Source organism: Ahaetulla prasina, chromosome 4 (assembly GCF_028640845.1).
Source record: "Ahaetulla prasina isolate Xishuangbanna chromosome 4, ASM2864084v1, whole genome shotgun sequence".
NCBI classification, from domain to species: Eukaryota; Metazoa; Chordata; class Lepidosauria; order Squamata; family Colubridae; genus Ahaetulla; species Ahaetulla prasina.
The window spans coordinates 108306767-108450945 of NC_080542.1; the positions used below are offsets into that span (position 1 = coordinate 108306767).

A 144179-nucleotide genomic window follows, 5' to 3' on the forward strand; every position below is an offset into this window, starting at 1 on the left:
TGATGACCCCCACCCTGTAAAAGACCTTGAGTTTTCATATCAAATGATCTAAGTGCCAAAGCCCATTGCAACTACATAGCAAAAAAGGCTCTAAGAGTTGTAAACCTAATTTTGCGTAGCTTCTTTTCCAAAAACACTACACTACTAACCAGAGCAAACAAAACATTTGCAAGACCCATTCTTGAATACAGCTCACCTGTCTGGAACCCATACCACATCTCTGACATTAATACAATTGAACGAGTCCAGAAATATTTTACAAGAAGAGTTCTCCGCTCCTCTGTAAACAACAAAATACCTTATACCTCCAGACTTGAAATCCTGGGATTAGAAAACTTAGAACTCCGCTGACTCCGACAAGATCTGTGTTTAACACACAGAATCATCTATTGCAATGTCCTTCCTGTTAAAGACTACTTCAGCTTCAATCGCAATAATACAAGAGCAAACAATAGATTCAAATTTAATGTTAACCGCTTCAATCTTGATTGCAGAAAATATGACTTTTGTAACAGAGTTGTTAACGCTTGGAACATACTACCTGACTCTGTGGTCTCTTTTCAAACTCCCAAAAGCTTTAACCAAAAACTGTCTACCATTGATCTCACCCCATTCCTAAGAGGACTATAAGGGGCATGCATAAGTGCACAAAAGTGTCTACCATTCCTGTCCTACTGTTTTCTTTCATTATATGTGCTTGTATATAATGTTGTGGCAAAATAAAGAAATAAAATAAAGAAATAAAATAAATTTCACAGTTCTTCATTTTTCTTTTCCATTCCACTATTCTTCCTTCAGCAAAGTCTTTGTTTGCCACCATATCATTCCTCACTCATGTTGCAATAAATAACCTGCATTAACACTCATTTCCTAAGCTAAAACAGTAGAGCTAAAGCTTTAGCGTTCACTAAATATGGGATGGGAAAAAGAAGAATGACAGCAAGTGTTAAAAACTTAATCCACATTTCCAGTGATTGTTCATAATTATCCTTGAATGAAATCTTTTAATTAATACACATATCTTATAATTCTATTGGAAAGATTTATGCTAGAACTCAGTTGCATGAGAAATCATTTGAGAACAGCACTGTCAAACCATTCATTTGGCAATGATACTAGGAATGTATCTGTAAAGACTCTGGGGACATCTACTACATATGGCTCAGGATATTTCACCCTAGGCAGCAGACAGTGAAAAAAATGAGGTTTTCACACAGTGTGCACATTGTGTGGAAAAACCATACATGCATGAAAGTTTCATAGCTGAACTATAAGCCTGCATATGAAACTATTTAAATTGTTGAGGGTAAGGCATGAATTCTTGGCATTTCTTGTATGTTATACTGTTTATTTTACATTAGATTGCCAAACAGAGTTTTTGAGTTAACAAACCATTCTCTTAGGTATCATAAATATTAGTCTCTTTGTAAATGTCTGGCAAGCATGCATGGGAAGGAGTTTGCCTTATGATATCACAGTGCATGTTTTGTGAAATTTTGGGTTGCTGTACATATATGACCCTGACATTTCCCATTTCTTACAATCTTTAGAAAAGGATTAATGCTGCCTAAGGCTCTTCAGCAAAGTGATCCTTTGATGAGCTGCAGACAAAGTGACAGCCAGTTTCTAGCCACTGCATCAAAATTGCTGCACAACCTCAGTGCTTTTGATTGAAAAGTGGACGGTTTCTTTTTTCCTTGAGGAGGTACTGCCTCAAAGTGGATTAATTGAGCAATCACACAGTTCTAATAACCACTGGATATATTATTCTATTGTAAATGTTGAATGATGTTGTACAATCTCTTGAAAGTAAGTTTTTGAGATGGTAGTGATACCTATTTGATCTGTTTTTAATCAGATCCATTGAGGCTTTCACAGTGGAAATTTGGGACAGAAAGTTAGCGGGGGACTTTGGAAACCAAACATATAAAGGCTGGTTTACTTTGTTTGGAAGTGAAAGAAGTACAATTGACTCTTATTTGACCAGAATATTGAAATAAGATCATTACATTCAAGATCCCCCTTCATGGATTACTGCCTTGTTGCTGCAAAGGGATTTGCGTAGCTATGAATTGAAGCTATCAATGAAGCTATGAGCTATGCTGTGCAGGGACACCCAAGACGGACAGGTCATAGAGAGTTCTGACAAAACGTGATCCACTGGAGAAGGAAATGGCAACCCACTCCAGTATTTTTGCCATGAAAACCCCATGGACAGTACAAAAAGGAAAAAAGATATGACGCCGGAAGATGAGCCTCTCAGGTCGGAAGGTGTCAAATATGCTACTGGGGAAGAGCAGAAGGCTAGTACTTGTAGCACCAGAAAGAATGAAGCGAATGGGCCAAAGCTGAAAGGACGCTCAGCTGTGGATGTATCTGGTGGTGAAAGGAAAGTCCGATGCTGTAAAGATTTTTTCTCCATAGGAACCTGGAATGTAAGATCCATGAATCAAGGTAAGCTGGACATGGTCAAACAAGAGATGACAAAGCTGATCATCGACATCTTAGGAATCAGAGAACTAAAATGGACAGGAATGGGTGAATTTAATTCAGATGATCATCAGGTATACTACTGCGGGCAAGAATCCCTCAGAAGAAATGGAGTAGCCTTCATAATCAATATATGTATGGGGGAAAAAAGTAGGAAAAACAATACTGGGATACAATCCCCAAAATGACAGAATGATCTCAGTTCAAATCCAAGGCAAACCATTCAATATCACAGTAGTCCAAGTTTATGCCCGAACCACTGAAGAGGATGAAATTGATCAGTTCTATGAAGCCCTATAGCATCTTATAGAATTAACATCAAAAAATGATGTCCTTATCATCATGGGGGATTGGAATGTTAAAATAGGAAGCCAAAAGATAACTGAAATAACAGGCAAGTTTGGCTTTGGAGTACAAAATGAAGCAGGGCACAGGCTGATAGAATTCTGTCAAGATAATACGATGGTCATAAGAAACACTCTTTTCCAACAACCCAAGAGACGACTCTACACATGGATATCACCAGACAGTCAACATAGAAATCAGATTGACTATGTGCTCTGCAGCCAAAGATGGACCATGACCTGACTGTGGCTCAGATTATGAGCTTCTCCTTGCAAAATTTAGGCTTAAATTGAAGAAAGTAGGGAAAAGCCCCAGGCCACTCAGGTATGAACTAAATCATATCCCTGATGAATATACAGTAGAGGTGATAAATAGATTTAAGGAATTAGATCTGATGACAGAGTGCCCGAAGAACTATGGATGGAGGTTCGCAACATTGTACAAGAGGTAGCAACTAAAACCATCCCAAAGAAAAAGAAAGGCAAGAAAGCAAAATGGCTGTCTGAGGAAGCTTTGCAAATAGTTGAGGAAAGAAGGGAAGTGAAAGCCAAGGGAGAAAGAGAAAGATACACCTAGTTGAATGCTGAATTCCAGAGAACAGCTAGAAGAGATAATAATACATTCTTAAATGAATAGTGCAATAGAAATAGAAGAAATAGAAGAAATAGAAGAAAACAATAGAATAGGGAGGACCAGAGATCTATTCAAGAAAATTGGAGATATGAAGGGAACGTTTCATGTAAAGATGGGCATGATAAAGGACCAAAGTGACAGTGACCTAACAGAGGCAGAAGAGATTAAGAAGAGATGGCAAAATTACCAGAAGAACTATACAAGAATGAGCTTAACATCCCTGAAAACCACAATGGGATGGTCACTGACCCTGAGCCGGACATCCTAGAATGTGAAGTCAAATGGGCCTTAGGAAATCTGAGCAACAACAAAGCTAGTGGAGGAGACAGTATTCCAGCTGAGCTATTCAAAATCTTAAAAGACGATGCAGTAAAAGTGCTACACTCAATTTGTCAGCAAATTTGGAAAACTCAGCAGTGGCCATAGGATTGGAAAAGGTCAGTTTACATTCCAATTCCAAAGAAAGGCAGTGCCAAAGAATGTTCAAACTATTGCACCATTGCACTCATTTCACATGCTAGTAAGATTATGCTTAAAATCCTACAAGCTAGGCTCCAGGAGTATGTGGATCAAGAACTACCAGAAGTACAGGCAGGATTTCGAAGAGGCAGAGGAACTAGAGATCAAATTGCCAACATACGCTGGATCATGGAGAAATCTAGGGAGTTCCAGAAAAACATCTACTTCTGCTTCATTGACTATGCTAAAGCCTTTGATTGTGTGGATCACAACAAATTGTGGCAAGTTCTTAAACAGATGGGTGTACCAGAACATCTTATTGTCTCTTGAGAAACCTGTTTGTGGATCAAGAAGCAACAGTAAGAACTGGACACGGAACCACCAATTGGTTCAAAATTGGGAAAGGAGTCTGGCAAGGCTATATACTATCACCCTGCCTATTTAACTTATATGCAGAACACATCATGAGAAAGGTGGGGCTGGATGAATCAAAAGTTGGAATTCAGATTGCCGGGAGAAATATCAACAACTTCAGATGTGCAGATGATACCATTCTAATGGAAAAAAGTGAAGAGGAACTAAAAAGCCTCTTGATACAGGTGAAGGAGGAAAGTGCAAAAGTTGGCTTGAAACTCAACATTAAGAAAACTAAGATCATGGCATCCAGCCCTCTCAATTCCTAGCAGATAGATGGGGAAAAAATGGAGGTAATGACAGATTTTATTTTCCTGGGCTCCAAGATCACCGCAGATTTATTTATTTATTTATTTATTATTTCAATTTCTATACCGCCCTTCTCCCAAAGGACTCAGGGCGGTTTATAGCCAAAATAAAACAACAAATACAAAAATTAAAAGCAAATTTAAAAGACAAAAATTCAAATTTGGCTAGAAACTATAAAAGTCTAATAAAACCCCATTTAAAAACTATTAGGCCAGTCCTGCACGATGGAACAAAAACATTTTCAGCTCGCGTCGAAAGGTCCGGAGATCAGGGAGATCAGATGGGGACTGCAGCCAAGAAATTAAAAGACGCTTGCTCCTGGGGAGGAAAGCTATGGCAAATCTAGACAGCATACAAAAAAGCAGAGACATCACCCTGCCAACAAAAGTGTGTATAATCAAGGCTATGGTTTTTCCAGTTGCAATGCATGGCTGTGAAACTTGGACCATAAGAAAGGCTGAGCACCAAAGAATTGAGGCCTTTGAACTCTGGTGCTGGAGAAGACTCCTGCGAGTCCCTTGGACTGCAAGGCGAACAAATAAGTCAGTCCTAGAGGAGATCAACCCTGATTGCTCTTTAAAAGGCCAGATCCTGAAGATGAAACCTTGGCCACCTAATGAGACGGAAGGACTAATGCTGGGAAAGATTGAGGGCAAAAGAAGAACGGGACAACAGAGAATGAGGTGGCTGGATGCAATCACTGAAGCAGTAGGTGTGAGCTTAAATGGACTCCAGAGGATGGTAGAGGATAGGAAGGCCTGGTGGAACATTGTCCATGGGGTCACATGAGTCAGACACGACTTTGCAACTAACAACAACAACAACATTCAAGATCTAAACTTATTAATTGTATTATTCATTCATAACTTTAATAACTAGATTTTTAATTGGCCTTAAAAGGATTAAAAAGGGGGTTATGTAACCACAGTGAATTTAAAAATAATATTGATAAGTTCATTTGATTTTATGTGTTTTTTATTCTTTACAATCCAACAAAATATTGGAAATATAAGAAGAGGATCAAATTCTCTATCGATCAGCACAGTAAATCTTCAAAAAGAGTAGAACCAATCCAAGCATATATGTACACATCTGTACAGAATGCACTGCAACTACATCGTAGAAAAGGCATTAAGAGTTGTAAACCTAATCTTATGTAGCTTCTTCTCCAGAAACACTACACTATTAATCAGAGCTTACAAAACATTTGCTAGACCAGTTCTTGAATACAGCTCGCCTGTCTGGAACCCATACCACATTTCAGACATCAATACAATTGAACGTGCCAGAAATATTTTACAAGAAGAGTTCTCCACTCCTCTGAATACAACAAAAGACCTTATGCCACGAGACTTGAAATCTTGGGTTTAAAAAACTTAGAACTCCACCGCCTTCGACAGGACCTATGTTTAACTCATAGAATCATCTGTTGCAATGTCCTTCCTGTTGAAGATTACTTCAGCTTCAATCACAACAATACAAGAGCAAAAAATAGATTTAAACTTAATGTTAACCGCTTCAATCTTGATTGCAGAAAATATGACTTCAGTAACAGAGTTATTAATACTTGGAACACACTACCTGACTCCGTGGTCTCTACTCAAAATCCCCAAATCTTTAACCAAAAACTGTCTACTATTGACATCACCCCATTCCTAAGAGGTCTATAAGGGGCGTGCATAAGAGCACAAACATGCCTACCATTCCTGTCCTACTGTTTCCTTTCATTATATCCAATTTATATAGTTATTACATGCTTATACTCATATATGTTATATAGTTGCTTCATGCTTATGCTTATGTATGCTGTTATGACAAATAAAAAAAAAGATATATGTCTTGAGAAGTCATGTTTGAAGACATTTTTTAAATGGAATTGAGCATAGTGCTTCTTGGACATATTTGTATATTGGACATTTCTGAGTTACTGATGTTCACAAAAGAATTCTGTGTCAGCATGATTACCATTTTCCATGTGTCCATTTGTATAACTATATTCCTGTGATCAAGTGATGCAACTGATGTGCTAGCTTAGTATGTAGAAGCTGTTCTGGTTTGAATAGGGAAGATCATGTTTAGATTCATCCCTAGCAAAAGTGGCTTTCAGTTCTTGGATCAGCTGTGCCTATCGCACTCATAGTTCTCAATGGGATTTCATGTGCCATTTGCACAAATCCATCTTGTACATCCTTTGGTACACAAATCCATATTCTAACTATATTGCTTTATGGATCAACAAACCTACTGAAGTCACTTATTTTTTTAGTCAGCTCATGTTTGGATTACTGTGATGTTTTCATTAGGGTATATTCCTGAAGACAACTCAGAAACTAAAGCTGGTCCAGAATGTGTCTGGACAAGCAATTATGGTATGCCTATGTAAGATCTCTGCTTTAGTTAGATTGATTAACCTGGCTACTGGATGCAATTCAAACTGTTAGTTTTCACCTATAAAACACTAGATTGATGGAACCTGCCCATTGTTCAGTGAATTCCTTTTCTTAAAAGATCAGAAAAAGGGGGAATACTTGAAATCCCACCAACTGAATAGTGCCAATCCTGCCCTCTAAAACAGCGGTCACCAACTGGTGGTCTGTGGACTACAGGTGGTCCATGAGAAAATTTTGTGGTCCGCAGAAAAATTATTTGCATTTTTTATATTGCATTATATCGGGGTCCTCAAACTACGGCCCCTCAGACAGATATGTGCAATGAATGTTTGTGTTGCTGAGTCTCCTCCTTCGGAATCTGTTTGTGTGGGTCGGAGGGGAGCAGAAATTGGTGTCTGCTTCGGCCTCCTGGTGCAGGGCTTTAGAAAAAGACTGGAGGGAAGTGCCTCTGGTGGCGAAGAGCCAGAGGACCTTGTTCCAGTAGGACTGCATCATGGCCTGGAACTGGCTGATCATCTCAGCTCGCTGAGCCTCCAGGCACCAGTACCTGGCCTTCGCACTCCCACAGGTTTTCCCTCTGCTTGGAAAGCCTATGCTAGTGGTCCTCAGTGAGGTGCTTCTACTGAACCTCCTTCTCAGTCAGATCCAATTTGAACAGAGCTGTTTTGCCAACTCTCTTTCATGGTGGCTGCTTAGCTCCAACAAGTGCTTACTGTTGGGGCACTAAGGAGCCGGGGGGGGGGGAGACGAGGAGTGACTGGGAAGGGAGGGGCAAGTAGATGCTGGCAAGGCAGCCCGCGATGTGAGTGACATCGAGTTGGCCACGCCCACCCAGTCACATGACCACCTAGCCAGTTATTAGGCAGATCATATTAGTGGTCCACAGGATTTAAAATTATGAATTTAGTGGTCCCTGAGGTCTAAAAGGTTGGTGACCCCTGCTCTAGAACACCATCTCTTCACAGTTTGATTTGACTCAACCTCGATGAGGGCTCTATGAATGTGGTTTTCAAATAAGCCAGAAGTGATTTCTCATCCCCACCAGTAGTTCATGGGTGGCTGGTATTTGTATATTTATTCTTAGTGTATATACTTGCATATATGGTTTCTGTTTCATTTTTATATTGTTTTAACTTTATATGTTACCATGAACCTGGTAGTCTGTATGTTTGTATGTATGTATGTATATATGTATGTTTGTATGTATGTGCAATGTTTCTGTACTGCACATGATTACAGGTCTTAGAATAATGAATAAGCAAAACTAACAGAAAAATAATCCTGAAAATGAACAAGAAATATACAAGAATTGCCTAACAATGATACAATAGATAAAATCATCTCCAAGGCCTTCTGCATGGTGTGATATTTGAAGCAGTGTTCCATATTATCCCAATTATCCATCTCTTCCAATGGACTTCTTGAAGTGGTATGATTCTTGGCAGGCTTTCTCTAAATGACTAGGTTGAATGGACAGAACCTTGTTTCTGATACATCCCTGGGACACACTGTATGGTCTGTATCCATATCCATCTTTATTTTTTGTCTTTCTCTCTTTCCTTCCAATGTATAGTTCCCTGAGCTGAGCCCCAAAGTCTGAAAACCAGAAAAGGAACTTAACAAAAACAACTCTTAAAAAGCAATTGTGGTTATTCTATTGCTGCTGCAGAATGCAATAGTGTGTATTAGGAGAGTGAAAACTCCTAAGTACTGAGATTTGATTTAAAGATTCCCTAAATCAAAATGACTTTCCAAAATAGGTAGTTCATGTTCACAGAGTTATCAAATCAATGATCCTTCAGCATGTGTGTGTGTGTGGGAAAATTGTTTCTGAATCAAAATGTCCTTCTGATTTAGTTCGATTTCATAATATAATTCAGGAATATAAATCAAGCAGCTATGAATTGAATCTATGATTTAAACAGAATTGATTCAGTTTAAATCTATTGTATGCAGTAAGCACTATGCTATAGAAAGGTTTTTGAAGTCTACTGCAAGCTCTTGTACAAAATACAACAAAAAGCTATCAAAACATATCCGAACAATGCCTCTTACTGAAATCATTCCCAATTATGTATTAAGTGCACCAATAAACACAGCTGAAGTTGAATACTATTTTTAGCAGAGCTTAATATCAAAAGTTTCTTTGGCTTACCAAAATCTGTCTCTAATTATATATAACTAGTTCCCTTTGAAAAGTGTTTTGTCTGCTGCAGGACTCATTGTAAAAAATGCTGCCTTGCCTCTTCTGTAAAACTTTGCCTTGTGAATAAACTCTCATTTTAAGATGGCTCCCAATTTAAATACTCATAGAATATGAACACAGAGAAAATGCTGCTCGTTATTAACATCATTTCTCCAATTACCTCATTTATTTGATTGGCGGTGGCATTCATAAACATCTATGATATCATCAGCAAAACTGCATGAATTGTCAAAGCCAATCAAAGTGAATGGCCTATAGGCAAATGAGGTTGAGCACAGAAGAAGAAGGGCCAGCCAGCAACTATGAGAGACAAAAGAAGTAAAACAATAATGAAATTCAACTTTCAGGGCTATAAACGCAGAGGTTTTAAATAATACCATACAAAGTAATTGCTGCGCAGATCTTAGTTACAGCAACCAATTTACTATTCCTTTTAAGAGAGCCTTGGATTAAATTTTAGTATCTTTTCTGAAATATCTGGCAAATTTCTAATGGAATTATTTGGCAACCTTGGACCAATTTTATGGATACTGACATGAAGCAGCCATAGCAAATAACTTTATTTCTGAAACAGAACCATTAATTATTCCATCTATTAACGAACTTTGGGAGATGAAGTGACAGAAATGGTGCCTGGGGTGTTGGTGGAGTAGACTAAAAGTGAACCTGATCAAGCACAGAACTATGGTGACATGTTATGCATGCCTCCTGTATTGTGTTGACTGCTAACTGGTGCCATCTGGTGTCACTATTTAAGGTACCCATCTGTTCATTAGGAAGAACTTAACAGGTAATGCTGTCTGTCTCCCATAGCTTCTCTGTTTGTGCATGTGCAGATGGTAAAAAAATGGGACATAATGACATCTTGGTGGGTTGGCGGAGCCTCCCACCACCAGCACAACCAGTTCAATTTCACTGCTGATATGTGTCAGTCTGTTGGACAGGGGGGTTGGTTAGAGCCAGATAGTTATCAATACTTTTTTATGCGGGGGGTTGATGTCTGTAGCCTTTAAAAAAAATTACTACATTCTTTTTTTTTTTTTTGCATCAATCCATTCCCAAACTTGGTTTGGGGGTAAGTTGCCAAAAGAACTGATCTATACATTTTCCTAGACTTGGATTATCTGTTCAGTTTCCAGTTGAGTCTTACGTGCAATACTTCACATCAGAAGAAATATTATATGCAGCCATTGTAACCTCTGAGGTCAGTGAGCACTGTGAATACATATTCAGCTCCAACCCAATCCTTTCCTATGTTGGTTTATCCTATTGTTTTTTTCTCTCTTTTCCAATAAATGAATTGTGGCATCAAACTGTTCCTGTTTTTCAGTGTGAAGACTGATCAAAGATCATAATAAAGATATTTGATGACCAAAAATCTCCTACACAAACAAAATGGAAGATAAAGATATATTTAAATATATATATATATTTATATATTTGATTAAGTAGACCATAACCTACAGCTAGATAAAGTAGAAAAATGTGGGTTAGACAGCACCACCACCAGATGGATTCGTAATTGGCTGACCAATCGCACTCAACGTGTAGTCCTCAACGGAACTACATCCACATGGAGGGAAATATGCAGTGGAGTGCCCCAAGGCTCTGTTTTAGGCCCAGTACTCTTCAACATCTTCATCAATGACTTGGACGAGGGGATAGATGGGGAACTCATCAAATTTGCAGATGACACCAAGCTGGCAGGAATAGCCAACACTCCAGAAGATAGGCTAAAGATACAGAAGGATCTTGACAGACTTGAACATTGGGTGCTAACTAACAAAATGAAATTCAACAGTGAAAAAAGTAAGGTTCTACATTTAGGAAAACAAAATGCACAGGTACAGTATATGTGGTACCTTGCTCAATAATAGTAACTGTGAGAGGGATCTTGGACTCCTAGTGGACAATCATTTAAATATGAGCCAGCAGTGTGCAGCAGCTGCCAAAAAGACCAACACAGTTCTGGGCTGCATAAACAGAGGGATAGAATCAAGATCACGTGAAGTGTTAATACCACTTTATAATGCCTTGGTAAGGCTACACTTGGAATATTGCATTCAGTTTTGGTCGCCACGATGTAAAAAAGATGTTGAGACTCTAGAAAGAGTGCAGAGAAGAGCAACAAAGATGATTAGGGACTGGAGGCTAAAACATATGAAGAACGGTTGCAGGAACTCGGTATGTCTAGTTTAATGAAAAGAAGGACTAGGGGAGACATGATAGCAGTGTTCCAATATCTCAGGGATTGCCACAAAGAAGAGGGAGTCAAACTATTCCCCAAAGCACCTGAGGTAGAACAAGAAGCAATGGGTGGAAACTAATCAAGGAGAGAAGCAACTTAGAACTAAGGAGAAATTTCCTGACAGTTAGAACAATTAATCAGTGGAACAGCTTGCCTGCAGAAGTTGTGAATGCTCCAACACTGGAAATTTTTAAGAAAATGTTGGATAGCCATTTGTCTGAAATGGTGTAGGTTTCCTGCTTCGGCAGGGGGTTGGACTAGAAGACCTCCAAGGTCCCTTCCAACTCTGTTATTATGTTATGTTATGTATGTTAAAGATAAATTGAGGACAAAATTGCTGATTTGCTCAGGGACCAAACAGGGGAGTTCCACCCCGGACGGGGATTAAAAATCGACAGCAGACTCCGCCTTCCATCCTTGTTTTTTACTCTCCACCCACTCATCTTTTGGGTTATCATATTGATTTATTTAATTGTGATCCTTTTTCAATGTTTATTTTATCGTTCTATTATTTTACTTCTGTTTACACTCCTTTCATTTTCATCATTATTATTGTAAGATGCTTAGAGTAGCCCCATGACGAGATAAGCGGTAAATAAATTTAATAAATAAGAAATAAATCTAAAGCAAAGCATTTTTCCAATCATATTTAAAGCCAATCTTTTTTAGTCATATTTTTAAACCTGACCAATTTTAAATAGCATAATTTATTTATTCATGTAACAGCTCACCTCATTTATGAGAGTCTGGGTGGCTTATAAACAAACAAACACACACAGAACCAAAAATAACAAAAACATAATAACCAACATAACTTGTGGAAGAGTGCAGTCAATCTCACTAATAGTATCACTGTTTTGGAGGTTGCACACCAATGCTACCAGATCCCAAGGCAGAGGGTAAAGCTATATTTTCGGCTGTTTCTGGAAGGCCAGTAAATAATGAAGGTGTTAGAAAGCACAACATTTAAGAGATTCAGTTAAAAAAACTTTATTCGAAAGAAACTAAAATACAAACAGGAGATATTACAATTGCAATAATTAAACAGATTAATCAGAATTGAATTAATCTCTGTTGAATTACAGATGAAACTCTCTCCATATGAAACCAGTCAGTGGTTTCTTACCAAATTCCTTTAAATCCAAATGGTTTTCTCCTAATTTATTTTTCTCCAATCAAAAGGTGGAGTGAAGGAAGAATTCACTTTTTACAAGGTGTATAGGATAACTTTCCTATTCATATCATCGCACATTAATGGTTCCTCCTATTTGCATAACTTTGTGGCAAAAAATGTTGGATTTTTACTGTTTCAAACTCGGTTTCCTAGTGGTGTCCTAATTCAAACAAGAGACTGTTGCTTTATTTGTTCAGTTTTTTTCATCCCCCATTTTTTGTCTTTTTCCAAATTTGATCTCTTTCCTTCTTGCTTCTTTTATTGAGTCTCCCTCCAAACTAATTTTTAGTTTGATTGTGGCTCAGAATCCAGCTATTTTTAATTCTGAAATATTGTAATAACTTTGTACAGGTAGTTTGTGGCTTATGAACACAATTATGACCAGAAATTACATTACCAAGCAAGGCAATTGTTGAGTGAATCATGTGTGGTTTTGCTATCATTTTTGTCATGGTTATTAAGCAGATCACTGCACTTATTAAAGTGATTTTGGCTTCTCCCATTGACTTTGCTTATTAGCAGCCTTTGGGGAAGGTCCTAAATGGTGATGACATGACTCTAGGAAACTGCAGTCATCATAAATACATGTGCCTGAATTTTAATCAGGTGACAGTGAGGATCTTGCAATGGTCTAAGTGCAAGGACAAGTCACATCACTTTTTTCAGTGCTCTTATAACTTTGACTCTCTAAATAAATGGTTGGAAATTGAGAACTAAGTCCACACCCAGAGCCCCAAATTCATTCTTCTGTTTCAGGCTGTTCTTTTAAATGCAAATCTCAAAATAATGTACAGAACCAAAACAACAACAACAACAACAAAAAACACAACAAAAAACAAAAAACAAACCCTGGTACACATTCTAGCAAAACTATGTACGATTGATCATTGTTTAAAAATTGCTTTGGTATTTTTAATGCAAACTTGACTAAATGTCTATTTGAATTATTTATTTTATAATTTAAAAAACTAAAATTAATGGTTAGATATTGCAAGAAAGGAATACCATACATATTATCTATTCCAAATATTCATTAGAATGGAGTTTTAGTAATAGGATAATACACTGAAAAATATTTCTTCGGAACTGAAATATTATGGTCCCAACCCAAGAATTTTCACTCATGTAACTGCATCCACAATACCAGCCAGATTTATATTCTATGATGTAGGAATTCAGTAGTTATTTCTAGATTCAGTCTAGAATGGAATCAGTGCTATTGCCCTTAAAGGCATCCTAAAAATATTTAAACACATACAGTACTTTTATGTACATAAATCAACTTTATGAAGCACTTTGAGAGTTGATGCTAGAAAAGAGCTCAAGAAATAGTTTTATACTGCTGTCTACTTGACCAGTAAACAAATCTAAATAGCAGCAAATAAAACTTAGATCTTGACTTTATTTCTATTTATTCCATTCTCCTAATTTTACTTGTAATTATAATTACTTTTGTCAGTAAAATGATAAGTATCCCAAGTATTTGATGTGTTCAGAAAACATGTTATTATTGAAAAACAACCTATAGTCACTGAGTAACTCTCGTGTTGGTAGCTACAGTGATCGAAGGATTTATGCAAGAAATTACTGAAGGGGAAACACTTCTGAAAACAAAGTTTGATGACGTAGTTTTGAATGTTTGTATTTTTCCCTAATAATGTGTTTTTCATAAAATAAGCAAAGTATGATGTGTTGTAAAATAAATTATGGATCAATATATTCAGGAGATATTTTATTACCATATATTAAGCTTTACAAGTTTTACTGAAGCTCATTAAAAGCACTACAAAATTATAACCTTACAGAGAAGAAATTAATTGTATAACATAAAACATAGACAAAAGGGGAATGGGGAATGAAGGGAAAGAGAAAAAGTCAAGACATAAACTACAAAAGGGTGCACTAATACTGATTAAAACTAGGCAATAATTTCTTTGGAATGAGGGGAAGGCAGGTAAGTTTTCAAGGGATGAAGTTAGAATTTCATTGCTTTAAGAGTACGATGTAGATCAAAAGTGCAACACCAATACACAGGTTTGTTGTATATAGGCACAACCTAATGAAGAAAAACAGCTGATATTATGCATAACATAAACTAACTTACAATAAGGCAGCACACAGTTTGTATTGCAACCTTGGCACTTACGTGATTGGATAATATTTGGCATAGCAGTGAAATGATACACAGAAATTTTTTGTTGTGGCTTTCCCCACATTTTTCTTTTTATATAAAAAGTACGCTATCCCTTTGAACCTTGACTTTTTAAAGTAGGTTTTCTGATTGTTAACATTACCCTTATAATGGTAATAGTAATCATATATGGGTTTTGTTTTTTTTTAAAAAAGCAATAGAAATCATTTAGAAACAAGACCATATGAAATTTTCAGAAATAATTAAGTTATTACCGAACTAATAAATTTAGGGATGGGCAAGGCCTCTAGTGCCTTATGAGACAATATGGTTTTAAAATCATGTTTATTTATGAATGTTATTTGATTGTAGTATGCAATCAAGAAGTACTTTTTAAAGCTCTTTAAAAGTTGTGCTAGTTAAATTCAAAGTTTTACAAATTACTTAACAATCTTTGCTAGAAGATCAGTATTACATAAATTTGGGAAGAATTTTTTAAAAAATGTAACGCATTTGAATCACTTGAAACCAAATCACCTAGTCATGCCCCTACAAAACATTCCTTGTATTCTTTTCATTAAATTTGACTGAAACAGTTATTTCATCAAAAATCTGAACATACTCCTGAGGCAGTATTTTCACTAAAAAAAAAAAAAAAAATCAAACAACACTATTCTGTAATTTGTGATATACAGTTATGCAATATATGTTATGTGTATTGATAACGTTTTAAAATTAACTTCTTTAAAGTATTTTATAATGTTATAAATGGAACTTATTATATGTTAACTACACATCATATATTGGCATTCATTTGCCTGTACATGTATATTTCCTGCCCTCACTTAAACTACTACAAAACACCAAACATTGGTGCTTACATTACTAAAAAATCTTCAGGTTAAAAAAATCCCTAATACTAGGGGTTCTTCTTTACATTTTAAAACAGAATTTAAAGTATCCTTTTTCTTGCAAGGATATTTTCTTTCTAAATTTGAATTAAAATAAATTTTAAATTTTATCAGGTGAACAAAGACATTTAAAGTGAATTTGCAAAATAGAAAGAGCTTTTTCTTTCAGAGTGCAATCATCAGGGATGTTTAATGTCAGTGGACTCTTTTCCCACTGAAACAGAAGGAAAAAGCAGCCGATCAATATGTGACATGGTGTAGAAATGTTAGCTAAAGTAAAAGTTAATAGTATTTACTACTGCTATTTATGCTATTTTTTAAAAAATTAACCATTCAATAACAATTTTAATGGAATTATTTGCATAGAACAGGGTTATGCTTTTAAAAAAAAGACTTCTGAGTAAGCATTGCAACACAAGATAAGGCACATGTTTTTTTCTGTAATATATGAAATTCAAAAACAATTTTTAGGAGATGAATACTCCTACAAGATGCCTGTTTTACCCTGTTCTACCTGAAGAATGCAAAAAAGCAGCTGAACATAAAATAAAAAATCTTAATCTCTTACAAGAAGCCTTACCTGAAGCCCTAAAAAAGCAGAATTATACTTAGTAGAAATAGAAATCTAAAGTAATATCCTTCGCTTTCAAACAAACTACAGCAACAAAAGAACAGCCATAAAATGCAGACTACTAGTTTTCATAATGAATAACTTCTCCTTTCCTACAAGTGCCTTTTGAAGATAATGAAGCTACTTTGTGAGGCACTTGGGCTAACTGTAAAGAAGTAATGCAATGAAATTTGTTGTACAAAACCTAAAACTGCATTTCATTTTTTTCTATCAAACTTTCTATTAAAGTGCTAGAACCTGAAGTGTAAAATAAAAGAAGAAATGGAAAATCATAAGCAAGTATGCAATTAAACTATATGCTTTACTTGCTCTTCTGACTAGAACACCAGGTTCAAAAAAGCTTGAAGCAATGTATGAAATTTTTATGCTATTCCAAACAAGATTCTCAGAGTATCCATTTTATTTTTAAAACAATAAAACCATTTGCCTTATCTTATGCTCTAAATGTGATGCAGCAATTATATTATAATGGTGCATACTCTCACTGACATGTGCACACTTTTAGGCTATAGGAATAGCTCCAACTTCCACATATAAATATCAAGTTTTGAATGATGTATTCTATATGCATGCATATTAAGTGCAACATCTGATTTTCATTCTCCACTTAGAGTCTTGATCAAACTCTCTGCAGGACTTTGTTGCTGAACTACATAAAACCGTTAGATGCTAAATCTGAGAATGATCTGGTCTCTGTTGAATGATGAAGTGGCTGAAGATGTGCTCCAGATTGAGTGCTGACAGCATCTAATTGCTGTAGATAATCATCATGCAAGTTTTCTTCAGCAAAAATATTCTGAAACTGGAAAACAGACAAACTTTTAATAAATAGAAATCATCTAATCTATGTTAATCCACAACCAGGTAAAAAAATGATATTACGTCCAGACAGAATAATTTTATTGCTTTAACAGAAAGAATTGGACTTAACTAATTGTTCCAGTTTCCACTGAAACCAGTATGAATTTATTCATTATGAAAAGTTAAGTCAACCTGATTTTAAAAGAGTTAATTTAGGAGTGGTTAATCCCTCATGCCCCACTTTTCTATTGGATAATGCTTTTGTCTTATTCTCACTATGGAGGCAGTCCTAAATTATATTTATACTGGCTTACACAGAACTACCTGGTTCTGGCTTTGAAGACAAAATAGACTTGCTGTGTTATTTAGGTCCAGTGGCCCATCTATAGGCTGTTTCACTGGTCTGTAGGGGGAAAACAGCTACCTGACTTAAACAAAGGAAAAGATGATTCATGGGTTACATCTCAGATTAGCTTGTTATAGGTTTTTCTCAGGGCTGACAAATACATTCCAAAAAATATATTTCCTGTATATTTTATTATTTAATATTAGAGGCAACTCATTTGGAGTATACTTCTACATCATTTTGTCTATTTCATGTTCCATTCACGTGCTATTAGCTGTGCTATTTTCTTGGACTAGGCCAAGATTCTAAATGAGTGAACGAATATCCTACCTGAGTGATTAACCAGATGTAGTATAGGGAAGTGTTCACAGGCACATCAACAGAGCTCTCTTATATGCCTCCTATGGCCCTCCTACAATTTGGGTGCCTTTCTTTTTTCAGGCATTTTATAAAGTAAATTTGAAACATGTTTTCAAGAGCAATTTGAAATAATTAAATACATAATTTTTCTAAAAAAATTTATTTCAGACTAATCCACTAAACATTCAAACAACCAGACACACAACAAATCAATTGAAATTTCCAAGCACAATTTTTTTTAAAGGATCATCTATTAATTTTGTACAATATTGTTCCCTTTAAGATTTAGAATGGTTAGGCATAGACTTTCAGAAATCTGACAGGATTTCTGGCCTATTACTCCCAAATAGTCAGGAACCAGAAAAGAACTTCGATTGTTCATAAGTCTTAGTATGAATATAATGTATTATTTTATCCCTGTTAGTTTCTGACTAGTTTAATTGCACAAATAATAGAAGAAGAAAATTCAGAAGATAAACTGGAATTTTGTATGTTTTGGCTGACTATAACAGTGACACATGTAACAATCAAAAACTCTACAAGATTGTTTTAAAAGTGTTATTTCCATACCTTGTTTGATGGCTCCTGTTCCAATAAGACAGGATCATACTGCATTTGCTCTGACCCGTTTGCCTGGGCTTCAGACATACACTGATACATTGACAAAGCACCAGCATAGCATGCCTCCGGAGTTTCTGTAACTTGCTGAGAGTTCTGCTCACAGGGCTGACTTTCAGGGACTTCAAAACAGTTGAGAAAATCTAAATCAGAGGAACTTGGAAAAGTAGACAGATTAAAGTTTTCAGTGAAAAAGTCTACCTCTGTAAAATCTGGGAATTGTGGCATCATGCTGGCAGGTTGCTTGTAAGTGGTATATTCCTCACTACAGGCATATGATGGTGTACTGTCTTCAGATTTGTAAGGGAACTCCTGAGTTATTTCTTGTATGTCAGAAAAATCAAATGGTTGTATCTGCTGTTCAGAAGGGTTAAGAGTTGTGCTGTTGAGAGAGTTCCAGTCTGTGAACATCCCATTTACCTGCATGTGCTCCATCTTCTGGCACAGTTGCTGTTGCTGTGGCAGCTGCTGTGGCAGCTGCTGCTCCATCATTGTTGGTATCTGCTGTTGATCTATTTGCTGCTGCATTAAACAAGCAGTATTCTGAAACATGGGATCCTGTTGCTGGCAACTTGAATACAATACATCAGTCTTATTTAAAGACTCCTGAACATAGGTCAAGATTTCATCAGTTATATCACCATCTCTAATGTCATCCGCACCAGCAAAATCATTCTTAAAAAACCCATCTTCCTGCTGCAAATTAAAGTCTATATCATCAAAGTCAGTCTCGAGCATATTCATGATACTGAACAATTCACTGTTTTTGTTATCCTGAAATAGCCCTACATTTTCTTCAGGGACCATCAAGTTACTATCTTGAGGACAGTCAGTCAGCTCTTGTTTGAGGATGCTATTATTCCCTACTGATAAAAGAGCATCCTGCCAATTTCTGGCCATCATGCTGCTCAATTCACCTCTAGTGTCTGCAAAAAAGTCCCTCTCAAGAGAGATTTTATTTGAAGCAGGTGGGCAAAGATAAACTGATTCATCCTGCTGCAACATTGCTCCCAAAAGTGAATTGGGATCAACAGATTCTTTGCACAGTGCAACCTTGGAAGCAGCTCCTTTTCCAATACCACTTTTAACCTTTGTCTGAGATGAATCCATTATACCAGGCTGAGGAAATGCTACTTCATACAATACAGCCTCACCTGTAGCAAACATGAAAGGCAGTTTCATATTGCGCTTTCGTAAATGTTCTGCCCCCTCTTCATCTCTGAATTGAAAAACACAGAGAGTAAAATTAATTGAATTTCAGTACTGAAATGTGCTGTGAAATATCTTAGTGTGCACAGAAATAATCTAATAGAAAATCTAAATTGTTAATAATTATAAATAGATTATAACCTATTAACTTGATTATTAAAATGAGTTTGACCACGTCTAAATTGTATAGAATAGGAGCTTACAGGATTTTATGCATAATTTTATTCATAAATTATGAATACATAAGAAATGTAAGTTAGTAAAAATAACACTTGCAGGATAGGGGGGGACATATCATTAAATTGATCACTGTATAATTCTTTGCGGCCATACAAGAATTGTATTTCCAAACCAAACTTATTTGCTTTTTTATTTTTTATTTTAAAAATCAAGCTTGCAATAGCAATAGCACTTAGACTTATATACCGCTTTACAGTGCTTTACAGCCCTCTCTAAACCGTTTACAGTCAGCAAATTGTCCCCAGGAATAATTTGGGTCCTCATTTTCACCCACCTTGGAAAGATGGAAGGCTGAGTCAACAATGAGCCTGGTGAGATTTGAACTGCCGAACTGCAGGCAGCCAGATATCAGCAGAAGTAGCCTGCAGTACTGCATTCTAACCACTGTGCCACCAAGCTCAATGTTTGGGATTTTTTGCTTACTTGTTTGCTTTTAAACAATAAACCCCTTCCTCCAATACTATCACAGAGAATTTCTTTTTTAAAAAAACCTCATTACAAGAAGAGTGGATTAAATCAAAAAGGGGAAATGACTGAGCATATTTATAATTTGTGCATATCCTATTTTCTATTTTACTTCTGTGTGAAATGTATCCATTTATTTTTTAATGTCATAAGAGACAATTTTTATCAACATTTATTGTGTGGATGCTTCTATTAATAATTTTATTAAATTTTATTCCAACTACTTTATTTTATAAAAAGGATTCCGTTAATGATTGATTCTTAAACATTTGGCTTCTATGAGGCATTTTTGTTTCAAATCTAGAAACATAAAATAGTAGGGAAAAGCATTTGAAATGGTCACAAATCTTCATTACTTCATTTACTTAGAAACAGGGATAAAATGCTCCCGGTTCGGACCGGCTTGCCCAAACCGGTAGCAATGGCGGCGGGTGGTTCGGAGATCTGGTAGCAAAAATCCCTGCCCCTGCCCCCTGCCCCTGCTGAGCCACGCCATCATCAGAAGTTTGGGTTTTTTTACTTCTAAAAGCAGTTTTTCTTCAGCCAAAAACATGCCTTTAAAAGTAAACAAAAAAGCCTTTGATGATCCTGCGGCTCAGCTGGGATTGTCAGAACCCTTTAAAAGTTTTTTTTTAACAACCTCTTCAGCCGAAGAGGTTGTAAAAAAAAGTTTAAAAAGGTTCCTCTGGCAATCCCAGCTGAGTTCCTCATCACCAGAACCTTAAAAAACATGCTTTCTACAAGCTCTTCAACTGAAGAACTTGTAGAAAACCTCCTTTTAAGAGATTCTGGGCTGCGATAAGGCACTTACCTAATTAACTGCTCCTTTCGGGCTGGGAAAGCCATGCTTTACATCAGTTGCATCAGTTAGCAACTGAATCTGCCTGCCTGCAATGCATCTCCTCAGTCAGCAATTAAATCTGCCTGCTTTGCTGGCTGAGGAACTCTGGGAATTGAAGTCCACAAACCTTAAAGTTACTAAGGTTGGAGACCCCGATCTAAAAAATATAAATAAAATAAAATAATAAAATAAAATATTTTTGCAACTTTCTGAGATTTGATGTGTTTCTGTAGTGTTTCACTCTAACTACACAAACACACAAAATCTCTCAAAGCTGTATGTGGCATTTTGTGTGTGTGTGTGTGTGTGTGCGTGAGTCAGTTGTGTTGTGTTGTGTGTGTGTAAATTGTGAAAGTTGGTTTTTGAGCTTTTTGTGGCTGTGTGAGGTTCCTGCTTGTTGCAGGGGCCATTTTGGGTGAAGTGCGGCTGCTTTTACATTGTGTGTGAGTCAGTTGTGTTGTGTTGTGTGTGTGCAAAGTGTGAAAGTTGTTTTGTATACTTTATTTATTATTTTTATTATTTATTATTATTGGCCACGCCCACTTAGTCATCTGAACACCAAGCCATGCCCACCAATTAAGCCACGCCCACAGAACTTGTAGGAAAAATTTTTAGATTTCACCCCTGCTTAGAAGATATAAAAATGATTGCAACCACAAACAACTATGTGAAATATAAAAAGTCTGCAAACAATAATAAAAATTTAATGGCAATACTATGATTTTTCAGCAGTACACATTTTAGATTTTAAAACAAACCATACTAATTATATGAACTATGAACATTTTGAACTTTTCATCAACAAACACACCTCTCTGAAATAATAAGGAAAAGAAGCCAGCCCTGATCTATATTAGTATATGCTGATTTATCTGATTTAGTTGATAGTTATAACTTATCTCGGCAGCTACTTACGTAAGGGGCCTCTGTGTGGCAATGATATAATCTGGTCTTCCATTTTTATAAACTAGGCGAGCATTGGCTTGAACCCAGGCCCATCGATTTTCCTTGGTAAGAAGTCTAAACACTGTCATACCACTCTCTCCAGTTTTTATCACTAAAAATAAATACAGAAATATTTCAATTAATTTAATTAAATGTAACATTCATATTTATTAGTATACTTTCATCGATTTTTTATGCAGCTGAGAAACCATAACTTTGGTGAAAACAAAATTAAAGATCTTAACACTCTTAAAATATCCTAATAATTACCTACAATAGGTCTGGTATCCAATAGATCAGGCACTATACTTTGGTTATCAATATTGTCCACCATTTATTAGAAGAGCAATATTTAAAAAAGATAAAGATATCTTTTACTTGCTGTTCTGTATTGGTGAAACAAAGAGCTGTTTATCAGAACAAATGAAACACGATCACAATACTTCCATTAAGGAAAGGGAAAGAATGTCTCTGATAAAACATTTTTAGTAGAAGTTTAATCAATCAACATAAAATGTTGATTTAAAAATATTTAAATACAACAAAATACTGCAATACATTCTATGTAATGCTTTAATAAACATATTCTAATATACATATTATGTAAAAGGATCTAGAGGCAAAAACAGAGTGGGATGTGATCAGAATATGTAGATTCAAGCAAAAAAAATTCACATGGGCATATTAAAATACTGCCTCTTCCAACATAAACTTATATTTAGTAAAAGGAGATGTCTAAAGGAAAGTTGAAAAGAAAAGAAACCGTATATTAGGATATACTTAAAAATTTATTTTGGTACTTATTTCTCTCCTTATCAAGACTTCATCAAGATATATCTCTTACTTCTGACATGGTTCTCAGCACAATAAAGCATATCGGCTGCATGGATAAACTGGTATCCTGTTCCTCTCATGCAAAGTTCTGCCTCAGTGTAACCCAGCACAATTCTTCCCCTGCAAGATATATTTGACACAATTTTTTTATCAGTCACTCAAGAGAAAAACAAAATTACTAACCACATTATCAGTATCAGCATTCAATTGGAAAGATCAGCTACAAGCAAGAACATTACTACAACTGTTCTTCACAACAGAATGACTGGAAATGTCAGAGCATCTGTTTAAATAATGGGAAAAAGTGAAACACGGTCTGGCTGTCTGCAGTTACTATCTCAAGATATCAGTCCTTGAACAGTACAGAATCAGCAGGGGCTGTTCTGACCAGGATTTATGACTTTTCCAAACCTTGGGGGAAAAGAAAACAATGTTCTGGGGCATGTCACCCTCTAAGCAGAGATTAATACAACTGTTTTACCTACTCTCAGAAGCAAAACAGGTTCTTGGGTTAGGAGGTGTTACAAACAATGCTGCCGTCACTTTTAAGACGCAGTTCTAAAATCCTTAAGAGGAGTCTGGGCATCCCACTTTTATTTTTACATGTTTTGTGGGTATGAGAAAAAGGGGAAAAGAATGCATATTGTTCACTAGTTGTGATTGAAGTTGAAATTGTCTGGAAATACAAGTAAGGGAAAAGTAAGATGAATATTAAATAAATAAATAAACAAAACAACAATGTGGGGCAGAAAACTGAATATAACATAATTTAGACAACTTTGCTAACAATAGTTACATAGAAAAATGACTTAACCAAATGTAACTGCCTTCTTAAATAAATGTCTAAAACCTATTCATTGAAAAGTATCAGTAGATTATGATTATTTTTAGGAATAATTAGCAATAGTGTTGAAATTATGGTATACAACTCAGCAACCATGGCAAGAATATTCATTATTTATCTTTTTTAAAACTTACTTTGCATCACATCCAATTGGTGTGAAATCCAGTTTATGTTTGGTTCTGAAAATAAAATTCTTCGTACGAATTTCAAGAATAGAAGGTGGCTGAAGTGGAGTAGCCACTGCAAACAAAGCCAACTGGGGCGATATAACAGTTCCATCTTTCCCTTTCTTGTTCTGACCATGGAGAAACTTCAATCTCCCTTGAAAATTCATAGCCTTTAGAGGAAAAAACAAAGATACTCTTTAGTTTTAATCCATATTTCTCTTTTCGCAAAAGACAACTGCAGTTAAAGAGAAAGAGAAATTTGCAATTCACTTAATATTGGTAGTCCTGGACTTACACACTTCGTTTAGTCATTGTTAAATGTTACAATGGCACTGAAAAAAGTGGCTTATAATTGTTTCTCTCATTTACGACCATTGTAGCATCATATGATCAAAATTTGGGCGCTTAGCAACTGGCATGTATTAATGACAATTGCACTGTCCCAAGGTCAGGTGATCACCATTTGTAACCTTCTCAGACAGCTTCTGATAAGCAGTCAATAGGTGAAGCCAGATTCATTTAACAACTTCATGATAGTTTCTGGCTGCAGGTCATATATGAAAACCAAAGCAACAGTTTGCTGAAATCTTTATTCAAGGGGTGTTCTTTCCTTTCCAACTTTATGGTACAAAGCAGTGTCTCAAGCGTAATTTAAAATCTGACCATTCTCTCCCCTATTATATCAAGAAAGAAATTCTAGTAAAGACAAAAAGACAAATAAACATGAATGTCTTAAAGCAACTTAGATCCTTCAAAATCTTGGAGTTACTTTTCAGTCCTCTGACATTTGAAGGTTTGCCTCAAAATAATAACTAAGGAAGTTTTGTGGTTATCCTAAGCTTTCTTTTTCATTGAGAATGGCATTGAAATACCCTTTAAAAATCCAAGATAATCTCACATATGTGCAATGACTCAAAGATGAACATGTATAAACATTTTTAACTACTGGAAGGCATTCAATTGACAACTTAAAGGACTGCACTTCAATCTCCTACTGTGATCCTTATGCATATTGAAGACTGAAATTAGAAATGGCATTCTTTGAAGGAGAAACATAAGATGCCATCTTAAGGTTTAGCTTAAAAAAACCCTTTTTTATTGCAGTTCTGGTCTTCCTCATATTCTTATGGAATGTGTTAAAATATCCATAAAGCAAAGAGCTTCGTGAACTTAAAATGGGTGCCATTTAATTATCCTAAAACCAAATATTTAGAACCAGTGTGGTCTAAAGGCACCGGGAGGAACCAGGAAAGTGTAGTTCCAGTCCTCCCTGAAGCATAAAGCTGGCTTTGGGACAATTATTCTCTCTCAGCCCAACCTAGCTCATAGGGTTGTTGTGGGGAAAATAGGAGGATGAAGGAGTATTATGAATGTTCATTCCCTTCAGTTATTTAAAAAGAAGTAAACTCAGGATAGGAAATTAACAGTAATTAAGAACTATTTTGACTTAAGAAAATACGTTCTTGCCTGCCTAATAAACAGGATATTGCTATTTCTAAACGTTCTATTTTATTATGGAAAATATGTTTAATTTATGAGTTAACCTAATAGCATTGTCTGTCTGCTGTTTATTTTTTTCAGATATTGAAGATTCATAAATCACAGTTTGCAATGTGTGAATTCTAGAAGTTAGCAATGTTTTAGTAACCTTTGTAATGTTTTGGCTATTTTTCTTTGCTTTGCTATTCAATGTGGTATGTGTAGAAGTGAATCTAATTAATTATTGCTCTTATTTCCTAGCATAGGTCAAATTATTAATGCAAAAGGTCAAGGGAATCCTTCTTGCATCCAGAATACATGTATATCTGATTTTCATTATTTCCTATGCTATTTAGAACTATATTTTTAGAATTCCTTCAAAAGTCTTCTTTCAAATTTTTTGTAGATTGTTGTGGTAGCCTGCCCTCCCTATCTCCAATTACTTTTCTGGGAATGAGGAAAAATTGATTAAACAAGAACTTTTATGAGTTCTAATATTTCTCTATAATGTCTCCACCCTTCTTTTCCTTTTAAGCAGTAGTATCAGGGGTGAAATAGTCCTGCTTGGGACCAGCTCGCCCGATCCGGTAGTGATGGCGGCGGGTGGTTCAGAGATCCAGTAGCAAAAATCCCTGCCCCTGCCCCCTGCCGAGCCACACCATCATCAGAGATTTGGGTTTTTTTACTTTTAAAAGCAGTTTTTCTTCAGCTGAAAACATGCCTTTAAAAGTTAAAAAAAAAGCCTTTGATAATCCCGCGGCACATCTGAGATCGTCAGAATCCTTTAAAAGTTTTTTTTTAACAACCTTTTCGGCAGAAGAAGTTGTAAAAATAAAAAGGTTTTAAAAGGCTCCTCTGGCAATTCCAGCTGAGTTCCTCATCACCAGAACCTTAAAAAACATGTTTTCTACAAGCTCTTCAGCTGAAGAGCTTGTAGAAAACCTCCTTTTACGAGATTCTGGGCTGCGATGAATCACTTACCCTATACTGCTCCTTTCCAGCTGGGAAAGCCATTCTTTACATCAGTTGCATCAGCTAGCAACTGAAGCTGTCTAGCTGCAATACATCTCAGTCAGCAAGTCAATTTGCCTGCTTTGCTGGCTGAGGAACTCTGGGAATTGAAGCCCACAAACCTTAAAGTTACTAAGGTTGGAGACCTCTGATCTAAAAAATATAAATAAAATAAAATATTTGTGCAGCTTTCTGAGATTTGGTGTGTTTCTGTATGTTTCACTCTAATTACACAAACACACAAATCTCACAAAGTTGTATGTGGCATTGTGTGTGTGTGTGTATCAGTTGTGTTGTGTTGTGTGTATGTAAAGTGTGAAAGTTGGTTTTTGAGCTTTTTGTGGCCGTGAGATTCCTGCATGTTGTAGAGGCCTTTTTGGGTGAAGTGTAGCTGCTTTAACATTGTGTGTGAGTCAGTTGTGTTGTGTTGTGTGTGTGTAAAGTGTAAAAGTTGTTTTTTTGAGCTTTTTGTGGCTGTGTGAGGTTCCTGCTTGTTGCAGGGGCCATTTCGGGTGAAGTGCAGCTGCTTTTATATTGTGTGTGAGTCAGCTGTGTTGTGTTGTGTGTGTGTAAAGTGTGAAAGTTGGTTTTTGGTACATCTTATTGTTTTGTATACTTTGTTTATTGTTTTTATTGTTTATTGTTACCTACCCAGTCATCTGACCACCAAGCCAGGCCCACCAATTAAGCCATGCCCACAGAACCGGTAGGGATAATTTTTAGATTTCACTCCTGTTTAAAAGTTGTTTTTTTTCGGCTGAAGAGGTTGTTTAAAAAAAAAGGTTTTAAAAGGCTCCTCTCGCGATCATAGCTGAGTTCCTCATCACCAGAACCTTAAAAAACATGTTTTCTACAAGCTCTTCAGCCGAAGAGCTTGTAGAAAATCTCTTTTTAAGAGATTCTGGAGTGCGATGAAACACTTACCTTATACTGCTCCTCTCCGGCTGGGAAAGCCATGCTTTACATCAATTGCATCAGCTACCAACTGAAGCTGCCTGCCTGAACTCTATCTCAGTCAGCAAGTTAATTTGCCTGCTTTGCTGGCTGAGGAACTCTGGGAAGTGAAGTCCACAAACCTTAAAGTTACTAAGGTTGGAGACCCCTGATCTAAAAAATATAAATAAAATAAAATAATAAAATAAAATATTTGTGCAGCTTTCTGAGATTTGGTGTGTTTCTATAGTGTTTCACTCTAACTACACAAACACACAAAATCTCTCAAAGCTGTATGTGGCATTTTGTGTGTGTGTGTGTGTGTGTGTGTGTGTGTGTGTGTATGTGTGTGTGTGTGTGTGTGTGTGTGTGTGAGAGAGAGAGAGAGAGAGAGAGAGAGAGAGAGAGAGAGAGAGTGAGTGAGTTGTGCTGTGTGTGTGTAAAGTGTGAAAGTTGGTTTTTGAGCTTTTTGTGGCTGTGTGATGTTTCTGCTTGTTGCAGGGGCCATTTTGGGTGAAGTGCAGCTGCTTTTACATTGTGTGTGAGTCAGTTGTGTTGTGTTGTGTGTGTGTAAAGTATGAAAGTTGGTTTTTGGTACCTCTTATTGTTGTGTATACTTTGTTTATTGTTTTTATTATTTTTGTTATTGGCCACGGCCACCCAGTCATCTGACCAACAAGCCAGGCCCACAGAACAGGTAAGGAAAATTTTTAGATTTCACCCCTGAGTAGTATTCAAGTTGCTGCAAGTAGTATTAAAGTTGCTTCTAGTAGTATGCCACAACTGCAGATTTCTTATGACACATTAAAATATAGTATACCCAATTTCAAAATAGTCGAGCCATAATGACCTATCAAATTTAGCTACTTTAAAGACTCAGTATGGCATCCATTTTCACTGATTGTTTGTGGTCAACACAATTTTGTGTACTTAATTAACACATATTATACATTGTTTTGTGGTAACAGGCTTTTATAGGATAATATGTGTAGGATAATGAAGATGTGGTGGAGAGGTTATAAATCAAAGATTTGTCATACAGCATTGCCATCATAAGAAATTAAACCATGCATTGAAATCGCATAATTATGTACCCACCAAAAATCCAGATGAATTATCCAAGAGACAGCGTAATCTACAAATGAAATTTCGCTCCATGAAGGACGAATTCTCAGGGGGAAGCTGGTCAGGGTTGTAATATGTTGCTATTTGTTGAAAGCCATTATCTCCTATAGGGAAAAAAAATAACCTTAGAATCTCTTTGAAGAAAATTTGCATTATAAAATTTGCAATTTAAGGAAGTCTCTGGCCAACCAGACTTAGAATGGCATGCTAAGAGCACTGGAAAAAGGGATGAAACAACAAAAAGTGAGTGAAGAACAACAATTAAGTGAAATATTAATACTGTTGTATTCAATTACTTTTATTATTAATTAACTGTGATATTTTCTGTCATACGCATAGCTATAGTGACATTTTAGATTTTAGAAAATGAGATTGTTTCATATGGAAAGAGGTATGTATCCTTAGGCTTTCTCTTCTCAGTTTTTCTTTCCTGAAAACTCATGTTAATTTTTTGTTCATAACACAAAACATCATTGCTTTTTCTTTTTTCAACATTATTTACTCACTTCTAAACAGACAAATTTAACTAATGTATATTTTAAATTTCAATTGTATCTATCTATCTATCTATCTATCTATCTATCTATCTATCTATCTATCTATCTATCTATCTATCTATCTACCATCTATCTATCTAATCTATCCTATATCTCTATCTCATCTATCTCTATCTCATCTATATCTATATCTCTATCTCTCTATCTAATCTATCTCTCTATATCTATTCTCTATCTATCTATCTACCTACCTATCTACCTATCCACCTACCTATTATCTATTTATCTATCCATCCATCCATCCATCCATCCATCCATCCATCCATCCATCCTCTCTCTCTAATCTATCCTACATCTATCTATCTATCTATCTATCTATCTATCTATCTATCTATCTATCTATCTATCTATCTATCTTTTATCTATCTATCTATCCTATCTCTCTCTCTCTAATCTATCCTCTATCTATCTATCTATCTATCTATCTATCTATCTATCTATCTATCTATCTATCTATTATCTATCTATCATCTATCTGTCTGTCTGCCTATCTATCTATCTATCTATCTATCTATCTATCTATCTATCTATCTATCTATCATCTATCTATCTATCATCTCTCTCTCTCTTTCCCATCTATCCATCCATTCATCTCACACAGATCATATGAAAAATCAATCCTAATTTGCAATTATTATTTGAATAAATTAAACCTTTAAATTTAATGTTCAAAAATACTTTATGAGCAAAGTAAACTACATATTTTATAAAGTTGACTTAAAAATAGTGGTAGTTATTACTTCTATCTGCTCCAAATTATACTCCTTGAAAAGACTGCAGTTTTTAAACCTTTATTTTAAAATTGATAGATGCATAAAATTAAGGGAATCATTGTACAGATGTAGTCCTCTGATGTAAAGCAGCAAATGCATTATGAAGTACCTCTTCAATTATCTATAAATTTTAAACTGATTATCTTTCATTGAAATATATGTAATTATTTGCAAGTATCAGATTCTCACCTTGAATTATCTGTCCGGAATCTGTGGACTGTATAGGATTAAGAGCCCAGTGAATCTGACGCTGGAATTCTGGTCTATCTTCTGTGTGAATTAATTCAAATACACACTGGTGTATAATGTCAGACTACATCGAAGAAATAATAAAAAAAAATATTTCAGGCATTTTATTCACCAAATCTGATTACTAGAATGAGCACCAGAGTTTATTTCAGTATAATTGAGAAAATTACACAGGAAATGATTTACATGAAAAAAAAACCCTACTAAATAAGTTAAAGATTTTTTTTTATCATTCTGAAACAATATTACTAGCAAATATTACTAGCAAAGAAAGGATAGACTAAGCATAGGATAGATTAAACATCTAGAATCTAGAAGTGTAGGGTCCTTGGTGCCTTCTGTGGTTGGTTTTTGTTTTTTTGCAGACGTTTCACTCTCTGCAAGAAAACAACCAATGTCTGTAGCCAAAACAACCAAGCTCAAAGAGCACCAAGGATACCACAGTTCAAGTATGAATCCCAAATGTTCTCTTCAATTGATAACTAGAAGTATGTGGAACACAAAGAAATTTGGAGTGGGTTTCTTTAGAAGAGACGTGAACATGAAAATGAATCTAACCCATTCATCCACTTAAATTTATTTAGTAGTTTAAGAACGCTAACATATATTTAAGCCACCATATTGCCTTTTTAATAACATTTCTTAATTTTAAAGCCTCCTAAATTCATTTGAATGCTTGTTATCTGAGCAAGCAGTAGATGACATTAAGGAGAGACATATACTGAGGACAAACCATAATTTACTATGCTCCGAGAAATTAACAGCTCTGGGGAAAAAAACATTTGAACAGAAAGAAAAATGAATAGTTTTCTTTAAAATGAGTCCCACAATTTCCTGCATTATTTGTACACGACACTATTTTTTCAGTGAACCAAGGAAGTGATGTTTTAAAAGTTGCATTGCACTAAATAACAACAACATAGTAATAATATGAATTGTTAAAAAAAATCTATAATTAAAATGCATACCTGCTGGAAACCCAAATAATCCTGGATTGTTGAAGACACATAAAATATGTGGGCATCTGATGTGACCACTAGCACAAAGCCATTTAATGCCTGAAAACAACAGCAATATGGTTTTTTAAAAAGCATTGATTTTAAAATGAGTTTAAATGATCATGCATGAACAATTTACTGGTACACAAAATAGCAATAGTGTGATATAATAATCTTAACAGCACTTTGTGAACGCACTCAACAAAGCAGCAGAATTATCTTTCCTATTCTAGCCTTCTACTTTAAAGTAATACTTTAGAAAGCACACTGGTTTTTGTTAATAGTTTTTTAAGGAACCAGGGGGATAAAATAGAAAAAAAATCTGAAAAAAAATCTCTTTATGTTTTGGGAGATATTTTTTTAACACTGGCATAAGAGTTAAAATATAAAGGCAAAACCTGATAGGCAATCAGAAGGATACAAAGAGAAACTGAGGCTTTGTTTTTTTCTTAAATGTAGGATATCTAAGTTTTTAGGCTATTGACATACAGTGGCTAAATGGCACTAAAATGAGATTTTTCAATCATAGATTTTCAGAAAATCAGTGTGCTAATTCATATATAAAAATTAACAGTGGGTGGATTCATACACAAAATAACAATCAAGCAAGCACAATGTCCCTTAGTTTGATCTATTAGGGAAACAACTACAATTTGTTGCCAGAAGAATTGCAACCAAACTATTATCCAACATTTGTTTAACTGCCACACAAAATGTATTTATTTATAAATCATCTCATACTACAATCTGGGCTGAGAAAGAGAATGCTGTCCTGTTAAATCAGTGGAAAAATGAATGATGATTCCCAAAGGTGCTTTTCCAAAAGGCAACTGGACTTTCTTGGGATTTTTTTTCTTTGAAAACATTTCCGCTTCTCATCCAAGAAGTTTCTTCTACTCTAAAGAACTGAAGAAGTCTCTTGGATAAGAAATGAAAGGTTTTGAAAGAAAAAAAGTAAAGCCCAGTTGCTTTTTGGAAAAGCATCTTTGGGATAATCATGACTTGGATAATTGAGAATCTCCATAGATGGATGATATCATAATTTTTCCTCAAATAGCAAGCAATTCTGTTAAGAGATTAGTAATTCAGAAGTCCATGAAATTGGGGAAGTGATTCCTTTAATTGAAGTAGAAGAACAAAGGAAAGGCAAAAAAGCAACAACAAAGAAGAAAACTTCCCAAAATTGTATTAATAATAATAACTGGGCAAACCCAAGGCATTTTTGCAATATAAAGTTCCTTTGTACATTGCTGTAAGAAATTTCTTTGAAATATTCACAGAAATAATGATAATTACCTGCAGCAAAAGTTCACCTTCTAGCATATTCATTCTCCCTATGGTCTGCACGGTGCTGTTGCTGTCCTGCATGCTGTTTCTTTCAGGCTTTGCTGAACTCCTTGACTTCAATGTAACTGTAGGGAGAAAAAATGAAATATAAGCATTTCACAGAAATTAATTGGATAAATGTACCCAATCAAAATATAATTCTGAAAATAATATTAATAAAATGCATACTTACCACTCTGTAGATAATATGAAATATAAAGGAAAATAAAAGCAATAGAACACCACAAAAATTCTATCTAGTCTTGTCACCAAAAATTCTATCTATCTAGTCACCAAAAGCAAACAGTTATATTGGTATAAAATGCACAAATTAACCTATCTCTATTCTGCTTTGCCAGCAAATGGTGGTATTCTGATTCTAAGTGTGCAAGAATTACTAAGCAAACCCCTCTCTCTGGCTTTGCTTGACCCTCCCTTTAAACCACCAGCCAATGGAGAACCAACTGCCCAACACAGCAATATTGCAATTGGCAGATTGCTTTGCTGATGGGTTTAGGCATCCTCCCACTTCTCCATTTTGGGGGAAAAAAAGAAGTAAGTTCTTGATGATTGGATATCTACAAAGGATGCCAAGCCAATCAAGCAGCAGCCCCTGAAATATTAAGTCAGCTACATTTTAAAGAAATGTTATGTCTGTTTCAAAGGCCGTCCCCAATTGTTTTTTTTTCTAAAAGTGCAAGTGAAGCAGCTGTGCATCATCGCTAGGGGCAGCCTTCAAACAGCCTTGTACTTCTTCCAAATAGTGTGTCTACTGTAAAGTTTTGAGAAAACCTGGTTTGGTAGTATCTTTTGTAAAGCTTATTTTTTTGATCCGTCTTGCATAGCCTTATTGGAATAGATTAAAATTGTTCCTATGCTTCACCCAAACAACCCACTTCAAGCTATTAAATCTATCCTGTCTGTTCTAGTGCAAGATTAAAAACAACTACTAATGACTGATCCCAAAGCTAATTTCATATATTTAACATCTCTGTTGGTCACTGTAACATAAAATCTATTTTGGCCTGTACTAATGATGCTAACTAACAATGTAATTTTGTCAGCTATCTAATATTTGTCACTGCAGGATAGTTACAATAATGATCTTGCAGCACTTTCCAAAGTTTCCAACTTTTCCAGAGTGGTATGCAATTTCCAGACAATAAAATTGATTACAAAATGAATTTTTGAAAGATTAGTTCCAATATTATTACATTTTACAACAGTTCATCTTTTAATTATTAAATATATATAGTATTAGAATTACAATGGTAGTAAAAGAAATTTCAGTAAGGATGAAAGACAGTGTATATAAAATACTTGTATTGAAAAAGCCAAAGAACATTCAACGCCATTTTTCTTATTAAGCAGCAGCTAGAAATTAGTCTCATCTAGATTTGCAAAAAAAGTTATTTCTTTGAAAGATGTAAGTAATAAAAAGTGTGAGTCCTAAAAGCTGCAAGTAAATCCTATTATTTTTTGTGTAGAAATTTAGCAATATCTTGGCACACGGCAGCATTAGGATAGCCTTGTCTGGGCCAGGAAATTAAGCATAGTCAAATCTGGTTAATACTTAAAGATCTCCAAAGAATATCAGTGCTAAAGGGGTTTACTGGAAATCAGAAAGCCACTCTAACAGTAACACTAACAGAATTGGAAGGGACCTTGGAGGTCATCTAGTCCAACCCCCTGCTCACACAGGAAACCTATACTAGGGATTCGAACCGCCGACCTTTCTGATCAACAAGCTAAGCATCTTAGCCACTGAGCCACCTAGGAACTGCCACTCTGAAAGAATGCAATGGCAACCACTTCTGCAATTGGCAAAAAAGCCCACATTGATATTTCCATGAAGTCACAAAGAATTGAATAATTTAATGGAGATTCTAATTTAAGTGAGACCACAGCAGTAGCAGAAAAAAAAGACATAGTTTTCTGAACTGCAATTTGACTGTTAAATACAATTTGCACCATTTAGCTGTCTGTTCTGTTATGCAAGAATATGAATAATATAAGTTGGTAATTAAGATACAATTGTATTTAATTTACTATGTAAGTAATTAATTTCCTTTTCAATGAAACTCCTCCATTCTTTTGAATCAAAAATGGATGAAATCTAGTAAGAGTCATTTCAAAGTAAACCTATTTAGGATTTTTTAAAAAGGAAAAGTGTAACTTTTGCTGTACTAAAATCCTTCTTTATGGGCAAACCAATAGGTATGATGAAAAATAAGCAAGTCCAGAAATGTATTCTGATGCAACTGTTTTTTCACAAATTAATATTAATTTATATTTTTAGGTGTATCCATTGCAAAATTTAATAAATTTATTAAACAACTAAAATAGTTATTTCATGAAAACTGCTCCCTGACTAGTCAGATGAAAATATGTTTGGAAAAAGAGAAACTGTTGTGAGAGACATTGAACTTTTCCTTAATTATCAGGATGTACAAAACCTTCATCTTGTAGTCAGAAATGAGATAAGTCAGAATGTAATATCATAGTCGAATGCTAAATTTCCCAGCAACTGACATCCTTGATTATCAAGATTATAAGGGCATGATGACCCAGTAGCTTATAGCAATAAAAATGCAAAACAAAAAACAAAAAAACACCAACCAACCCACCCTAAACCGAACAGAAAACAGAACCGAATAGAAAAATAAAAGCTACTACATATAGTTCATGATTTTATGATGGGACCAGAATTTCCATAGCTAAGCAAGACAGTTATCGAATTATATTCAATTTCATAACCTTTTTTTGCCATGGCTATTAAGAAAATCACTGCAGTTATTAAATGAACCATGCAGCTGTTAAGCAAATCTGGCTTTCCCCATTGACTTTGCTTGTCAGAAGCATGGCTGGAAAGGTAGTAATTAGTGATGACATGACTACGGGGATGATGTGAACAGTCCTAAGTGTAAGTCACCTTTTTCAATGCCATTGTAATTTTAAATGGTTGCAAAATGAATGGTTGTATTATGAAGACTACGTGAACCAGCTTGCCACCCTTACCCAAAGAGTAAAGCAATGAACATATCTTTAACTGCTTTTTAAATGATGGGAGGATAGGAGCAATATGAGCCTCTGGAAGTCTGCTGCGAAGACTTGATTTTTACTAAAAATTACTGATCAAGCCAGACAATCTCTCTGTCCTTTTTGCTCCATTTCTTTTTCACAAGCAGAGGTGAGCATTGACCTTCATTCTCCTTTAAGAAGCAAAAGTATATATCTTTGCAGAAAGAATTCTAAAAATATGTGACCGAAAGCTTGATGAAGGAGAAGACTGATAATTAATATCAAACTGAATTAGTTATAAAGATAGAAAATCATGAATGGCCTGACAGCAAGTAGATGAACCGGGCCTAGCCCTAGTGGATCAGCTTCCAAACATTTATGGCCAACCCAATTTCTTCTCCATTTCTCCCCAACTTGATCCAATCTGCATCTAATTTAACTACCACCTAATTTAATCTGACTTGGCTGTGTAAAATTTTTAATAATACTGACAGACATCTAAACAATAGCATTTTCAGAAAAATATTGTCTTTACTCTCAAAATATATCTGGCCTTATTTTAATGAGTTTTAGATCACCACAAAAATAGTTGATTGAAAGACTGTAAATATCTAAAAGAAAGAAAGCTAACTAAAAAAAACTTCCTGGGAAAGATTTTAGGTTCCCAAATTTCTTTTCTCCCTGAAAAAGTTTCTCACATACACCTTAGCCCTAAGAAATATAGCATTCTGGAAGTTAACAAATATTAGGTAGAAAACCTGGCATCAAAAAGATGTGTATTGTGTATCAAAACATAATCTTGATGTGTATTGTGTATCAAAACAAAGATACAGATTAAAATTGGCACCACAGGGAAAAGTACAACATTGTTATAATTGCAAGTGGAACTCAAATAGAGATGATCATTTTCTCCATCCCATCATGCTGCTGCCTAACTACATTCTCAATCACTTTCCTCCACAAGGGAAGGTTAGATACTGGGCAAAGAAAGTCCAGTATGGTGAGATCCAGAAATAGTTTGAGGAATGGGTGAACCAGTGGAGGAACAAATCTCTCACTCAAGGACAAATTCATCACTGCCAGAACCTACCCACAAAACACCTTCTGGGAAGCTATTAGCTAGGAGACCATAGATCCAAAAAGCATATGACCAACCTACATGTCTAATGATCCTGTCCATGTCTTCAGGTTCAACATGTTCAAACTGATACCATTTAAAATACCAAGAATCTGCCTTGGGCATCAATCTACCTGTAGCAAGGTCAACATTCAATAGAGAACTAATCTGAGTGATTTTGTCTGACAAATGCTAAGCAAACAGTTCTGCATGGTCTTGTAGGAGAACTTCTCAGTCTCCCGACCCCATCAAGAGAGCACATGTTACTCAAACAAGACTGCAGGATAGCTATTGGTGGATGGAATAACAGTGAAAACTGATCAAATTTACAAGACACCAAGCTGGCAGGATAGCCAACACTCTAAAAGATAGGTTCAACATACAGAACCATCTTGACACACTTGAACACTGGGCCCTACGTACCAAAATGAAACCCAATGGTAAGAAAAGTAAGGTTCTATATTCAGGCAAGAAAAACCAAATGTACAGATATAGAATAGGGCACCTGGCTCAATCAGAGAGGGATCTTGGAATCCTAGTGAACAATCATATGAGCCAGCAGTATGCTTCAGCTGCCCAAAAATCTAACACAGTCCTAGGCTATATTAACAAGAGGGATAAAATTAGGAGCATGTGAAGTTTTAGTACCACTTTGGTATTTACTAAATGCCTTGATAAAACCACACTTGGAATACCGCATCCAGTTTTTGTCACCATAATATAAAAAAGATGTTGCGATTTTACAAACAGTGCAGAGGAAGCCCAACAAAATGTTCAGGGTATTGGAGGTTAAAACATATGAAGAATGGTTGCAAGAATAGGGTATGTCTAGTTTAATGAAAAGGAGGACTAGGAATGACAAGCCACAAAGAAGAGGGGATCAACTAATGGCCAAAGCACCTGAAAGCAGGATACCAAACATCGGATGGAAACTAGTCAAGGAGAAAAGCAACATAGAACTAAGGAAAAATTTCCTGACAGAGAAATTAATCAGTAGAACAATTTGCATCCAGAAATTGTGGATCCCCCACACTGGAAGTTTGTAAGAGACTGGACAACCATTTGCTTGAAATAATACAGGGTCTCCTGCTGCTTGAGCAGAGGATTGGACTAAATGACCCCCAAGATCCCTTTGAACTCTGCTATTCTCTTAAAGTATTATCCTTCACTGCCCTTACAGTCAGGAGGTAGGCTTATTAATAGCAGCTATAACCCACATTCACTCAAATTTGTTCCTCATCCAGTGAAGTTCTCCTTTCAGTCTTAATTCGTCCTTTCTTCCATGATATGAAATTGATTATATAATTATATAATGCCCCCAAATGATATGAAACTAAGTAACATTGAACAATTTTGTAGTATTCTGTATGTTCACTTAACATAAAAAAAAAGTCACAACAATTCTAAAATGCATTTTAAATAAGAACTTCTTTACATTAGTAAATCTTAAATATGTTCTTTCTAAAAGGAAGATCACATGTAACATTCTTTTTGAATGCAAAATGTACACCTGAAAAGGATTTCTGTCTAAAAAGGGAAAAATTAGTGAAACTCTGTCTATGGTTCACTAGTCCAACAACTTCTAATTCTGGAATGCTTAATAAAACAAATAAAACTAGTATCATAAAAACACACTAGTTATATATGATCTTGCATCGTAATCCATATTGTTCAGGCAGAATGATTTCTTCTTCCTTCTTATAGCTATTTTTTCAGTCTTTAGAAAATATTTTTTAACTCAGAGACCTCTTCAATAAATGAAAAGTGACTCCAGGGAAAAGTTACTCAAAATCAGTAGGCTCAGCTCTTCATAAGAGAAGGAGAATAATGTTTGGTTTCATTTTGTTTGACTACTACAACTCATTCTGTTGGAATTACATTTGAAAAGTATCTAGAATAAGCAAGTGGTACAAAATTTAACAGCTGTCCTTGTAAGGTAAAGGTAAAGGTTCCCCTCGCACATATTTGGTTCGGTGCTCATCTCTGTTTCAAAGCCAAAGAGCCAGCAATGTCCAAAGATGTCTCTGTGGTCATGTGGCTTGCATGACTGAATGCCAAAGGGGCACAGAACGCTGTTACCTTCCCACCAAAGGTGGTCCCTATTTTTCTACTTACATTTTTTATGTACTTTCGAACTGCTAGGTTAGAAGAAGACTGTCCTGTAGAATGGTGCAAAATAGAGATTATCTGTAATTGATATTGAAAGATTTACATTGCTCACTAATTGATTATGAGACATATGTTGTATATTCAATAAGGGGTTCTTAATTATAAAGCAAAATAAAGTCATGAGTTATTTATTTACTAGAGGCTGCACAAGTCCATATGACTTTATAAATAAATTCTCCATATAATCTTTTTATACTACTTATGTCTTATTAGTTGAACTTGTCTACAGTTCTATACATTTAATAGAAGAACAGAGTTGGAAGGGGCATTAGAAGTCTTCTAATTCAGTTTCTTTCTGCCTTTAACATTATTTTATGCCACATTGTATGGAATTTCTTAAAAAAAATCCTAGAACAAGTCACTGCAGGGGTTTTTGGGTAAGATTTCCAAAGTACTTTCCATTGTCTGCCTCCTAGAGTCTGTCTAAATATCATTCAGATAGCTTTGTCCCTAAGATGCGACTAGAACTCATGGTCTCCCAATTTCTAACCTACTGCCTTAACCGCTATACTAAACTGAATTTTATTCTCTATATGAAACTTTGCAGATGTATGTATAAGTGTACACACTCACCCATGTGCATATACTTTGCCTTATTTTTATTTTAGTTCTACTTTTCTATTACTTCTTATATTAACTATGCTCCCTATTTCCCTAGGTGTTATGGCAACATCTAGCAGCTGGTGCTTCTTGCTCCTTTTTCACAATGTCTGTAGTAAGATATACTAAGAGGAAATGATGGGGCTATAAGAATTCTGGCAACTATTTTCCAATTTCCAACAATTGTAGTCCTAGCGTTCATTACAGAGGATTCTTCCTCATTACCCTTTGTTATAGGGATGGGGAACTATGGCCCTTCCTGGCTCACGAATTCTAGGAGTTGAAGTGCGTAAGTCATAAAGGGCCATAGTTCCCCACCTCTGCCTTATAACCACTTTTCTGGGAATTAACAGATCTCAATTTTTATTTATTTATTTATTTGTCGAGTACTTATTAGATAATATATATAAGTATAAGCATGAATTGAATATATAAAATGAATACAATTAAAGGGAAAATTAGGACAGAGGTAGTAGGCACACTGGTGCTCTTATGCACTCTTCTTACAGACCTCTTAGGAATGGGGTGAGGTCAACAGTAGACAGTTTAAGGTTAAAGCTATGGGAGTTTGGGGAAGAAATCATAGTCAGGTAGTGCATTCAAGGCACTGACCACTCTGTTGCTGAAATCATATGTTCTGCAATCAAGTTTGGTGCGGTTTACCTTAAATTTGTATCCATTGTGTGACAACAAAGGAGCTTCTAAAAAGCAATCTAATATACAGTGTCCTGAATATCTATCAATACTCAGGACTCTGGAACCATTACATCAATCTTCCCTCTGAAGCCTGGAAAGCAGAGCAGCCTTTCTGGAGGAACTGGAACAGCGGGGTGTGTAGCAGCAACTAACATCAACTGGTTGTTGTCTCTCTCTACTAGTTATGGTATCATTATCTGTATATTGTCTGCTCTACCTACTGATTTTGTTCTGGAAATAAAGATGTTCAACAATGATCAATAAGAGTTGATTACCAAAGTCTGTGTAAGAAGTCAAAGCGGAATTACCTTCTGTGTAGACGGAATAAAAAGTTGCCAAAAGAATGTCATACTCTTGGCCTGTGCTTGAAACTAATAGTAGTTCCTATTCAAAGCATATCAAATTCTTCTAAGCATGATTAAGAAAGAAAAGGGATGGTACTAAAAGAATTCTGGCAATGAACTATTTCTCAAAAAAAAAAAAAAGTTTGTTTACTTGATTAATAAATTATCTCACTCCAGTTGTTTTAGGCCTCTTTATTCCAACATACATTATATTCTCTTTTCCTGTCTTTATTTAATGTTATCTGACAAATATTGCAAACAAAAATTATTAGAGTGCCTGGGAAATTTAAATAAAAAGGGGATAATCAGCTGGTGAGAAATGTTCCTATAGAATTGGTAGTAAAATAATGTGGGCTGTTCTTTCTATAGTACCATATCACAGGAGCAATGTTACGTTTCATAAGGATTATCATTCATTCATTCATTCATTCATTCATTCATTTGGATTATCATCATTAGCTCCCTTAAAAAATTACAATGAGGAGAATATTAAATTGAATTAAACTTGAAGTTGTCAAGCTATCACAGTGATGTGATATAAATATGAGGCTGGTATAGAAACTGAAATTTGATTTGAAAATGTGCTGTGAGAGAAAACAGCAATTTCTGTTTGGTGTTCTATGACTAAAATCATTTACATTAATACTGACTTAACTTGATCTACCCGTAAAGTTATGTAGTGTTAATAGGCTGTGCCATGAAGTGCCCCTTTAAATATTAGTCTCATGCACAAGAAGCTAGTCTTCTCTGTCTCTTCCTACAATCAAGACCCATCTTCAGTGCCCTAGGCATTTCTTGCTGCCAGCACAGTGAGCTTGTTTTCAGTTTGCCCAATACAATCTTCCTGTGGGTCTAACTCTATGCTGCTAGGTTTCAGTGGACTTCTTTCAGAAGGATTTTAGGCAATGTCTGTCAAAATGTTTCATAACAATCAAGTTACACCATCAAGCTGCTGGGTCAGCTATTTTCCCTCACCACCTGATAAACTGACTCTTTGATGTCACCAGTTTATAAAATGATTCTTCAGGGCATGGATAGGTACAGTAATCTTTGTCCCCCCACCCCCACCCATGCCCAGCTGAGCCATGCTCAGAGCTTCTTTTTTTACTTTTAAAAGCATTTTTTTACAACCTATTCGGCCAAATAGGTTGTAAAAAATGCTTTTAAAAGATTTTTAAAAAGGCTCTGACGATCCCAGCTGAGTTGCCTGATCGTCAGAGGCTTTTTTTGTTACTTTTAAAAGCATTTTTCTACAATCTCTTCGGCCAAAAAGGTTGTAAAAAATGCTTTTAAAAGATTAAAAAAAGCCTCTGACGATCACAGCTGAGCCGCGCGATGCAATGCTTTTAAAAGTAAAAAAAAGATCATGCGCCACAGCTGATCACTCCCCCGTGCGCTGTTCTACTTATCGCATGCCTCCTTTTGGCGTGCACTTCGCATGCACACTTCACTTTTGATACGTGGCGTGCATGTGCAGCCAGCGAACCGGTAGTAAACTGGTTCAGATTTCACCACTGTTTTAAACCATCCTGCCAATAACAGATATAAACATTTATTTATGTTTATATAAATATGGCTCTAGAAGAGAAAGGTGCACTTTGTTATGTACAGTGTTTAAAATATGGAAAGTTAAGATGAAATCTTATTTAAATCATCTTCTTTGAAGGTAACCTTGGGTGAATATAAGAATTAAAAGACCAAAATATGAGGTTGAAGTGGCTTGAAGACTAGAGAAACACATGATGGTAAGATATATCAAATGACTTTTAATGTTTTTATCATAAAAATATGTTGACTTTGTCAAACATATTATAATGACATAATTTGAAAGAATATTACTTTAGGATGAACATAGAATTAAGCAATGTGAGATAAAACAATAGATTGCAGGTCTACCATCTTCAAGAATATCTTACATCATAGTATACAACGTTCAGTGAGGTATACAGCTCTAAATATTGCAAAATTAATTGCAGAAATCAATTGTAGCTGTTAGCAATAGTTAGCAAAATGAAGTGAAATAAAAAAAAATATTTTGCTATATCATGCATTATGCTTTTTCTTTCCACTTACCAAGCCATCCCCATCTGAAAAGATTTATTTATTTATTTTTATTTATTTATTTAGTTGTCAATCACATATAAGATAACAGACAAAAGTATAAACATAATTTGGATACATGGAAAGAGTAAGTTAAAAAAAGGAATATTAGGACAGGCACGCAGGTGCACTTATGCACGCCCCTTACTCTATAGTTTCTTCCCCCCACCCCAAAACTTTAAGTTTAAACTGTCTACTGTTGACCTCATCCCATTCCTAAGAGATCTTAGGAATGGGGTGAGGTCAACAGTAGACAGTTTAAGCTTAAAGTTTTGGGGTGTGGGGAAGAAACTACAGAGTCAGTTAGTGCATTCCAGGCATTAACAACTATGTTACTGAAGTTATATTTTCTGCAATCGAGTTTGGAGCGGTTTACCTTGAGTTTGTATCTATTATTTGCTCATGTATTGTTGTGGTTGAAGCTGAAGTAGTCATTGACAGGTAGGACTTTGTGGCAGATAATTTTATGTACTATGCTTAGGTCAAATTGAAGTCTGCGTAGTTCTAAGTTGTCTAAGCCCAGAATTTGGAGTCTGGTGGCATAAGATATTTTATTGTGAGCAGAGGAGTGGAGGACTCTTCTTGTGAAATATCTCTGGACTCTCTCAATTGTATTTATGTCTGATATGAAGTGCGGGTTCCAGACAGATGAGCAGTATTCAAGGATTGGTCTGGCAAATGTTTTGTATGCTCTAGTTAGTAGTACAATATTACCAGAGAAGAAGCTACGCAAGATTAGGTTAACAACTCTTAGTGCCTTTAATGACTTTGCAGGTGATGCAACATAGAGATTGGTCTGTAATTTTCAACTAGGCTAGGCTCCCCCTTTTTGAAGATAGGTATGACTTTGGCTTACCATAGGTAGGGCAAGGTGCTGGTACTGAAAGATGTTTCAAAAATTATGCTTAGAGGTTCTGCAATTGCAGTGGAAAGCTTTTTTAAGAAGTATGCACATAGTCCATCAGGTCCAATAGATAGATGGTTTTAGATTGCATAGTGCCTTTTCAATGTTGCCTTCTGTAAAATCATTATGTACAAGGTCACTGTAATCATTGTAATTGTCTGTACTACAGCTGGGAAATATTGGGTATGTGTTGTTGCTGTTTACAAAGACTGAGCCGAAGAATGTGTTAAAGAGATTGGCTTTAACGTTTTTGTCAATACAATCTTCGTTGTTTGGTCCTTTTAGGGGTGGAACGGATCTCAAGTCTTTAAGTTTGTTGTTTACAAAATTATAGAAGGCACGGGTGGATTTTGTGCATAGAAGATTTTCTTCTTGCTTGATGTGATAATTGTTACATTCAGTCTTTATTTGTTGGCATAGGTTTTTGTAGCGGTTTTTGAAGTTAGCTACACAGTTATTTTTTTTTGTCAAAGGTATTTTTTTCTGGATTGTAATTTCCTTATCGATATTGGTACTTTATTTTTTCTGGTATTGTGGGATATTAGCGGTACATAAAGTTTAATGATTCTTTTGACTTCACGCAAGAAAATGTTGTAATGGTCGACAGCAGTATTACAGCCAGAGAATAGAATATGCCATTCAAGATATAAGAGTTCATTGTCTATGAGATCATAGTTGGCTTTTTTAAAGTTATAACAGGGAATCCCATCATTATGATTTTTGAGAGGGTGTAAGTTGAGACAAAAGTCAATCATGCTGTGGTCGCTGTTGGAGAATGGTTCTTTTATTTGTAGTCCATAAATTGAATTTAAACTGTTGCAGAAGATGTGATCAAGGCAGTTTTTGAGTCTAGTGTTGTTAGTTGCTAGTTGAACAAGTCATTAGATTAGTTACAGTATTGTACAGGTTGCATGTATAGGTTCAGTTGTACATTCATTTAGGGCCCAATTAATAAGTGGTAAGTTAATGTCACCAAGAAAGATAATTGGGTATGGGCATTAGGCTGCCCAGGTTAGTAGTAAAGTTAACGTTTGCATGTTCGATGTTGTAATCTGGGGCTCTGTAACAAAATAAGAATCGAAATGTAATATTTAAGAACAGATCACAGACAATAGTCTCAGGAAGAGCAAGTTCCCTTGTAACTTGAATATTCTTTAGATGTAGAGACTTTTTATAGAAGATAGCAACACCACCTCCTCTACAGATTTCACGATCTGACTGGTAAACATGATAGTCTCTTACTGTAGTAATGGAGTCAGAGAGAGATGTATTCAGCCAAGTTTCACAGACATAATGTCGAATATAGCAATATTTAGTAAGAGGAGGAATTCAGGTATTTTATTTACAAGGCTTCTTGCATTAAGTAGTTTGCATTTAAGATCAGTGGTATTCTATAAAAAAAAACTTATGTAATGAGTGCCATTAAGAACTAAAGGTGAGCACTTAAACTAGTATTAAAATATTCAGACAATAAATTATATATAATAAAAGTGAAAGATGATCAGCCACAATGAGTGAAAGTGAGAAATTGCTAATGTTGCTGCTCACCACTCCTTATCTATTATTGGTCCTTATCTATTATATAGTCCAGAAGCCATTATACAAAATTTCCTTTTCTCTGTATGAAAATGAAAATAAAATTGAAATAAACAAGGATAGTGTGAACTGCAAAGTATATTAGTAACATTTCTCCTTTTTAAATTATCAAAATTGTGCATTATTTGAAGTTGAAAAAAAATTGCTGGAATTCAACAGGTACTCAGGAATACTTTTGCTTACACAATAAAACTATCATTATTCTTTTAACAAGTCTGGATTATGATGTAGCCATTGCAAAATGCTTTTTGAAAAAAAAATCTCTCGAAGTTGGTTGCGTATCTTGCTGCTTTGCTGCATGACCTAGTTATACTTTAGCTTCAGCTGATGGATAAAGGACCTGATATTTTTCTAAATAATTCTGAGACAAGCAAAATTTCAAAATAAATTCCAAAGTGAAGAATTAATATAGAATGCATGATGTGATTTGCTAAATTTTCTTTTTCTCATTTCAATTTTTCTGGTGATGGGAGAGACTTTTTCACTGATCCTTAAAGGACTAGGGTGTTTTGTTTTGTTTTAATTTTTTTAAAATTTATTTACATTTATACCCCGCCCTTCTCCGAAGACTCAGGGCGGCTTACACTATGTTAAGCAATAGTCTTCATCCTATTTGTATATTATATACAAAGTCAACATATTGCCCCCAACAATCTGGGTCCTCATTTTACCTACCTTATAAATGATGGAAGGCTGAGTCAACCTTGGGCCTGGTGGGACTTGAACCTGCAGTAATTGCAGGCAGCTGTTGTTAATAACAGACTGCTTAGCAGTCTGCACCACTCAAGGACCCAGTGTTCACTGTCATACTGCCATCTAACAGAAGTTGAATCAAATTAGAATTTAGAAACTTGTATTTTAGCTGTACCATTTTAGAAGAGTCACCCAAATGTGTCACCCTTTGATGTATATGATTTGAATTGTTTTACAATGCAGATTAATTGTTAAGACATTCCCATGAATGTCACTGGTACAAGGATTTTACTGTGTACAATTTAATGAGATAATACATTTAAGATTAAAATTATTTACTATAAGGATATCTAAGGGATTGTCCTATGCCTGAATTGTGTTGTGTATTTCTTTGTCCAAACATTTGAAACCGATAACACATTTTTACATATAGCTGTCTTCCATTTGGCATTCGTAACAGAATTAGTCCTTTATAAAATAGGATTTAAAAAAAACATTAAAATCTTAATGTGTTGTTTCAATTTGTCTTTTTTAAAAATAAATATATATTTTGGAGTTGAATTGTAGGTTTTTAAAAGTATGTTGACATGCTTAGAAGCTCAGAGATACTGTTAATACATTTCGAGATTAATTCATAAATGAGTTGTGCATTATCAGAATTCTATATCTAAAACATTACGTTTTCTGGAAAACTAGAAAATAAGTTAAATATTTCACTTAAAGTAAAGCATATTTCACATAAAACTGTAATATTTATAACCTGTTATATAACTAACTGGATAACTAACTGAATACATGCTACTATTTAAAAAGACAAGATATTTTACAAATAAGTGTCATTTTTCATTACTATGTTTTCTTTCCATCTTTTTTCTAAATACATTTTTAAGTTCTATAACATGTTACTTTTCAATAGACAGTGTTATTTTGCAAAAATCTTCTTTGTCCATTTGCTGGATGGACACTTTTACTTTATTTTTGGCACAGATGTCCTTTAAAAACTGAAATAATATCGTGTGTTCCAATTTAACAGGTGTTCTTTAATTGACAGCAATAAATTATTAATGATATGAATAAAATATGTTTTTCATTTCTTTTAATATTACCAGCTTTTAAATTCAAGTTGAATTCTAAGATTACAGAAAAATGAAGGTTATTCTTCTTATCTTAAGAAGTAAATGCATTAAATTTTTAATTAGATATAAAAAACTTTTAATTTATTTAAAATACAAATTAATAGGAAGGGAGATAACAATTTTTAAATTTTAATCTGATTTACAAAATATAAATCGAATTAAAGCTTTAATTTCATTAAAAATTAAGATAACCCAAAAATATAATCCTAACTTCACATACTCTCCATATTTGCTAACATAGATATGGGAAATAACAGAGTTTAAAAGTATCAAGATAGAATAGGTCAACCAGAAGATAATATGAGATTGTAAACTGTCTGAGAAGTTTACCATGAACAGATCTGGATTCAAATACAAGGAATAGAGAGAGAAATAAAAAGTGGCATAATAGAGACTGGAATCTGAAAATCAGAACTGACTGGAATTTCAGAAAATCTGAAAATGAAATTCAACAGTGAAAAAAGTAAGGTTCCACATTTAGGCAAAAAAACCAAAAAGCACAGGTACCAGATATGTGGTACCTTGCTCAATAGTAGTAACTGTGAGAGGGATCTTGGACTCCTAGTGGACAACCATTTAGATATGAGCCAGCAGTGTGCAGCAGCTGCCAAAAAGGCAAACACAGTTCTGGGCTGCATAAACAGAGGGATAAAATCAAGATCATGTGAAGTGTTAGTACCACTTTATAATGCCTTGGTAAGGCCATCCTTGGAATATTGCATTCAGTTTTGGTCGCCACGATATAAAAAAGATGTTGAGACTCTAGAAAGAATGCAGAGAAGACCAACAAAGATGATTAGGAGGCTAAAACATATAAAGAAGGAACTTGGTATGTCTAGTTTAATGAAAAGAAGGACTAGGGGAGACATGATAGCAGTGTTCCAATATCTCAGGGGTTGCCACAAAGAAGAGGGAGTCAAACTATTCTCTAAAGCACCTGAGGGTAGAACAAGAAGCAACGGGTGGAAACTAATCAAGGAGAGAAGCAACTTAGAGCTAAGGAGAAATTTTCTGGCAGTTAGAACAATTAATCAGTGGAACGACTTGCCTGCAGAAGTTGTGAATGCTCCAACATTGGAAATTTTTAAGAAAATGTTGGATAACCATTTGTCTGAAATGGTGTAGGATTTCCTGCCTGGGCAGGGAGTTGGACTGGAAGACCTCCAAGGTCCCTTCCAACTCTGTTGTTGTTGTTGTTGTTTTGTTTTTTTGTTTGTTTTTATTTACATTTATATCCCGCCCTTTTCCGAAGATTCAGGACGGCTTACAGTGTATAAGGCAATAGTCTCATTCTATTTGTATATTTACAAAGTCAACGTATTGCCCCCCCAACAATCTGGGTCCTCATTTTACCTACCTTATAAAGGATGGAAGGCTGAGTCAACCTTGGGCCGGGCTTGAACCTGCAGTAATTGCAGGCTATTGTGTTCTAATAACAGGCTCCTAACAGCCTGAGCTATCCACGGCCCTTGTTGTTGTTATTATTATTACCCATTAATATAAATATTAAAAGAATAAGTATACCATATTTTTATTAAAACAAAACTGTAATAGTTGCTGTGAAGGAGATCATTACTAGATAATTTTAGAATCAACCTCATATACTTGTTGATAAAATAGGCAAATATATAGAATGCAAACAGTACAGCAAATATATGAGAGGGTAAATGTTGACATGTCAAAAGATATAGGGCTGTGATGGCGAACCTGTGGCACGCGTAGACATATCTGTGGGTATGCAAGCTCAGCTCCGGTGCACATGCGCACACTGGCCAGCTGATTTTCGGGCCTTCTGGGCCCACCAGAAGTAGGGAAACAGGCTGTTTCCTGCCTCCAGAGGGCCTGGGAAGGCCCGTTTTTCTCTCTTACTTGGCTCCAGAGCCTCTCTAGGAGTCTGGGGAGAACTGCCTTTCCCACCCCTCCCCAGGCCCTCCAGAGGCAAAAAAACGGCCCGCTTACCAACTTCCGGGTGGACAGGAAGTGACTTTTTTTGCTGTCCCCAGCCTCCCCAGAGCCTCTCTAGGAGTTTGGAGGCTGGGGACAGCAAAAAACGTCACTTCCTGGGAGTTGAAGTCCACAAGTCTTAACACAAGTCTTGACAATGTTGGAGACCCGTTTTAGAATGTTGGCTATTCTTGCCAGCTTGGTTTTGTCTGCAAATCTGATGAGTTCCCCATCTATCCTCTCCCCTAAATCACTGATGAAGATATTGAAGAGTACTGGCCTGAAGACAGAGCCTTGTGGTATACCACTGCATACTTCCCTCCATGTAGATTCAGTTCCATTGAGGACTACACAATGAGTGCAGTTGGTTAGCCAGTTACAAATCCATTTGGTGGTGATACTGTCTAACCCACTTTTTTCTATCTTATTGTGTAGTAGATTGTGGTCTATTTTATCAAATCTCATACTGAAGTAAATTATATGCACAGCATTTTTTTTTAATTTTGTCACGACAGTATATATAATCATCAACATAAACAATAACCCATCATGAGAGAAAAAGTATATATAAGTAAAAGTATAAGTAAAAGTATGCATATAATACTATAATGAAGAGAACAATAGGACAGGAACGGTAGGCACTTTTGTGCTCTTATGCACGCCCCTTATAGTCCTCTTAGGAATGGGGTGAGGTCAATAGTAGACAGTTTTTGGTTGAAGATTTTGGGGTTTTGAGAAGAGACTATAGAGTCAGGTAGTGAGTTCCACTAACATTTCTCTGGTCCACTAATTTTATCACTAATTTTATCACTTTGTCAAAGAATGCAGTAAGATTTGTTTGACATGATATATTTTTGACAAATCCATGTTGGCTTTTGGTTATGATTGTTTAAAATAATGAAAATATTTTAATAATGTTTTGAGTTAGATTCAGTGTTGCTTCATAGCCAATTTAATAGCAATATGGCAATTTTTCATTGTATTAGAATAGGAAAAATTGTAAGTTTACAATCTTGAGATATTACACTTGAACAGTGGGCAGGATATTTCCTTTGTTTGTGTCAATAAAGCTTTTTAGCACTTACATGGAATGAAATTTTCTGTGTGATAATTTTGGTTATAAACTTGTATTTGGATATTATTGTAATTTGGTGTACTATTTTAACTTAGTACTGTAACATTGGTAAAAGTTGTTTCTACTATCAATAATATAATGATATTTTGAATTGGGCTTGTAAATTGCATGTTTTATTTTAAAAATCTGTGTCTAAAGTTGAGATTTTACTCTGCAGTGATCAAGACAAAAAAATGCATATAGAAGGTAGGGATGGGGACAGAAGTATAGATTACTTTGTCATAATTCCACAATGTTTTGCAATAAACAATGGTGTACAAATACTAGTTTGCTATAGATTTTTCATCAAATTGTATTGAGGTTTTGAGATATCATCTGGATTTAAAATATGAAGCAAACAGATATACTTTTTGTGAACCATGCAGTTGATTTTTAATTTGATGCCTAATTATATCAGATTTCCTACAGCAAAGGATAGGCATATAAAATGTATTAAAAACAGAAGTTAAACTTGTCTTATCCTGTTAGTTCAGTTGATATATTAAAACAAAGATAAAGGTGGAAGAAAAATATGGTTATTCAGGAATTTTTGTATTTAAGATTGCAGAATGAGCATCATGTTCCATTTTAACATATTTTTCTTTTTAAGTAGTTCCCTTTTTATAAACATCTAAGTAGATTTTTCTTACATTACAGATACTGTAACGATTTGTTAATATAGTTAATTAATTATTATTTATAGTTCATATTAGTACTGGTAGTCAGCAAGTGTAAGGCACCATACCCGCAAACCATGCAAAATAAGCTCATGTGTTTATAGATGCTAGGATTACTGGTTACTGCCAGATATTGGTATGATTTGAATAGTTAATTATTAACAACTTGTTTGAAAAACTTTAGCAAATTACAATGATGGAAACATTTCCAAAACATCTCTACATAATACTACAAACTGAGATGATTTTCAGGTGGAATAATTTTGTTTCAATTGTTAATATAAAGTTTAATATGATTATATTTCAGTTTTTATAACTGAAGCTGTAGATATTATGTTTAATATTGAATTCCTTTTTATTGGTTTAATGTAATTTGTATAATGCTTAAAAATTAACTAAAATAATACCTACCAAAGATAAAGCACAGACTATTTTTATGGAGCTTCATTTGTTACTTAGATTTTGCATATCCTTTCTTAAAATAATTCAGTTAAAATTTTATTTCCAGTTAATTACTGAATCTGGCAAACAAACTCTGTAAACTACAAACTAGCTTATATAAAATTACACTCATTCTACAGTAAAGGCCTTGTATTCCCTCTATCAGGAATTGTACTCTCAGTGTAAAATATAAATTTACTGTGTAGTTTTTATATTGCCTATTTATAGCTTTTGAAAATTTTGCTTCATTGATTTTTGGTTCTGAAGGTTATTTTGTGTTCCTCAGAGAAAGTATTTATTTATTCAGCCTCTTGTTTGAGCATAAGAGGTCATCACAGTTTAGTATATCATTTGTTATCTTATCCATTTATATAGGAAAGCACTTGAAAAAGAATGAATAAACTTAACAGCACAAAGCTATATATGTATGTTTTGTGGAAATTAAGTAATAAACCCTAGTGGGGTAAATGTAATTAGAATCACAATTTAAGTATATCAACAGAACTGGATGGATTTCAAACCTTAATTTAGAAGTCAGTAATTCAAATATAGTTTTCTTAAAATGCTGACATACCAGATCCTTAACTCCATATTCAGAAACTTGCTTACAATATAATTTTCACAAGCAAACTATATGTATCTATCTACTTAACTATTTGAATTCTAAATCTTTTTCTTGTCTGTTTGAATTAACACACTTCCAATCACTTTTTTTTTCGACTTGAAATTTAGAGACATCTGTTTTGTGGACTATGTAACAGTTATGTCTGGCACACGTAGTGTCACCTGGCTGTCCAAGCACAAACATCAGTAACATAGAGTCATTAAACTATATGTACCACAAATCACCACCAAAAACCAGGAAAAACAAATTACCCATAACAATAAAAAAACTCAAATCCAAAAAAAAAAATCCCTCTGGAGAAAAAACAAAACTGGCTATGCAGCTAACTTTAAAAACTACTACAAAAATATATGCCACCAAATAAGGACTGAATGCACCAATTATCACATCAAACAAGAAGAAGACCTTCTGCACACAAAATCCAATTGCGCTTTCTATAATTTTGTAAACAACAAACTTAAAGACTTGAGATCCATCCCACCCCTAAAAGGATCTAATGGTAAAGAATGCAATGATGAAACAGTTAAAGCAAACCTCTTTAACACATTCTTCGGCTCAGTCTTTGTTAACAGTAATGGCTCATACCAGTAATGATTACAATGATCTAACACAAATAGATTTCACAGAAGAAAATGAAAAGGCACTACGCAGACTGAAACCATCTCTATCTATTGGACCTGACGGTCTATGTGCATACTTCTTAAAAAAGCTTTCCACTGTTATAGCTGAACCCCTAATCATAATCTTTGAAAAATCCTTCAGGACCAGCTCCCTTCCTAATCTATGGTCACTAGCCATAGTCATCCCTGTCTTCAAAAAAGGAGACCCCAGCCTAATTGAAAATTACAGACCAATTTCTTTATGCTGCGTCACCTGCAAAGTAATGGAATCAATCATCAACCAATCCATCAACCTCCACCTAGAAACAAACAACCTACTCTCTAATAAACAATTTGGTTTCAGAAAAAAAATATCCTGTTATCTACAATTTTTACACTGCAAAAGCATATGGACTACAAATCTTTATCAGGGCAAAGCAATTGACGCAATTTACATAGACTTCTGTAAAGCTTTTGACTCAGTGATACATTACAAACTTCTCCTAAAACTAAAATCCTACGGCATCTCTGGACCCGTCCATAATTGGATAACTGCGTTCCTGTAAAACAGACAACAAGTGGTCAAAATAGGCAGTGCCCTATCAAATCCTGCTCCTGTTAATAGCGGTGTCCCCAAGGCAGCGTTCTAGGTCCAACATTATACATTGACGACCTCTGTGACCATATTATAAGTAATTGTGTTCTCTTCGCAGTTGATGTTAAACAATTTAACACTACCAACAATGCTGCTACTCTTCAAAAAGACCTTGACTTTGTGTTGGAATGGTCAAAAATTTGGCAACTCCAAATCTCAACCAACAAATGCTCTGTCCTACACATTAGAAGACAGAATCAGAACACTAAATACAAGCTTGATGGACATGATCTTGTAGATGACCCTCACTCCGTCAAAGACCTTGAAGTTCTCATATCAGGAATTCAGAGTTGAATTCTGGGAGTTGAAGTCCACAAGTCTTAAAGTTGCTAAGGTTGGAGACCCCTGTTCTAAAAGACAGACTTAAGATGCAGAAGGATTTGAACACTGGGCTCTATCTAACAAAATGAAATTCAACGATGACGAAAGTTCTACATTTACATAAGAAAAACCAAATGCACAGGTATAGTATAGATGGTACCTGGCTCAATAGTAATTAATGTGAGATCTTGGAATCCTAGTAGACAATCACTTAAATGTGAGCCAGCTGTGTGCTTCAGCTGCCAGAAAAAATAGTCCTAGGATGCATTAATAGAGGGTAGAATCAACATCATGTGAAGTGTTAATATCAATGCGTTGGTAAGACCACACTTGGAATATTGCATCCAGTTTTGGACATCACAATATTAAAAAAATGTTGAGATAAGAGAAGAGAAGAGAACAAAGATGTTTAGGGGACTGGCTTAGGATAGTTGAAGAAATTGGGTATGCCTACTTTAACAAAAAGGACTAGAAGTGACATGATAACAGTGTTCCAATATTTGAAGGGCTGCCACAGGGAAGAGGGGCACAAACATTTAAACTGAACAGTGAGAACAGGGAGTTAATTGATACAGAACATTTCTGTCCCCAGCAATCCAAAATTAATAGGGTTATCAGTGCATGTAACATAGATGTCTGTGTGGGTAAGATGATCAGCCCTGCTATCAAGCAAAACCAAGCATTTAATAGTGAGTGCCATACCATATGCACTAATCAAACAGGTGACAAGAAAGTAGGGGCAGCCAGGCACAACACAGATTATGTAGACAGTAAACACAAGGTCAATCAAAATGGACTCAAATGTCTATACACCAATGCATGGAGTATGAGGAATAAACAGGGTGAATTAGAAATTCAAGTAAATGAGGGCAAATATGATATTGTTGCCATTACGGAAACTTGGTGAGATAAAATTTATAAATGGAACATACAGCTAGAGGGATATAAAGTATTTAAAAGAAATAGATCAAATAAAAGAGGAGGTGGAATTGCACTATATATAAGAAATAACTACATTTCTACAGAAATAGAGCACAACAATGAAAATTATCTTGAATGCATTTGGGTCAATATTAAAGTGGGGAAAATGATATTGCCATAGGTCTATACTATAGGCCACCCAACCAAACAGAGGAAGTAGATGAACTTTTTGCTAGTCAGGTAACTAAGGTATGTAGGAAGCACATCACAATAGTAATGGGGATTTTAACTACCCTGACATCAACTGGGAGACAAACTCTGCACAAAGTGGAAGATCCAACAGGTTCCTAACAAACCTAGCGGACAACTTTGTTTCCCAAAAGGTAGAAAAGGGAACAAAGGGACCAGCCATATTAGACTTAATTCTCACTAACAGATATGAAATGATAGAAGGTGTTGAAACTACAAGAACCTTGGGGGCAAGTGATCACACAATATTGGAATTCAACATTATGCAAACACAAGTAGTAGAACAAAGTCCAACTAGAGCCTTGGATTTTAAGAGAGCTAATTTCAATAAACTTAGAGAGAGCTTGAGAAGGATTACATGAATGAGAATCCTCAAGGGGAAAATAACTCAAGAAGCTTGGGAAATTTTGAAAAGTGAGATTATAAAAGTCCAGTCTAGCACAATACCAATGAAGAAGAAAAATAATAGATCTCAAAAGAAATCAGCATGGATGCATAAAGAACTATCTGACAAAGTGAAAGACAAAAAGGACAAGTATAAAAAGTGGAAAGACGGCCAAATAACTAAGGAAGAATATCAGCAAATAGCCCGAGCCTGTAAAGATGAAGTGAGGAAAGCTAAGGTTCACAATGAACAAATGCTAGCAACAAAAGTAAAAAATAACAAAAAAGCTTCTTCCAACATGTTAAAAACAAGAAAATAGTCAAGGAAACAATTGGCCCATTGCTGGGAGAAAGTGGCAAGAAGCTGACAAGCAAAAGGCAGAAAGCAGATTTATTTAACTCATTTTTTGCATCTGTCTTTACACAAAAGGAAAAAATAATCCAACCTATCAAAAACAGCACCACAAAAAACAGATTAGGAACACAAGTTAAAATAGGGAAGAAAATGGTAAGTGAACACCTGTCTACCTTAGACGAGTTCAAATCACCAGGACCGGATGGATTACACCCCAAGGTTCTAACGGAACTTGCAGACGAGATCTCAGAACCACTGAACTATAGCTTTCAAAAACCCTGGAGCACAGGAGAACTTCCAGAGGACTAGAAAAGAGCTGATGTAGTTGCCATCTTCAAAAAGAGAAAAAAAACAGATCCAGGAAACTACAGACCTCAATACCGGGGAAGATTCTGGAAAAGGTAATCAAGCAATGAATCACCGAACACCTAACAGCAAACAAATGACCAAAAGCCAACATGGGTTTGTCAAAAACAGATCATGCCAGACTAATCTTATTGCATTCTTTGACCAAGTGACAAAATTAGTGGACCAGAAGAATGCTGTCGATATAATTTACTTGGACTTCGGTAAAGCATTTGATAAAGTAGACCATAACCTACTAGATAAAGTAAAAAAATGTGGGTTAGACAGCACCACCACAGATGGATTCGTAACTGGCTGACCAACCACACTCAACATGTAGTCCGCAATGGAACTACATCCACATGGAGGGAAGTATGCAGTGGAGTACCCCAAGGCTCTGTTTTAGGCCCAGTACTCTTCAACATCTTCATCAATGACTTGGACAAAGGGATAGATGGGGAACTCATCAAATTTGCCGATGACACCAAGCTGGCACGAATAGCCAACACTCCAGAAGATAGGCTCAAGATATAGAAGGATCTTGACAGACTTGAACATTGGGCACTATCTAACAAAATGAAATTCAACGGTGAAAAAAGTAAGGTTCTACATTTAGGCAAGAAAAACAAAATGCACAGGTATCGTATATGTGGTATATATCAATAGTAGCAACTGTGAGAGGGAATTTGAAGTCCTAGTGGACAACCATTTAGATATGAGCCAGCAGTGTGCAGCAACTGCCAAAAAAGCCAACACAGTTCTGGGCTGCATAAACAGAGGGATGGAATCAAGAACATGTGAAGTGTTAATACCACTTTATAATGCCTTGGTTAGGCCACACTTGGAATATTGCATTCAGTTTTGGTTGCCATGAGGTAAAAAAGATGTTGAGACTCTAGAAAGAGTGCAGAGAAGAGCAACAAAGATGATTAGGGGACTGGAGGCTAAAACATATGAAGAACGGTTGCAGGAACTGGGTATGTCTAGTTTAATGAAAAGAAGGACTAGGGGAGACATGATAGCAGTGTTCCAATATGTCAGGGATTGCCACAAAGAAGAGGGAGTCAAACTATTCTCTAAAGCACCTGAGGGTAGAACAAGAAGCAACGGGTGGAAACTAATCAAGGAGAGAAGCAACTTAGAACTAAGGAGAAATTTCCTGACAGTTACAACAATTAATCAGTGGAACGACTTGCCTGCAGAAGTTGTGAATGTTCCAACACTGGAAATTTTTAAGAAAATGTTGGATAACAATTTGTCTGAAATGGTGTAGGGTTTCCTGCCTGGGCAGGGGGTTGGACTTGAAGACCTCCAAGGTCCCTTCCAACTTTGTTGTTGTTGTTGTTGTTGTTGGCAGGGGGTTGGACTTGAAGACCTCCAAGGTCCCTTCCAACTCTGTTGTTGTTGTTGTTGTTGTTGTCCAACTCTGTTGTTGTTGTTGTTGTTATGATGATGGTGATGATGATGATGATGATGTCCATGTGTAGAGTCGTCTCTTGGGTTGTTGGAAAAGAGTGTTTGCTAAGACCATCATATTCTCTTGACAAAATTCTACCAGCCTGTGCCCTGCCTCATTTTGTAGTCCAAGTCCAAACTTGCCTGTTATTCCGGTTATCTTTTGACTTCCTACTTTGGCATTCCAATCCCCTATGATGATAAGTACATCATTTTTAGTGTTAATTCTAGAAGGTGTTGTAGGTCTTCATAGAACCGGTCAACTTCAGCCTCTTCGGCACCAGTGGTTGGGGCATAGACTTGGACTACTGTGATGTTGAATGGTTTGCCTTGGATTCAAACTGAGATCATTCTGTCATTTTGGGAATTATATCCCAGTATTACTTTTCCTACTCTTTTATTGATTATGAAGGCTACTTCATTTCTTCTGCCTGCAGTAGTATACCTGATGGTCAACTGAATTAAATTCACCCATTCCTGTCCATCTTAGTTCTCTGATTCCTAAGATGTCTATGTTCAGTCTTGTCATCTCTTGTTTGACCACATCCAGCTTGCCTCTCTCTTTCTACTTTTGTATTAACAATGTGTCAACTAAGCCAGGCAGGACATACTGAGCATGGTTTCTAGAATTCTTCTTTTCGTTATTTTCACTAACAGTAACCATGAAAAGCATATGTATTTTGGTTTGTACAGCAAACTAAAATATCTAGTTTGGGGAATTTACTGATGCTCTTACCTCATGAAACATCTGTGCAGGTTTGTGTACACTTGAAGGTATGGAATGTGTTTTATACATTCCATTTTGGATTATATGACCAGAGGACAGCAATTAAAAAGAATCGTTTAAAGGTATTTTTACTTGAATACTACGTTATTGCCCAACTGCCCATTCTGTAGGAATACATCAGGAGATGCATTTTTCTGTCTCTCATTGCTTTATCTGGCCAATTTTCAAACCTGATTTTATTTTCAAAGACTTCTGATCTTATTGGTCCTACTGTATGAAAATTAAAAATTTGTTTAGACTATACATTAAGATGCATCTATTGTTCATAGGAAAGATATGGTAAAATATTTGCCCCAAATTTTGATATATATATTTGAATAATATTTCTCTTTACTCAAAGAACAAGCATTCTGGGAAATGAACACCTGAGGAAATTTAGGAAAATGTGTACTTCAGAAGCACTTTCTTGATATCCTAGTTTAATTCCATAAGCAGATCATACACATACTAGCATGTTTCCTGGAAAAACATAAGGAAATATAATTGGAAATGCTTACTATAGAAAAGGAAATATCCTTAGAACAGGGGTGTCAAACTCAATTTCATTGAGGGCCGTATCAAGGTTGTGTTTGATCTCAGGGGGGCGGGGGTTGGAGTAGGCATGGTCAGGGTAGGAGTGACGAGGATGGGCATGGCCAGTTTGATGTCACTCATGTCAGGGCCACATGTGCTGGCCAAGTGCTAAGGCAGGACTTCTCTCAGACCCACCCTCACTCTCATTATAATCTTTCCTCCTTCCTTCTTTCCTTCCTTCCTTCCTTCCTTCCCTTCTTTTTCCTTCCCTCTTCATTCTCCTTTTTTCTTTCCCTCTTTCTTTATGTTTCCTTCCTTGCTCTCTTCCCATCTTTTTCTTTCCTTTTTCCCTTTTCCCTTTCCTGTCCCTTCTTGCATGCTTAAATGAGTGTGACACCTCTGCCTTAGAAGATACAAGAATATAGTAGAGGTTAATTTAAATTATTTTCAGAACAGAATTTTATTGAAAGAAAACTTTAAAAAATATAAGTTAAATAATTAATTTGGAACCTTCTTAAAAGATTAAAAAAACAGTACTGTAGATTAGCATAAGAAATGTTATGGCTATGTGAAATAACTTTTGCTTTTGGAAGAAAAGTGAGAGGGCTGAGAAAAGATTGTGATATAATAACAACAACAACAACAACAACAACAAGAGTTGGAAGGGACCTTGGAGGTCTTCTAGTCCAACCCCCTGCCCAGGCAGGAAACCGTACACCATTTCAGACAAATGGTTATCCAACATTTTCTTAAAAATTTCCAGTGTTGGACCATTTACAACTTCAGCAGGCAAGTTGCTCCACTGGTTAATTATTCAAACTGTCAGGAAATTTCTCCTTAGTTCTAAGTTGCTTCTCTCCTTGATTAGTTTCCACCCATTGCTTCTTATTCTACCCTCAGGTGCTTTGGAGAATAGTTTGACTCCCTCTTCTTTGTGGCAACCCCTGATATTGGAACACTGCTATCATGTCTACCCTAGTCCTTCTTTTCATTAAACTAGGCATACCGAGTTTTTGCAACCGTTGTTCATATGTTTTAGCTTCCAGTCCCCCAATCATCTTTGTTGCTCTTCTCTGCACTCTTTCTAGAGTCTCAACATCTTTTTTACATCACCACTTTTTACATCACCAGACGGTCAACACAAAAATCAGATTGACTATGTGCTCTGCAGCCAAAGATGGAAAAGCTGTATACTATCAGTAAAAACAAAACCAGGAGATAACTGTGGCTCAGATCATGAGTTTCTCATTGCAAAATTTATGCTTAAATTGAAAAAAGTAGGGAAAAGCACTAGGCCATTCAGGTATGAACTAAATCATATCCCTGATGAATATACAATAAAGTGACAAATAGATTTAAGGAATTAGATCTGATAGACAGAGTGTCTGAAAAACTATGTACGGAGGTTCGCAACATTGTACAAGAGGTAGCAACTAAAACCATCCCAAAGAAAAAGGCAGGCAAGAAAGCAAAATGACTGTCTGAGAAAGCCTTACAATAGCTGAGGAAAGAAGGGAAGCGAAAGACAAGGGAGAAAGAGAAAGATACAGCCAATTAAATGCAGAAGAGATAAGGATGCCTTCTTAAATGAACAGTGCAAACAAATAGAAGAAAATATTAGAATGGGTGGACCACATATCTCTTCAAGAAAATTGGAGATATGAAGGAAATGTTTCATGCAAAAATGGGCATGATAAAGGACCAAAATGACAGGGACCTAACAGGCAGAAGAGATTAAGAAGAGGTGGCAAAATTACACAGAAGAAATACACAAGAACGAGCGTAACATCCCTGATAACTACGATGGGGTGGTCACTAACCTCAAGCCAGACATCCTGGAATGCGAAGTCAAATGGACCTTAGGAAGTCTGAGCAACAACAAGGTAGGGGAGGTGACAGTATTCCAGCTGAGCTATTCAAAATCTTAAAAGACGATGCAGTAAAAGTGCTACACTTAACATGCCAGCAAATTTTGAAAATTCAACAGTGGCCACAGGATTGGAAAAGGTCAGTTTACATTCCAACTCCAAAGAAAGGCAATGCCAAAGAATGCTCAAGCTACCGCACTCATTTCACATGCTAGCAAAGTTATGCTCAAAATCCTACAAGCTAGGCTCCAGCAATATATGGACTGAGAACTACCAGAAGTGCAGGCAGGATTCCAAAGAGGCAGAGGAACTAGAGATCAAATTGCCAGCATACACTGGATCATGGAGAAAGCTAGGGAGTTCCAGAAAAATATCTACTTCTGCTTCATTGACTATGCTAAAGCCTTTGATTGTGTGGATCACACCAATTGTGGTAAGTTCTCAAAGAGATGGGAGTACCAGACCATCTTATTTGTCTCTTGAGAAACCTTATGTGGATCAAGAAGCAACAATGAGAACTGGACATGGAAACACTGATTGGTTCAAAATTGAGAAAGGAATCTGGCAAGGCTGTATACTATCGCCCTTCCTATTTAACTTATATGCAGAGCACATCATGAGAAAGGTGGGGCTAGATGAATCACAAATTAGAATTAAGATTGCTGGGAGAAATATCAACAACTGCAGATCTGCAGATAATACCACTCTAATGGCAGAAAGTGAAAGGAGCTAAAGAGCCTCTTGATGCGGGTGAAGGAGGAGAGTGAAACAGTTGGCTTGAAGCTCAACATTAAGAAAACTAAGATCATGACTCCCAGCCCTTTCAATTCCTGGCAAATAGATGGGGAAGAAATGGAGGTAGTGACAGATTTTATTTTCCTGGGCTCCAAGATCACTGCACATGGGGACTACAGCCAAGAAATTAAAAGATGCTTGCTCCTGGGAAGGAAAGCTATGGCAAAGTTAGACAGCATACTAAAAAGCAGAGACATCATCCTGCCAACAAAAGTGCATATAGTCAAGGCTATGGTTTCCCAGTTGCAATGTATGGTTGTGAAACCATGGGACCATAAGGAAGGCTGAGCATCAAAGAATTGAGGCCTTTGAACTATGGAGCTGGAGAAGACTCTTGCAAGTCCCTTGGACTGCAAGGTGATCAAACCGGTAAGTCCTAGAGGAGATCAACCCTGACTGCTCTTTAGAAGGCTAGATCCTGAAGATGAAACTCAAATACTTTGGCTACTTAATGAGAAGGAAAGACTCACTGGAGAAGAGCTTAATGCTGGGAATGATTGAGGGCAAAAGAAGAATGCGATGGCAAAGAATGAAGTGGCTGGATGAAGTCACTGAAGCAGTCAGCATGAGATTAAATGGACTCTGGAGAATGGTAGAGGACAGGAAGGCCTGAAGGAACGTTGTCTATGGGACCGGACATAACTTCGCAACTAACAACAAAGAAAGAGAGATATAAAAAGTGAAAATGTAGGAGATTGCCAGATTGAGCCTAAGGGAAGGGGCCATCGTTAGTCTCCATCTTTTTATGCCCACAAGTGTGTGCTACCAGCCACCTTGAATTCCACTGACTCTTATCTACCACCAATTTGCTTTGACTCTTAATAGTTCAGATTTTTGTAGAGTGTTAGCACACAATAATTCTATATTCATTTGAACCACTCTGGCTCCTGATTCCTGCTCTGGTTTCCAATTCCTTATGTTTGACAGAAAATTCAACATTACAGAATATCAGAGAATAGTGCATGGAAACTTTGTTCTTTCAATTGTAATAAAGCAGACCTTGCATTTTACCACCCTTGGGCCTCATGTGGCCCTTCGGCTCTCCTTCTCTGACCCACAAAATCAGTGGCACCAGTGGCAGATGTGAGCAGAATGGGGGATGGGAAGGGCAATGTTGCCAGGGTTGTAGTATCGGGGGAGAACAGAGTGTTGGGAGGGTGGCATGGGGGAGGGGAATTAGAAACATAGGTAGTGGCAGCCCTCCACAATAGTCCCAATTTCTCATGTCGCCCTTTGGGAAAATTAATTGCTCATCCCTGGAATAAGGAGTAAAATAATATTTGAATGCCAAGAATAGCAAATAGCATATTGCTTAAGGTGTACTGTTTCATAAAACATTCTCACAAGTAAGCCTGTTCTGGTCCTGGATTAACCAACTTCCTAACTGGATTGTTTAAATCTAGAAAAAGGCAAGTGTTTTCTTTGGGGAAGAAAAATCTATTGTTTCAGATAAAGCTTGGGTTTCCTTTTAAATGTGATCATATGATTGCAGGTTTATATTTTAACTTTCCTCAGGAATTCACACACCCCTCATTTATATCCTGTTATTCATTTAGCATTTCCCTTTTACTTCAACAAACTTTTAACAAAAACCTATCAACTAAAATCCACGAGCAAAATAGAACATTTTTATATTTACAAGACATTTTATAATTCAACACTAATACTTATGTGTTAGAACCTGCTTCATGTGTAAAACTGTATTTTTACATCTTTCCACTAATTATGCTCTTTCATGTAATTCCATGACTAACTATAGCAAAGGAGGCCAACAAGCAAGAGAGGCATGTATATGGTTGCCAGCCAACCAGAGCTTCCTAACTTTACTGGTTATTGCTTCCATAAAACACATATTACTATACTGCAGGCTACATAAGCCTGGCATGCTACAAACAGATGAAGTCATATCTGCATGGGGTGGGGATGTATTCAGAAGAAGGTGAACAGGCAACAATACATCATATACTTGTGGCTTTTTTCTGAAATCAGCGTACATGTATTTCTAAATCTAAATCTCTGTCGACACTGAAGACTCTATATAGCAGGAATGTAAAGTGTATGTTGCTTAAGCATCTAATATAAGGGTATACCTTGATCTAGACCAGGAGTCTCCAACCTTATCAACTTTAAGACTTGTGGACTTTAACTACAGCTTTGCTGGCTGAGGAATTCTGGGAGTTGTCCACAAGTCTTAAAGTTGACAAGGTGGAGACCCCTGATCTAGACTATGATATTTCTAAAACAGACTCACTGATATCAGTTGTTCAAATAGAACTAGACACAGCCATTATTTTAATATGTTCTTTTTTATTATTATTTCTATTCAGTCATGTCCAATTCTCAAAGATTGCATGAGAAAGTTCCCGCAACATTATTGGCAAGATTTTTAGAAATGGTTTGTCATTGTCTCCTTCTTAGGTTGAAAGAAAGTGACCTGCCCAAGATCATTCAGCAGGTTTTGTGCCTCAAGTGGGACTAGTCTCCCAGTTTCTAGCCTGATATCTTAACCACTACACCAGATTGGCTCTCCTAACAACATTAGGAGCTGTGATGGTGCAGTGGTTAAAATCCAGTATTGCATGCAAATTCTGCCCACTGCTAGGTGTTCAGTCCTGACTAGCTCAAGGTTGACTCAGACTTCCATCCTTCTGAGGTCGGTAAAATAAGGACCCAGATTGTTGGGGGCAATAGGTGTAAGCCACTTAGAGAGGGCTGTAAAGCACTATGAAGGATATATAAGTCGAAATGCTATTGCTAGTATTATTGCTATATCCTTATACCTCTCTATTCCTCTCCCCAAAACTGATGTATGACAACAGATAACCAGAACACCAATAAACTTGGTGTCCTTATTAGCAACCCTTCCATTTATTTGTGCATTTTGTTTCAGGGTGAAGGGATTGTCCAATACAGCTGAAATACAATAGAATGAATCCTAATTCTTATCTTCAAATTCTTTTTCCTTGTTTCATAAACTCACAGAACAGGCTGGTAAATAGGCTTACTGAGAAAAGAAAAGAGGCAAAAATAGAGTCAATATGAAAAAGCACTAGGCTTTGTCTGCACAATCTCACTATTCTGCTGGTATCTAACTGTATTTCAAGGTTACAAGCCTACTTATGGGCTGGTTGGCACATTTTCAAGCACTCTTGAGACAAAAAGAAAAATGGGAATAGAGGACTTTGCCAGGTGAAGGCATTCCAGGACCAACCTAAGTGGTTAATAAATACTACATTGATCTTGCCATTCACTAATTACTCAACTATTCTGCTGGCATTTTAACACATCTTGAAACTGGTACCCACTCAAGGGGAAAAAACAGCACTTTAGCATAAGAACAATTAAGAATGATTTAAGATATGTCACACACACATGTGACTAGAAAGAAAGGATCATGTAGATACACAGAAACAAAAAAAAAAGGAGTATCTTGGGCATGTATAGTTAGAGAAAGATCCTTGGTAAGAAACTATCCCAAGCACTAAGAAGAAATTAACAAGATGGGGAAAGCTGAGTGTTTTACAACTACCCAACTTTCCTCCACTATAAAGCATATTCTACTCAATTAAATTCTCCAGAAAAGTAAACACTCTCACAGTACCAAACTAATGTAGCATGCAAGTTCTGCCTTGGATTTGTTTCCAAGAGATTATCTATTCTAACAAGTTCCACTGATAACATAACTCAAAAGACCAAAATTTAACAAAGCTATAGATTCATTTCTGTGACTGTTTTTGAGAGGTATCCATACTTACTTTCCTCTACATTTTGAAATAGAATAGAATAGAATAGAATAGAATAGAATAGAATAGAATAGAATAGAATAGAATAGAATAGAATTTTATTGGCCAAGTGTGATTGGACACACAAGGAATTTGTCTTGGTGCATATGCTCTCAGTGTACATAAAAGAAAAGATACGTTCATCAAGGTACAACATTTACAACACAATTGATGGTCAATATATCAATATAAATCATAAGGATTGCCAGCAACAAGTTATAGTCATACAGTCATAAGTGGAAAGAGATTGGTGATGGGAACTATGAAACGATTAATAGTAGTGCAGATTCAGTAAATAGTCTGACAGTGTTGATGGAATTATTTGTTTAGCAGAGTGATGGCCTTCGGGAAAAAACTGTTCTTGTGTCTAGTTGTTCTGGTGTGCAGTGCTCTATAGCATCGTTTTGAGGGTAGGAGTTGAAACAGTTTATGTCCAGGATACGAGTGATCTGCAAATATTTTCACATCCCTCTTCTTGATTCGTGCAGTATACAGGTCCTCAATGGAAGGCAGGTTGGTAACAATTATTTTTTCTGCAGTTCTAATTATCCTCTGAAGTCTGTGTTTTTCTTGTTGGGTTGCAGAACCGAACCAGACAGTTATAGAGGTGCAAATGACAGACTCAATAATTCCTCTGTAGAATTGGATCAGCAGCTCCTTGGGCAGTTTGAGCTTACTGAGTAGGCGCAGAAAGAACATTCTTTGTTGTCCTTTTTTAATGATGTTTTTGATATTAGCTGTCCATTTGAGATCTTGCGATATGATAGAACCTAGAAATTTGAAGGTTTCTACTGTTGATACTGTGTTGTCAAGTATTGTGAGAGGTGGAAGTATGGAAGGGTTTCTTCTAAAGTCTACAACCATTTCTACGGTTTTGAATGTGTTCAGTTCCAGATTGTTTTGGTTGCACCACAAGGCTAGTCGTTTCACCTCCCGTCTATATGCGGATTCGTCATTGTCTCGAATGAGACCAATCACTGTTGTGTCATCTGTGAACTTCAGTAGCTTAACAGATGGATCATTGGAGATGCAGTCATTGGTATACAGAGAGAAGAGAAGTGGGGAGAGCACACAGCCTTGGGGGGCCCCTGTGTTATATGTACAGGTATTTGATGTGATCTTGCTTAGCTTCACCTGCTGCTTCCTGTTTGTTAGGAAGCTTGTGATCCACTTACAAGTCTGTTCCGGTACCTGTAGCTGGTTTAGCTTAGTTAGAAGAATGTCTGGAATGATGGTATTGAATGCTGAACTAAAGTTTACAAAAAGGACCCTTGCATAGGTCTTTGGAGACTCAAGATGTTGTAGGATGTAGTGTAGAGCCATATTAACAGCATCATTTGTTGATCTATTTGCTCGGTATGCAAATTGGGGTCTAACAGCGGATCCGTGATGGTTTTCAAGTAGGAAAGCACTAGCCTTTCAAAGGTTTTCATGACTACAGATGTTAAAGCAACTGGTCTGTAGTCATTCAGTTCCTTGGTGGTGGGCTTCTTCGGCACTGGGATGATGGTAGAGCGTTTGAAGCAAGAAGGAACATAACACATCTCTAGTGATTTATTGAAAATATGGGTGAAGATGGGGGCCAATTGGTCAGCACAGACTTTTAAGCAAGAAGGAGTTATCTTGTCTGGGCCTGGAGCTTTTCCTGGCTTTTGTCTGTGAAATAGGTCCTGCACTTCCTTTTCTGTGATCACTAGGGGTTGTGAACCCAATGGGGTCAGTTGTAGGAGGCTTGGCTGTTGTTGGTGTATCTGAGATGGGGGTTGTGGAGATAGGTGGCTGTAGTTTCCTTTCAAACCTGCAGTAAAACTCATTCAGGTAATCTGCCAGTTATTGATTACTTTCAGCCTGGGAAGGAGGTTTGCCATAGCCATATTTTTAAGAGTTTTCCACATGTTTGCTGGTTCATTTGCTGAAAACTGATTCTTTAGCTTTTCAGAGTAGCTTCTTTTTGCTGCTCTGATCTCCCTTGTTAGTGCATTTCTGGCCTGATTGTACAGCATTTTATCACCTTTTCTGTAGGCTTCCTCTTTGGAATGTCGTAGCTGCTTAAGTTTAGGTGTAAACCAAGGTTTGTTGTTACTGTGTATTCGCAAGTTCCTTGTAGGTACACATAGGTCTTCACAGAAGCTGACATAATATTATGCACTGAAACAGTTTTCCTGGAAATGGGAAGATTAGGGATGGAGAAGGACCAGAAACAGCTTGTCCAGCCCAAACCTACAGTGGATCTTGAAAGAGTTCTCAAATCTAATCAACTGAAGAACTATTTCAGATTCTGAACATTGTTTCTACAGTGTGATTGTGTTCTATTGTAGCCCTTCTAATGGCCTATTATTAACAGATATTTAATTCACTTTGATAATGAGAAACAATATACACCCTTTGTAATCTCTTGCACAATTCTATAGCACAGGGGTCTCCAACCTTGATCCCTTTAAGACTTGTGGACTTCAACTCCCAGAGTTATGCTGGCTGAGGATCTCTGGGAGTTGAAGTCCACAAGTCTTAAAGGGACCAAGGTTGAAGACCCCTGCTATAACACATTGATACAAAGTACAATTGCAACTGTACAAAGTACAATCACAAACATTGTACACACAACTCCTCCTCAGTCAGGATTTTCATTTACTTTCTAACTCAGAAAAAAAGATGTCCTTTTTAATACAAACAAACAAACAAACGAATAAGGAAAATGAATGACATGGGGTAGTAAGATGCTAGAAGCATATCAATAAATTGCTGAAAGATTATTGCTTAAAAGGACCACAACTTTTAAAAGGAGCACAACCTTAATTTAAAAAAAAATCAAATTCTTTAAAAAAGAGGAAGAAAAAAAGTGGACAACAAGAAAATACTAACATTATGGTCAGTCAGGAAAACAAATTCAAATTTCTTACCATCGAAGAAACTTTTGGCTCTCAGGTAACTCACGCTCAGTCTAAGTACAGACAGTTTATCCAATTTGGCAATAACATCCTGAGGGAATGGCAGAAGACCAGCCAAACGATCCAGCTCAGCATTCAATCGATCTCTATGCCTTTTCGATGGATTTGATTTCACTCCTTCAGGAGGCGAAGGTTTTACTCTGCCATAATAATAGGATATAATAGGATATAGTGAGACATTTAAAATACGTGTGTTTTCACTTATAACAAGTATCATTCAGAAGTATCCCAAAATAATATATACATTTTCTTACAGGCCCTAGAGAAATATGTAGGTCCCAAACATATTTTTGTTTTCAAATGTATCTCTTCCATTAAAATGAAAGAAGGAAGGCAGAGGAAGAGATGAAGGATATTCTGATCATTAAACTTCTGGGTTTAAAAGATAATGCCCTGCAACTATTTTATCAATACGTATCAGGGGTGAAATACTCCCAGTTCAGACCGGATTGCCTGATCTGGTAGCAATGGCGGTGGGTGGTTTGGAGAACCGGTAGCAAAAATTCCTCCCACATGATCATCAGAGATTTTATTTTTTACTTTTAAAAGCATTTTTTCTTCAGCCGAAAAAATGCTTTTAAAAGTTAAAAAAAAAAAAAGCCTCCGATGATCGTGCGGCTGATCGCCGGAGGATTCTTTTAAAAGCATTTATTCTTCAACTTCTTCAGCCAAAGAGGTTGTAAAAAAAAGGTTTTAAAAGGTTCTGGCGATCAGGCAACTCAGCTGGGATCATCAGAACCCTTTAAAAGCATTTTTTCTACAACCTCTTCAGCTGAGGAGGTTGTAGAAAAAAATGCTTTTAAAAGGTTCCTGTGGCAATCTCAGCTGAGTTGCCTGATCATCAGAGGCTTTTAAAAGCATTTTTACAACCTCTTCAGCCAAAGAGGTTGTAGAAAAAATGCTTTTAAGAGTAAAAAAAAATTGGCCACGCCTACCCCGTCACATTACCCCCCACCAAGCCATGCACACAGAACCGGTAGTAACAAATTTTACATTTCACCCCGGTATGCATCATCTATAACTAATAGAGAAACTTTATATTTAAGTTTTTTATTTTATTGTATTTTTTTTTAAATGTTACACATTATTATTGACAGCAATTAACTATAATCAGGTGTGCTTATCCAGTGCAGTTAGATAATTTTTTGAATTGACAGCTGGACAGTGACTGGTCAAGTGCCTATCTGACTATGCCTGAAGAAGAGCTAAAGAAGGAATACAACCTGGGTTTCTTTGTTCCTAATCCAGCATCTTACCCACTATACAATACCAGATCTCAAATAGTACACATACATTTATAAAATTAATATACTATCTACATTAATATTAATATACTATACTTAATATATCATTAATATTAATAGACTACACTTAATATACTACACTTCCATAAATCTTCAGTTTGTTTATACACCTTTCAAGATAGTTCATACACACTATAAAACTTACACGCTATAAAAACAAACAGTTATATACAGTAGATATAAAAAGTCTAACGCACGTTAGAATGCCAAAGTTTTGAAATGGAAAAAAAAAATCAGACCAAGATATTTATGGTGACCTGAAGAGGGTTGTGCACAGGAGATGCTCTTGCAACCCCACAACCTGAAGTGCTTTTGCAAGGAAGAGTGGGCAAAGATTCTCAAGGTGCCATGTGCCATGCTGATAGGCTTTTACCCCAAAGGACTAATAAAATCAAAAGGTGCTTTGACAATGTATTAGTTTAAAGATGTGAACACTTATTCAACCACATTATTGTATGTTTTTTATTGTTTAGTCAAACTAAAAGATTTTAGTTTGTTATTCAATTAAACGGTACAACTAATTTAGAATAGAATACAATAGAATTTTTTATTGGCCAAGTGTGATGGGACACACAAGGAATTTGTCTTGGTGCATATGCTCTCAGTGTACATAAAAGAAAAGATACCTTCATCAAGAATTCTAAGGTAAAACACTTAATGATGGTCATAGGGTACAAATAAGCAAACAGAAAACAATCATCTAATTAATAATCAACTACAATTAATTTGTTATATAAAAAGTAAAAAATTCTAAAGTGATTTAACTTGATCTGATTTTTTTACATCTGAAAAATCTGGCATTTTAACACAGATGGGTAGACTTTTTATATCTACTGTAACTATTATATCCAATCAGAGCTATAATATTTAAATCCTAGACTAGAGAATACAAATACATTTACCAAGAATTGAAAATATATTTACATAAGATGGTATAATCAAATAGACTTAGTTGCTATTCTCCTCAGATGTTGCACTATCATGTAAAAACTATTGGAATCATAAACTGCAGGCTTTGTTATGTATGTGTCTCTATGTTGTTGAAACATATTTTTCATTTGCAACTGCACAACTGAGTCCCCAGAATTACAGAGTTACATAAATAGCTTATGAAACAGATAATATGCACATAGTTGCTTTTCAAACATCCACCCATAAAACAAGGTTAATGTGTGAATTGGGTCATGGAACCAGTAGTTGGCATTCCTCCTAATTTATTGAAAACATATTTTGTTGCCACAAATAAATTTAATTGAAGAAACTTTTAATTTATCTATCTACTGATTTCTAGATCAAGTATATTCTGTTCCAGATAAAATTTAAATATTTCATAATGAGTTACTTCTACAATAACTATATGTCCTTATCCTTACAAAAACTTAATTGTAAGAGTCAATAAATGTTTAGATTTTTAAACAGGCTTTTAAAAGAGTGAATCATACAATGGAACAGATCTCCTTGAACGTTCACTGTAAATTAAAGGGTTCAGTCTGATCGTGAAGCCAAAACAATACTAGTCATTGCTTTCAAATTTTTCAAAAATATTACCATCAAAGTTCATTGGTGACTATTGATTTTAAGAGTCATTAGCCTAATATATTTAAAGGATATGTGACTAGATAAGATGGCACTAAAGACGGCATAACTTATTTTACAATATTTCATGGCTTGTTTACGATTTATTACATACTCTGCTTCTTGTATTTTCACAAACAACTCAAGTACGATTAGGCTAGATTTACGGGACTAATACAAAAAGATACGTCAAAAGAGAACCCTAGTACTACAACTAATTTCTCCAAAAGATTTAACTTGCAAAACAGCTTACTCTCTGAATAACAATGAGTATTTTCAGAACCTTTAGATCAGTTACTGAAAAAATATAGTAGCCTGACTCTATCTGAAGCTCTAGAGCCGTGATGGCGAACCTGTGGCATGCGTGCCACAGGTGGCATATGTAGCCATATCAATGGGCACATGAGCTCAGCTGGCGCATATGCACACACCAGCCAGCTGATTTTCGGGCCTTCTGGGCCCACTAGAAGTAGGGAAACAGGAGTGCCTGGGGGGGTTGGGGAATGCCTGTTTTTCTTTCTCACCTGGCTCCAGAACCTCTCTGTGAGTCTGCGGAGGGCGAAAACAGCCTTTCCACCCCCTAGGAGGCCAGAAACTGCCCGTGTACCAACTTCCGGTTGAACAGGAAGTGACTTTTTTGCTGTCCCCAGTCTCTCTAGGAGTCTCTGGAGGCTGGAGACAGCAAAAAAAATCACTTCCTGTCCAACCAGAAGTTGGCATATGGGCAGTTTCTGGCCTCCAGAGGGCTTCCAGGGGCGTGGGAAAGGTCTTTTTCACCCTCCCCAGACTCACAGAGAGGCTCTGGAGCCAGGTGAGACAGAAAAACGGACCTACCGGGCTATTCCATGCCAGGAGCGGGGGGGGGGGCGTGTGTATGTGCAGGGCTGAGGCGCATAGAATTATGGGTGTGGACATGCGTGCGACACCCTCCCGGCCTGTGCCTCCTGGCATGCGATGGTTAGCCATCGCTGCTCTAGAGCCTGCTAAACAAAGGCTCAGAGCACAGATACTAGGCTAAGGAAATAGAGAAACAGAGACCAAGAGGATAAATATCCTATTTCCAAACAACTATTCAAGGTATCCCCAGTACAATACCGTAATAGCAGCATACCAACAGCAAAAACTGAATAGGCCTGGAAAAAGAGAGGAGAAAAAGACCTATAATCCCAATGCAAAGCACTTGCAGAAACTGAAAGCATACCACAACAATCTCCCAAAACATGCACTAATCATTGGCACAGTAGCAACACATCCAACAGCAAGAAATAAAGAGCTGGATGACACCTGGTCCAGATATGATCCACATCTACTGGCTCAGAATTAGCATGAATGCTAGCAGCACAGATGAACAGCTGTTAGTAATAGATTCCCACCCAGAATAACATAAATGAACCAGCTACTAGGAGCAGGCTCCTATCTTCCTGACTAACACAAGGAAAGACAGTGATGCTTAGGTAAAACCCTCACAAGGAAACAGCACCATCTAACTATAGGCCAATAACTTCTCTCGCCACAACAGAGAAAATTCTATCAAGCATCATAGCCACTCCGCTACAAGACCAATATAGATGATTACACTAGCACAGTTCAGAAGAGCACTGGGGACAACATCAGAGCAGTCATTCAAGACTCAAGGTCTAGACAGACCAATCTGAGCATAGCATGAACTGACTATAGGAAATTACATTTCAATGCCATGGCCTGTGAATACTATACAAAGTTAACAGTACACTATGGACTTTCCTCAAGAACTTAATCAAACTGTGCAAGACAACAAGGGAAATCAACTCAAAACAGTCACATATGTGACCACCATGTGGCATATACTAAAGTAATGCACTGTCCCTGCTGCTGTTCTGAATAGATTAGAACCCCTGCAACATAATCACAAAGGCTAGACCTGGGTGCAAGTTCAAGAGTGGAACTACCACCAGCCACCTCTTCTACATGGATGATAAAAAGCAGTATGCTATGAATGAATGGAAAAACCTGACATAGATCTAATTATGACATTGGGATGCCTTTGGACTGGAAAAGTGTGGCCAGATAAAAATGAAGAAAGGGAAAGTAGTTGGAATTGATAAGAACTAGAGCAGGCCACATACTGACCAGCTACAAAGACCTTGGTATCCCACAGTCACATGAGAACCATAATGAGGAGGCAAAGAAAAAAAGCCACCAAAAAATAAGACCTGAAGAGCTAAGCCAATGAGAAGAAAAGGGTTCATACCATCAACATGAAAACCTGCCAGTCATCAGATGCATCAGATGTACTGAATTGGCCAAAGGAAGACATGGAAGCTGCTGAAATGAAGTCCCGAAGATCCCACAAAATATAGAAGTTTCCAGCCCAAATCCAACACTAGAAATTTTACATTAACCAGAAAGAGGAAGGCAGTCTGGTGAATGTCAGAGATATCAAATCCATAGAAACAAGGGTCCACCACACTAGATCTGAGATGCAGATTGTGCAAAGAGGTCTCAGACACAATCCAACATAGAGTAGCACATGTAAAATGCAAACAGGGACAGCATGCCTATACTAAAATTTTTGAGTCATATTATAGCATTTTCCATAATAGTTATGTAAGAAGAGGTATCTTCTGCTTATGACCATAATTGACCTAAAAAATTTCTGTTGCTAAGGGAAAATGTATTGAATTTAATCTCATTTTATGATTTTTCTTGCCATATTTATTAAGTGAATCACTGGAGTTGTTAAATTAGTAATACGGTGGTTAAATTAAATGAATCTGGTTTTCCCATTGACTTTGCTTTTCCCATTGACTTGTAAAAGGTGAGCACATGACCCCGGGACACTGCAATCATCATAAATGTGAGTCAGTTGTCATACATCTGAATATAAATCACGTGACCAGGAGGATGCTGCAACAGTCATAAGTGTGAAAAAATGGTTGTAAGTTATTTTTTTCCAGTTGTAACTTTGATAGTCACTAAATGAACTGTACAGCATATTAAAAAGCTGAGACATCACCCTGCCAACAAAAGTGCATATAGTAAAGGCTATGGTTTTCCCAGTTGCAATGAATGGCTGTGAAAGTTGGACCATAAGGAAGGCTGAACGCCAAAGAATTGAGGCCTTTGAACTATGGTGCTGGAGAAGATTCCTGCAGATTCCCTTGGACTGCAAGGGCAATCATACCGTCAGTCCTAGAGGAGATCAACCCTGACTACTCTTTAGAAGGCCAGATCCTGAAGATGAAACTCAAATACTCTGGCCACCTAATGAGGAAGGACTCACTGGAGAAGAGCCTAATGCTGGGAACAATTGAGGAGATGGCAGAGAAGGAGGTGGCTGGATGGAGTCACTGAAACAGTTGGCGTGAGATTAAATGGGCTCCGGGGGATGGTAGAGGACAGGAAGGCCTGGAGGAACCTTGTCCATGGGGTCGCGATGGGTCGGACATGACTGTGACTACAACAACAAATGAACGGTTGTAAATTGAAGATTACCTGTTTCCTCAAGCTAAACAGTGTAAGCAGAAATTTTGACACAACTTGTCAATCTACTGTTATTTTTTAGAAGACAAATCAAATTTTACATTCTTTTGAACAAATAAAAATATATATTAATAATTGTCATTATAAAATATAGAAGTGGTTTTATAGAATTTAAATGCCATGAATTTACGATGATTAATAAAAATTATTACTGAAGTAGAAGCTATAACTTAAGCCAGAGGAAAAACTGACACTAGTTTAATTTTATGAATGAATTGATTTGTCTCTTTGATAAATATATAAATTTTCTAGATAATAAATTAAAATATTTGTTTAGTTACTCATATATTTTGTGTGTGTGTGTGTGTGTGTGTGTAAATATAAAATATCATTTGGCCACTAAACTATACAGTACTTTTCCTTAACATTCCTTAACGTGCATGCGATTTCCCAAATATGAAGAATCCATTATAAAATGGTATACATTATAATTCTTTAGGTACAGATTATAATACTATTCCCAGATGGAATGACCAGATTCTTTTTTAAAAATTATACAGTGACCAGAATCTGTTTCAAACAGGAAATATTACATGTTTTCTAGTATTTCTTAATATTTTATTCTAATCTATATATATTTAACACTTGAGATAACAGAAGTGTTTCTATATATTCAGTACAGATATGTGAAAGATTAGTAAGATTAATAGGTTTAATTTGCACCAAAAATGTTTAAAACATTATCATTAAAAATCTACAGGTATCGTTCTAAATTCTGACCATCACTACTTTCAAAAGATTAAGCACTGAAAAGAAAAAGAAATATTTTATGACAAATGCCATAATCATTAATAAACTAAAATTTATATTCCTTGGTTTGTAATAAGTAATATTTATGTATTATTATATTAATTATGTAACTTAATGACTATTTGTTCTTTTGGATTTATAATGATGCTGAACAAGGGGGACTTATGACCAGTATTCTAATTTAAAGCCATTGTGCAACCCTATGATCATGAGATCACCATATGCAAACTTCCCTGCTACCTTCCCCAAAGAAAAGTCAATATTGAAGCCAGCAGGATGTCACAAGCCATGATAATGTGAAATCCTCACTTAACCCACAGTAATTAATTAAACTACAGCACTTAGAAGTGCCAGAATTGTCATTGTAACTCAGTAGTCATACAATCTTTTTATTTACAATTGCAATGTTTAGCGATGTAATTTCCAGTCCCGATTACCATCATTAAGTGAGGACTAGCTGTACAGAGTCATTTTGTACAAGATTACATTCTTAAACATCTCTTTCAGTTGAGACCTGAGCATAGTGTTAAGATGGAAATAATTGTGGATGATCGCTAGTAGGATCAGGATGAGAGTAATGCATACATTCTGGCTTCCTTGATCTCTCAGTGCCTTTCAATACCATTGATCATGAAAATCTTTTTGGACTGGCTTAAGGATCTGGGAACAGAGACCAAAGTGTTGTAGTACAGGGGTGATAAACTCATGGCATCATGTTGTTGTCATGTGATATATCACAACTTTTTCCCCCTTTGCTAAACCGGGGGTGGGTATAGGCAGCACACGTTATATCCGGCCCGCAAGCTGCGAGTTTGACGCCCCTGTTGTAGTAGTTTTCCTCCTTCTTCTGCGATCAGTTCTAGTTGGTGCTGGTAAAGAGCGCAGTTGAATACTGAACCCATGTGTTAATAAGGTTCTTCAGAGATTACTCTCTTTTCAGTCCTAATTAACAACTATATGAAGCTGCTGGATGAAGTTGTTATGTTGTAATGGTATCTGGGAATGATCTTAAGAAATAGGAGCCACAGACATAGACTACTCAAATGGCATGTAAAAGATATTTCATCTCATATAAGCAGAAAGGTGTAGGGAACATTTTAAAAGGGACCCTCCCTATGAAAAAGAAGAAAGAAATACTTTCAGTTGTGCAAGAGTCTGTTAATATAACTCTATAATAAAAATAGAGCTAGTAATCCTGGTTGTGCTCTTGTCTGGACTACTTCACAGGGCTAACATCTGTGCAAGGAATTAGATATTATCAATATGTTGCTGATATTCTTAAACTCATGCTACCTTGAGACTTTAAATGGCAGGTAGGATATAAATCAAATACAAATATACAAACATACAAATGTTCCTTAATGAAAAATAAAAAAGAAACTTAAAAAACTGAAGTTAAACAACAAAAGCTAACTTTCTATTTAAATTATTGTTTCCCAAAGTAAACATTTAAATATTCTGTTGTTATTGAATGTTATCTTAAAATTATCATATTAAATATGTTCATGAACATCAATATGGGAATGAAGAACCACATAATATTTTCAAATCTATATCAAGAAAATCTGCCAAAAACAACAGCTTGGGTGGAAAATAAAGGACTAGTTAGAAGCAGAATTTCCAGATGTGCCTGCCTCAATTAGATTGAGCAAATTAGAAAAGGAGAAAAATAAAAATATACTTCCTGACCCTCACAGATCCTCATACATCATCCAATCATATTACATTCACAGGCCTTTTTCATCAGATACTAGGTTACTGCAGACAACAAATCTCCTAATAAGCCAATTATAGTTCTTTGATCACAGTGTTATCAGCAAGTCTCACTGCCTTCCAAAGGATATATATATTTTATCAGAACTACAGAAGCTGCTACATTTCTTAGGCAAAGTTCATATATCAAATAGCTTTTCTTCTCATTCATAACATATAGAGTTGAACGTAACAGTTATAAAGATGCCTTACACCCTAAAAGTATTTCAAATTCTACAGGACAAATTTGGCCCATAATATTCATTTATAGTCTACAAATGACATATTCAAAGATGGGCCTCTGGTGGCTCAGACTGCTAAGACAGTCTGTTATTAACAGCAGCTGCTTGCAATTACTGCAGGTTCAAGTCCCAGCAGGCCCAAGGTTGACTCAGCCTTCCATCCTTTATAAGGTAGGTAAAATGAGGACCCAGATTGTTGGGGGCAATAAGTTGACTTTGTATATAATATACAAATGGATGAAGACTATTGCTTGACACAGTGTAAGCTGCTCTGAGTCTTCGGAGAAGGGTGGGATATAAATGAAAAAAAAAAAAAAAAGATACCAAAGAAACTCAAGGTAAACTCAAACTGGACTTTACATCCTTAACAGTAGCACAACATATACAAACTTAGAAGCTTTATGATTTTTCTCAATGATTTCCTGGATCAATATGTTAGTGAAGAAACAAAACAGCATAGTTAAGATATGTATAGTAAGCTACTACGTATTACTTAACTCTGATTTCTGTATGGGGTATTTTGTTTCTTGCGTATTATACTTAAGACAGATTAAAAAAAACAGAAAAAGAAGCAGACAAGATTCTCCCTCTTTGCTCTTCCTTGGCAAACATAATTTACTATTCCAGTAACAGAGAGAAGAAAAAGGCCAAATAGTATTTACTTAGGCATCATGATTCAAAATATTTTCTTGTAAAATTTTATACATACATGCTGTACACCTCAAAGTCTATTCGGTGACACTTATTCTCAGCTAAGTTTTTATAAGATTCCAATTTTCTGAGCTATCTAATTTAGAATACTAAATATTTTAAAATATACACAGTTGAATTTCAATTCCAAGAAGCAAACACAAACATTAAACTAAGAATTTCTATTCGTAACACATAACTCTCTAATATTCTTTAGTTACTTTGTAATGTACTTTTCTGCAGAGTTGGGGACAGGGTATTGCATAAAACTTCTAGGTGTTTCAAAAACAATCCCAACATCAATTTTAATAGTTTAAGAATACCTAAGGAATGTTGTTTGCAGGAAAGGGAAAGAAAAATCATTTATTTCCTCTTTTGAATTGTTTGCATGTTTATATGCTATTATATGGCATCTATTGATCTACATGCACTAATAAAATCAGAACCTGTCAATTTTAATTGTACATACAGAAAGAATGGCCTTATGTCAAAATTAGTTTTCTAATATTAATGTGTTGAAATACCTATTTGCTTGGCTTGGCAAATGGCTTGGTAAACATTTTATTCCTTTCAGGACTCTATTGCAAATACATCCTGTTTGGACATTTTCATATGAAAAACTGAATAGCTACCAAAAAAGACAATGTTCTAGTAATTATTTTAAGATAACTATGTTATGCTAGAAAATATTTGAACAAGTTAATATTTTAAAATCTAGTTTCATACCAGTGAGTCCATTATTATTTACAGAATGAACCATATTGCTTAATAGTAAATATTACATAACAAACAACTGTCACCTCTAAAGTAAACTCTGGGAACATTCATTTTATGGGTGTGTACTATTTTTATATAAAGCCTAGAAACCAGTATATAATATACCTCATCTCTTAAGGCCACTTTATAAACACAAACACTATCATACTGCAAAATCACACATGGAGTATACTGATCAAACTATTTTGAATGTGAAAAATAAATAGCATATGTATTTTTGCACTACAGAGGACAATTACACAATGATAAATATTTGGTTTCAGTGTATTCGTGTTACCCCTTTGAGAATTTTTATTTATTTATATCCCCCTTTCATTATTTTTACAAATACCTCAAGGCGATGAACATACTTAGTATCATTTCTCCTCCCATTTTTCCCAGAACCGCAAAGTTGTAAGGTGAGAGAGAATGACTAGCCCAAAGACACCCAGCTGGCTTTCACGGTTAAGACAGGTCTAGAATTCATGGTCTCCCTGTTTCTAGTCTGATGCCATTACCACTATACCAAACTGACTCAAAGGAATACCAACAGATGGCAAGAGAACTAGGCAAGAGAATGATCCTTGACCTGAATGGACAGATGCCCCAAGCCCACTGACACAGATCTAGGAGCAGCTTTATGGCAAGAATGAACAGTTTTCAGGGTACACAAGAACAAAATATTATTAAGAGATGGAGGAAGGAGACTATAACCGAGGAATAACATTGAATGCCTAAATGTAAAACCAATATGCACAAATGGAGGCTCCTCAGTGAATAACAACATGCTATGTGATTGTGAAGAAATACAGAGCCAGGCCCATCTGCTGATATATCAGCTACTATTAGAAATATGTACAGGTAGTCCTTGACTTATAGCAGTTCGTTTAGTGTCCATTACAATGGCACTGAAAAAAAGTGACTTATGACCATGCTGGCGCAGTGGTTATAATACAGTATTGCAGGCTAATTCGCTGAGTCTCACCAGGCTCAGGGTTGACTCAGCCTTCCATCCTTATGAGGTTGGTAAAATGAGGACTCAGATTGTTGGGGGAAATATGTGGACTCTGAAAAGAGGGCTATAAAGCACTGTGAAACGGTATATAAGTGTAAATGGTATTGCTATTCCTATTTTTTACACTTATGACTGTTGCAGCATCCCCATGGTCAGTTGATTTACATTCAGAAGCTTCACAACTGATTCACATTTATAACAGCTGCAGTGTCCTGGAGTCATGATTTCCTTTTTGCGACCTTCTGCAAAGCAAAGCCAATGTGGAAACCAGATTCACTGAACAATTGTGTTACTAATTTAAGAATTTATAGTCTTTGACTTAGGACCACAGTTGGCATGTAATTTCCATCATTAAATGATGTGATTATTGAGTCATCATGTGACTGTACCAATGTATAACATTTTGACTGCAGTTATTAAGTGAATTAGCAGTTGTTATGTGAATCTGGCTTCTCCCACTAACTCTGCTTGTCAGAAGTTCTTAGGAAGGTTGCACATGGTAATTACAATGCTCTAGTATACTATAATCATTGTAAGTACATGCTGGTGGCTAAGAGCCTAATTGTGATCATGTGACCATGGGGACACTGCTGTGGTCCAAATGCAAGGACTAGTTTTGTCTTTTTTCAGTGCCCTTATAACTTTAAAATGTAAATGAATGGTTGTAAGACAAGGACTACCAATAATCTTTTGGGGTAATCTTTGGAAAATATATGTAGACTCAATGCAATTGTGCTAATAAATATTTCATCAGCAGTCCTGCTTTGACAGTAAACACGTTAGTAATTTAATAACACCAAAAAGAGTTGTCATATCTGATATTATCAGATGATCAAATTATCAAAATAAACTTCATGCATTACTTGATTTAGATTTAAGATTGAGTGCGAAGATTATTTTAAGTTAAATTAAAATTTAACAAGTTAAATTAAAATAATCTTAGCACTTGCTCTAAAATCAAGTAACAATGAAGTTAATTTTACTAATTTCAGTGAAATATTTTTAAAGAATATTACACTTTCATTGACATTTTTAAAAAATTCCCATTGCCACAATCTTTTTATATATAATTATATAGAAATTATATTAATTTCTATTTAACTAATTTAACTAATTCTGTCTTAAGTGATTTTTCAATACACTTTCCTGATATGAATACCTAGATTAACTCTGATTTCATGAAATAAAGAACATTCTTAAAACCTGAGGCAAATATTGCATAAAGACCCCGTATGGTGTAGTGATTAATGCAGACTAGTACAGCCAGTCCTTGACTTACGACCACAATTGAATCCAAACTATCTGTTAAGTGAGATACTTGTTAAGTGAGTTGCCCCATTTTATGACCTTTCTTGCCACATTTTGTTAAGTGAATTACTGCAGTTGATAAATTAGTAACCTGGTTGTTAAGTGAATCTGGCTTCCCCATTGACTTTATCAGAAGGTCAGAAAAGATGATCACATGACTCCAGGACACAGCAATGGTCATAAATATGAACCAGTTTCCAAGCTTCCAAATTTTGATCACATGATCTATCATAGGGATGCTGCAAACATGGTAACTTTGAAAAATGATCATTACGGTGCTGTTGTAATTTTGAAGACTCACTAAACCAACTTCTGTAAATTGAGGACTACCTGTAATTAGAAAACTGAGTTCTAATTTTGCCTGCGCCTAATCAGTCTCTTCCAGCCCTAGAAGTAGGCAATAGCAAACCACTTCTGAAATCCTGTCAAGAAAATTGCATGAACTTATCCAAGCAGTTGCTAGAAGCCGAGAGTCCCCACCCCTCAAAAGTTTTGCAGATGCTAAAACAAACAATTTTTAAAATAGATCTAGGTGAATCACTGCAGTTGTTAAGTTAGTAACACAGTTGTTAAATGAATCTGGACCCCCCATTGACCTTGCTTGTCAGAAAGTTGCAAAAGGTGATCCCATGACCCCAAGAATCCTGCAAACATCATAAATGAGTCAGTTGCAAAAAGGCTGAATTTTGATCATGTGACCATAGGGATGCTGAAATGTTTGTGTGAAAAATGGTCATTAATCTTTTTTTTAGTGCCATTGTAACTTTGAACAGTCACTAAACGAACTGTTGTAGTTCGAGAATTACCTATATTATTAGATCAAAGAAAAAGAACCAGCTATTGTTTGTCTATGAATGTAGTCTGTGTAGAACTGTGTAGATCTCTTTGAATCTGAGGACAAAAAACATCCAGAGCTTTTCAAAAGGTTGAGTGAAGTCCCAAAGAGCTTTAGGTCATCCATGTTTGCTAGTTGGTGAAACTCACTAAATGAGCTGTTGTAAGCCAAGGCCTACCTGTATTACCCTTCTTTCATTCTGATTTCATCATCTGCAAATATAAATGTCTGTCGCTATACAAGTAGTCCTCAATTTACAACATTTCATTTAGTGACTGTTCAAAGTTACAACAGTACTGAAAAAAAGTGACTTATGACCATTTTTCACTTATGAGCATTGCAGCATCCCTATGGTCATGTGATTTACATTTGGATGCTTGATAACTGGTTCATATTTATGATGGTTCAAGTGTCCCAGGGTCATGTGATCACCTTTAGCAATCTTTTGTCAAGCAAAGTCAATGGGGAAGCCATATTCACTTAACAATCCTATTACTAATTTAACAACAGCAGGAATTCACTTAACAAATGTGGCAAGAAAAGTCATAAAGTGGGACAAAACTCAAAACAATTTCTCACTTAGAACATAAACTCTGGGCTCAATTGTGGTCGTGAGTCAAGGACTTCCTGTACTTGTATTTGCTCTTCAATACTTTAAAAGTAGAATAAAATAAAAATGCATAAATGAAAACTTCAAATATTCTGATGTAGAGTGAATATTGATACTTAGATCAGAGAGAAATCCAGCAGTATAGTTACAGATTATAGCCTGAACAAACGTGGCTTTCTGCACATGTATATTAAACTGTGGCCCAAGTGCACTCTGCATTACTGCAATCTATTAGATGACAACAATCAGGGCCCACTGCTAACTTTAGCAAAAAGCCATAGACTTTCAGTAATTATTTAAAATTTCAGTAATTATTTAAAATATCTCAAATTCTTGATTAGGAAACCCAGCCATGTGATTTAAAAGCATATGACTTCATCCTTTCCCACTTGTCAGGCTTCTTCTGACCTTAATCACCCACCTGGCTTTAACAGGGCCACATAAAATCAAGGCACTGAATTGAGGCTTGGACTATACAGTCCAGCAACCTGTATCCAACACCAGTGTATTCTAAGTCCATATACTTCTAAGAAAGCCTCTGGGCATGTTTAAAATGCTATCTTTTACGTATGGATCTAAATAGCAAAACCCTGGTCTCAATATTCCTTTCTTTAAAAATATATATATACATCAGTGTTCCATTGACTTAAAAGCAAACTTTTTATATAGCCCGAAACAGTCGCTCACTAATTATTTACAAACATCCCAGGAGTTACTAGAAGCGACTGTGAGAGGGAGGAGGGAGGGAAGGAGGGAGGAAGGAGGAGGAGGAGGAGGAGATGAGCAGAGATTGCGCAAAGCTCTTATTCAGGCCACCGAAAACCCTTCGCGGCTTGTAAGGGTCTCTTGCTTTTAGAAAGCACGGCCCGGGTTTCTGTTGCTTTTTAAAGATGGGAGTAGGAGCGCACAGCGGACTGAGGCCTGTAACCCTGAATTCTTCTGGTCCCCTTAAAAGCACGTAAAAGAAATAAAGTAAAACACAAAGCTGCAAGTCAGGAAAGAACTGCCAAAGAGGCCAGGAGAAAGACACCAGACATTTCAATGGACACCGCAGTGGGTCAGAGGTGTCACTTCATAAAGGAGGGGAGAGGCCGGAGCCCAGATGAGCAGCGAAGACACGCCAAACATTGCGCCCGTCCCCCTCCCCCTCCCCTCCCCTCTCCCGAAGACTTCCTTCCTTCAGCGCCCAGACAAAACATTCCCCTTACATCTTCTGCACGGGTTTCCGCCGCTTGCGGCTGGCGTAGGTGACATTGGGATTCATCCTGCCGCCCACGCCACAGCTCCTCTTCGGCCAACCGGGATTTTCGGCACAGAGTTTTGAGTTTTCACTCCGGGCTACAAACGGGAAGGCAAAGCAAAAGAAAGCTCCGGGCACCGTGCCAGACAGCGACGGCTTTGAAGGGGGCTTTTTCGCCGAAGCGAGCCCCGGCTCCACCCGCTGCTTGACCCGGCCCTCGTGTGGTTCCTACTCGCCACGCAGAGCCCCCGCTCTTCCCGCCACTCGCAGTCCCCTGAGGGGCGGCCGACTAAGGAAGGCGAGAGGCGAGGAGCGGGGGTTCGGGGGGGGTGGGGGTGACGGCGGCAGAGCCAGGTGCTCGGCGCCGGCAGCACCCACTCCCCCGTTGTTGTCGTGGTCGCCCCCCCTCCTCCTCTTCCTCCTCCGAGCGGGCGGGTGTCTCTGGGCAGCCGCAGGGCGGGGTCTCCGAAACAGGTGCGGAGGCGGCTGCCGACCGGAGGACCGATTGGCTCTCCCCTCCCCTTCTCGTCAGGAGCAAAGGGACCTTGGCGGCTGCCACGGCTGGAAGCGAAACCTCCCTTCCCCTCTGCAAAGCTCGCCTCGCCGCTGTCGTCAGCAGCGGCGTTCTTCGAGGAGCCAGAGGGCCTGGTTACGTTTCGTGTTTTCTCCTCCCACCGCCGATCTCTTGCTTGTCTTCCTGGACTGCGGCGGCACTGTGCCGCGGGCTCCCGGTCAGCAGCGACCCGGTGAAACCGCCAGTCCTTTCCTCTCTCGCGGGTCCGGCCCGCAGCCCACCAAGGAGGCCTCAGTGTGCCTTTAGAAGCGAAAGGGATCCGGAGACTCGCCGAGATCGGAAACCAGGCGGAGGAAAGCAAGCAGCCTGAAGCGACGAGGGAAAAAATAAAGCGGGTAGCGGAGTTTCCCTCGGCGCCTCAGGAGAATCTCCGGGCCGTCTTGGCACACGGCTGCCTACCTTCGGAATAGCCCTTAAGGGGCCTTCAGAGGCGAATTTGCCTCATTGTAAATGAAGCGCCAGAAATATAGGCGCGGCGGAAATAGTTCGCAGGGGGATCTTTGCCGTCCACCCCCCGCGAGTGGTAAAACACAGTATCTGCATAACATGGGCTGTCCCCGCTGAAAGCTGGCTCTACTTCAGTTGGGGCCTCCATAATCTCTGCAAGAATTGCGGATCATCTGATCTCCCTCCAAGATAATGGGTGACAAAGCCTAGCAGATTCCAAGTTAAAGTGGAGAAAAGCTATGTGGGTAGCAAGCTTTTCCAACCTGGTACCCCTCCCCATAAATTGGAATACAAGTTCAAACAGCACAATCAAAAATTCCCAGATCGAAAATGGTTGGCATAAACAATTAACACGTCCTACATTTCTACATATAAACTACTGCAGTTTTAAAAAATTACTGGGAATCTCTCTTTATACCAGTCCCAAAGAGAACAGTATATTCTTAAGTAGAGACATGGTTTATTTTTAGAATGTAGATGTGTACTGGAAAGGCTTCACAGAAGAATGTTTACAATAAGATATTGTATAAAATAATTTTATTTTACTATGAAAAAATGTCCCTGTCTGCTTAAAAATATTTTTCCCATGGCAGCTTTAACTAAAATAAAATATGATCCAGAAAATATGTAATTACCTACAGATCAAATAGAAGTAAACATACCAAAGGGCATCAATTCTACATTAGAAGAAACTCTCATAGACACGAGCTGTATTTTTCTGAAATTAGTTCTCTTAAAATCATTGTTCTGTGCCTTCCTAAAAAATAAAAAAAATAATTAATTTCCTGAGCATTCCTATTTTATGCAAGTCTTTAATTTTAGAATATACTAAAATCTTGATTTAATGAACTACTAAATACCAATATATGGTATTTTACTATGTTATACTCAATATAGTACTTTTCCCTCATCGCCTCTGGTAAAATACAAGTAGTGCTTGACATGCAATCTACTGTTTAGTGACCAAAATTGCAATGGCACTGAAAATAGTGACCTATGACATTTTTCACAGGACCATTGTAGCATCCCCATGGCCACATAATCAAAATTCAGATGCTAGGCAACTTATTCATATTTGTGATGGTTGCAGTGTCCTGGGATCATGTGATCACTTTTTGCACTCTTCTGACAAGCAAAGCCAATGAGGAAACCAGATTCATTTACAACCACGTTACCACAAATTAACCCAGCTAATTTTTCTCTTCCAAAACCCCTGGCAACATTGAAAGCTAGATAGAAAATAGATACATTTAACACATTGGTGAGTTTCAAACATATTTATTACTGGTTCTACGGGTGTGGCTTGGTGGGCGTGGCAAGAGAAGGATACTGTAAAATCTCCATTCCCTCTCTAATCCAGGGGAAGGTGACTGCAAAATCTCCATTTCCTCCCGATCAGCTGGGACTCAGGAGGCAAAGAATAGATGGGGGTGGGGCCAGTCAGAATTTTTACTACCGGTTCTCTGAATTACTCAAAATTTCCACTACCAGTTCTCTAGAACTGGTCAGAATCTGCTGAAACCCACGTCTGATTTAATAGCAATTAGTCTCATTAAAGATAATTTTTTTAAGAATAGGACAGAAAATTTGCCAGACTGACTGAGTGAAAAATTGTGATTGGGCTGACTTTTAACAGCAGTTCCATTAGTTTTGGCTGACATCATTAAATGCAATGTCGTCCTACCACAACTTGCAATTTTTTGCCATTTTTCCCATTGACTTTGCTTTGCAGAACTTTGCAGAAGCTGCCTATCAGACTTTTGAATAAATCAGATAGGAAGAAAGACTAGATTATATAAATCTGTTCTATTATAAGGGTACATTAACAAAATCCTGCAAATTTGAAGATGCAAATTCTTACTGCCACTTTTAACCATCTGATCAATACAAATCAATCCTTAAGGGTCTTCCTTTGATTATTAAGTCCTTGGGACCTCTTCCCTCTTTTGTCTGATTTTTTTTCTAGGCAACCTGTCTTTCCCTCAATCCCCAAGGTCATCCCCAAATTCATTACACTGAAGTGAAGGTGACAAATGGCAATCATATCGCCATGGGACACTATGATATAACTTGACCATGAGGACAGCTGCAAATTCGAAGACTGCTTGTAAATTTCCTTGTTCAGCACCATTGTAACCAAATAGTAGCTGAACAAGTGGTTGCTAAGCAGCTCTATCTATATAAATCACAGCCACTCTCACAAACACCTCTGATTCCTTTAACTTTCCACATAAGATTTCTCTAGGATAACCATGTTTCTATGTTTGGTTTTAGTTTCTGACAGAATTATAAGCTAACCTTCATCTCTAATCAAAATGCAAGATGGAGATCTAATAAATGATCTCAATTGAATGGAAGCCAACATAGGACTAGCAAGTTGTGTGATATTTGCTCAAAACTGCAAATATACAGGCAACAATTACAGAAAAGCCGTTTTAATAGCCCATAATATTTTATCAGGGATGTCAATGAAGTTCCACAGAATTTTTTTTAAAGGATCCTTCCTACTCATTTGTACTATTTAGATTTGGTGTAGTTCCCACTGAGATTTGCCAATGCATTTTATTCATGCCAGATTCTGGGAAGGTACTTACTTGCTTTTATTTTAATGTAAACTTGGACATTCTGCCAAATCTAGAGGTTCTACTTTTCTGTATTTTGAAGAGACTTTACCTTGGCCATGACCAACTTTGTTTTCTTCCTTTCCAGCTGAAGCCTCCCTCCTTTTTTGTGAGGTAAAAAATATTGGGCCATATACCTCCTGTATATGGTTAAGCCATGAAGTAGAGAAAATAAAATTTCAGGATTCAATAAAATTAATAAGACAAGGGAATACATCTTATTGAACCTAGTGGGATTTCGAGTGAAGTAAATACTTCAATGCAATACAGAAATGGTTCTACAAAGTTGATTTATGGATCAACTTAATTTCCCTGCACACTATTTCAACACATTATTTAAAAAATAGAGAAATGTATTGGGACTTTTGGAAAAAATTATTGAAGATAATTATATTATGGGTTCGTATAGAGTTTCAGGAAAGATGACATTAGGCAATCAATTATTAGGAAATGATTAATTGGAATCATCTCAAAATATATCTTTAATAATCTAGTATTTTGTCTAACACAAACGAGAAGAAATAACGTCTTTTTCAAATAAGTTCTAATATAATTTTGCTAAATTCCAATTTAGCATTTATCTCCCCAAAAATGTCATAGTAAAGAAAGTTATATATTAATGGTTTTACTTATGAATCAAAGCCAAACAATTAACTTTTATACAATTCTTCTTTAGGAGAACAATTTATTACCATGTTTGCATACAAAATTCTGTTAATTTAATAAAAATAAGATTTTTGTTCAAGTTCCAACATTTTTCAGAACTTGCTACCCAGTGGAGTAAGGCTTGAAAGAGGGTCACTTAATGTAAATGTAAGAATAAAAGGCAAAGATGCATGCAATGTCCAGAGACACTATCTATTGTTAATACTTCATGTCTTCAAGCAAATACCTGACTACAGCTATAATTGTTGTCCTATATAGATCAAAGAATAAAATCAATAGGAATAAATGAATAGTGTCTATTTAAGCCTTATTTATCAGTCAGTCAGATTTAAGCGTGAAGTTAAATAGTAGAGAATAAGATTAAACCTAGAAGAAACAAAACAAAGAAACAAAATTAGGAGATTCAGTTCTGTGTACTTTTGGTAGAACAGGTACTAACCACAACATAATCCAGCTAATTTTTCTCTTCCAAACACCCTGGCAACATTGGAAGCCAGACAGAAAATAGATACACTTAAGAACAATTAGTCTCATAAAAGATCATTTTTTTAGAATAGGACAGAAAAGTTGCCACATTGCATAGATATTCCTAAAAACTGAAAATAACAACAACACAGATGCATTCTAATTCATTAACCTTCAATTAAGTAAAACCAGACTGATTATGGCTAATCTTGAAAAGCTATACAAATTCAGATCTGATTAATTATGGTTAGAAATATCAGAGGTGTAGACTACAAACTTAAAGACTCGAGATGCATCCCACCACTAAAGGGATCTAACGGCAAAGAATATAATAATGAAACAGTTAAAGCAAACCTCTTTAATACATTCTTCGGCTCAGTCTTTGTTAACAGTAATGGCTCACACCCACATTCCCCAGTCGTACCAGCAATGAATACAACAACCTAACACAAATAGATTTCATAGAAGATAATGTTGAAAAGGCCCTTTGCAAACTGAAACTATCTCTATCTATTGGACCTGGTGGTCTATGTGCATACTTCTTAAAAAACCTTTCCACTTAATACAGCAGGACCCCTAAGCATAATCTTTGAAAAAGCTTCCATGACCAGCTCTCTTCCCAAACTTTGGTCACTAGTCACGGTCATCCCTGTCTTCAAAAAAGGAGACCCCAGCCTAATTGAAAATTACAGACCAATTCCTTTATGCTGCATCACCTGCAAAGTAATGGAATCAATCAACCAATCCATTACCCTCCACCTAGAAACAAACAACCTACTCTCTAATAAACAATTTGGTTTCAGAAAAAAATTATCCTGTAATTTACAACTTCTTCACTGCAAAAACATATGGACTACAAATCTTGATCAGGGCAAAGCAATTGACGCAATTTACATAGACTTCTGTAAAGCTTTTGACTCAGTGGTACATTACAAACTTCTCCTAAAACTAAAATCCTACGGCATTTCCGGATCCCTCCACAATTGGATAGCAGCGTTCCTGTCAAACAAACAACAAGTGGTCAAAATAGGCAGTGCCCTATCAAATCCTGTTCCTGTCAATAGCGGCGTTCCCCAAGGCAGCATTCTTGGACCAACACTCTTCATATTATATATTAATGATCTCTGTGACCATATTATAAGTAATTGTGTTCTCTTCGCTGATAATGTTAAACTATTTAACACTACCAACAATACAGCTATCCTCCAAAAAGACCTTGACTTTGTGTCGGAATGGTCTGAAACTTGGCAACTCCAAATCTCAACCAGCAAATGCTCTGTCTTACACATTGGAAAAAAGAATCGGAACACTAAATACAAGCTTGATGGACATTACCTTGTAGATGACCCCCACCCTGTTAAAGACCTTGGAGTTTTCATATCAAATGATCAAAGTGCCAAAGCCCACTGCACCTACATCGCAAAAAAGGCTTTAAGAGTTGTAAACCTAATTTTGCGTAGCTTCTTTTCCAAAAACACTACACTACTAACCAGAGCATATAAAGCATTTGCTAGACCAATTCTTAAATACAGCTCGCCTGTCTGGAACCCATAACTCATTTTAGACATTAATACAATTGACCGTGTCCAAAAATATTTTACAAGAAGAGCTCTCCACTCCTCTGATTACAACAAAATACCTTATGCCACCAGACTTGAAATCCTGGGTTTAGAAAATTTAGAACTACGCTGCCTTCGACATGGCCTGAGTTTAACTCATAGAATCATCTATTACAATGTCCTTCCTGTTGAAGACTACTTCAGCTTCAATCACAACAATACATGAGCACACAATAGATTTAAGCTTAATGTGAACTGCTCCAATCTTGATTGCAGAAAATATGACTTCAGTAACAGAGTTGTTAATGCCTGGAATGCACTACCAGACTCTGTGGTCTCTTCCCAAAATCCCCAAAGCTTTAACCAAAAACTATCTACTATTGACCTTACCCCATTCCTAAGAGGTCTGTAAGGGGCGTACATAAGAGCACCAACATGCTTACCACTTCTGTCCTGATGTTCCCTTGATTGTATCTAATTTCATATAGTTATTACATACTTATGCTTCTATATATGCTTATATATCATATAGTTATTTCATGCTTATGCTTATATATACTGTTGTGACAAATAAATAAATAAATAAATAAATAAACCAATGTGAAATTAGAAAATCTGCTGCTCACCCCACCTTCTGCGATATTCGGTACCGGAACTCTTGCGCCTGTGAGGTGCCCCCGCCTCGCAGGAATGGCTCGCTTCATTACCAAGGGCCGGCCTCAATGACGGGTCTTGGGACCCACAGAGGTGGCATGCGAAAAGAAAGAGCCTTTGGGGTTTTTTAGATAGGGCGTTTTTAAGGGGTGGGAGGGTAAGGGCGGGTGTTGGGGGTAGCCCGTTGGGAGGGGGTCCAGTTCCTGCGTGTGCTCGCGGCGGCTATTTAACAGGTTCGAAGGTTATGGGGGAGGATTGCGTTCCTTCTGGTGAGGGTGGTCCTATTTGTACGGTAAGTGGGAGGGGCAGATATGGCGGAAGTGAGGGCTCGTATTGTTTTGTGGGGGCGCGCGCTCGATGTTTGCAGGCGATTGCGTGCCCTGATCCCTCTGACTTTCCCCGTTCCCCGGATGGTCAAGACCCTCAGAGCCTGGGCCTTCGGCTGATGCTGTGCAACGCACGGTCCGTGGTTAATAAGGCCCCCCTAATATACGATCTTATCCAGGGGGGTGCCGCGGACCTTATAGGCGTTATGGAAACCTGGTTGGGCACTGAAGGGGGTGTGCCCCTTGTTGAAATGTGCCCACCGGGTTTCCGAGCATTCCATCAGCCGAGGGCTCAGGGTAGGGGTGGGGGGGTGGCAGTTGTTATTAGAGAGAGTCTAGAGCCGAGGGAGACCACTGTATCTCAGATTGCCGGGTGTGAATCCCTCTTTGTGAGGTGGGGTCATAGGTGTCAGATGGGCTTGTTTGTCACGTACCTGGTTCCTTGCGGCATGACAGCAGCCCTGCCCGAGCTCCTGGAGGTGCTTGCTGGAGTGGCAGTGGAGACCCCCAGACTTATAGTCATGGGGGACTTTAACTTGCCATCAACCGGCATGTCATCGACAGCAGCTCGGGAGTTCATGGCTTCCATGACGGCCTTGGACCTGACTCAAGTAGTTGATGGCCCTACTCACATTGGGGGAGGCACACTGGACCTGATTTTCATCTCTGGTCAGTGGTTGAAGGATCTGGACTTGAGGGATTTAGTCACTGAAACTTTGTCATGGTCAGATCACTCTCTCCTTCGCCTGGACTTTCTGACTGCCACTCAACACCACTGGGAGACGGAACCAATATGTTGGTTCCGTCCCAGGTGCCTGATGGACCTGGAGAGGTTCCGGACGGAGCTTGTGCCGTTTCCTGAGGGTCTGGCTCACGGCACGGCTGAGGAACTAGTCGCGGCTTGGGAACGGGCCGCGGCGGGGGCTTTAGACCGTGTCGTGCCTTTGCGGCCTCTGACCTGGCGTAGGTCTCAACCAGCTCCTTGGTTTTCCGAGGAGCTGAGGGGGATGAAATGCCGGAGAAGACGCCTAGAGAGTTCCTGGAGGTCCAGTCATTCGGAGGCTGATTGGACACTAGTTAGGTCCTATAATAGGGCCTACCTAATGGCATTGAGAGAAGCGAGACATTGCTACGTCTCCTCCCTCATTGTGTTGGCAGATAACTGCCCAGCCTCCCTGTTTCGGGTGACTCGCTCTCTCCTTCAACAGGGGGAGCGGGATGATCCGTTGCAGGGACGTGCCGAGGAGTTTAGTGGTTATCTATACGATAAAATCGTTCAGGTTCGGGATGATCTGGACCAAAATTGGGTGGATCCAGGTGAGATGTCAGAGAGCTGTCTTGCTGAGATTGTTTGGGATGAGTTTGACCCGGTGGTTCCCGAGGACATGGACAGGTTGCTAGGTAGGTTGAACGCCACCACATGTTTACTGGACCCGTGCCCCTCCTGGTTGGTACTGGCCACTAGGAGGTGACACGAGGCTGGCTCCAGGAGATTACGAATGCTTCTTTGCTGGAGGGGGTCTTTCCGACCGCCTTGAAAGAGGCGGTGGTGAGGCCTCTCCTCAAGAAGCCTTCCCTGGACCCAGCTGTATTAGGTAATTATCGTCTGGTCTCCAACCTACGCTTCGTGGCGAAGGTTGTAGAGAGTGTGGTGGCATGTCAATTACCCCGGTACCTGGATGAAACTGTCTATCTAGACCCATTCCAGTCCGGCTTTCGGCCCGGATACAGCACTGAGCCGGCTTTAGTCGCGTTGGTGGATGATCTCTGGAGGGCCAGGGATAGGGGTTATTCCTCTGCCTTGGTCCTGTTAGACCTCTCAGCGGCTTTTGATACCATCGACCATGGTATCCTGCTGCACCGGTTGGAGGGATTGGGGGTGGGAGGTACCATTTATCGGTGGTTCTCCTCCGTCTCTCTGATCGGTCGCAGACGGTGTTGACAGGGGGGCAGAGGTCGGCCCCGAGGCGCCTCACTTGTGGGGTGCCGCAGGGGTCGATTCTCTCACCCCTTCTGTTCAACATCTATATGAAGCTGCTGGGGGAGATCATCAATGGCTTCAGTGTGAGGTACCAGCTGTACGCTGATGATACTCAGCTGTACTTCTCCACACCGGGCCACGCCAACGAAGCCATCAAAGTGCTGTCCCGGTGCCTGGAAGCCATACGGGTCTGGATGGGGAGAAACAGGCTCAAGCTCAATCCCTCCAAGACAGAGTGGCTGTGGATGCCGGCATCCCGGTACAGTCAGCTGCAGCCACAGCTGACTGTTGGGGGCGAGTCTTTGGCCCCAATGGAGAGGGTGCACAACTTGGGTGTTCTCCTGGATGGACGGCTGTCCTTTGAGGATCATTTGACGGCTGTCTCCAGGAGAGCTTTTTACCAGGTCCGCCTGGTTTGCCAGTTGCGCCCCTTTCTAGACCGGGATGCCCTATGCACGGTCACTCACGCTCTCGTGACCTCTCGTCTGGATTACTCTCTACATGGGGCTCCCCTTGAGGAGCACCCAGAGGCTTCAGTTAGTTCAGAATGCGGCTGCGCGGGTGATAGAGGGAGCCCCTCGTGGCTCCCATGTGACACCTCTCCTGCGCAGACTGCACTGGCTACCTGTGGCCTTCCGGGTGCGCTTCAAGGTTCTGGTAACTATCTTCAAAGCGCTCCATGGTATAGGGCCGGGTTACTTACGGGACCGTCTCCTGCCACCGAATGCCTCTCACCGACCCGTGCGCTCTCACAGAGAGGGACTCCTCAGGGTGCCGTCGGCCAGGCAGTGCTGACTGGCAACACCCGGGGGAAAGGCCTTCTCTGTGGGGATTCCCACCCTCTGGAATGAACTTCCCCCAGGACTCCGCCAACTTCCTGACCTTCGAACCTTTCGCCGCGAGCTTAAGACACATCTATTTATCTGCGCAGGACTGGACTAGAATTTTAAATTTTGAATTTGGTTTTAATGGGGTTTTATTATTTGTATTGCTATTTTTAAATATTCGGCCTTATTTAATAAGTTTTTTAATTGATGTTTTATTTTGTATTTATATGTATGTTTTATCTGGCTGTAAACCGCCCTGAGTCCCTAGGGAGATAGGGCAGTATAAAAATGCGAAAAATATATAAAATAAATAAATAAATAAAATCTAGCAAACTAGAGTAGATAAATAGGTACCACTTTGGTAGGAAGTTAACGGTGTTCCATGCACCTCAGCTTATAGTCATGGCTAGCTACATGACCAAAGAAACTTGTTTTCAGACAATGCTGGCTCTTTTGGATAAGAAATAGAAATGAGCACCAATGCCTAAAGGCAGACATGACTGTACAGGGGAAACCTTTACCTTTACCTATAATAATAATGAAAGGTCCTGAATGTTTTTGGAGATATCAAAAGTATATCTGTGTGTGGAAAGGGAAATGGACATGGAAGAAAAGAAACTACAATATAACAACCACAGAAAGAGAAGGGGTAACTTTTTATGAGAAAGTATTAGAGGAAAAAGTTCATCTCCTAACACCGTGATGGCGAATCTATGGCACACATGCCCAAACTGGGACGTGTCGCCTGGCATACACAGCCTTGCTTGTTTGTCTTCTGGGTTTCTGGCACACATGCACACATGATGATCAGCTGTCCTTCCCATGTGCAGCAGTGCCTAAAACCGGTATGCACATGTGCGCTGGCCACCTGATTGTTGGGTACACATGCGCGCCAGAACCCGGAAGTTCAGCTTTTTCAGAGCAAGATCCGTTCATGTGCGCAGCAGTGCCAGCAGGGCCTCTGGTGGCTCAACAGACTAAGCAGTCTGTTATTAACACAGCTGCTTGCAAGTTCAAGTCCCACCAGGCCCAAGGTTGACTCAGCCTTCCATCCTTTATAAGGTAGGTAAAATGAGGACCCAGATTGTTGGGGGCAATAAAAGTTGACTTTGTATATAATATACAAATGCATGAAGACTATTGCTTAACACAATGTAAGCCGCCCTGAGTCTTCGGAGAAGGGCGGGATATAAATTCAAATAAAAAAAAAAACAGCCTACATATCCGCATCAGCCAGCTGATCGTCAGGCATGCATACGTGCTAGAACCCTGAAGTTCTGCTTTTCTGGACCATAGCCCTGGCGAGCATGAGTGTGACATCTCCGTGCACCATCACTGTCCTAACAGATGAATGGAAAGTAGACATAGGGAAAAATCATTTGAATATTGCTTGGAATAATATAAAAAGAATTATGTTTCAAAGTACCATAGAAATGTGTAATTATATCTGTGAGAAACATGTTTAAGACTGTTTGATGCAATGAAGTGAAGGAGCCTGTAAATAAGGATAAAAATTTATATAAGGAAATGGTCAATGAAAAAAAAAGACAAAAGAAAGTCATTAGCAGATGGAAAGGATTAAACAAGGAACCTCCAGCAAAATAAATAACAAATAAAAATGAAAGTGATGAAATGAATGGGGTGAAACTGAAATGATGGAATGCTTGAAGAAATATTCTAGAGATTTGTATAGAAATTATAGTGATATGTTGGATACTAGAATTGGAATACTTTATAAATGTTTGTGTCCAAGACAAAAAATGGATGACGAGAAAGTCATAAATGTGAACACATTTTTTAAAAAAACAGTTAGTCAAGCTGCAGGTACAGATGGTACTAGTAGCATGATGGAATTATACAAATGTTGCTATTATTTCCCTACATCAGGACATCCGATGCCAGGACCTAAGTCACAGCATTTGCATGAGTATAGTGACTGTATATGTTGTTACTTCTTCTTTCCTCTGCAGATACCCAAGAACAATATAACTGGAGGAATTTTTGGGTGGGGTTGAGTTTGCAACTTGTTTAATATGTATATAAAAACTGCATGTGTATTTGAGGATTGGAAGAATGCCATTATTGTTTCTTTAATGTAAGGGGAATGATAACAAAAGTGAATGTGAATGAAAAAGAGTTATTGCGGGACTAATGTATTAAGCCCCGAAAGGTATCTGCAGAATACTGATTCAAATGATACAGCAAAGTGAAAATGAGCAAAATTTAGGTAGTGTTATTACATAGTAGTCATAGAGAGTGCAGATCAAAGTTTTGTTCTTCAGTTGATCATTGTGAAAAAGAGATAGAGATAGAAAAATTATTGTATGTTTGTTGATTTAGACAAAGCATAGAGTTGAAGTCCCAAAGATGCTTTTTTTTTCAAGAGGCAACTGGACTTGTATGTCTTTGTCTTTTTTTTGAGATTTGATGAAGGCCCACTTGGGATAGCCACTTGTTCTGAGGGCTTCCTTTATGTGTTTACATTCTTTTACTTTCCCGTCTTTGCTGGTAGGCAGGCCTTCAGGTCAGTGCTGTAAGGTTCTGATGACTCCCATTTTATGCTCTAATCGGTGGTGGGAATCAAAATATAAATGCTGATCTTTGTGAGTGGGTTTTCTGTGAAATTCAATGTTAAGGCTTCTGTCTTCTTTAATGTGTACTGCACAGTCCAGGAAGGCTAGACTTTTTTCCTTAACATCTTCCCATGTGAATTTGATGTATCTGTCCACTGATTTGTTATATTTGGTGAATGCTTCCAATTCCTGTGTTTTGATCCTGACCCACTTATCGTCCACCACCCACTGGAGCACAAATTGGAGCACAAAAAAGTCATCAGAACCTTACATTGAGATTCATCAAATCTCAAAAAATACCCTACAGGAGCTGTAACAGACAATGATGAGAACAATAAATTAAGTAACGTTTAGTTTAGTTTAGTTTATTCAAATTTGTATACCGCCCTATCTCCCTAGGGACTCAGGGCGGTTCACAGGCAGTTAAAATACATATAAATACAAGATAAAATGTCCGTTAAAAAACTTATTAAATATAGCCCGATAATTAAAACAATATATATAAAACCCATTTAAAATCTAAATTTAAAATTTAAAAAACCTAATCCAGCCCTGCGCAGACAAATAGATATGTTTTAAGCTCGCGGCGGAAGGTTCGGAGGTCCGGAAGTTGACGAAGTCCTGGGGGGAGTTCGTTCCAGAGGGTGGGAGCCCCCACAGAGAAGGCCCTTCCCCTGGGTGTCGCCAGACGGCACTGCCTAGCCGACAGCACCCTGAGGAGCCCCTCTCTGTGAGAGCGCACGGGTCGGTGAGAGGTATTTGGTAGCAGCAGGCGGTCCCATAGATAACCCGGCCCAATGCCATGGAGCGCTTTAAAGATAGTTACCAGCACCTTGAAGCGCACCCGGAAAGCCACAGGCAGCCAGTGCAGTCTGCGCAGGAGAGGTGTCACATGGGTGCCACGAGGGGCTCCCTCTATCACCCGCGCAGCCGCATTCTGAACTAACTGCAGCCTCCGGATGCCCTTCAAGGGGAGCCCCATGTAGAGAGCATTGCAGTAATCCAGACGAGAGGTCACGAGGGCGTGAGTGACCGTGCATAGGGCATCCCGATCTAGAAAGGGGCGCAACTGGCAAACCAGGCGAACCTGGTAAAAAGCTCTCCTGGCGACGGCCGTCAAATGATCTTCCAAAGACAGCCGTTCATACAGGAGGACGCCCAAGTTGCGCACCCTCTCCATCGGGGCCAATGACTCGCCCCCAACAGTCAGCCGAGGACTCAGCTGACTGTACCGGGATGCCGGCATCCACAGCCACTCTGTCTTGGAGGGATTGAGCTTGAGCCTGTTTCTCCCCATCCAGACCCGTACGGTTTCCAGGCACCGGGACAACACCTCGCTGGGGTGGTCCGGTGTGGAAAAATACAGCTGAGTATCATCAGCGTAAAGCTGGTACCGCACACCGAAGCCACTGATGATCTCACCCAGCGGCTTCATATAGATGTTGAACAGGAGGGGCGAGAGAATCGACCCCTGTGGGACCCCACAAGTGAGGCGCCTCGGGGCCGACCTCTGCCCTCCTGTCAACACCGTCTGCGACCGGTTGGAGAGAGAGGAGGAGAACCACCGATAAACGGTGCCTCCCACTCCCAATCCCTCCAACCGGCGCAGCAGGATATCATGGCCGTATCAAAAGCCGCTGAGAGGTCTAATAGGACCAGGGCAGAGGAACGTTGTCATTCCTTATGTTGCAGGCATATCGGAAAAGCTCAGGAGAGTCTTCAGCCAACATAACATGTGTGCACACTTCAAACCCAAAACTACATTAAGGCAGAAGCTTCTCCACCCCAGGGATAAAACACCCAGACAAAAACTGAGCAACGTCGTAAATGCAGTACAATGCAGTGAGCCATTTGCAGATCTGTACATTGGGGAAACAAAATAACCACTTCATAAGCGCATGGCACAACATAGGAGAACAAACACATCAGGACTCAGTAGTCCATATTCAGTAGTCCATCTGCATTTAAAAAATACAGGCTACTCTTTTGAAGACAACAAAGTCCATATTTTGGACAGAGAGGATAGCTGGTTTGAAAGAGGAGTCAATGAGGCCATCAAAATTTAACAGCCCTCGCTCAACACAGTCCTTTCAACAGTTCCAAGAAGGCTCCACACCAGGGGTGCCAAACTCATGCTATTATGTTGTTATCATTTAAAGTATTACGACTTCCCCCCTTTGCTAAACCGGGGTGGGTATGGCCAGCTTGTGACACATTTGGCCCACAGACCATGAGTTTGACACCCCTGCTTCACACCAATTTGCACCACTCAGGTGATCCAGATGACAACTAAACCTCCAGATGACCTTAACGACCCGCTAAAAGAATGGAAATGACCAGTTATCTGCAAGGAGTATAAATCCTTCCATTCCCACCATTCAGTAAGAGCTGAAGAATCTTCTTGGATGAGAAGTGAAACAACCTCAAAGAAAAATCAGAAAGTCCAGTTGCCTCTTGAAAAAAAAGCACCTTTGGGACAACCATGATCTGGATGATTGAGAATCTCCAGAGACACATAGGGTTGAAGGTCAGTTGCTAAATGCATTAAAAGTATATGCACAAGAGTTATGGGGCATGTATGGATTGTTTGAAGTGATAACAATCGCAGAACTGGTGATTTACACTGTCTGCACTACCCTTATCCACTATAAATGGTCACACTGCTCCTGTTGCAATTATGTGACCACATGTTGAGCAGGTCAGCTTTATGACTCACTGTGGTATTCTGCAATCACATGACCACATTTTGAAATGTTTTTTGATGATTTCTGTCATTTTGTTTGTCAGTTTTTGGCAAAAAAAACCCCAAACCCATTAAAATACATGGGGTTATTTTGCAAAAAAAACAAAAACAAAACAAAACACCATGGCATTTGCTTAACAACTGCTGCCTAGAAGGTTGGGAAATTACTCCAGGTTGCATGGCTTTTTATCTTCTTTAAGAAATAGTTCAAAATAGTTTGATGTCAAAAGCCCTATCTCTCCATCCACTATAATAGGGATGGAGGGAGCAGTCTATCTGACCCTTGTTGCTATAGTGCCATTGCCCACAATATAGGAGGAAAGCAAACTACATATTGCTGGTCCAGCCAGTTCTGATTGCTTTTGATCTTCAATTATCTTCATCTACAATATTTCTCATACTACAAATGATTGGCTATATTCCAGAATTTAACTTCATTTAAAACTAACCATATGGAGCCCTAATTTATCATCATTATGCTTTGGGGGATATGAAGCAACTGCAGCTAGAACATGCAAGAATAAATTAAGAAAGAGGTAATTTAAAGAAATTCAAAGTCTAGATGAGTTATATTCTAGGACACTAAGGGAAGTAATAGAAGTGATTACAAAAATACTTTTAGTAACTATAGAATAACAGAACGATAGAGTTGGAAGGAACCTTGGAGTTGTTTGTTTTTTTTATTTGATTTTGTCACAAAAGTATACACAATCATCAACATAAACAATAACTCATCATGAGAGAAAAATTATATATAAGTAAAAGTATGCAACAACTATATTAATTTGATATAATGAAGGGAACAATAGGACAGGAATGGTAGGCACTTTTGTGCTCTTATGCACGCCCCTTATAGTCCTCTTAGGAATGGGGTGAGGTCAATAGTAGACAGTTTTTGGTTGAAGATTTTGGGATTTTGAGTAGAGACTATAGAGTCAGGTAGTGAGTTCCAAGCGTTAACAACTCTGTTACAGAAGTCGTATTTTCTGCAATCAAATTTGAAGCGCTAGATATTAAGTTTGAATCTATTGTTTGCTCTTGTATTATTGCGATTGAAGCTGAAGTAGTCTTTTACAGGAAGGATATTACAATAGATGATTCTGTGTGTTAAGCACAGATCATGTCAGAGTCGGTGGAGTTCTAAGTTTTCTAATCCCAGGATTTCAAGCCTGGTGGCATAAGGTATTTTGTTGTTTTTGGAGGAGCGAAGAACTCTTCTAGTAAAATATTTCTGGACGCGTTCGATAGTATTAATGTCAGAGATGTGGTATGGGTTCCAGACGGATGAGCTGTATTCAAGAATAGGTCTGGCAAATGTTTTGTATGCTCTGGTTAGTAGTGTAGAGTTTTTGGAAAAGAAGCTACATAAAATTAGGTTTACAATTCTTAGAGCTTTTTTTACTATGTAGTTGCAGTGGGCTTTGGCATTTAGGTCAATTGATATGAAAACTCCAAGGTCTTTGACAGGGTGGGGGTCGTCAGTAGGGAAATGACCATCAAGCTTGTACTTAGTATTTGGGTTCTTTTTTCCAATATGTAAGACTGAGCATTTGCTGGTTGAGATTTGGAGTTGCCAAATTTTAGACCAATCAGATACAAAGTCAAGGTCTTTTTGAAGGGTAGTAATATTGTTGGTGGTGTTAAATAGTTTGACATCATCAGCAAAGAGAACACAATAACTTGAGATAAGGTCACAGAGATCATTTATGTATAGTATGAAGAGCGTTGGTCCAAGGAATGGACCTTGGGGAATGCCACTTTTGACAGGAACAGGATTTGATAGAGTGTTGCCAATTTTGACCATTTGTTGTCTGTTTGATAGGAAGGCATTTATCCAATTGTGAAGAGGTCCTGAAATGCCATAGGATTTTAGTTTTAAGAGAAGTTTATCATGTACTACTGAGTCAAAAGCATTGCAGAAGTCTATGTAGATTGCATCTATTTTCCCTTGATCAAGGTTGGTAGTCCATATGTTTTTGCAGTGGAGAAGTTGTAAGTTACAAGACAATTTTTTTCTGAAACCAAATTGTTTATTAGAGAGTAGGTTATTAGTTTCAAGGTGGAGTGTAATGGATTGGTTTATGATAGATTCCATTACTTTGCATGAGACGCAACATAGAGAGATAGGTCTGTAATTTTCAACTAGGCTGGGATCTCCTTTTTTGAAGATAGGGATGACTGTGGATAAAGACCAGAGTTTTGGAAGGGAACTAGTCGTGAAAGCTTTATTAAAGATTATGCTTAGGGGTTCTGCTATATTTATTGAAAGTTTTTTTAAGAAGTATGCGCATAGCCCATCAGGACCAACTGATAATGATGGTTTCAGGTTGTGAAGAGCTTTTTCAACATTATCTTCTGTGAAGTCTATATGAGTTAAGTCGATGTTATCATTTTTGGTACGATTGAGGAATGTTGGGTATGAGCTATCGCTGTTAACAAAGTTCTTCTAGTCCAACACCCTGCTCAGGCAGGAAAACCTATACTTTTTCAGAAAAATAGTTATCCAATCTCTTCTTGAAAACCTTTTGGGTTGGAACACCCACAACTTCTGTAGGCAAATTGTTTCACATATTAGTTATTACAACTGTCCGGAAATTTCCCCTTAGTTCTATATTTATTTATTTATTTATTTATTTGTTCGCACTTTTATACCGCCCAATCTCCCCAGGGACTCAGGGCGGTTTACAGCCATATAAAACACATATATACAGAATAAAACACCAATTTAGAAAACTTATTACATAAGGCCAAATATTTAAAATAGGAAAATAAATAATAAAACCCCATTAAAACCCGATTTAAAATTTAAAACATTTAAAAATTCTAGTCCAGTCCTGCGCAAATAAATAGATGTGTCTTAAGCTCACGGCGGAAGGTTCGAAGGTCAGGAAGTTGGCGAAGTCCTGGGGGAAGCTTGTTCCAGAGGGTGGGGGCCCCCACAGAAAAGGCCCTTCCCCCGGGTGTCGCCAGTCGGCACTGCCTGGCCGACGGCACCCTGAGGAGTCCCTCTCTGTGAGAGCGCACGGGGTCGGTGAGAGGCAATTGGTGGCAGCAGACGGTCCCGTTAGTAGCCCGGCCCTATGCCATGGAGCGCTTTGAAGATCATTACCAAAACCTTGAAGTGCACCCGGAAGGCCACTGGCAGCCAGTGCAGTCTGCGCAGGAGAGGTGTTATGTGGGAGCCACGAGGGGCTCCCTCTATCACCCGCGCAGCCGCGTTCTGAACTACCTGGAGTCTCCGGGTGCTCCTCAAGGGGAGCCCCATGTAGAGAGCATTGCAGTAGTCCAGACGAGAGGTCACGAGAGCATGAGTGACCGTGCATAGGGCATCCCGGTCTAGAAAGGGGCGCAACTGGCGAACCAGGCGAACCTGGTAAAAAGCTCTCCTGGAGACGGCCGTCAATTGGTCTTCAAAAGACAGCCGTCCATCCAGGAGGATGTCCAAGTTGCGCACCCTCTCCATTGGGGCCAATGACTCACCCCCAACAGTCAACCGCGGCTGCAGCTGACTGTACCGGGATGCCGGCATCCACAGCCACTCTGTCTTGGAGGGATTGAGCTTGAGCCTATATCTCCCCATCCAGACCCGTACAGCTTCCAGACACCGGGACAGCACCTCGATAGCTTCGCTGGGGTGGTCCGGTGTGGAAAAGTACAGCTGAGTATCGTCAGCGTACAGCTGGTACCTCACACCGAAACCACTGATGATCTCACCCAGCGGCTTCATATAGATGTTGAACAGAAGGGGCGAGAGAATCGACCCCTGAGGCACCCCACAAGTGAGGCGTCTCGGGGCCGATCTCTGCCCCTCCGTCAACACCGTCTGCGACCGATGAGAGAGATAGGAGGAGAACCACCCATAGACGGTGCCTCCCACCCCCAATCCCTCCAACCGTGCAGCAGGATACCATGGTCGATGGTATCAAAAGCCGCTGAGAGGTCTAATAGGACCAAGGCAGAGGAATAACCCCTATCCCTGGCCCTCCAGAGATCATCCACCAACGCGACCAAAGCCGGCTCAGTGCTGTATCCGGGCCGAAAGCCGGACTGGAACGGGTCTAGATAGACGGTTTCCTCCAGGTACCGGGGTAGTTGACATGCCACCACACTCTCTACAACCTTCGCCATGGCGGGTTGGAGACCGGACGATAATTACCTAAAACAGCTGGGTCCAGGGAAGGCTTCTTGAGGAGAGGCCTCACCACCGCCTCTTTCAAGGCGGCCGGAAAGACCCCCTCCACCAAAGAAGCATTCATAATCCCCTGGAGCCAGCCTTGTGTCACCTCCTGTGTGGCCACCACCAACCAGGAGGGACTCAGGTCCAGTAAACATGGGGTGGCGTTCAACCTACCCAGCAACCTGTCCATGTCCTCGGGAGCCACCGGGTCAAACTCATCCCAAACAGTCTCAACAAAACAGCTCTCTGACATCTCGCCTGGATCTACCCAATTTTGATCCAAGCCATCCTGAAGCTGAACGATTTTGTCGTATAGATAACCACTAAACTCCTCGGCACGTCCCTGCAACAGGTCATCCCGCTCCCCCTGTTGAAGGAGAGAGCGAGTCACCCGAAACAGGGTGGCCGGGCGGTTATCTGCCGACGGAATGAGGGAGGAGACGTAGCAACATCTCGCTTCCCTCATTGCCACTAGGTAGGTCCTAGTATAGGACCTAACTAGTGTCCGATCAGCCTCCGAACGACTGGACCTCCAAGAACTCTCTAGGCGTCTTCTCTGGTGTTTCATCCCCCTCAGCTCCTTGGAAAACCAGGGAGCTGGTTGAGACCTACGCCGGGTCAGAGGCCGCAAAGGCACAACACAGTCTAAGGCCCCCACCGCGGCCCATTCCCAAGCTGCGACAAGTTCCTCGGCCGTGCCGTGAGTCAGACCCTCAGGAAACGGCCCAAGCTCCGTCCGGAACCTCTCCGGGTCCATCAGGAGTATTGGTTCCGTCTCCCTGCGGTGTTGAGTGGCGGTCAGAAAGTCCAGGCGAAGGAGGAAGTGATCTGACCATGACAAAGTTTCAGTGACTAAATCCCTCAAGTCCAGATCCTAATATAACTATATTAGTTCTTTCCTTGACTACTTTCCATTCATTGCTTCTTGTTCTGCCTTAAACCTCTTTTTTGTGGCAGCCCCTTAGATATTGGAAGTTTCAAAAGACTGGAGGAAAGCAAATGTCATCTTCATCTGAAATATATCAGCTTAACATCTACACTGGACAAAGTTTTCAAATAGATTATCCAGCAGCATACTTGTGAACATTTGGATATGTTTGTTATAACATTGAGAAACTACAGTTAGGCATGTGGGAATCATGTTAGAGTATCTATCAAAATAACTTCGTCAAAGTTATTACCATACTATTTCATAGAAATACTGGGTTTAGTATACCTGTACTTGAAAAAACCACCAGCAGAATTGCTCATGATATTCTTCTTATCAATAAAATATGGGCTAGATTACATTAATTTTAAATGGGCCCATGGTTGGCTGAATGACCACATCTAAACAATACTTATTAATGGCTCTATTTAATTTGGAAAGAAATACCAAATGGAATAGCAAGTTCTATTACTTGGGTCTTTGTTGTCAAACATTTTGGAGGATGGAATTCAAGGGACATTTACCAAGTGGGAAAAAATTAAAGATGAGCCAGTACTGTGATCCATCTGTGAAAAAGGCAAAGGAATATTATAAATGTTCCTTTTAACATTGATGTTCTATGAATGCTTATCTTGGGTTACGTTAAGGGTAATCTGGGTTCACAACCAAGATTGTGGACTGTTGAGCAGAGTACCCTATGCATGAAAACGACTGAGACTGATTGTATACAATAACAGTCACTTGCAGACAAACTGGGGTTTGATATTCTTTTACTTAGGAATAGTCCAAAAACAATTCCAGGTCATACACATATAAAGTCAGTCAGTCAGTCTTCTTACCAATGTAAACTTGCAAAACAAACAAGCAAGGTCTTCTTTTAGTTCAGCAAAACACAGTTCAATTCACAACAGTCAGTATCTTGAGGAATCAGTAACTAGCCATGATCAAGCAACAATCATAAAGCTCACATATACAGTTGCAGCATGTCATTAGGTTACATTACTGTAGCGTCCCTGTAGATTCCCAACAAGCCATAATTTAATAGTTCTTTTATACATTGGCTACAGAGCTCAACCAATCAGGATGCTTGCATGATGCAGCACAGCCTTAAAGCAATATCATGCCTTTCTACAAACATACATAATTAGTTTATATATTGCCTGGCCAACTAGTTAGGCAAATAATAATTTTCCATTAACAAAAATATATAACCCAGATTACAAAAAGTGATTTATCTACTTTTCCTGACCACACTCGTTTAGACCCCTGTATTCAAATCTGAACAGTACAGATGAAAGAAGACAGTGAGAAATCAGAGAAAATGTAAAGGAGGATTACCAAGATAGATACAAAGCTTTATGATGAAAAGCTAAAGGATCTGGATAAATTTAGCAACCAGGGAAGCCTAAAGAAGATACAATATTGCTCTTCAAATATTTGAAAGTTGTTAATTGGATTTTTCAAACAGGTTAGATCATCATTTATCAAAGATGCTGCAACTGCCATAAAAGCTATTGCAATCCTAGGCTACATTAATAGACGGATACAATCAAGATCCAGTAAAATATTAGTACTGCTCTATAAGACTCGGAATATAGTATCCAGTTTTGGTTGACACACTATAAAAAAGAGGTTTGGAATCTAGAGTGCAGAGAAAAGCAACAAAGATGATTAGAGGACTGAAAGTTAAAACATATGAACTGTTGCAGGAATTGGGCAGATATTATGTCTAGTTTAATGAAAAGAAGGACTAAGGGCAACATGACCACAGTGCTGCAGTATCTAAGAAGGTGCTACAGAGAAGAGAGAATCAGCTTATTCTCCAAAGCACCTGAAGGCAAAACAAGAAGGAATGGATGGAAACTAATCAAGGAGAGAAGCAACCAAGAATTAAGGGGAAATTTCCTGACATGTAGAACTACTTGCCTCCAGAAGTTGTGGCTACTCCTAACCCTGGATGTTTTTAGGAACACAATTGGACAACAATTTGTCTAAAATGGTTTAGGGCAGTGACAGTTAATTTTTTAAACACCGAGTGCCGAAACTGGAGCACACGCACATGCACATGCGCTGGAGCACTGGAACCTGGAAGAGAGCAGCTGTCCAGCACGCATGCGCATGATGGAACCCCAAAAAGCAGCTGGCTGCTGCATGTATGCGCACCGGCCAGCTGCTCTCGTCCAGGTTCCAGTGCTCCAGCACGTGTGCATGCGCTCCAGTTTTGGCACTCGGTATTTAAAAAATTAACTGTCACTGCCCTAAATTATTTCAGACAAATCTCCCAGGTTCTGTTGCACACATGCCACGCCAGAAAGCTGGTTTGTTGCGCATGTGCACTAGCCAGCTGCTCTCTTCCGGGTTCCAGTGCTCCAGCACACAAGCGTTCCTGTTTCGGCACTCGGTGCTGAAAAGGTTAACCATCACTGTCCTAGATGTCATTTATGCAAAGGCTGTTACAGCAGTCATACAGTTCGAGTGAAAAGTATTTCTTTAATGACATTACGAATACAACTTGGAAAGGGAAAGGATTTTTACAATTCACATATGTTGTATTGCTGGCAAGTGAAGGTATTATCTAAACAGGGCTCATTTTTGTAAAAAAAAAAAAAAGGTCAATCATGGAAATATAAGCATTCAAGAGTTGGAAAGCTACTTTCAAGTTTTTAATAATCCTGAAATGGCAGTGTCCTATAGGCAGGTATAGTTAAGTAAAAATCAGAGATATGATAAATTTCCCTTTTTAACAAGGAATAGAGGATATATACTTATAATTTATGTGGATATATCAGACACAGTGATATCAAGAGGAAAAGAAAATAGCTGATCTGTTAACAGTCAGCCCATGCTTATTATGGATGACTGAATAACATAGTGTCATCTCTTCTATATACTTTTTTAGAATATAAGATGTTCCAGAATATAAGAGGCACAATAGTTTTTGGGGAGGAAAACAAGAAAAAAAAATTCTGCCTTTGCCTACCAGTACCATCAGTATTTATCTGGCTAGCATCCTTGCAGCAAACAGCCTGGTAAGCTTCAGCATGTTATTGCAGCCTGATTCAGCATGAACAGCTGATTAGTGGTTGGATCAGCCTCCCAAATACCGCCAATCTCCTCTTCCAGGATTCAGGGATCACCCATTGCCCATCGCCACCTTTGTGCGTCGCATTTTTTTGGCTCCGTGCATTGTATTTTTGGCTTTTGCACGCCCCGTTTTTGGCCTCTGTGGGTCGCATTTTCAGCAATCCCCACCACCTGGAACCGGATGAAAATGCAATGCGTTTTGTGCGGAGGCTGAAAATGTGATGCGTGGAGGCTAAAAATGTGATGTGCGGAGGTGGCAATGTCATCTGGCAATCCCTGCAGCCTGGTCTAAAATGGAGCATGTGGAGGCCGAAAACGTGATGCATGGAGGCTGAAAATGGCTGCAGGCTAGGGACCAGCTTTGGCAACATTCAGCGTATAAGACACACTGCAATTTTCACCCACTGGGGGTGGGGGGGAGAAGTGCATCTTAAACTCCGAAAAGTGCTGAATATGAAAGCAAATGTTATAGTTTAAGAAAATGGTGAAGAAAAAAATTGTAGGAAGGAGAGGGTGCCAGCTTCTGTACCTATAAAAAGCATCAATTAAAATATTTAATTTTTTGCTAAGAGTTTACTATCCTGAGATAGGTATTATAAATGTTTGCAATTGTGACAAATATCTGTAGCTTGAGGATGAGGGTGAAAGTTCATTCTCAAAGCTTGTGGGTTGATTTCTAAATGTCTCATTATCAGACTAAGAAACATCTTCAGCAGAGTTTAGGGAATGTCAGTGTTAAAGTTCTTCTATTTATAAGGGTTTCAGGTGTGGTTGGTTGGTTGTGCCAACTGAGGGTCTTGTAATGGGTCTTGTGATGAGTCACGTGAGAGTCATCAGTGAGAGTCTTGTGATCCATCTTGTGATGGGGAGATTACATTAGGTGAGGATCATTGAGAGGTGAACTGCTGATGGGAGGGCTTGCATGGTTGAGAATTTTCATTCTGAAGAGTTCATAGGCTGGTTGACCTATATTGACCTATAACAGGCCTACAACCCCTTCAGAATCTAAATCAATTGCACAGCCCACCAGAGACAGCACTGACACTCAACCAACCCATGCAAGCAGTTCACCTCCCAATGACTCATTACAAAACTCTCTCTGGTTACATCCACACCTGACCCATCTTAATACCTATTACCAGACCCTAACTTGACATACACACACCTGAAGCTCTTATAAACAGAAGAACACTGTCACTGACATCCCCTAAACTCCGCTGAAGATTTTACCTAGGCTGGTAATAAAACATTCAGAAACCAACCCATAAGCTTGGAGAATGAACCTTCACCCTCATTATAAATGTTCTTTTTAGTATTGATAATCTATGAATACATGTTATTCATAGTGATAGAATAGCAGATTTTCTTGGGACACTGTTCTTGAGTTGCCTAATGGAATTTGGAGTTATGGAAGTTCCAATCATTTCCATTACCTGAATAGAGTTTAATGACATTATCAACATCAGAAACCATTTGAAGTCTTTATCATAATTAAAATGGTCTTTTTCCACAAGTTTTCCACAAATTTTGCAACATATTTTTATTTAGGGTAAAGTTACAAGTTATTAAATATCCATTATATAGCACAAGAATACTTATAGTGGTTCTGTTTACTCCAAATGAATATAGCACAGCGTCTATGAATTAGTTTGGGACAGAGGTGAAATTCAATTTTTTTTACTACCGGTTCTGTGGACGTGGCTTTATAGACTTGGTGTGGCTTGGTGGGCCTGGCAGGGGAAAGATACTGCAAAATCTCCATTCCCACCTCATTCCAGGGGGAGGGTACTTTAAAATCTCCCTTCCCTTCCCACTCCTGGGTGAAGGACATTGCAAAATCTCCATTTCCCACTCCACTTTGGGACCAGCTGGTGGTGGTATTTGCTGGTTCTCCGAACTACTCAAAATGTCCATTACTGGTTCTCCAGAACCTGTCAGAACCTGCTGGATTTCACCCCTGGTTTGGGTCCACTGTGTAGTCATTTTCCATTGAAGGCACTTAGACTTAAATACCACTCATAGAGCATTCTCTGAACAGTTTACAGAGTGTATTGTCCCCAACAATTTTGGTCCTTATTTTATCAACCTCAGAAAGAGGAAAGTCTGAGTCAACCATGAGCCCAACAAGATCGAACTCCAAACTATGTGCAGAGTTAGCCTGCAATTCTGTATTCTAATCACTACGCTATTAATGGTCTTCAAAGGCAAAATTTTGAACAATTTTGGTATTTTTAAAGGGGCATGAAGTATCAATCAGTTGTTTGAGAATTATGAATTGAGCAGAAGTGGAAGCCCTTGGGTTTAGGGGAGACAGACAAAGAGAGAGGGAGAGGGGAGACAGACAGAGAGGGAGATGCAATCGAAGACCTTTATAAGACTTTCCACAGATCTGCTATGGTTGGGAAATTGATCTGCAGTACTCCTTTTTGATCATCCTGGAAAGTAATAAAGCTGAAGCTAATAGCTCCTTTCCCCCCCCAAAAGGTGCCCACATGATGTAAACAGTAATTTGTTGAATTCTCTGGGACTTACATCTGATTTACATCTTCAAAATGTAGCTTTCTGCTTCCTACAATACACAATTCAATAGAGAATGGAAGCATTTCTGTGAAGGGGATTGTTTTTCTCAAAATTCCTAAGATAGTAGGATTCCTAAGGTAGCCCTGGACTTACAACAGTTCATTTAGTGATTGTTCAGTTACAAATGCACTGAAAAAAGTAACCTATGACCATTTTTCACACTTATAACCTTTTGTAGGATCCTCATGATCACATGATCAAAATTCAGATGCTTGGCAACTGGCTCATACTGATCATTGTTGATGTGTCCCAAGGTCATGTGGTCCCTTTTTGCGATCTTCTGGCAAGTAAAGTCCATGGAGAAACGAGATTCACTTAACAACTGGGTTACTAACTTATCAACTGCAGTGATTCACTTAACAACTGAAGCAAGAAAGGTAATAAAATGGGGTAAAACTCACTTAACAAATGTCTTATGTAACAACAGGTGCTTTGGGCTCAATTGTGGTCATACGTAGAGGACTACCTTTATAACATGACTACTCTTGTTTCATCCAAACTAGGTTCTCTTTATCCTCCCATCCAAGGACCTTAGCTAGATTCAGTTTTCAGCTAACAAAGTAAGCAACTGCATAGGAAGCTGTTTCCTAGCAAGCGGTGGGTGGGGTGGGGGGTAAATCTAGGGACACTTTTTAAAGATCCAAGGCACTCATTTCCCAATGATAGGCAGAAGATTATAGTTGCTTATGTACTCTATCAATATAACATGTTTGTGGTGAAGCAGTGAAACAGATAACATTTGACCTTAGCCATTTTTATAAAGGCAAATTCAAACCATACTGGAATGTTAAAGAGCGGCTTTTGGGGGGGAGGGGAATAATATGTGTGTGTGTGTGTGTGTGTGTGTGTGTGTGTGTGTGTGTTTTCATAGGTTTTCACTGGTATAGGTATGTAGGTCTTGGCATTTTCAGGTCTTTTCCCGTGTAAGGTTGAGGGTATCTTGGTGACATTTCGATGAGGTCTCACTCATCATCTTCAGGCTGGTGTCTTCGGCTTTGTGCTTCTCGAGCAAAGAGTGGTCAGAGCTGCCGTCTCTCTATAAATACTGGTGGGGAGGTGGGGAGCGTTGCTATGAGCAGGTTGGTTGGCTGTGTGGTTGCATCTTGATTGGTAGATGGAGTGGGTGTTTGCAGATTGGTCGACTGTTTCGTAGCATCCTGTATGGGTGTGGTCCTGGTCTTTTGTTCCTGAGCTTTGGTGTTGTGGCCTCTGAAGTTCTGTGATGGCTGTGATGCAGCATCCTGGGCCCTGGTTTGGCTCCAAGTCTGAGGTCCTGTCATGTGTTCCTGGTGTGTGTCAGCCTGCTTTGTGTGGGGATCGGTGGGGAGCGCTGCAGCCAGTGGTGTCGGCATGGTCTGGCTTCTGGATGGTGGTAGTGTTTCGTCTGTGGGATAGGTTTGGGTTTGAATCTGGTGAAGATGATTGGTGGTGGTGTTGTGTGTTGTCCTGGGTCCGGAGTCAGTGTCGTGGCTGGGACTGGTTTGTTGACCAAGGCTGGTTTCCAGCTGTCTAGTAGGCGGGAGGTGTCATCCCATTTGTTCATATTGTGGGGGTAATATGAACAAACAATATGGACAAACAGGATGACACCTCCTGCCTACCAGACATCTGGAAATCAGCCTTGGTCAACAAACCAGTCCCAACCACAAAAATTGATCCCGGACCCAGGACAACACACAGTGCTACCACCAATCATCTCACCAGATTCAAACCCAAACCCATCCCACAGATGAAACACAGCCACCATCCAGAAGCCAGACCATGCTGACACCACTGGCTGCAGCGCCCCCCACCGATCCCACACAAAGCAGGCTGACACACACCAGGAACACATGGCAGGACCTCGGAGCCAAACCAGGGCCCGGGATGCTGCATCATAGCCATCTGCTCAAGACATCACATCACAGAACTTCAGAGGCCACAACACCAAAGCTCAGGAACAAAAGACCAGGACCACACCCATACAGGATGCTACGAAACAGCTGACCAATCTGCAAACACCTACTCCATCTACCAATCAAGATGCAACCACACAGCCAACCAACCCACTCATAGCAACACTCCCCACCTCCCCACCAGTATTTATAGAGAGATGGCAGCTCCAACCACTCTTTGCTCAAGAAGCATAAAGCCGAAGACACCAGCCTGAAGATGATGAGTGAGACCTCGTCGAAACATCGCCAAGATACTCTCAACCTTACACGGGGAAAGACCCGAAAATGCCAAGACCTACACATATATACATATACATACATACATACATGACAGATGTATGACAGAGCACAGAATAGAATGTATGTATGTATGTATGTATTAAAAAATTAGACTTGCCCTGAAGAATATGAAAATTGAAAGAATATGAAGAATATGAAAATCAAAAACAGGCAAAATGATCATTAGATTTAATAGCTGCCAACACTGTTTCTTTCTTTACTCACAGTAAGAGTGTTCCTAACAAGGCATAGATATGTGCATGTAAATAAACTTCTGGTAATATGCCCCCCTCCTTCCCTCCTGCCAGAAACTATCCTCTTCCTCTTTTTTCATTCTTAGTTGGTGGAAGGACTAAATCTTCATCCTTTCTCCATTCCTTCTTCTTTCAGATTTACATACATACATAGCTACATACATACATACATACATACATACATACATACATACATACATACAAATATATCTAGCATTATAATCAGCATTTTATATAGAATAGAATAGAATAGAATAGAATAGAATAGAATAGAATAGAATAGAATAGAATAGAATAGAATAGAATTTTTATTGGCCAAGTGTGATTGGACACACAAGAAATTTGTCTTGATGCATATGCTCTCAGTGTACGTAGAAGAAAAGATGTTATATGTTTAAAGTGTATGTGCCTTAGGCACATACTTCAGGGAAAAATTGGCAAATTGAAGACAAGTCCACTAATAATGGAATTGGCAATATAATATCCTTTGTCTCTTATGAACACCATCAGATGTACAATCTATATGCACACATTCAAAGCACATTCGTTTATTTTTAGTGAATCCTTTACATCTCTTACCATAAGGTATCACCATCATTTTCAGCCAGTTTTTAACAGAACAAAGGCTTTTTTAATATATCAGAAGCAATGTAATGCTGGCCCAGAGAGTGCATTCATTGCTAATGCATTTGCAGTGCAGACTGGCTGTCTGTAGGCCAAAGGAGAAATGATTAGATATTTCCAAGTATTTTTCTTTGTTTCAAGGTAGTTATAGAGAGAAGAGCCGCTAATCTGGATCAGTGCCATGGTCAGTTTAATTCTTTTTCCTTATGCAAGCTAGTGCATGCCAAATATTTTCAATTGTATCTCCTAATGTGCCTCACTAGTGGCCTTGCTGGCAGAGACTAATAGAAACTGAAGTCTAAACACTGGGTGGCCACCAGATTGTCTTTTCCAGCCTTAGTTCATTTTCCATCTTTCAGTTAAATTTCTATTATACATAGGTGAAAGAGAAAGGATCTATACTTGCCTGATGATGTCCATATTTGACAGAACTTTTGACAAGATTTATACTGGGGAAGAAAGTTAAGCCTTCTCTTCCAGCCTGAGACTGATATAATTACACATATACAAACATGAAGAGTAATTTTAAGCAAAGAAAGATGGAACTTTAATTCAGTCCTCCATCTTCTTGTTCTCTGATATCAATCACTGATTCAATATGTTTTTAGCATGGGAAAGAGTCTATACCAGGGCTGTCAAACTCGCGGATGTGTCATATGCTGGCCACACCCATGTCCAGTTTAGTGAAGGGGAAAAATGTCCCAATATGTCACATGACACTGCCATGACAACACAAGTTTGACACCCCTGTTATCTACAAAGATAAGAAATACAGAGGTAATAGATCTCTCTGTGATCCTCTATAGAAGGGATCATATGTAGAAGCCTGTTAGAAAGAACATTGAACTTTGAACATACAATAAGTGTTGGGGAAGATTCCCAAGTGTACCATGAGTAACAAATGGATCTTAGACAAATCAACCTACAGTACAGGTAGTCCTCAACTTACAACCACAGTTGAGCCCAAAATTTCTGTTGCTAAGTGAGACATTTGTTAAGTGAGTTTTGCTCTATTTTACCATTTTTTTCTTGCCACAGTTTTTTTTTTGTTGTTGTTGTTGTTGTTTTTTGCATTTATATCCCGCCCTTCTCCGAAGACTCAGGGGGGCTTACACTATGTCAAGCAATAGTCTTCATCCATTTGTATATTATATACAAAGTCAACTTATTGCCCCCAACAATCTGGGTCCTCATTTTACCTACCTTATAAAGGATGGAAGGCTGAGTCAACCTTGGGCCTGGTGGGACTTGAACTTGCAGTAATTGCAAGCAGCTGTGTTAATAACAGACTGTCTTAGCAGTGCTAAATGAATCACTACAATCACTGTCCCACTTGAAAACCATCATGGATCCACTGTTAGACCCCTTGCAATTTGCATACCGAGCAAATAGATCAACAGATGATGCTGTTAATATGGCTCTGCACTACATCCTACAACATCTTGAATCTCCAAAGATCTATGCAAGGGTCCTCTTTGTAGACTTTAGTTTGGCATTTAATACCATCATTCCAGACACTCTTCTAACTAAGCTAAACCAGCTACAGATACCTAAACAGACTTGTAAGTGGATCATAAGCTTCCTAACAAACAGGAAGCAGCAAGTGAAGCTAAGCAGAATCACATCAGATACCTGTACAATTAGCACAGGGGCCCCCCAAGGCTGTGTGCCCTCCCCACTTCTCTTCTCTCTATACCAATTACTGCATCTCTAATGATCCATCTGTTGAACTACTGAAGTTCGCAGATGACACAACAGTGATCGGTCTCATTCGAGACAATGATGAATCCATATACAGACGGAAGGTTGAACATCTAGCCTCATAGTGCAACTGAAACAATCTGGAACTGAACACACTCAAAACCGTAGAAATGGTGGTAGACTTTAGGAGAAACCCTTCCGTAGTTCCACCGCTCACAATACTAGACAACACAGTATCAACAGTAGAAACAGTGGTGGGATTCAAATAATTTAACAACCAGTTCTCTGCCCTAATGATTTCTTCCAACAACCAGTTCACCAAACTGCTCAGAAAGTTAACAACCGGTTCTCCCACAGTGGTGCGGACTGGCTGAATCCCATCACCGAGTAGAAACCTTCAAATTTCTAGGTTCTACTATATTGCAAGATCTAAAATAGAGAGCTAACATCAAAAACGTCATAAAAAAAGCACAACTAAGAATGTTCTTTCTGCACCAACTCAGAAAGCTCAAACTGCCCAAGGAGCTGCTGATTCAGTTCTACAGAGGAATTATTGAGTCTGTCATCTGCATCTCTATAACTGTCTTGTTTGGTTCTGCAACCCAAAAAGACAGAAACAGACTTCAGAGGATAATTAGAACTGCAGAAAAAACAATTGCTACTAACCTGTCTTCCATTGAGCATCTGTATACTGCATGAATCAAAAAAAGGGCTGTGAAAATACTTACAGATACCTCACATTCTGGACATAAACTGTTTCAACTCCTACCCTCAAAACAATGCTATAGAGCACTGTACACCAGAACAACTAGACACAGGAACAGTTTTTCCCCGAATGCCATCACTCTGCTAAACAAATAATTTCCTCAACACTGTCAAACAATTTACTAAATCTGCACTACTATTAATCTTCTCATCGTTCCCACCACCTATCTTCTACTTATGACTGTAACTTTGTTGGTTGTATCCTTATGATTTATACTATAATTGATTGTTTCCTGATTGCTTAATTGTAGCCTATGACTATCATTAAGTGTTGTATCATTAAGCATTATATTTGTACCCTATGACTATCATTAAGTGTTGTAAGTGTTGTACCTTGATGAAGGTAGTTTTTCTTTTATGTACACTGAGACCATATGCACCAAGATAAATTCCTTGTGTGTTCAATCACACTTGGCCAATAAGTATTCTATTCTATCCTATAGTTGTTAATTTAGTAACACAGTTTAAATGAATCTGGCTTCCCCATTGACTTTGCTCATCAGAAGGTAACAAAAGGTAATCATATAAGCCAGTACACTGAAACCGTCCTAAATATGAGCCAGCTGCCAAGGATCTGATTTTTGTTCACATGACCATGGGGATGCTGCAAGGGTCATAAGTGTACAAAATAGTTATGTCATTTTTTTAGTGCCATTGTACCTTGGAATGGTCACTAAATGAACTACTTATATTCACTTAAGGCACAGAAGATCAGGATAAGACATCATACTTTTGACATTTTTAACATAGGACAGATGAAGAGCCAGCTCCCTTTAGAGGTCCATAATTCTGGGACAGTAAAAAGGAAAGAGATGAAGAGGAAAAGCGGATGGATGAACTCAGTGGTGGGATTCAAGTAATTTAACAACTGGTTCTCTGCCCTAATAATTTCTCCCAACAATCAGTTTGCCAAACTGCTGAGAAAGTTAATAACCAGTTCTCCCAAAGTGGTACGAACTGGCTGAATCCCACCACCGGATGAACTTGATTGCAGTGACAATCAATCAAAGTTTTGGGGCATCTGAAGGGCTATGTTGGAAACAGGATATTCTAGGGAAGGTCTTTATGTGGTTCTTAATGCTCATTTCTAGATGAATCTTTGGCTCTTTGGAACAAACTTAAATAAATTGTGGAAATAAATTGTTATCTTTGTAGGTTCTGGATATGGAGGCAATCTACTAACCTCATACATAAATGTCATGACATTTTACTATCCATAAAGACAGAAAGAAGTTCTTCATAACAAGTATAGTAAAACAGAAGATAGACATACGTGTATGACTGCGTAAGCATCAGTTATCTATTTGCTTGGCACTAAGCGTCAATGATAAGAGGTAATTGTTGATTCTTCAACGTTCTTGTAAATATGTCTTACTGATTAATAGTTCTGGTCAAAGACAAGGTTGCAGCTCGTCTCAAACTGATATCAGAAATGGTGGTAAGAAGGAATGTGCAGGGAAACAAAGACTTCACTAAATATTCTCTGCAATATTGTGACTGGTTGCACGACTTCTGGGATGATTTCCAAGAGAGGAAAAATAGCCTGAAGAAAATGTACAATTGTGACTAGGAAGCCCATGAAATTAGAAATGAATCTGGCATTGGAATTAGTCATTTTAAAGGAAAAAGTGAACTGGGAACTATTCTAAAGACCTGGCAAGTGATGAATAACCCAAAGACTGGAAGGACTGTTACTTTTGGCAAAGAGATGAAACAAACTGTATGGGAATCATTTAAATTAAATGTTTTGATGACAGAGCACAGAATAGAAATAGAAATGGATCTATGAAAAAGTTTAATGTGATTATCAGACTATGCTGACACAACATAGGGAATTGGTCCATTTTTTGTAAAGAAAGCCGAAGAAAAATATGAATGCCAATTAGCAAAACCATTAAGCATTCCAACAGACCAATTTGCAAAAGCAACACAGATTGTAGTGTAGTTATTGGTTTAAATATGGTCATTCTTCATTTATCCTGTGTTCCCCTGCCCAGGGATACAAGCTATATTCACTAGTCCATCATCCCAAATTGAGTGCCGTCCAGATGCATTAGGCTACAATTTCCGGTCTAACCAAATGAATTCTGGATTTGTAATTCTAAAACTCCAGTGTTCCCCTGATCATCTCTTCCTCCCATCCCACCACCAAGGGGTCCCATTGCCTTCTTAAACATGTAGCTTTCTTGAAAATGGAGCTCTTGTTGAGAGTAGGCACTTGCTTGCATAGTGGCACAAGGTTCCTTCTTTAAGAAAGCTGAGTCTTTCAGCAGCTAGGCACCTCTGTCAGAAGCTGCGAGAAACAGAAAGGCAATTTGGGTTCTGCTGGTCCTGATGTTGGCTGAGGAGCAGGCCAAGCCCTACAAGCTGCAAAAGCTTTGTGAGAATCAGTAGCCTCTGAGCCTGCCTGAAGCTCCCTTGAGGGGTTAAGTGGCTGGGTTGGGAACAGGCCCAAAGCTTATAGCGACCCAATGGGGGTTAAGGCATGCAAAATGGATCTGCCTATATCCGTGGAATCTTGGATCCCAAAGCAATCAGTAAAGGGTAATGATTACATATTTAGCTAGCCATGTTAAAACATAAGATTCTGCTTAACCTTTGTCCAGTTTTTCATCTTCACTACAGGTTAAAGAAAAATGTAAACAATATTTGAAGACAAACAGCTTTTTTATCATGTAATATGGTCTACAGAATAGAAAGTACAGGTAGTCTTCAATTTACAACAATTCACTTTTTGACTGTTTTAAATTGTGACAACACTAAAAAGTGACTTATGACTATCTTTCACACTTACAACCATTGCAGCATCCCCATGGTCACGTGATCAAATTTCAGATGCTTGGCATATTTATGACAGTTGTAGTGTTCCAAGGTCATGTAATCACTTTTTGAGATCTTCAATCTGCAAATAATGCATTTGTTTAATAGGTGGTCCTCTAATTATGACCAGTGGTGCTTCAACTCCGTCCACCAGCCTGTCTCTCCCCATCTATGCCCTGTATCCTGTCTTGTTGGGCAGCAAGCAGCTCCAGAAGCATGCAGCTCTTGGGAATCTCATCTGTCCCAGTCCACCACACCTACAGTAGTACCAGTAAGCATTCATTTGCCCAACTGCCTTTTTTGCTGGTTTTCTGCTTTGAATTTTCACTTTTTCTGCCAAGCCACTGCAGCCAAAGCACAAGAGCCTTGCTGCCTTTTCTGTCTCCTTCTTGGTTCCTTGCCTGACTGCAACTCCTTCAAGAAAGTGTACTTTTTCCTAATAACTAGTCCTAAGAAATAATATTTTAACTACTTTAAGGAATTACGATCATATTCCTATATACATTTTGGAAATTGCACAGCTCTACTATATACAACTATATAAATGACATATATGGTTTATTTACAACCCTTGCATTCGTTCTCAAGGTTGACTCAAAAGGATAATAATTGAATTGTAAGCTGACTAAAAGAAGTTTGTGATTTTTTTTCATCATAATGGCTTTTACTCATATGGATCCATTTCATCATATGGAAGATTCTTTTGTAATAATGTGTTTCATGTAATAATGTAATTCAAAATTTGAAGTCCAAATATGGCAGCCTATGATACAAAGCCAGGATTTTTTTATTCTAGAGTCATCTACTGAGTCTTTCAAGATTACGAGGGTACTAGAAGCTAAAAACCCATATTAAATTGAAAACAAAGGGATATTAAAGTACATTCAGATGAATATTATTTATTTATTTATTTAATTTAATTTAATTTAATTTAATTTTATATTTATTTATTTATTTATTTAATTTTTATACCGCCCTTCTCCCGAAGGACTCAGGGCGGTTTACAGCCAAAATAAAAACAACATAGACATAAACAAAAATTAAAAACATATTAAAAAACTGATTCTAAAATTTGGCCAAATAAGATTAAAACTAACGTAAAACCATCATAAAAACCCCCATTAAAATTTCGTTAGGCTAGCCTTGCACGGTGGAATAAAAAGATCTTGAGCTCGTGTTTAAAAGACCGGAGGTCGGGGAGTTGACGCAACCCTGGAGGCAACTCATTCCAAAGGGCAGGAGCCCCCACAGAGAAGGCCCTCCCCCTGGGGGCCACCAGTCGGCATTGTTTGATTGATGGCACCCTGAGGAGGCCCTCCCTATGGGAGCGCACAGGCCGATGGGAGGCTATTGGTGGCAGTAGGCAGTCCCGTAAGTAACCCGGTCCTGTGCCATGGAGCGCTTTAAAGGTGATAACCAACACCTTGAATTGCACCCAGAAGACCACCGGCAGCCAGTGCAGGTTGCGCAGAAGTTACATGGGAGCATCATGGTGCTCCCTCTATTACCCGCGCAGCCACATTCTGGACCAGCTGGAGCCTTCTGGTGCTCTTCAAGGGGAGCCCCATGTAGAGAGCATTGCAATAGTCCAGGCGGGAAGTGACAAGGGCATAAGTGACCGTGCGTAGGGAATCTCGGTCAAGGAAGGGACACAATTGGCGTATCAGGCGCACCTGATAAAAAGGTCCCCTGGTGACGGCCGTCATATGTTCTTCTAAAGACAGCCGATCATCCAGGAGAATGCCTAAGTTGTGAACCCTCCCCCTGGGGGCCAATGATTCGCCCCCAACAGTCAGCGATGGAATAAGCTGGCTGTACCAGGATGCCGGCATCCACAGCCATTCTGTCTTGGATGGGTTGAGTTGAAGCCTGTTCTTCCCCATCCAGACCTGCACGGCCTCCAGACACCGGGACTTTGACAGCTTCATTGGGGTGGTTAGGGGTGGAAATGTACAGCTGAGTGTCATCAGCGTACAGATGGTATTCCACCCCAAAACCACAGATGATCTCACCCAGCGGCTTCATATAGATGTTGAACAGGAGAGGTGAGAGAACCGACCCCTGCGGCACCCCACATATGAGGTGCCTTGAAGTCGATCTCTGCCCCACTGCCAACACTGTCTGCCATCGGTGAGAGAGAGATAGGAGGAAAACTACTGAAAAACAGTGCCCCCCACTCCTAAGCCCTCCAGCTGCTGCAGCAGGATACCATGGTCAATGGTATCAAAAGCTGCTGAGAGATCTAATAGGACCAGGACAGAGGAACAGCCCCTGTCCCGAGACCTCCAGAGATCATCAACTAACGCGACCAAAGTCATCTCCGTGCTGTACCCAGGCCTGAAGCTGGACTGGAACGGGTCTAGATAGACAGTTTCATCCTGGTACCAGGGAAGCTGACATGCCACCACACTCTCAACAACCTTCGCCACAAAGCGAACGTATATAGGTATATTACCCGTATATAGTTTCTGCCAAACTGTAGGTTAATTGCAAATAACTTTGTAAATACATTATCTTTACTATTGTAATATATATATAAAAATATCTAAATCTATTTTAACCATACCTATTCCAGTTAGCTATGTTCCTGTGTGATCCAACTGCTTAGTATGCGTATTTGCTTCATTTTAGAACAGTGACTCATACATAGTAACACAGCATTCAGTTATTCAGTTATACCAAAAACTCTGGAACGAGCTCCCTCTGGGGCTTCGTCAACTCCCCGATCTCAAGTCCTTCCGCCGTGAGCTGAAGACGTTGCTGTTTCGAAGAGCAGGACTAGCTTGAATGTAGTTTTAAATTGGGATTTTTAAAAAAGGGGTTTAAATGAGGTTTTAAATTTGTATTTAAAAGTTAGACCATCAATTGAATTTAACTATCTATTCTTTTAGCTGTTTTTTATCTATTATATGTTTTCTGTTGTTTTTTGACTGTGAACCGCCCTGAGTCCTTCGGGAGATGGGCGGTATACAAATATAATAAATAATAATAATAATAATAATAATCCATCAACAAACGGATTCACGAAATTCACTTGCATACTTTGGACCTATACTTGCCTTACCAGATTCCTGACCTTCATTGCTTTGGGGAAAAAAAACAGATTAGCCCAACACATTCTCAGTGCAGCTGCAAAATAAATAAATAAATAAATAAAATGGGACAGCTGGGTCCTGATTTAGATGAATAAAATACTATAAAAGGAATAGCATAGTGTTACAGTATCTTTATTCGTTTGATTGTATCATAGTGAAGTATTTATTTGTAAGCATTGTTAGAAAGCAAATAAAAGTCATTAATAAAACTCCCATAAGGTTTATTTTTAGATCTCAAGATTTTCAAGATTCCTGTCAATCAGAACTTCGATTTTGAATGCAACAGTTGTGCAGTCATAAGTTGTGCAACAGCTGCAAGGCACTCACATAAAAAAGTAGCTAGATTATTTCATTGACATGTAGGCTAAATACATCTTAGTGCAAAAGAAATAAAGAACCCAACTGCTTAGTATGCGTATTTGCTTCATTTTAGAACAGTGACTCATACATAGTAACACAGCATTCAGTTATTCAGTTATACCAAAAACATAAGCTATGACTTCATCATGGTCTAGTGAAAGAGGTCTTTTGAAGGAAAAATGCTTTGAGTATTTTTGTTCAAGAATATTTTGTTGTTGCTGTTGTTTAAATATATCATATCCTTTCTTATATTTCAGCATTCCCACAACACAGGTAAATGTCAAAGACAATTTGCCAATGATTATTTATACCACAGTCTATGCATTCATTCCTCAGCAGTGGTGGGCTGCTTCCGGTTCACCTCAGTTCAGGCAAACCTGTAGTGGATGCTCCTCCCACCCACCCAGACTTCATCAAAAATGCTCTGCGCATGCACAGAAGCGCTGTGTGCTTGCAAAGTGAGTGCACGTGCCTGTGCACTACCGACAGCAAACAGGTAGTGCCGGGATTTGAAACCCACTACTGCTCCTTAGGGTACTGTTTTTCAGCTTGAACAACTTCAGGATGTGCAGATTTCAATTTCCAGAATTCCCTGACCGGTATGGTTGCTGGGGAATTATAGGAATTGGGGGAAAAACTTCCAACAATGCCACAGCAAATTTTGTGAGAAAAGTACTAGAAAGATTGTGAATTAGACAGATAATTCATAGACAATTTATATAATAAAAACTATAATGTTTTTCTTTGTGTATTGGAAGCTAATCATGTTTCCATATGTAACATTTGTTAGACCAAGACAATCATTCTGTCTTCAGCTTAATAAAAATTGATTATTATCAATTTAGTATATTGATCTTTATCATTATTGATTTAGATCTGCACTATTACACATTTAATGTCATGCATTTCTCTGATTAGCAATTAAACATTCATTCTAGTATTCATTCTAGTATAATCAAATACATTTACTATTGGCAGAGAATAAAATGACTCATCTATTCCTTTCCATTTTTTAAAAAATAAATTTTGTTAAAATCACCAAAGATGATCACTAACCCAATAATAAGAGAATATATGTTGTGTGTGTATGTGAGCATCTCTCTATATATCATCTCTCTCTCTTTCTCTCTCTCTTTCTGTCTATATATCTGTCTGTCTGTCCGCTCGTCCTCCCATCTATCCATCCATCCATCCATCCATCCATCCATCCATCCATCCATCCATCCATCCATCCATCCATCCACCCACCCATTAACCCATCTATCTATCTATCTATCTATCTATCTATCTATCTATCTATCTATCTATCTATCTATCTATCTATCTATCTATCTATCTATCTATCTATCATCTATATCAAAATATTTAGCTAAAATATTTAAAAAATAATATTTTCAGATGAAGTATTCAGCTTAACCATCTGTATTTGTAATAACAGAATTAGTGTTGAAGGGGATCTTGTAAGTTCTACTCCAAGACCCTGTAAAAGGGCAGAAATCACCAAAGTATCCTGGGCAAATGGCTCTTCGATCTTTGTTTGAAAACCTCCAAAGATAGAGCACCCATGAAGGAGACTTTTCCACTGCTTAATACCTCTAGGGACTACGGACTACGGATAATAATACAGATAATAATTCCACACCCTCTTTCTGTGATATTGTATTGCTATCCATTTCTCCCTTTAGCCTTCTCTTCTTTAGGCTAAACATGTCCAATTATTTTAACTATTCATAAGATTTAGCCTCCTCTTTGTTAATGTTCTCTGCAACAAAGATTGAATTAAAACTGATGGCCTATATCAGTGGTTCAAAAACCCCATTGTGGCTGCCACAGAGAGGCGGGAGCTATTTTCCAAAGTATCTGAAGGTCAGACAAGGAATAATGGATGGAAACTGAACAAGGAGAGATTCAACCTGGAAAAAAAAAGAAATTTTCTGACAGTGAGAACAATCAACCAATGGCAATCAAGCTTGCCTTCGGAAGTTGTGGGAACTTCATCACTGGAGGCTTTCAAGAAGAGATTGGACTGCCATTTCTGACAAGAAATGGTGTAGGGTCTCCTGGTTGGGAGGAGGGGGTAGGACTAGATGATTAATAGGGGGTAGGACTAGATAACCTACAAGATCCCTTCCAACTCAATCTGTTAAATTTCTGTTAAAAATTACCACATTACCACATTACATCTCAAAAATATTTGTTCTGTAATATTTTTTCCATAATATTTATTTAAGACCAGAAAATAATTGCTAGCTCTAAGAGCAAATGGGAATTGGCCAATTTGTAAATTTTATTATATTAGTATTATAACTGTTATGGTAGATTGTTGTGGACTATAGGCGATAAAGATGGAAGACATCCAAAGCTCAGGTACTAAATTTCAGAATGGCCTACCTTATTTAATACTGAGCTAGAGTGCAACACAGTATTGGATTGTGTTGAAATTCAAGTGTAGCCATCATGGACAAAGATTATGATAGCAAAGATGATTATGATAGCAAAGATACTGAAGCACAATACATTTTGAAATCAATAATATAAGAACAGAGGAGCTATTTTTGATAGTGCTGTCAGCAGCATTTGTTCCCAGTAGTTCCCAGTAGATGTTGTTGTCCTAGCCTCCTTGAGAATATGCATGAAGAAATCTTCTAATCAATATAACATTTTAGTAACCAAAAGTTTCCCAATAAACAACTACTACTAGTTTGCCCTGTTGCTTAAAATAAACACATTGTCTTCCATGAGTTACATGCAACTGTGAGAAAAAAATCCATATTTCTAAGAAAAAGAAGGACCTATTCAGTATACCATTTAAAATCCTTCATTCATATTGTTCCACTGAGAAATAAGCAGAAGCTCTTAAAAGATATTGTGAAATACATAAAGGAACTTGCATGAAGCAATGTTTCATAAATGTATGGGAATGTTTCCATTAGAAGAGGAACCTGAAATTTGAGAAACCAGAAGTCTACTAGCTAGATTCTGTTTTGGAAGAGTACTTTAAAATGGGTGACAAACATATACAAAAGAGAGAGGGGGGGGGAGAGAGAGAGAGAGGGAGAGAGAGAGAGAGAGAGAGAGAGAGAGAGAGAGAGAGAGAGAGAGAGAGAGAACAACTTGCCAAATAATATTCATTTAATACAAATATGGTTGATTTGTGCACAATTTAGTATTCTATGCCAATCCAACCAACTGTATTTTATTCTAAACCAAGCATAAACATAGTTTTCCATGCAAGTGGCTAGTTTTGAATAGTATTTAAATATGCTGCATTAAAATATTTTCAACTAGAGCTTGGCATAACTTCTGTTTGGAGGCCTCCTATATAGGTCTTTTGCTCCTTTGTAGCTGGTACACTATGAAGTCTTAAGGGACATATTTCAAGTTATGTGATATGGTTTTTCACTGTGTGGACTTAGTGTCCCCCTCATTTTAATTGATTATTTTATTTCATGTTGAAATAAGATATTGCATGAGAACTTATAATAGGATAGCACATATGATGCAATCTGATGAAGGGACATGTCTGCTACTGTCCTTCAATAGTATTCCATGGATCTGAAAAACCAATTACCTGTTTGACTCTAGGTCTCAGCTCTTAAGTTGCCCAATTACAGTGTGTGTATCATTCCTATAAACACAAAATTCAAGATCGGACTGTGAGCCTTACATGGAAATGTATATACTATCCATAGTCATCAGTGGACTGATGTATCACTGACAAGGACAGAAAATAGTGATATATCAATAATGAAGCAATGGCTAGATAACAGCCTTTTAATAAAAAGTCTAAATTTTCACTAAACTAATTATTAAAATATATTTTCCCCATGGGATCTACATTCCTTCTGGATTAAACAGTGGGCAGGAACACAAGGCAATAGTGTATAAAGTTGAATGTGACAGCAATGGAACAAGATGAAACAAGAGCCAAAATTGTGATATTTTTTTCTCCTTATCTTTTTCAATTAACCCCTTTTTCCTACTCAATGGGCTGACAAGATAGTCCTCCTCACTTTTTTCCAGACATTGAAATTAATCATTTGCAAAGCATAAGTTAAAAAAAACAACAAATAAATTAAATCCTCCCATTCTAATACATATTTACCTGTGAGTAAATGCTATTTTACTTCTCTGTGTGTGTGTATGCTCATGCATCGGCATGCACCCAGGCATACACATTTACACACACACACACACACACACACACACACACACACACACACACACACACCAGTGGTGGGTTTCAAAATTTTTACTACCAGTTCTGTGGATGTGGCTTGGTGGGTGTGGCATGGCTTGGTGGACATGGCAGGGGAAGGATACTGTAAAATCTCCATTCCCACCCCACTCCAAGGGACGGTTACTGCAAAAATTCCCATTCTCATAGTCGGGGGAAACGGCGGTCAGGTCTGGGAAAATCCTCTTGTATGCCTCTGGACCGAGTCTGCAAAAGGAACATTTTCCATAAGCCCCGCCTCCTTTAGCCGTTCCCCAGCTTTTCGACTCGGTCCCTGCCAGGACCACATGTGTCGTCTGGTGCTCCCCAAAACCTCAATCGAGCTAAGCATTTTTTATTTTTATTTTTATTTTTAATTTTATATTTTTCTCTCTTCAGTATTATTACTAATACCTTCTTTTGTTAGAAAGAGTTGAGTTCCAGCGAAGGGCTTGTTAGCCCGAAACGCTGACGGATTTTCTTCGTCATTTTCATTTATTTTTATTTTTATTTTTATTCCTGGGCTGGCGTTTTAAAAAATCGGCCCAAACGCCCCCAGAGGGCTCGCTAGTCTTCACCACAGCGAGCGGGCTGCAGCTAAGACTTTTATTTTGACATTGCTGCTAGCCCGGCGCTTGGAGCTCCGCGCCGATATTCTGATCGCGCCTGAAGCCTTTGCGGCTAGCGATCCTCCAAGGCCATCGAGGCTGAACATTGAAGGCTTGGCTACTGAGGGAGAGCGAAGAGCCTTCGCGATCGCGTTTTTTAGCCTTGGTGGCTAGCGATCAGTTCGGGGCTTCAATCGGAGGCGGCAGAAACATTTCAAGCCTCATTACCTCTTGGAATCGCATCGCGGAGAGGGTCGTGAGTAAGAGGACCGGTTTACCTCAGTTCTTTGGTGCAGGGGGCCCATTTATATTATCATTATTATTATTACTTTTTGGCGGGAAAAAAGACGACAAGATGGCGGACGCCAGTCGCGCAAAAAAGCCCAAAAGCTCCAGCACGAAGGAGCGCAGCCGCCATTTTAGCGACCCAGGAGAGGGCTCCTCAGCGGCCATTATTCCTTCTCCTGGTCCCGAAGCCCCAATACAACCATCTAATCAGTCTAAAACCAACTCTAGAGCAGATGACCGTCGCCATAAGGCGATTCAAAAAATTATTGACAAGGCTCAAAAAAATTCAAAGTCTAAGTCGGGGCCCAGAACTACGAACAACTCCTCTCAGGGGAATTTAGAACCCTTAAGCGAACCACAGGCATCTGTTCCTGGGAACTCAGGGGCATGGTCCTCGGACCATTCGGGACTTTTGCCTCTCCCATATCCTGAGGCAGGCCCCTTATTCCAAGCCATACCAGCCCCAACTGAGACAGCAGCCTTATTCCAAGCACAACCTCAGGCAGCCAACTTTTTCCAGGCTCCTCTTCAACTCTTACCTGGCCAGTTAGAAACGCCTCATTTGGATCAAACCATATCTCCCACACCTCAGGCACCCTCAGGTCAGATTCAAGTGGGCCAATTCCCCACCTTGGCAATGATGGCTCAACCGAGCCAGGCCCCTCTGCCTCAGTTTCAACAACAGCCATTGCAACTGTCAGAGTCCCTTGGGTCCCTAATTTCGGAGGCCATTCGCCAGGGCGTTGCCCAACACCTACATCAAGGGACTTCTACCCAGCGCGATAGCAGTCAAACTCGCAGACAGTATACTGAAGCTAGGGGGGAACAATCAGGCCATAGGCACCATCGGGAACAATCCCCAGATTCAGTTAGTCAGGGGTCCTTATCCGAAGAGGAGGATACCAGGGATTTGACCCTATCAGACGACGAGGGTCTAGGCCCGGACCAGCCCTCGTTTGTAGGCTTATTCAATCCTCAACTATTCAGATCCTTACTTTTTAAGGCTCAGGCGGCCACTGGCCTGGGGACTCAGCCACCTCAGTCTACACCCCAGGATACACAGAGCGCATCAGGTCATTTATTCGCGGTACCTACAGTGGTATCAGAGGCCATTCCGGCGCCAAAACTTTTTGTCGATGTAATTCAGCGACAATGGCAGTTCCCTGGCTCAGGTTCTAATCCAAATGCACAGGATAAGAGGTTTTACAATGTGGCCCCCGATCTAGATAAGTTACTTCAAATTCCAACAGTGGACCCACCTGTAGTAGCATTAACTTCCCCGTCTCGTGTCACGGGCCCGGCAGACGAGACCTTACGACCGGAGGAAAAACGAGCAGACCGTACCATAGTCAAGGGCCATATAGCATCCGCATGGTCTGTCAGGGCATCCTCAGCTGCCTCTTTTTTCAACCGGGCCTCTCTAATCTGGCTTAAACAATTACAGAGCAGAATTCCTACTACGGATGTCCGTTCACACCAGGACATAAATAAGGTGGTAGCCGCATTAGAGTTCTCGGCCGATGCCACCCTAAATGCTGCCAGGTTCTCAGCCAAGGCCATAGGGTCGGCGGTGTCCTCCCGCAGGCTTCTTTGGCTCCGGAATTGGCAAGCCGACACCAGAAGTAAATGGCGGCTGGCAGCTTCCCCCTTCGCCGGGGACAATCTCTTTGGAGCCTCGCTCGACCCCATAGTAATAGAAACCAAGGACAAGCGAAAGATCCTTCCATCCCTATCCAGAAGAGGGGAATTTCGTCACCAGCCTTATCCTCGCCCACAGCCATTTCGTGGAACAGACTTTGGAGGCTCGGCTTCACGATCTCAACGCTATTCCTCGCCCAGAGGGGTTCAACCTCGTGAGGGACAGGTTAGAACGGGCTCCCGTTTTACCAATAGAAAACCCTTCAGGGGGGGGAGGGGCAGGGCGTTTAGACGCTCTAAGTGATTCAGTGTCGGAGCTTCCCATTGGCGCCCGTCTATCCTATTTTTATGCGCAATGGGAAATTTCAACTTCCGACAACTGGGTTAGGAACACCATCCAACACGGTCTTTCCCTGGAGTTTTCCTCCAGCCCTCCGACAACCTTCTTACGTTGCCCAGTCTCTCACAATCCGGCTTCCAGGGCTCTGATTTCGGAGGCCATTCGACATTTGATAGCCATTAGGGCCATACAAACTGTACCACCTGATCAGAGAAGACAAGGGTTCTACTCACGTCTCTTTGTGGTACGTAAGTCGTCGGGGGGCTGGAGGGCCATTCTAGATCTCAAATCTCTTAATCGGCATATTACCTATCATAAATTTAAAATGCATTCCCTACGTACTATTTTAGAGTGTGTTCGCCCAGGAGATCTCCTCTCTTCTATCGATCTAACGGAAGCATACCTTCACATCCCCATTCTACCTGCCCACCAAAAATACCTTCGTTTTTGTTATCGTAATCAACACTACCAATACAGGGCTTTGCCCTTCGGGTTATCATCGGCCCCTCGGGTTTTTACTAAAGTTTTATCTGTCCTACTGGCACACATCCGTACCTTTCCTATCAGGCTTCAAGCCTATCTGGATGACATATTAATTATGTCAGCCTCCCCGTCATCAGCAATCAGAGATGTGCACACTACTGTCCAGGTTCTACAGGAACATGGTTTTTCTATTAACTGGGACAAAAGTCACCTGGTCCCCTCTAACCAGATTATTCATCTAGGGGCTAAAATAGATTCGGATCGGTCCATGGTCTTCCTCTCTGAAGACAGACGAACCAGTCTCGCTAACCTAGCGGCTCATTCTCAGTGGGTGGGGCCCATTTCCTTGCTGCAATTGTCACAGCTATTGGGAAAGATGGTATCCACCTACGACATCGTTCCCTGGTCTCGTCTCCACAGCCGACCCCTACAATGGTTTATGCTACCACATCAGCGCAGGCGAAACAGCTCCTCCCTCAGGAGGGTTGTTCTACCCGAGGATGTTCAAGCGTCTCTGGACTGGTGGACATCCCAGGCTATATCACGGGGAACCTGTTTCAGAGAACCCAAGCGATTGACGATCACAACCGATGCGAGTCTCTTCGGCTGGGGGGCTCACCTGGGACCCCATCTGGTTCAAGGTCAGTGGTCGGAGCAGGAAACACAATGCAGCATCAATCTGTTAGAGCTGAGGGCCATCTTCCTAGCCCTACAGGCATTCTCCACACAGGTCACGGGCCGAGACGTGCTGATTTTAACGGACAACACCACTGCGAAGGCCCATGTGAACCGCCTGGGGGGTACTCATTCGTACTCCCTTCTGCAGGAGTCTCTTCAACTGGGACAGTGGGCCGAGTCCCACCTCAATTCCCTAAAAGCCTCACACATTTCGGGCACAGCCAACACTACGGCGGATTCCCTCAGCCGGGCTACTATAGATCAGGCGGAGTGGGCTCTGACCCCTTCCTTGTTCAACGAAATATCTCACCAATTTGGAAAACCGCTGGTGGACCTGTTCTCATCGACCTCCAACCACCAACTCCCCAGATTCTTCACCCGGTTTCCTTCCAGGGGATCGGAAGCAGTGGATGCCCTCCGCAGCACGTGGCCCCGAGGCCTTCTATATGCCTTCCCTCCGATACCCCTCATCTCCAGAGTAATCCGCAAACTCCTCGAGGAGAGAGCTGAACTAATCCTAGTGGCTCCTTATTGGCCCAGGAGGCCTTGGTTTGCGGACCTAATGACCTTATCGGTAAGAGATCCTTGGAAGATACCCGCAAACAAGGTGGTCCTTTGTCAGGGGTCCCTTCGACACCCGGACCCGCAATGGTTTTGCCTAGCCGTCTGGAGGTTGAGCGGCAACTCCTAACAAGAGCAAATGTACCATCCAAGATCATCCCCATGATTCAGGCGGCCCGCCGTGACTCTACATCCCGCATCTATCAAGCGACCTGGCAGACTTTCGTGACATGGTGTGAAAACCGTGGAAGGACCGCAACCTCTGCTGCAGTTGTCGATGTGTTGGAATTTCTCCACGACGGTTTCGAGTCCGGTCTCTCACCAAACACCCTGAGACGACATCTGGCGGCAATATCTTCAATACTCACTTGTGGGTCCTTACACTCACTTTCCAGGGAACCTCTTCTTCGTGATTTCCTCCGTGGAGCTTCTAACCTTAGGCCGCCAGTGGTTCACCGTTTTCCTTCATGGAAGTTACACAAGGTTTTATCCGCACTAACGCGGGCCCCATTCGAGCCGTTGAGAGAAGTTTCTCTCCGTTTCCTGTCCTTCAAAGTATCTTTCTTGATAGCCATTACATCGGCACGCCGTGTTTCTGAACTTTCTGCACTGTCTATTCGACAAGATCTGTGTGTGTTTCATAAGGACAGGGTGATCCTTCGACTAGATCCCACCTTTCTCACCAAAGTTAATACGATTTTCCATCGCACCCAAGAACTCACCCTTCCGAATTTTTGTCCGAACCCTCAACGACCGCAGGAATTCGCCTGGCACAATCTAGACGTTCGGCGGGCGCTGAAGATATACATTTCCCGAACGAAGTCGATACGGCGAACCGAAGCGCTCTTCGTGTCATTCCAACCTACATCACTAGGGACTAGGGTTAGCAAATCGGTCTTGTCCAGATGGATCAGAGCTACAATTGTCATTGCTTATGAGAGACAAGCTCTTCCAGTGCCTCGGCATATTACCGCTCACTCTACCAGAAGCGCTTCTACATCGGCAGCTTGGGCGACTCAAGCATCTCTGGAAGAGATCTGTAAGGCTGCAGCATGGTCTACCCCGACGGCTTTCATCCGTCACTACCGACTGGACGCTTACGCATCTTCTGATGCGGCCTTTGGAAGACGAGTCTTGCAGGCGGTCCATAATGGTTCGGATTGACTACGTCGGCCTTTCCTTCCCCCCCGGAAGGACATCAAGCTCTGGTATGTCCCAGACCTGACCGCCGTTTCCCCCGACTTTGAGAATGGGCGTTGGCCTACCTGAACGCCCCTTCTGGGAGAGGGGGAAACGGCGGTCAGTCCCACCCTTTTTTAGGGAAGGCCGACTGTTTGGGTGGGCACCGGGGCGGGAGAGCACTAATTCTTTCTCGTTACAGGACGACACGTCAGTCTGCATTCAAGTACTCGCCGAAAAGCTGGGGAACGGCTAAAGGAGGCGGGGCTTATGGAAAATGTTCCTTTTGCAGACTCGGTCCAGAGGCATACAAGAGGATTTTCCCAGACCTGACCGCCGTTTCCCCCTCTCCTAGAAGGGGCGTTCAGGTAGGCCAACGCCCGTTTCCTCCCGATCAGCTAGGACTTGGGAGGCAGATAATAGATGGGAGTGGGGCCAGTCATGATTTTTACTACTGGTTCTCCGAACTACTCAAAATTGTCACTACTGGTTCTCCAGAACTGGTCAGAACCTGCTGACACACACACACACACATACAGAGGGAGAGACAGAGAGACTGAAAGACAGAAGGGATTGTATTGAAAATAAACCAATCTCCAATTCATCTTCAAGGAACTTAAAAAGTACGAGGTTAAGTAAAATGTATTCTTTCATTATCTGCTGTACTAATCTTTTGATACCAAAGCAGCCATTTTGTGCATTTTGTAGGCAAAACATTAGGGATCTAGGGACAGTGATGAATAAAACTGCACCTAGCACCTCTATGCTAATCAATATTCTATCCAATAAGAGGAAGCAATGTGCCATGCAACATGTTAAGAACATATTATGTGTTCATCATGAATGTCACAGTCATTACAGGACTGGCACTCTGGTTTTTCCCTTTTTCTACACTAGGCTGCATTTGACTACAAAACACAAGAATACAAGGCAAGTATTCTCAGAAAAACTTTGAAAACAAAAACAAGGGGGGATTTTCTTATTGACTTATTCCTGTTCTAATCCCATTTTTCAGCTTTTAGAGTTCAGGACACTTATCCAAATCAGCACCATAGGAAACAATGTAATTATTTTCAGTTATCCAGGTCTTAGTCCTTTTCCTCAAGGAAAAAAACCCAATTCAGTTGCCTTTTCAAAAAGCACCTTTGAGATTACCATTCTAAAATTTAATGTTAACATATAGGAGGATGTCATGTTGTTGTTCTGGTTCAATCACTAAGTTATGTCCAACTCTTTGTGATCTAATGGACCATGCATGCCAGGCCCTTGGCCTCACTGTTTCCTAGAATCTGCCTAAATTCATGTCCATGACACTATCTATGTGTCTCATCCTCTGCTATCCCCTTCTCCTTTTGCCTACAATCTTTCCAAACATCAAGGCATTTTCTTCTCTTCTCTCTTCTCCTTTGGTGGCCAATATTTGAATTTCAGGTATTTGTAAGGCTCATCAAACAGCCATTTTGCTGCCATGGTGCCCACTCACTGAAACATTATCTGCTTAACCCAGCAACATTAGGTTGGCCCCAACCTCCTGGCCTTCATCTACAGAGTGGGTGTGCACAAATATACTTCTTTAATGTATGGCTTTGGCTAACTCAAAAATTAAGTTGAAAATTCCCAACAGCCAGAAATGTGGACCCAGAAAATTAGCCCATCAGGACTTCAAGTCTTTAAGGTTCTATGGAAGGCCAGGAGGTGTTTATTTATTTATTTATTTATTTAATTTTGTCATAACAATATACACCAGCATAACACAAAAGATTATATAATATATAAACATATATATGAGGAGAAACAAGGTAGTATAAGCATATATATATATATATATATATATAGGGGAAGAAACAATAGGACAGGAACGGTAGGCACGTTTGTGCTCTTATGCATGCCCCTTAGAGTCCTCTTAGGAATGTGGTGAGGTCAACAGTGGATAGATTTTGAATAAAGCTTTTGGGGTTATGAGAAGAGACCACAGAGTCAGGTAATGCATTCCAAGCATAGATAATTCTGTTACAGAAATTGTGTTTTCTGCAATCTAAACTGGAGTGGTTGACATTAAGTTTAAATCTGTTGGTAGCTCTTGTGTTATTGTAGTTGAAACTGAAGTAGTCATTGGCAGGAAGGACATTACAACGGATGATTCTATGAGCTAAACCCAAGTCCTGTCGAAGGCGACAAAGTTCCAAGTTTTCTTTTCTTTTCTTTTCTTTTCTTTTCTTTTCTTTCTTTTCTCTTTTCTTTTATGTACACTGAGAGCATATGCACCAAGACAAATTCCTTGTGTGTCCAATCACACTTGGCCAATAAAAATTCTATTCTATTCTATTCTATTCTATTCTAGACCCAGGATATCAAGTCTGGTGGAATAAGGTATTTTATTGGTTACGGAGGAGTGGAGAACTCTTCTCGTAAAATACCTTTGGACATGCTCAACTATATTGATATCAGATATATGGTATGGGTTCCAGACAGGCGAGCAGTAATCAAGAATTGGCCTAGCAAATGTTTTATATGCTCTGGTCAGTAGCATGGTGTTTTTGGAAAAGAAGCTACGTAGAATTAAGTTAACAACTCTTAAGAGCCTTTTTTGCTATATAGTTGCAGTGGGCTTTGGTACTTAGATCGTTAGATATAAAAACTCCAAGGTCTTTGACAGGATGGGGGTCATCTGTGAGGTAATGTCCATCAAGCATATACTTAGTGATTGGGTTCTTTCTTCCAATATGTAAGACTGAGCATTTGCTGGTTGAGATTTGTAGTTGCCAAATTTTAGACCAAGCGGTTAGATGATCAAGGTCTTTTTGAATTGTAGATGTATTGTCAGTGGTGTTAAAAAGTTTGAAATCATCAGCAAAGAGAACACAATTACTTGTGATATGGTCAGAAAGATATTAATGTATAGTATGAAGAGAGTTGGTCCAAGAACACTACCTTGAGGAACACCACTCTTGACAGGAACAGGATTTGATAGAGCATTACCAATTTTAACTACTTGTTGTCTGTTTGACAGAAAAGCAGATATCCAGTTGTGTAAGGGTCCTGAAATGCCATAGGATTTTAATTTTAGGAGAAGTTTATCATGTACTACTGAGTCAAAAGCTTTACAGAAGTCTATGTATATTGCATCTATTTTTTTACCTAGATCAAGATTTGTAGTCCATAGGTTTTTACAGTGGAGAAGTTGTAAATTGCATGATAATTTTTTTCTGAAGCAAAATTGTTTATTTGAGAGTAGGTTGTGTATTTCTAAGTGCAAGGTAATGGATTGGTTGATGATGGATTCCATTACTTTGCAGGCGACGCAACATAGGGAGATTGGTCTATAATTTTCAACTAAGCTGGGGTCGCCTTTTTTGAAAATTGGAATGACTGTGGCTAGTGACCAGAGATTGGGAAGTGTTATGTATTCATGTTTGTACCTTTAAATATTTGAGCGGGAAATCAGCACGTTGCTGATTGGTCGAAGCCTCCAGCAGAACTGTATAAAAGGAGAGGTTTTTCCCCCAGCCTGTTGCTGGGTTCACCCTATATTAAAGAGCTGTTGTCACTACCCTGGTCTCCAGCCTCGTTACTTCCAGAACATAACATTGGCGACGAAGGTGGGATATCGAGGCTGAGGAGAACCAGAACCGAGCTGAAGCACGATAGACCCGAACCCAGCAAACCCAGGGCAGAAAAGCGGAGATGGCCAGTTACACTCCGCCCGCACCATTTGACCCGGCTAAGGAGAAATGGGGAGCATATGACCCGTTTGAAAGCTTTCTAGAAGCCAGCGAACTGCAAGGAGTTCCAGATAACCGAAAAGGGCTTATTTCTTAAGCCACTGTGGTCGGAGGTCATTGATATTGCGGAAGCCCTGGCAGAGCCAACGCCGTTGCAGTCGGTGTCATGGCCAACTCTACAGACTTTGCTAAAACCACCGCCGCTGCGCCGTCCAATAAATGCGGCGGTTTGAATCGGAGGCGAAGGCAGATGGAGCGAAACCATCGGTGACTACATGGCCGCCCTAAAAGCGTCCAAGGACTGCGGATACGCGACCTAGGCGAGGTGCTCCTCGAGCAACTCATCCGGGCGTCAAAGACATCCGTTTGCGGCGGCGGCTGCTGGCAAACAACCTAACGCTGGCCACGCTCTGGGCGAAGCCAGAGCACATGAAATATCCGCAGCGGCGGAGACACTGCAAGCCTGTCCACCAAAGGCGGCGAAGGCAACGGTGCACCAGGAGGAGGTTCAGACCGAATCCGGCGGTGAAGATGAGGAAGGGTCTGCCGAACCGAAAGCGACAAAGGGGACAGAGATGAATCACGGAAGCTGCGGTCAACACCAGCCAACGCTGCAAGTTTAAAGGCGATATGTCGGTGTGTGGAAGAAAGGGCACCTAGCTCAAGTTTGTCGGCGGCCCAACCTTCCCGAAAAATTCAAATCGGCCAATCAGGCGCGAATCGGAAAGGCGCGCGATTGGCTCAAACAAAAAGCGGATTCCAACCAAACAACTGTGGTCATAGGTCACCCGACCAAAGTGGAGAAGAAGATCTTCACCAAACCAAAATAGAGGAGTACGGTGCCGGCTTGAAGTAGACACGGGATCAGCGATCACCATCATGTCCTGGGACACTTTGGCGAAGTCGCTGCCGTCATCAGTCGCGAAGCGCCAACCTGCAAACACAACGGCTACGAGTCCACGACTAGGGAATCGATCCCTGTTCGAGGGACCACCTCCGTCAGTCGAGTACGGACCACACAAGAAGACCCTGCCCATCACGATCGTCCGAAGGACCCTGCCCAGTCTGTTGGGACTAGACTGGTTTCGCCCTGGGCATGGGAGTGACTGGCATCTACAGAAGTGACTGTAACCTGAAAGACATTCTCTTTAACGAGTTCAAGATGTCTTCAAGGACTGCCTGGGCAAGTACAAGGGGACCCCTATTTCCTTCAACTTAGACCCCAGGTAGCCCCATTAGGCTTAAGGCAGGAGAGTCCCTTTGCCCTAAAACCAAAATCGATAAGGAGCTGGATAAGCTCATAAATCAGGGATTTTGGTGCCAGTCGATCACGCAGTGGGAGACGCCAATCGTCACCCCAGTAAAACCGGACGGGTCAATTAGAATTTGCGCTGACTACAAGGCGACGCTTAACAAAGCCTTACAGAAAAGCGCTTACCCGGTTCAGTGGTGCAACACTTATTGCACTCTTTGGGGCAAGGGCAAGTCTTTGCAAAGTTAGACTTGGCCCAAGCCTACCAACAACTGCCAGTAGACGCCCGCACAGTCAAGCCCAAACGATTGTACGCACAGGGGGCTTTCAAGTGCACCGATTGCAATTTGGGGTCAGTGTGGCACCAGGGCTGTTCCAAAACCTGATGGAACGACTACTGCAAGGGCTCCCAGGGTAGTTCCTACTGATGATGTCCTAATTTCAGGGAAAACATGGAGGAATTGGGGAGCGTTAGAAAGGTCTTGAGCATTTTCCGGACAGCCGGATTAAAAGTCAAGACAAACAAATGCCAGATAGGGGTCGAATCCGTCGATTTCTTGGGCTACCGGATAGACAAGAAAGGAATTCACCCTACTGAGAGCAAGGTTAAGGCAATCAGAAAGGCTCCAGCGCCCAAAAACAAAGCAGAGCTGCAGGCATTCCTGGGCTAGTGAATTTTTACGCGGTTTTTAAAGAACAAAGCAACTGCGGAACCGCTGCATAGGCTCTTAGGAAAAATACTGTTTGGTCTTGGGGAAAGTCGAAAATAGGGCTTTTGAAGCAGTAAAGAACCTGCTCTCAAGTGATAGCCTGCTCATCCAATATCATAGCTCATTGCCATTAGTGCTGGTTTATATGCCTCCCTTATGGGTGGGGGCTGTACTCAGCCATAGACTTCCAAACGGCACAGAAGCCCTATAGCTTCTACTCTAGAACAATGTCCTCCCCAGAGAGGAACTACAGCCAATTAGACAAAGAAGCACTAGCCATTGTGTGAGGGGTCAAAAAATTCCACGAGTATGTCTTTGGGCGGAATTTTGAAATCGTGACTCACCACAGACCGCTACTAGGGATACTGGCTGGCGACCGGCCAACGCCTGTGGCACTTTCGCCACGCTTGACCCGTTGGACTATTTTCTTAGCCGCTTACTCCTACAAGCTGCAGCATCGACCAGGAAAAGAAGTGGGGCATGCAGACGCTGCACAGATGCCCACTACCAGGGGCGATCAAGACCCCACTCCGGGACGCCCATCCTGCTTATTGACTCTTGGACTCTGGCCCAGTCACATCTAAGGAAGTGGCTCGGCATCATACCGGGACATTGTGTTAAGGACTGTACTCGGTTGGGTACAGAGAGGGTCAGCTGCGGGCGAACGGTTCAAGAATTTGTTAAAAACGTGATGAGCTCTCGGCTCAAGGGGTGCCTGTTATGGGGTGATCGTGTAACCTGAGAAATTGAAGGGAAGGTATTGGACCTCCTCCACGAGGGTCACCCAGGGATCGTAAGGATGAAGGGTTAGCTAGAAGCTATGTATGGTGGCCACTCATGGACGCAGAGATTGCTGAGAGGGTAGGAAATGCCAAGCTTGCCAAGAGTCCAGACCTCTACGCCCAACGGCCCCAGTCAGAGAATGGGAAAAGCCCCAAGGGCCTTGGTCAAGAATCCACATTGATTTTGCTGGCCCTTTTCACGGCCAAACATTCCTAGTGGTTGTGGATGCATTTTCTAAATGGTTGGAGATCATAATCATGAAATCCACCACGGCCGAGCAGTAATCGCAACCCCTGCGCCACCTATTCGCAACTCACGGGTTGCCGGACACTCTGGTGTCCGACAATGGGCCCCAATTCCACGGCAGCCCAGTTTGAAGAATACCTGGCAGAGGAGGCATCCGACATGCCCTCTCTGCGCCTTTCCACCCGCGCCGAATGGTTGCAGAGCGCCCGTCCGAGCGCTAAGGAGGCATTGTCCAGGCTCAAGCCAGGTGACTGGCAAACAAAGATAGACTTTTCAGCCGTCCAGCACAGAACCCCAAGCACTGCTACAGGAAAGCCCAGCTATTGATGGGACGGAAACTCCGTGCCCACTTGACGCTTGAACCCCATTACACACCCGAGGGTTACAAGGGGAACTAGAAAGACAAGGAGAAATGAGCATAGGCGAAGTGTGGGCCCGAAACTATGGGGACGGCCCAGTTGGCTCAGGGCAAATAATAAAGCAACCGTCCAAAGTCATACGTGGTAGAGCTTACAGACAACCGAGTATGGAGGCGCCACATAGATCAGATTAAGGAAACGAATAACTGAACCAAACCAACCAAATGAAACAGATCATGACCAATACCAATTTGAACCACAGCTGACAATGACCCGGGGAAGACTTAGCTGAGGTCCCAGAGTTCCAGCGACGCCATCAGGTTCCTGAGGGAAGCAGCAGGAAAATTCCAAAATAATCCAAGGCCGGATGGCCAAGAAAAAGAGTCTGCAATAATCCAGGGCCCGATGGCCCAGAGAAAGAGCTGGGAGGAGAAAACAGCCCTCCGACCAGCTCAAAACACCACCCAAGACTGAACCGCAGAGGTCAGAAAGAATTAGGAGATGCCCAGGTTATTTGTGTGACTACGCCGAAAATAACATGTAAATAATATGTAAATAGAGGCAAAGTGTTTTCTGGGGGAGGAGTGTTATGTATTCATGTTTGTACCTTTAAATATTTGGCGGGAAATCAAGCACGTTGTTGATTGGTTGAAACCTCCAGCAGAACAGTATATAAAAGGAGAGGTTTTTCCCCAGCCAGGTTGCTGGGTTCACCCTATATTAAAGAGCTGTTGTCACTACCCTGGTCTCCAGCCTCACATTTCCAGAACTTAAATAGGAAAACTGGTTAAAGATTGATTATACTTATCTATAAATTTTGAAAATTTTTTTAAGAACACAAAGTCTAGTCTGAAGAACTTTTCTGAAGACTTTTCTATTTTCTTAAATCTATATTTTAAGAACTTTCATTGCTTAACTTTAAATTCTTTTTCACTGTTGACAAAAACTGCTAAAAGAATTTTTAAAATTTGCTAGTTGCATTGTATTCTTTTCAGAATGTGTATTATGGATCTACATCAAAAATGATATTTTAACAGATAATGTTTAGAATGAACCTGACAGAAAATATTCTCCTTCTGGATTCAACCAATTTATATTCCCAGAACTACATGACTCAGTCTAAATAATACAACTAGAAAAATTCTTCTCTAAGCTAAACTGCACCATTCCACATATTGCATATCTTTATCCAGCTGAATATGCTAAATTTTCCTTATTACTGGTCCTCCATTCATACAGCTGGAAATTTAACTAGTCATTTTTCCTTGAATTTTAAAATATTTTAAAATGGTAATATAGGTAAAATGATGAAAGCTGGTTGAAAGAAAAAGAGAATGACTTTTCTCAGCTTGATCTTGCATTGAACACTGAAAGAATCTGTTTAAAATGATTTGACATTTCTGTCTTATAAAAATCTTTTCTCCATGTTTCTACAAAGATAAGCACAAATGATATCCTGTATTGACTTTTATTGAAGTTTTAGAAAGGTCTTTATCTCAGAACATTTTGTTTGTTCAACAGTACAGCAGCATTTAAAATTTTGAAAGACAAAATAGCAATCTTTGTCAACAACCAGTAGTTCATGTGACAAAATCCTGTGCTGGACCACAAATGTGCTGTTAATCAATACAGATTGAATAAAAGTTTCACCAGTTTATTTTCTTAAATTAATTTAGCAAGAGATTTCAAATGATAAAAACTGACTTCAATTATCTTTTCTGCTTCTGTTACAAAATTCTGACAATATTTTTCAGTCTGGATTCTTAATAACTGTTTCATCATTTGCTGTTGTTGTTTAAAATGATTCAGGCAAAATATATGGACAAATTAATATTAATTTTGAAATACTGGAAACTGTCATTTTAAATTACAGTTTGCCCATTATTTAAATAGAATTATTTAAAGACATAACCTGGAAAACAGAAAGAAAATGGAGTGCCAGACATACATATTTTAAAATAAGAAAGAAAAAACAAAACATCAGCTTAACACTAGAAAAGTAATATTACGAATAACAAACAAGCAATGCCAGGTATAAAGTCAGTTGCAAATTTTATGAACAAGCTATTTAGCTTAGTAATAAGAATCAAGGCCAGATGAAGTCAACATTGTACCAACTGGTTCTATGAAAGTTACACTGAGCTCATGTAAAATGTGCAGGACAAAGAATGGTCTTCTGACTTCAGAGGATTTTGTTCTGCTTTTTGTAACAGAATAGTTGTATCAATGCATCAATAAAATATATCCACTAATTTGCACTCAGTTTATCAAGAATTAATGGTTGGACTCTGAAATTTAAACATATCAATAAGATTGTACCAATTAATTACATTTTCTTATTTTGGCAATCTCTTTCAGAAAACTGAACATTCCATTTTAATAATGATAAGAAAACATATCACAAACTAATTGATAGGAGTATATCAGAATAAATTATGTTTCTTCCAACTTTCATATTGTATACATTTGTTTCTGAAAGTCAGTCAGACTTCATTTCTCTTCAAAAGGCTTTCCAACCTGGAACAGGCAGATGTGGATATTTGAAGGTATTACATATATTAAAATATATCTATAGATGGTGATGACAAGATAAAAAGATAGAGGATAGACAGATAGATGATAGATAGATAGATAGAAGAAGGAAGATATAGATGGACAGCCAGACAGACAGACAGAAGGAAATATCTATAAATCAGGATGTCAAACTATTTCACAGAGCAATCATGTGTTTGATAATAGGTGTGTGCCTGAGTTCCTTTTAATGGTCATGGTCATGTTATGTTTTTGGCAGTTTGACACAGCTCAAGATTTTTCTTTCTTTCAGATTACTATAACATTTTCTGATTCTTCTACCAGAAAATTGGCAAACATTTATTACTCATTCTTCATACTCCACTAAACTTTCTCTTTCTAAATTTATACCTCTTTGTTTAATAGTAAATTGCTTTTCCATTCAGAAAAACTATTTATGCTATTGTATTTTTATTATTCAACTAATAATAAAAATACAATAGCATAAATAACATGATAATATAAGATCTAACAGCAGAGTAAATTTCCATGATAGTAAATAGAAATGGCTGTCAATTTTAGATACAGAATAGAATAGAAAATACAGAATAGATTGTTGATTGTATATTAAATGGATCTACATATGTAAAAACTGCCATTAAACTGTAGCATTAACATAGGATGTTGCTTGTTTTCTATCCATATCAGGCAGTTAATTGAGGCCATATAATTGTAATCCAGTCCAAGTCAGTCCTCCTGCAGCACTCTGCTGGCCAAGGCCACAGACCATTTGGCTAGCAGAGGCACCACAAGCTGGTCCTTTGATATTTCCAGGCCAGCCCTGTGGACCGGATCTAAGCATCCTGTGGGCCCGAGGGCTTTGAGTTTGACACCCCTGATATAGATAGTTAATATAGATATAAAGCAGGATATAAAAACCATGAAATCTATTTCTATCTCTCAGCTTGTAACAAAGGATAATTCTATCTGTACTCTGAAATATTGCAAAATATTATTTCTCCTGGACAAAGATTATTGAAATCTCCATTCCCACCTACTCTGAATCAGATGGATTTGCCAGTTCTGAACACCAAATTTTTGATTCTCTGAACTATTCAAATGATTCTCCAGAACCTGTCAGAATGCTATTTTATTGATATAAATCTTTAAAAGTTTTCCAATAGACTGATAATCCTCTGGTATTCAAGAATACATTTTATAAAGCATATTATTAGGTACACCTTGCTTGTTTTACAGTTATGTATTATAATTTTATTATTTTCTCAAATCATTCTGTACTCTACATGCTGTTGCATGTAGCAATATTCATAAGAAAAATGTCTTTCTTATTGACAATTGTCAGTCTGGAATATTATGTTTCAGGTGGTGTTTGAATTTTAAAGTCCTAGAGTACTTTAGCTTCTTCATTTTCTATGATTTTCTATGACTTTCAATATTTTATGTTCCCACAAGCTGTTGCTTACAGGCAAATGATATTTCTTGCAGATATGTACCATTGTAGTCAATCTGTATGATCCTCTTGCAGCAGCTAACCAAATGGTCCAGTATTTCTTCAGCTTCTTTACATAGGCAGCATTTGCTGTCTGTTGCTATCTTCTCAATTCTGACTTTATAGATTTGTTCTTAGTTTGGGTTTAAGCATGAATTAGCTTGGTCTTTTACAGTGATCCATTTTTCATGAGTCTGTCAACACTGCAGCATGATGAACATCCATTGGAACTGGCCACTGGGCTTTTAGTTCTGTTTGAGTCTACTCTACTATTCTAGTTGTGTATCTAATTACTGGAATTCCCATGTGTTTATTGCCTAGATTTTTTTTCCACTGAGAGATTTTGAGACCATCACAAACTTAACTCCTTTTTATTGAAAGAGTTTTAAAACAAAATTTTCCTTTTTTCCCCTCCTCCCAAAAAATAAAACCTTCTTCCCCCGGCTTGGTCAATCACAAAGTTATACATAAACCAAACATAGAATAAAATTTTCCTTCCAATAAATAACCACATCCAAAGCTTTTCATCTAACCCTCTATTAAAATAATTTTCTAATTATTCAAAGGCAACTGATATTTTTAATCTGATATCTGTTTGTAAATAATCAATCCATTTTTCCATTCAATTAAATATCTTTGGATTGTCTTTAAAAGCTGAGATTTTAGCCATCTCAGCCAAATAATAACTTTCTATCCATTCTTCTATTGTAGGTCTTTTCCAATATTGTCCAATCAACAGTCTTGCTGCTGTTATTAAATTCAGAATCAATTTAGTCTCAATCCCTGTCAATCCGTTATAATTCCCAAAAGGAAAAATTGTGGCAGGAACTTTATCTTCTTCTTCAGTACATTTTGAATAATCCACCAAATTCATCCAAGACCTTAATTTTTTGCAAGTCCACCAAATATGAAAATATGTAGCATCACAATCATCCAACATTTCGCTGATATTAGGATACATACATGATAATTTTTGGGATCAAATGCCATCTATAAAACATCTTATAAAATTTTCCTTAAATTCTGTGTGTAAACTTAACATTTCTAACCCAATTTTCTCCATGTTTCCAACATTATTGGTTGAATATTCTGTGCCCATTTTATCATATCCTTTACCAAACTTTTGAATTTTAAGCAACACATTATACAATCTCTTTATATGCTCCTGTCTGATTTCTAATTTGCATTAAATTTTCCTCCTTTGCATTATACCAATTTTTGATCTTCTTCCATCTAGCACTTATTTGCCATATTGAAACCAAGTATAATTCCTCCTTCTTCATTTAATACCTGTAATGATTTTAATTAAACCTTTCAGCATACAAAGTTCTTATAAGTAATCATGTTTGTTCTATATTTATATTCTCTATTTTTTTGCAAAATTTTTTTTAATTTTTTCCATAATAATTCTACAATTTGACCAGTACAATACAATCACTTATCCAACAATCAGTCCTATACTCAAATTATACTCAGTCAGGGCTGCTCGACTGCCACCCCTTTAATCCTTTCTTCCTTCTCATCCTTCTTAAACTTCCCCACCACCTGCTTCCTACTTCCTCCTCTTTCCCACTTCTCACTACCATCCTTTCTAACCCCATCTCTCCTTCTTCTCCTCCTATCCTTTCTTCTCCTCCTTCTTTCCTCCCTACCCACCTACCTACCTACTTTCCTTCTTTACTCCTCTTTCCTTACCCTTTCCTTCGGGAGTGTTTGAGCAGTCCCGATATTACACCATTCCAACTTGTTTAATTCTACCATTATTCCTGTACAATGGCAACCAATCAATTTATAGTCTTCCTTCCCCCCTCCTTCGAGACTTCCCAGAACAGAATACAGGGTA

General features: G+C 38.8%; 1 protein-coding gene across 1 annotated transcript; it reads right to left on the minus strand.

Moving 5' to 3' along the window:
• Positions 1-14385: 14385 nt before the first annotated feature.
• AHR (aryl hydrocarbon receptor) lies at positions 14386-84199 on the minus strand. Its single transcript, XM_058181608.1, has 11 exons — positions 83184-84199; positions 67569-67756; positions 32433-32548; positions 31107-31196; positions 30079-30202; positions 28533-28663; positions 23979-24181; positions 23011-23120; positions 22137-22278; positions 18419-19685; positions 14386-17143 (listed from the first exon to the last, which is right to left on the minus strand). Exons 1-11 carry the CDS (start codon positions 83237-83239, stop codon positions 16991-16993), a joined length of 2580 nt encoding a protein of 859 aa, XP_058037591.1. The 5' UTR covers positions 83240-84199; the 3' UTR covers positions 14386-16990.
• Between the last annotated feature and the right edge of the window lie 59980 nt (positions 84200-144179).

Excerpts from the sequence above, each read along its gene's own strand:
- AHR (XM_058181608.1), bottom strand. The coding sequence starts at position 83,239 with ATGAATCCCAATGTCACCTACGCCAGCCGCAAGCGGCGGAAACCCGTG. Across the intron at positions 22,279-23,010 it reads TGCTGAGAACCATGTCAGAA|TGATAAAAACTGGAGAGAGT; the intron begins GTAAGAGATATA and ends ATTTATTTTTAG. Across the intron at positions 17,144-18,418 it reads AACAGGAGCCATCAAACAAG|TTTCAGAATATTTTTGCTGA; the intron begins GTATGGAAATAA and ends TCTGTTTTCCAG.